This window comes from Lissotriton helveticus, chromosome 5_1, assembly GCF_964261635.1.
Source record: "Lissotriton helveticus chromosome 5_1, aLisHel1.1, whole genome shotgun sequence".
In the NCBI taxonomy this organism is placed as follows: domain Eukaryota; kingdom Metazoa; phylum Chordata; class Amphibia; order Caudata; family Salamandridae; genus Lissotriton; species Lissotriton helveticus.
The window spans coordinates 1,933,518,377-1,933,662,555 of record NC_136065.1 but is presented as its reverse complement, the minus strand read 5'-3'; the positions used below and the strand labels follow the sequence as shown (position 1 = coordinate 1,933,662,555).

General features: G+C 51.3%; 1 long non-coding RNA gene across 3 annotated transcripts; it reads left to right on the top strand.

Annotated features, from left to right (window-relative positions):
- The first annotated feature begins 68,742 nt into the window (after positions 1–68,742).
- On the top strand, positions 68,743–136,037 carry LOC144756056 (uncharacterized). Of its 3 annotated transcripts, none has more exons than XR_013595060.1 (4): positions 68,743–68,902; positions 135,307–135,409; positions 135,497–135,568; positions 135,856–136,037. It is a non-coding gene; the product is annotated as an uncharacterized LOC144756056 (long non-coding RNA). The 3 variants fall into 3 exon arrangements; XR_013595062.1 differs by lacking the exon at positions 68,743–68,902 and adding an exon at positions 129,405–129,472; XR_013595061.1 differs by lacking the exons at positions 68,743–68,902; positions 135,497–135,568 and adding an exon at positions 129,405–129,472.
- Positions 136,038–144,179: the final 8,142 nt, after the last annotated feature.

Sequence of the window (144,179 nt, the reverse complement as noted above, 5' to 3'; positions counted from 1 at the left end):
CATTCCATGGGCAAGTAAACAGGGGTAGGAAAGAGATCAAGTCAGAGGGTGGTAAAGAGCGAGCGAGGCTCGGAAAAGACGCAATAAAATGTGCACACAAAAGTGGGGTTTACACGGGAGTCACTGCAACGAAACAATAAATCACAAAAGTACGAGGAACCAAGGCGGCAATGAAAGTGCTCTCAAAAGTGTGGATTACACAGGAGTCACTAAACAAAAAAAATAATTTAAAAAGTATGCGGTACAGAATAGCGGCAATGAAATGTGCACATAGACGTGCGTATTACGTAGGAGTCACTGTAACAAAAAAAAAAAAAAAAGTGCGAGGCCCAGAATAGTTGGAATTAAATGTGTACACCAATGTGGGTCTTACACAGGAGTCACTTAAAAAATAAAAAAATAAGTACGAGACCCAGAAAAGCGGAAGTGAACGTGCACACACAACTAAATTGGGGATTACAGAAGTCACTGCAACAACAAAAAATAAGTTAAAAAAAGTACGGGGCCCAGAAAAGCGGCTATGAAAGTGCACACAAAAGTGGGGCTTACATGGAAGTCACTGCATAAAAAAAAGTAAGATACCCAGAAAAGTGGCAATGAAATGTGCACACAAAAGTGGCGATTACCCGGGAGTCGCCTCAATAACAAAACAAAAAGACCCAGAAAAGCGGCAATGAAATATTCACACACATGTGGAGATTAAATGGGAGTCACTGCAACAAAAAGTAAACTAAAAAATGTACGAGGCACAGAAAAGCGGCAATGAAAGTGCACACAAAAGTGGGGATTAAATGGGACAATGCAACAAAAAATTAATTAAAAAAATGTACGAGGCACAGAAAAGCGGTATTGAAATATGCACAGAAAAGTGGGGGTTACACGGGAGTCACTTCAACAAAACATTTAATAAAAAGTACGAAACCCAGAAAAGCGCCGATGAACTATGAACAAAAGGAGACCAAGAGAGCGGTATTGAAATGTGCACACAAAAGTGGGGCGCACATGGGAATCAGTGCAAAAAAAATAATAAAACGAAGCACAGAAAAGCTTCAATGAAAAATGCACACAAAAGTGGGACTTAAATGGGGGGCGCTGCGAGAAAAGGGAAGAAAGGGTCTGTGTGAGCCATTGGAGATCACAAACATACCGACGTATTTTTGGATTAAAAAGGTGATCGCTAGATTGGTTCAACAAACTGGTGATGTCACGATTCATGCTGAAAACATGTAGAAATGGTTATTTATATAAGATTCACCAGAGTGGATTTCCGCATTTCGGGTTTCTACTAGTTCCACCACAACCACCCGAGATCTGTCAGTCAGTATGAGCTATGGACAGGGCTACAGAAATTATGCGATTTTACTACGGCAGCGTTTTCTGAATAGTCATGAAGGGCTCTGTTGCCCCATAATCCATCATCTGCCACTTAATTTGCAGATTTTAACACAAATATGTTTGTAGGTAAAACGGATCAACAGTTACTAAAAAGCAGCAACATCTGTTGATGCACAGTGGAAGCTCTTTGCAAAGTTGACTGGTCATCTTTCTGGTTCTTATTGCTGTATTTTGGTGTCAGACCAGTACTAATGCAACCTTTGCCCACATAGTGTTAACATGTGTAAAAATGACTAATATATTGAGGCAATACTATCGCTAAATATGCCACATTAGGCTGCATAAATTGCCTTTTCTTGTTGCATAATTTCGTAAACGTTGCGGCATAATTCTAGGAGCCCTGGAAATGGGGCTCTTCGCACACAGTGGGTGACCTGCCGTCTCCTCAGGTGACCTCACCTGTGGAGTCCTCGCAGTGGAGGTGTGGCGAGGAGGCCCCAAAGCGTGGGTACTTTGGAAGTCTTTCAAAGCTATTGTGAGGCCTGGGGGGAGACCAGACGTGTGCTAGGGGCTTGAAGTCATGGTTCGGGACAGGTCGTTTGTCATTTGAGGTTCAGGTAGCTGGCCTGAGTTCAAGGAAGGGGTCACGGTGAGAGAACCATACATGCGGGCTGCTGCCTGTGCTGGGCGTGGTTATATTTCAGATGTTGTCAGCAAAAATATAGCTTGACCGAAATATTGTGTCCGAAACATCACTTGAAAAATGATCCATCCCTCGGGTTGTAGGTTTTGTATCATTTACTTCTGAGCAAGCAAAATACATGAGGTAGCAATGGAGCGACATATTTTCGACTATAAGTAGGACGCTGCGCACGCAAGCTTCTCTCAGACGATATGTGGTTACTGTAATGCTGGCACCACACCGCAGAGAGCTGTACTGGAGAAGAGCATCACAGTGTCATCCTCCGGCAGTCATATGGCGTCCTAAATATCGTTTATAAAAATGTAATGCTGTTGGCTGCTGTGATCGACACCATGGAACACTAGTTGTGTAAGATATATTTCGGCTACAATATCTCCGTCAGATTCGATTTTGTCATGATGTCTGGTATTCTGGTATCACGCACACGTGAGTGGGTGTCTGGGTTTAGGGTACGGAGGAGAAGGGTTGATGGCTAGTTCAAACTCCACCTGTGATATGTGAACTGGGTGAGGTTCATGTACACGTCTGCTGGCATGGGGGAGGCCTCTGCACATGTGATGGTACCTACAGTAAAATTAAAGCACATACGAGCGTTAGCGTGTGATACTCGAGTGGCCGCCTGGGCGAGGGTCCCGCATCGGCACTTTATGGCGGGATGTGAGCCCTGCACAGGAGATGGGCCCATTGATGCCCGTACTGCGCATGCGCGTCGCGTCTGGGTAAGGCTCCTGTACATTCGATCCATGGCCTAGGCGGGCGCCCACTGCTTGAGTTAGACCTTCGGTGACAGTGCTGTGTTGCGCGTGCGAGACTTCTGCACAGCTGGGTGGCTGAGATGGGCATTGAGTGACATTGTACATGTGTGTGTTGGGATGAGAGAGGCTCTGGCAGGTATGATCTATGGCCTGAGTGTGAGCCCTGCACATGTGACAGTGCTTCAAGTGACAGTAATGCTCTTCGAAGCAGTGCCCTGTCTCCTTCTGATACTGCCTTGTGCCAGACGTGTGCGTCTTGGGTGAGATGGGCCAGCAATAAGGGTACAGCACACGTGAAAGCAGAGACACCTTTGATCAGAGCGCTCCCTGGGCAAAACCAGATTTAGCGCCCTCCCACTTTTCCTATGTGTCTATGTATTGAAAACTTGAAAGGAGTAGGAGGCAGGTGAAGGGGGTAAAATTAAAGAATGCCATGCAAAAATGACAAACAGAAAGCAGGCTTCAGGAAAAATGTTTACACATACTTTTATATGCACCTAAGTGGTGAGGGGACTGCTACAGGGTACTTCTGAGCCCCTCTGGAGGTAGGCGCCCTTATTAATGGAGGCCACATCAAAAACTCTGCAAAAAGTGCTCTTTTCTCTCTAAAACACCTCAAGAAATTGAAACCTTTTCTACCCCACGATGACCTCAAGACAGTAGTCCAATCCCTAGTTCTCTCTAAAATAGACTACGGGAACGCCATCTTTACAGGGACTCCAAAAGCTCACCTAGCCCCTCTAAGGGCAGTGCTGAAGATGTCCGCTCGACTCGTATCTGGGGTTAAAAGATTTGAACACATCACTCCAGCTCTCAACTGCCTCAATTGGCTTCCCATGGAAGGGAGATGTATCTATAAGCTGGCCTGCATCACACACAAAACCCTTCACTCTCCTGCCCCCTGCTACCTAAATAACAAACTGGTAAGAGCAGGTCAATCCAGAACTCTGAGAAGCTCCAACTCGCTCCAACTCACTCCTTCTTATTCCTCCGAAACTGAAAACGAAAACCACCCAACACCGATTGTTTTCTGGCAACGCTCCCCGGATATGGAACGCTCTCCAGTGACTCCTCAGATGTGAAAGGGCGAGATTTTGATCGATACCTTATATCTATTGATCCAAACCTCGATCTGGTCGACTGAACCTTTGTTGCCTGTCTGTGAGGAAAGAAAGTGCACCTCTCTGCAAGTTAGTTCACCCAATAAAGGACTCTGCTCCCAAAGATCACAAACAACTTCTAGCTTTCAAAAGTTTATTGTAAAGATATGATAAGCTGCAAATACAGGCATCTCAGAATGAGATTCACGAGATACACAGGTCCAATTACATACATGTGCTCTCGGAAAGCCCTCAAACGAGCAACGGAAATCACTAACACAAGTTCTAAGAATAATAAAGCTATCAGCATTGACGCATATCTCTCCTTCATTTAGGTTGGAGGAAAACGCACAGGTTAGGCTGTCCCTACCCTGCTCTAGATGGTATCCCTACTTAACCAAGTCCCAACCTAACAAAGGTGTCAGCAGTGAATGACCCCCAAGGGAAATCACTCACTCTAAATCTCTTGGTGAAAACCTATAGTTCTCCAGTCACGACCCCTCTCTGCCTACCCATCCGCTCTCTAAAGGGTCCTCAGGTATCTGCTCTAACTCCACCCAGGGGTGCTGTCCCTAATACAAAACAGTCAACAACATTTGAGACGCCCCTTGCGAGACGCCCCTCACGTGGTGTAGCTTCTGGCTTTTTCCATGATGCTTGTATTGGGCCTCATACGTTAGAGTTGACCTTGCTTCTCAGACTCTTCTCCGGCCCGCTGATACCCCTTAAACATTCCAGAACCCTCCTCCATGTCTGGGCCGTCTACTGAACAGACCTCTATTCATTCATTTATAATTGGATCCCCCCTTTTCCTGTGCAGACAGATATCTGCAGCCAAGAACCCAACTCTCATAGACTTCTAAAAAGCCTGCAACATTTCTCAGCCCAGACATGTACGTGCAAATCAATGTTAAAACATTTCAGGCCTACAATATTTCTCATCACGATTATAGCATTCAACTTCTTCATTAATTAAAGCATGTTAATATTCTTATTCTATTATTCAGTAAACATCTCTATAAATCATGGCCCATTTAATGCAATGACCAAAACATTAATACAATCTGTGTCGTGAAAAGAAACACCTTCCCTTTTAGCTCTGGCCCTGAGGCCTACCACATTCTGCGTTTAACCGCATACCATCTTATATTTTAACAGCTACACGACATGGATTCAGAAATAATCACATCTACTAAAATCATATAATGTCACACATTTCTGTATTAGTTCCACTTCTACTTAAATCTCTACATTAGCTATACATTCAGAATATAATTGCAGATACTATTAGCACTCATGGCATTTCTCCTCATGATTTGTGCTTACTACTGGTAAGTGTGATGTACTCATACATTTAAGTCAGTTTGCGCTCTCTCAGTTCCCCCCTTTGATGACCTCTCGGGGTCATCACTAACATTTAGACTGCAGTTATTGCTGGCATTCTCTGCGCTTCCAGAGCCCTCAGACTCCTGTACTGATTATCTTGTATGGCAGCCAATCTCTGCAGCTGTTCTCTTTGGGCCCTTTCTGACCTTCTTGCTCTGTACCATTTGAATACCCTCACCAATCCCCACAATATAATCCCACAGATCAATATTATGATGATAGGTTTTAGTATGTACCAAACAAAGCTTTTGCCTAAGGTGGAAATCCACCCTCCAACTTCACTCATTCCGTGGCCCACCTTTTCCCAAACATTTTCTCTACTCAAGTCTTCGATCTCCTTGTGAATATTAGTTATGTTCTTAATAACTTTCTCAAGGGGCTTCGAATTGTCTGGAATGTAAGTGCAGCATTCCTGGACCTTCAAAGCCTTACAGACTCCGCCCTCTTTTGCTAGTAGGACATCTAATGCAAGACGGTTTTGAAGAACCATAGCCCTTATCGATTGCATCTCTCCTTCTACCAGCATTAAGGACTGAGCAGTGCTGGCAGACAACCTGTCGACAACTGTTGCCAGTCGTCTAATTTTAACATCATTAAGGATTACTCCCAAAAGAGGGAACATAGCTCCAAAGACATCTCCAACCATTTCTGCATCGCCTACATCTCTCCTTCCCCTCGAAGATGTCTTGCCCTCAATGATCACTAAGTCTTGTGCATGATATATTTTGGGGAAGACAATTGCTAGATAACATGATCCATACCAGTTATCAGGTAGTCTCACGTAGGCATTTCTTCCACATACAAAATACACATTTGGAATCACTTGCATTCCCTTCAGGAAATCTTTAGTATAGTACTCTAGATTGAAAGCATGTTCACAGTCAACTTCTCCCACGTATACATTTTCATAATACGTTTTGGCTCGGTGAAGACATAGCTTTCCTCTCTGCGTCTTATCTAAAGCTATTGGACCACTACTACCCTTTCTCTTGTGTGCCTTCTCTTCCTCGGTCCAATCTGTTTTCCATTGTCCTGATTTTTTCAAAATCTTTTGCCTCCTGTAACGATCATCCACCTGCCCTATGAACTTCTTCTCGACTTCTGACACCTTGCATGTCAGGTTATTTCTACGGGCATGTGAAGTATCTAAGGTAATCCAAGGAATGAAGAACTTGGCCAATCTGTCTTCACTCTTCCAGTAGTCCCATTTGTTCATCTGCTTATAATTTGGGACTTCTGGCAACACTGAATCATAATTGGAGAAATAGTATTCGAAACTATCTCTCTCATAAAATATACTAAGCAATAAGCTACATGTAATGCCATATGTCAGCGGGAGGTGATGGTACCTAATACCCTCATCTACAGACGCCGGCAACTGCATGCAGACGTAGCAATCCTTAACCTCCATGGCATCCACGTATTCATATAAGAGTTTAGCATAAGCATTTGACCTAAAGTCTCCTTGGGACTCATCTACGTGTAACCTGCGGGCTTCTGCAGCTAATAACGCTTTCTCTTGAGTGTTTTCCCTTTTCTCACCAGCAACAGTAGGTGTAAGCGTTTCTACAGAATTCACATCAGTTACCTTTGCCTCTTCCTCATGTCCCTTTACATAAGAAATTGTTACCACTAAAGCTATTAATATTATCACTCCTACTATTAGTGTACCTATTATACATTTAGCCCTGCGGTTCTGGGTGCCGGCCTCCATTTCGTCAGACAATATGGCTCTCTCTTATCTTAGCAAAAAGTTCTTTTCCTCTCGTTCCTTTACAGTCTCTTTTTAATCCTTTTGTCTTTAGAGTCCACACAACTGGAAGCTGACAACCTTCTTCGCAGAAGTCCTTTAACAGTTCAAAAAAGACAACCCTAGCCCTTCTCCATCAACTCAAGGGAAGTTCCCTAAAATTTCTCTGCTTCCTGGGCGCTAGGTAATCTTCTTTTTTCTGCTTGCTTTATTTACAAAGTCCTTAACAGTCTACTATCAGGTTTGTTGTTGCAGCTTCAATAGCATAGTTCAATATTTCCAAGCGAAGATTGTGCTCTTCATGTGCTGTTATCGTTGTACCAAAGTCGGGGAATTGCAATTCTGAAAGGAACATGTGTTTTAACTTGCTGAGGCGGGGAGGTCTGGGGAGCATGAATGTTAGTGACCCTTCTTGTTCGACACCGGGTACCAACAGTCGTATTTCCACGGTGATAATGGGCTCAGAACTGGACACCACCACCGCTCGGATCCTCCCTGTCTCCGGTTTCACAGACATTTGTCGCCAGATATGTCCACTCAGGTGTGGAGTATCTTCTGTTAGGCACACGCACTCTTCTTGACCTTCTTTGGTCGGGTGCTTCAGCGCCCTGAGCACCTTCTTCTGGATCTGAGTCTTCTGATATCGGAGGAAGGGTTACTTCTGGAGTCGACCTCAGGCTAGAGCTCCTTCTTTGCGGCCAATTAGCTTCTCCACGTGCCCTTCTACTCCTTCTCCTTCTGGTCTGTTCTCGCTCTCTCTCAGACCTATCAGGGTCTGACTCGTACTCCCAGCTACTTTCTCCTTCTGTAGCGTCTTCTGTTTCGCTGTTGTACTGACCGTCCTCAGCTTGGTCAGACTCGTTCCCTGCTTCCTCTGGCACCTCTACAGCTTGGCTAGCCCCCTCTATGGCTTCTCGGTCCTCTTCTGGACGTCTATCCGAGAGAGGAGCTGTTTCTTCTCGAGGTGCTGGAACCCTTCGCGTATGTGACGCGTGGATCCAATTGGGCAGGCCTCCCACCTTCACAGCTGTGTTCGTGATCAGGATGATCTGGAAGGGCCCACGCCAACGAATATCCAAGCAGCTTCTTCTCACATGTTTTTTCACCAGGACCCAGTCCCCAGGGTACAGGTCATGGCACGGGCCCTGGCACGCTGGAACCTCGGCAGCCTGCACCTGAAGGGACACAGAACGAATGGCGTCAGACAGCCCCTTACAATAGTCCAGGATCATATCATCTGTGATATTTAACAGTGCAGTAGCTGGGACAGATGGCAGCCTCATTGCTCTCCCCATTAACACTTCATGTGGGGATAACCCCGTTCTTCTGTCTGGGGTACTACGAAGGCTCATGAGAACCAATGGCAGGGCATCAGGCCAACTCAGGGTCGTTGAGGAACAAACTTTGGCTATTCTGGCCTTGATAGTGCCATTGATCTGCTCCACAATTCCTGAGGCTTCTGGTCGGTAACTGCAATGCAACTTCTGATCGATATTTAACGCTACACAAATCATCTTCACAAGCTCGCTGTTAAAATGTGTTCCCCTATCTGATTCCAAAAAGGCCGGCACCCCGAAGCGCGGAATGAGTTCCCTGAGCAGTAACTTGGCCACTGTGAGGGTGTCGCACCTACGTGTAGGGTATGCCTCAACCCATCTGGAGAACACACAAACAACCACCAGGACATAGCGGAGGCGGTTGCACCTTGGCATTTCAATGAAATCTATCTGCATTCGATTGAATGGACCTCCAGACCTTCCTATGTGACTTAGTGCAACTGGTGTTCTTTTTCCTACGTTCAGCTGCTGACAGGTCACACAACGCTGGCACACTGCTTCTGCTGCTATTCTAAACTTAGGATTGTACCAAGTTTGTCTAAACACTCTCAGCATAGCATCTCTCCCTAAGTGTACGGGACCATGTATGAGTCTAGCCATTGGACTCACCATCTCATTGGGCAACACTGCTCTGCCGTCTGCTGAGACCCAAAAATGGGACTCACCCATTACACATCCTGCCTTTTCCCATGTTTCTTTTTCAGAATTAGGAGCATTTTCTTGCATGTTTGACAGTTCATCCCAAGTATCAACAGTTTCCAGTATCATGGCTAATTCAGTTCTTACATTTATTCCACCCACTTCCACCTCTGTGAAAGAGTACCCTTGCTCTGCGCAATACCGCGCAACTTCATCAGCATATCTATTGCCTTTCGAAACAAAGTCCTCATTTCTGGTATGTGCGGTGCACTTTACAACTGCGATACCTGCTGGGCATTGCAACGCCTCTAACAACAGGCGCACAAACTCTCCATTGCGAATGGGAGAGCCTGAAGAGGTCATGAACCCTCTTTGAGACCATAACTGCCCGTAATCATGAACTACCCCATACCCATATTGGCTGTCGGTGTATATGGTGACTCGAATTTGATTGCTTGCCAAGCAAGCACGTGTCAGGGCAATAATCTCGGCTACCTGAGCGGAGTGTACTCCTTCCAGGCATCCAGCTTCCACAACTCCAGTAATTGTACAAACAGCATAAGCTGCTCTCAACTGCCCAACTTCGTCTCTTACACATGAGCCATCGACAAAGAAAATTTCGTCTGGGTCAGTCAGTGGCTCATCTACGATGTCGGGTCTGGGTTTGGTGCATAGTTCAGTCACATCGAGACAGTCATGGTCTATACATTCATCATCATCTTCGATATCATTTGGAAGTGGCATCAAGGTGGCAGGGTTCAAAACAGAGCATCTCTTGAGGGTCACATTCTCTGCAGCAAGAATAACTTGCTCATAGCGCGTGAGCCTGCTGTTGGTCAGATGCTGTGTTTTGGTCCTGGTCATCAACAGTTCAACAGAATGGGGCACGCACACCTCTAACGGGTGCCCCATGACGATATTTTCACATCTTTCAATGCTGACACCCGTTGCAGCAACGGATTTGAGACATCCGGGCAACGCTGCGGCTACTGGGTCTAAAGTAGCCGAGAAATAAGCAACTGGTCTACGGGCATTCCCATGGATTTGGACCAACACAGACAACGCGCAACCTTCTCTCTCACAACAGTAAAGAAAAAATTGTTTATTGTAATCAGGCATTCCCAATGCCGGAGCACGACACAGGTCCTCTCGCAGCTGTAGGAACGCCATCAAACAGTCTTTGTCCCATGGTACCGGATCACTCACCTCTTTGTGCGTCAGTTTTTGCAAGGGCTTTGCTTTCAGTGAAAAGTTCACGATCCACTGTCGGCAATAACCCACCATCCCTAGGAACATCCTGACCTCTCTCTGTGTCTTAGGCGCATTCATTTTCATGATCGCCTCTATCCTGTCTGGTGACACCTTTCGTTTGCCTTTCTCTATTCTGTGTCCCAAGTACTGCACTTCTGTCAGGCAGTACTGCAATTTTCCCGGGGATACCTTGTGCCCATTGGCAGCTAGGTGATTTAACAAAGCAATGGAGTCCTCCCTGCAAGCTTCTTCTGTTTCTGACGCCACAAGGAGGTCGTCTATGTACTGGACCAGAACTGACTTCTGGGGCAGCACTAGACTTTCAAGATTTTTCTTCAAAAGCTGGTTAAAGATCGATGGGCTCTCTGTATACCCCTGAGGGATACGACACCATGTTAGGACGCGATTTTCCAGCTTAAATGCGAAAAGAAAATGGCTTTCTTCGTCCAGAGGGATCGAAAAGAAAGCCTGACAAAGATCGATCACAGTGAACCACTCAGCTTGGAATGGAATCTGAAACAGTATCACTGATGGATTCGGTACCACTGGACAACATGAAACGACTATGTTATTAATCTTTCGAAGGTCCTGCACTATCCGAAATTTCCCATTTGGTTTCTGCAGACCCATAATCGGGGAGTTGCATGGACTACCCACGATTTCTTTCAGTATTCCCTGTTTAATCATGGACTCGATCACGGGTTTTATGCCTGCAATCGTTTCTGGAGTCAATTTATATTGGGGTGTTCTTGGGAACTCAGCATGTGGTTTCACTACAATTTTCACTGGGTCCACCCCTTTGACCAATCCAATCTCTTCCCCAGTGAAATCCCATACTTCTGGTGCCACTGTCTCCCTCAAGTCCCAGGGGAGCTCATCTACTGTCAAAGTAGGGTACAGCTCCACGCATATTCTTGAGTTTGCAACTTTGAAATCTGCGTCATCATCATTGGTCAATACCTCCACTCCCTGAGGTGTACAATATATAGTACAATTCAATTTACATAACAGGTCTCTCCCTAGCAGACACACAGGACTTGAATCGCAAACCACAAACTGGTGCTCATCGCTGTACTTCCCTATTTTCACCTGTACCGGTTCTGTCAATTGGCTGGTTATTCTCCTGTTTGCGACCCCTACCACTTGTATGGTCTCTCCAGACATGGGCAGGTCTGGAACTGCAGCTGATCTGATCGTAGATCTAGTGGCTCCTGTGTCCACCAGAAATGTCGTAGGGCACCCTGCTACTTCTGCTTCCACATAGGGTCCCCTTTGGTCCACCTCCAAGGCTGCCCCGAGGGTGCAGTCTTCTCTTTCCACTCTCTGTCCGGTTAATGGGTCCACATAATAGCACTCTTCCCCTTCTACAAACAGTGGCATTTGTCTATAGGTCTTACCCATAGTCCCTACTCGAGGAGGTTGCGGAAACTGGGCTCGGGGAGGAGCCCCCCCCCCTTTGAGCACCTTTCCTTGGTATGGCGTTCCCCCTCTTGTAGGCACGCTCTGGACCTCTTCCTCCTCTATCTCTTGTTCTCCTATCTCTACATTGTAGGGACACTCGCGTTTCCAATGCCCCACCTCGTTACACTGGTGGCACCTAGTCGTTTTCTTCAAGGCAGCTATGTCTATTCTGGGTCTAAAGGTAGAACTCTCCTCATTGCCCTTGTTCTGACTGTACTGCTTCTTTCCTCCTGTACCTGTTCCTTGCTGCTGTTGCTGTTGTCCCCCCTTCCCTGCTGCCTGCATCTGTACCACCATCAACTTTTCCTTTAGTTTCTTAGCCTTGGAGTCTATCTCATCACAGCAGTACCTGGCATATCTCAGTATTTCGTCTAGAGGTTTAGTTTGCCAACAAATCGAGTGTTGCTGAATCATTAAACTAATATCCGGTCTCAGTCCCAGGACGAACTTGGACACAAATTGCCCTATGTCTTTTGGATCCATTACATCCAAGCCGCTATACTGTTTAAACGCCTTCAGCAATCTCTCGTAATATTCGTGAACTGTCTCTTTGGGTTCCTGTCTTGTTCGGTCTATTCTGACCCAATCTATGTCTTGCATTGGCACTTTCTCTTTCAGCCAAGTCATCACTCTCTCGAATTTTGCCATCACAATCTCGGACGGCCCATTAGTCTTAGCATCTCTCTCTGGCTCCGTTGTGGGCCACTCAGCGCTAACCTTGCATGCTGTCCACAGATCTCCTGGTACTACAATGTCAAACAGCGTGTTCAGATCTATCCATAAGACCTTTGAGATTTTTACAAATCGCTCCACTTGCTTGTACCACTCCACTGGGTTTTCCCGTAGTTTGGGGAAGGAGGTGGTAAAAGCAGCTAAATCTCCCCTACTCCAAGGGACATGTACATAGTTCCCATTTGCAACTTCACGCAAAGGGTAAGCTTCTATTCCCTGCTGTCCTGGTGTCATACCAAGCGTGCTTCTCCTGCCGGTCCCTTTCTTGGACCACCTCTCTTCCCACTTATCTAGTGCCCTCCATGTCCTTATTCCAGCGATCAGTTCCCTTATGTGCGTTTTCAGCCCAATCGTTCTCCTCTCATCTAGGTCTCGATCTGTATAATGTAGCCTGTGGTTACCCTGTAATGCTTTGGTTCTTGACAAGTCCACCATATATTTGCCTGCTAGTTCGACTAACTTCTCATGGACTGCTCTCGCTTTTCGAGTAATGTCCTTTGCCATATACAGTATTTCATCCTGTTCATACATTTCCATTCTCTCTAAAGGCAGGGTACCATCTACCATGTCATCCAGGTCTGACCTTAAACTGGTGACATCGAGTCTCTTGGCTTTTATCTCAGCTCGCAATATGTCTTTCGAAGGGGGCTCACTGGTCTCCCTACCATCCCAACTTCGAGCTCTACGTTTGGGTTCGGGAGAGTTAATGGGTGCCCTCTCTTGCTCCCATCTCTCCAGGTCCCATGCTCGGCCATCCGATCTTGGAAGGAGATGAAACACGGGCCTGTTACCCCTACTCTTGCTCTGCCCACTCTCTTCTTCTTCTCTCCTCTCACCGCACACCTCTCTGTTATTTTCCCTCTGCTCTCTACTCTCTCTTTGCCTAGTATCGCTCAGTATCTGATACGATCCTTCCTGGTTCCCCATATTCCCTGGGCTGCGCTCATTGCCGTCATCACAGGGACTATGGCGCGACCTCTCACAACTCCCATTCAGTTCTCTGGTGCCGGGCACACAGTGTGGACACTTAAAGCTGTTTCTATACTCTTGCGCTCTCCTCTCCCCTTCACTGAGTATTGGGCGCGCCACCCTCCCATTCCCGGGGCCCTCGTTTTCCAGGTCTGTTCTATCTCCTCTCCGGGCCCAATGGGTGACTCCCCTACTCTCTCTCTCTCTACAGTCCCACTCCGGGCTGCTCTCCCCAGCCCCGCAGTGAGTCCGAGCTCGGCTGTCCTGACTTTCCCTTTCAGCTTCCGCAGCTATGATGCACTTCTGAGCCTTCACTGCCTCATCCCACTGCTTCATGTACTCATTTAGCTCTTGAAAGGATTTTCGTCCAGATCCCCTCAGATCCACTGGCCATCTAGGGCCCCCAGGATCTCCTCCTGGGTCCCCTGCTGTGTGCATCGGGGTGCTCCACTCTCTGGGTATCGGCATCTGACTTGGGGAATTAATCGTATCGTTCCTCCTTGCCTTCTCTGCTCTTTCTCTGTCTTTCCGTACCCGTTCTTCCCCTCTTGCTCTCTCTTGGTCATATATCGATATTATAGGACCTATGGTAACAGGTACCTGTAGTGCATCTGGTAATGGGTAGGATGTGGCGCTTTCCGTTTCCGGCGCTCTTTGTACCACAAACCTCCCGACTACCTGTTGCACCTGACTAGGCTGGGACAGCTCTTTCTTTGCCTCAGGATCCCACTCTGAACTGGGAAGCGGTCTATGCTCTCCTGCATTGCCCCCCTTTTCTCCTTCTGTATGCTCGACCTCTCCCCCTGCTCTATTATACGGGGGTGGCCTGTCTGTCAGTAATCTGTTTATCAGGCTGTCCTCTGTTTCGCTCTCATCATCTTCTTCTAGGGGGCTTTTATTTACGGGCACCTCTAACACTGGGTACAGTTTATTTACTTCCATGTTATGCACTCTCCATCTTTTAGCATCCGCATCCCACCTGGCATCCTGCACTGCCCTTACCGATCGTTTCACCCTTTCTTGTCGTCTGTTCATATTCTTTTCATGCGCTGCCCTAATCCATGCATCAAGAGCTTCAAACTGGGTCGGTCTAGGCAAGGGTCTCATTGAGGTCATGACTGATTTTAATCGATGTAACACCTCTAATCTGAACGTCCCGTACTTCGGGAACGTCAGTTCCTCATTTCCTTCAGTAATCTTACTCCACTCTGATATCCAAAGGATCGTATGCAGCCCAACATTCACTGCCATATAACGAGCTGGCGTACCCTCCGGCGGGGCTTCTTCCCCTTCATACGATCCCCGCTTCTCTTTTTTAAACACCGCTTTCAGCCATTTAAAACACTTCATAATTATGCGCAAAATATCCAGCCTCGCTACTCTGTTTACTTCCTGATGACAATCCACCAATCCTGTCGCGGCTTTGCTAACTTGGCCTATCGCAGCGCGGTCTTTCTCCGGTCGGCCAATCACGTCGCGACCCTGTCTGACGTCTTTGCTAGCTGGCCTATCACAGCGCGGTCTTTCTCCGGTCGGCCAATCACGTCGCGACACTTTCTGACGTCACTTTTCTCCGCTTCGCAGCAGCACCCCTCCTTTCTCAACTCGTCTCCCGGTTATGCATGCGTCCCATTCATACACCGAAAAATGACTACTTCCGACCAAGCGGTCACTTCTCTCGACTGTACGTCCACAGTCTATCTGTAATTGTCAACACAACTGACGAAATGTCTATCGTCTCTCTGATAGGTTGCTTACACACACAGTAACTTCCGACCAGCGTCCGTTACTCACGCACTCACTCTTACGGTCCCCCTATCTCGGTCTTTCGGGTGATCAATTGGTACCTCATGACCCCCTTCACACTAGTTGACAATTACTCTGGGTGTCCGATACACCCGAACCACTTAAGCTCTCCTTGAACTTAAGATTTCCACCGGTTGCGCGCGCTCACAACCTGTTCCACAGTCACTCTACAGACATTCAACTCCGCCAGACATTACAACATAGATACAATACAAAACACCGCAATCTAACACGCATAACCCTTTATACTCACTCTCGACCGATACTGCTGCCTTTTCTGTCTCACGTCATCCGGATCCTCTTCAGCGGGCTGTTCTTCCGATCATCGATCTCTAGGGGCCTTGGGGTAAGCTAACCTGGCCTAGGTCACCGTCCTCAAGAAGGCAACCATCCTCTATAGCTACCAACTGAAAGGGCGAGATTTTGATCGATACCTTATATCTATTGATCCAAACCTCGATCTGGTCGACTGAACCTTTGTTGCCTGTCTGTGAGGAAAGAAAGTGCACCTCTCTGCAAGTTAGTTCACCCAATAAAGGACTCTGCTCCCAAAGATCACAAACAACTTCTAGCTTTCAAAAGTTTATTGTAAAGATATGATAAGCTGCAAATACAGGCATCTCAGAATGAGATTCACGAGATACACAGGTCCAATTACATACATGTGCTCTCGGAAAGCCCTCAAACGAGCAACGGAAATCACTAACACAAGTTCTAAGAATAATAAAGCTATCAGCATTGACGCATATCTCTCCTTCATTTAGGTTGGAGGAAAACGCACAGGTTAGGCTGTCCCTACCCTGCTCTAGATGGTATCCCTACTTAACCAAGTCCCAACCTAACAAAGGTGTCAGCAGTGAATGACCCCCAAGGGAAATCACTCACTCTAAATCTCTTGGTGAAAACCTATAGTTCTCCAGTCACGACCCCTCTCTGCCTACCCATCCGCTCTCTAAAGGGTCCTCAGGTATCTGCTCTAACTCCACCCAGGGGTGCTGTCCCTAATACAAAACAGTCAACAACATTTGAGACGCCCCTTGCGAGACGCCCCTCACGTGGTGTAGCTTCTGGCTTTTTCCATGATGCTTGTATTGGGCCTCATACGTTAGAGTTGACCTTGCTTCTCAGACTCTTCTCCGGCCCGCTGATACCCCTTAAACATTCCAGAACCCTCCTCCATGTCTGGGCCGTCTACTGAACAGACCTCTATTCATTCATTTATAATTGGATCCCCCCTTTTCCTGTGCAGACAGATATCTGCAGCCAAGAACCCAACTCTCATAGACTTCTAAAAAGCCTGCAACATTTCTCAGCCCAGACATGTACGTGCAAATCAATGTTAAAACATTTCAGGCCTACAATATTTCTCATCACGATTATAGCATTCAACTTCTTCATTAATTAAAGCATGTTAATATTCTTATTCTATTATTCAGTAAACATCTCTATAAATCATGGCCCATTTAATGCAATGACCAAAACATTAATACAATCTGTGTCGTGAAAAGAAACACCTTCCCTTTTAGCTCTGGCCCTGAGGCCTACCACATTCTGCGTTTAACCGCATACCATCTTATATTTTAACAGCTACACGACATGGATTCAGAAATAATCACATCTACTAAAATCATATAATGTCACACATTTCTGTATTAGTTCCACTTCTACTTAAATCTCTACATTAGCTATACATTCAGAATATAATTGCAGATACTATTAGCACTCATGGCATTTCTCCTCATGATTTGTGCTTACTACTGGTAAGTGTGATGTACTCATACATTTAAGTCAGTTTGCGCTCTCTCAGATGCAACCCACCTTCTCCTGTTTCAAAAGGGACCTGAAACTCCATCTCCTAAACAAATACTTTCCTGACCAACGTCAACTAACCTAGTCTTCTGTATCCGAGTTGTCTCCTCTCTCTCTGGACATTCAAGGACAGTGGGTGACCGGACTATGTCATTCTCGCCTTTCTCTTTTTATTGTTCTCTCCCCCTCCGCTGCACTGCATATGTATTTCCCATGCTGTATTTTTTTTCTCTGTGGTTTGCTTCCTTACTGCCGGCCTACTATGTAATGTAATGTTCTTTTTGTTTTTTACTGTTTGTATATAAAGCGCTCTGATACCTACGGGTCAAGCTAGCGATATATAAAACTTTAAAAAGAATAGGTGAGGTGACAACGTTCCTCATTTTGTGGCACCTTGTCTTGACAATACGTAAATCAAAGCCTTGCCGGCCCCGAAGTGGGCAGACGCGCTCGTGCCCTCCTCAGCGTGTGCGCCACAGCTGATGCATGTAATACTAGGAGGGTCTTTTGATCTGGGTCTTCCGTATCTGCCCCTGCTTGGCTTCTGCTGTTGCAGAAAGTGTCTCAGCGTATCGAGGCATGTCCCGGGTTTCATGATGGGAGAGGTGTGCCCCTTGTCGCCCTTGGGCGGAGCCGAGGGTCCCGGCACCCTTTTCGGAGACGAAGGGGTAGGACGCTATCAGGAAGTGCAAGACATCTGCTGACTCGGTGGTGAGGCACAGGAACCCCCGGTGGAGGAGGTCAGGGGGGGTAACCAGGATCACCTTGGTGTAGCCAAAAGGCAGCACCTTGATTCCTTCACACAAGGCTGGGGGAGAGCTGCTTCCCCCCACTCTCAGGCGCACATCTGCATTACACTGACGAGGAACCTGTGATTTCAGGAGAGGGCGTTGGATCCCCGTGTGGCCCGAAGGATTACTAGACGGCTCCAGTGTGCATGCTCGGTGCTCTAGCCACTCAGGCCTTCAAAACTGACCTCAATGTTCTCCTTCAGAGACACTTCCAAATTTAATTCACGCCCTCTCTATTATCTGAAGGAAGATCTTCCATTATAGAAAATTCTATTCTCCATGACTATGGAAGTGCCTTCCCAGTGTGTTCTTGTGGTTTGAGAGCCTGCCATTTATTGCAATACTATCCTTCTACCTGTGTTTGGTACTCTTTTGTAACATGCACACATCACTTTTCTCTTGTAACAGACTGTTTGCTACCTCTTACATTTTGTTTGCTTTAGATACTTGTACAAGTGCCACCATTGCCTACGTAACGTTTGTTCTTGTGCTTGAGTGTCTGCCATTTATTGCAGTATTATACCTCTACTTGTACTTTGTACGCTTTTGTAACTTGCACCCATGTCACTTTTTCCTCCTGTAATGTACTTTTGCTACCTCATACATTTTGTTTGCTCACAATCGTCACTTTTGCCTCATGTAACTTAACGTTTGCTTTTGTAATTTGTTCACTTGTAATTTTCTCCTCACTGTATCAGTACTGTTCCTATTGTGAAGTGCTATTACACCTTCGGGTAAAGTCCGCGCTATATAAAAACGCATAAAATAAAATAAAAATAAAAATAGATAAAAATAGTCTCTACACACAGGTACGGCTGGTCACCAGCTTTCCCTTTGTTTGCCAGGTGCTATGGGCCGGTGGGGCAGCCGGGACCAGAACCGGGCTGTGGAGGCAGCTAGGAGCTGCAAGTACACCCATGCGGCAGCTGGGACCCGAAACAGACTGTAGTGGCAGCTAGGAGCCGCCAGGTACACCCATGGGGCAGCTAGGACCAGAAACGGGCTGTGGACGCAGCTAGGAGCCGCAAAGTACACCCATAGCGCAGCCGGGACCAGAAACAGGCTGTGGCAGCAGCTAGGAGCTGCCAGGTACACCCATGGGGTAGCCGGGACCAGAAACGGGCTGTGGTAGCAGCTAAGAGCCGCCAGGTACATCCATGGGGCAGTTGGGACCAGAAACAGGCTGTGGTGACAGCTAGGAGCCAAATGGGTTGTGGTGGCAGCTAGGAGCCGCCAGGTACACCCATGGGGCAGCCGGGACCAGAAATGGACTGTGACGGCAGCTAGGAGCAGCCAGGTACACGCATGGGGCAGGCGGGACCAGAAACGGACTGTGGCGGCAGCTAGGAGCCGCCAGGTACACCCATGGGGCAGCCGGGACCAGAAACGGTTTGTGGCGGCAGCTAGGAGCCACCAGGTACAACCATGCAGCAGCCAGGACCAGAAACGGGCTGTGATGGCAGCTAGGAGCAGCCGGTACACCCATGGGGCAGCCAGGACCAGAAACGGGCTGTGGTGGCAGCTAGGAGCAGCCAGGTACAACCATGCAGCAGCCAGGACCAGAAACGGGCTGTGATGGCAGCTAGGAGCAGCCCGGTACACCCATGGGGCAGCCAGGACCAGAAACGGGCTGTGGTGGCAGCTAGGAGCAGCCAGGTACACCCATGGGAAAGACGGGACCAGAAAAGGGCTGTGGCAGCAGCTAGGAGCCACCGGGTACACCCATGGGGCAAACGGAACCAGAAATGGGCTGTGGCGGCAGCTAGGAGCCGCCGGGTACACCCATGCGGCAGACGGGACCAGAAATGGGCTGTGGCGGCAGCTAGTAGCTGCCGGGTACACCCATGAGGCAGCCGGGACCAGAAACGGGCTGTGGCCGCAGCTAGGAGCTGCCAAGTACACCCATGGGGCAGCCAGGACCAGAAACGGACTGTGGCGGCAGCTGGGAGTTGCCAGGTACACCCATGGGGCAGCCGAGCTGCCAGGTACACCCATGGGGCAGCCCGGGACCAGAAACGGATTGTGGCGGCAGCTAGGAGCTGCCAGGTACACCCATGAGGCAGACGGGACCAGAAACGGACTGTGGCGGCAGCTAGGAGCCGCAAGGTACACCCATGGGGCAGCCAGGACCAGAAAGGGCTGTGGCGGCAGCTAGGAGCCGCCAGGTACACCAAGCGGCAGCCGGGACTAGAAACGGACTGTGGCGCAGGTAGGAGCCGCCAGGTACACCCATGGGGCAGACGGGACCAGAAACAGGCTGTGGCAGCAGCTAGGAGCCGCCAGGTACCCCCATGGGGCAGCCAGGACCCGAAACGGGCTGTGGCGGCAGCTGGGAGCCGCCAGGTACACCCATGGGGCAGCGGGACCAGAAAGGGCTGAGGCGGCAGCTAGGAGCCGCCAGGTACAACCAAGCAGCAGCCACAACCAGAAACGGGCTGTGGCGGCAGGTAGGAGCCGCCAGGTACACCCATGGGGCAGCCGGGACCAAAAACAGGCTGTGGCAGCAGCTAGGAGCCGCCAGGTACCCCAATGGGGCAGCCAGGACAGAAAACGGGCTGTGGCGGCAGCTAGGAGCCGCCAGGTACACCCATGGGGAGGCCGAGCCACCAGGTACACCCATGGGGCAGCCGGGACCAGAAACGGACTGTGGCGGCAGCTAGGAGCTGCTAGGTACACACATGGGGCAGACGGGACCGAAAATGAACTGTGGCGGCAGATAGGAGCCGCCAGGTACACCCATGCGACAGCCGGGACCAGAAATGGGCTGTGGTGGTAGGTAGGAGCTGTCAGGAACACCCATGGGGCAGCCGGGACCAGAAACGGGCTGTGGTGGCAGCTTGGGCAACCAGGTGCACGCATGGGGCTGCCGGGACCAGAAACGGGCTGTGGCGGCAGCTAGGAGCCGCTAGGTACACCCAAGGGGAAGCTGGAACCAGAAACGGGCTGTGGCGGCAGCTAGGTGCCGCCAGGTACACCCATGGGGCAGCCGGTTCCAGAAACGGACTGTGGCGGCAGCTAGGAGCTGCCAGGTATACCCAAGGGGCATCCGGGACCAGAAGTGGGCTGTGGCAGGCAGCTAGGAGCCGCCAGGTACACCCATGGGGCAGACGGGACCAGAAACGGACTGTGGTGGCAGCTACAAGCCGCAAGGTACACCCATGGGGCAACTGGGACCAGAAACGGGCTGTGGTGGCAGCTAGGAGCCAAACGGGTTGTGGTGGCTGCTAGGAGCCGCCAGGTACACCCATGGGGCAGCCGGGACCAGAAACAGACTGTGGCGGCAGCTAGGAGCTGCCAGGTACACCCATGGGGCAGCCGGGAGCAGAAACTGGCTGTGGCAACAGCTAGGAGCCGCCAGGGACACCCATGGGGCAGCCAGGACCAGAAACGGGCTGTGGGGGCAGCTAGGAGCCGCCAGGTGCACCCATGGGGCAGCAGGGACCGGAAATGGGCTTTGGCGGCAGCTAGGAGCCGCCAGGTACACCCATGGGGCAGCCGGGACCAGAAACGGGCTGTGGCGGCAGCTAGGAGCCGCCAGGTACACCCATGGGGCAGCTGGGAGCAGAAACTGGCTGTGGCAACAGCTAGGAGCCGCCAGGGACACCCACGGGGCAGCCAGGACCAGAAACGGGCTGTGGGGGCAGCTAGGAGCCGCCAGGTGCACCCATGGGGCAGCAGGGACCGGAAATGGGCTTTGGCGGCAGCTAGGAGCCGCCAGGTACACCCATGGGGCAGCCGGGACCAGAAACGGGCTGTGGCGGCAGCTAGGAGCCACCAGGTACATCCATGGGGCAGTTGGGGCCAGAAACAGGCTGTGTGGCAAGCTAGGAGCCAAACTGGTTGTGGTGGCATCTAGGAGTCGCCACGTACACCCATGAGGCAGCCGGGACCAGAAACGGGCTGTGGCCGCAGCTAGGAGCTGCCAAGTACACCCATGGGGCAGCCAGGACCAGAAACGGACTGTGGCGGCAGCTGGGAGTTGCCAGGTACACCCATGGGGCAGCCGAGCCGCCAGGTACACCCATGGGGCAGCCCGGGACCAGAAACGGATTGTGGCGGCAGCTAGGAGCTGCCAGGTACACCCATGAGGCAGACGGGACCAGAAACGGACTGTGGCGGCAGCTAGGAGCCGCAAGGTACACCCATGGGGCAGCCAGGACCAGAAAGGGCTGTGGCGGCAGCTAGGAGCCGCCAGGTACACCAAGCGGCAGCCGGGACTAGAAACGGACTGTGGCGCAGGTAGGAGCCGCCAGGTACACCCATGGGGCAGACGGGACCAGAAACAGGCTGTGGCAGCAGCTAGGAGCCGCCAGGTACCCCCATGGGGCAGCCAGGACCCGAAACGGGCTGTGGCGGCAGCTAGGAGCCGCCAGGTACACCCATGGGGCAGCGGGACCAGAAAGGGCTGAGGCGGCAGCTAGGAGCCGCCAGGTACAACCAAGCAGCAGTCACAACCAGAAACGGGCTGTGGCGGCAGGTAGGAGCCGCCAGGTACACCCATGGGGCAGCCGGGACCAAAAACAGGCTGTGGCAGCAGCTAGGAGCCGCCAGGTACCCCAATGGGGCAGCCAGGACAGAAAACGGGCTGTGGCGGCAGCTAGGAGCCGCCAGGTACACCCATGGGGAGGCCGAGCCACCAGGTACACCCATGGGGCAGCCGGGACCAGAAACGGACTGTGGCGGCAGCTAGGAGCTGCTAGGTACACACATGGGGCAGACGGGACCGAAAATGAACTGTGGCGGCAGATAGGAGCCGCCAGGTACACCCATGCGACAGCCGGGACCAGAAATGGGCTGTGGTGGTAGGTAGGAGCTGTCAGGAACACCCATGGGGCAGCCGGGACCAGAAACGGGCTGTGGTGGCAGCTTGGACAACCAGGTGCACGCATGGGGCTGCCGGGACCAGAAACGGGCTGTGGCGGCAGCTAGGAGCCGCCAGGTACACCCAAGGGGAAGCTGGAACCAGAAACGGGCTGTGGCGGCAGCTAGGTGCCGCCAGGTACACCCATGGGGCAGCCGGTTCCAGAAACGGACTGTGGCGGCAGCTAGGAGCTGCCAGGTATACCCAAGGGGCATCCGGGACCAGAAGTGGGCTGTGGCAGGCAGCTAGGAGCCGCCAGGTACACCCATGGGGCAGACGGGACCAGAAACGGACTGTGGTGGCAGCTACAAGCCGCAAGGTACACCCATGGGGCAACTGGGACCAGAAACGGGCTGTGGTGGCAGCTAGGAGCCAAACGGGTTGTGGTGGCTGCTAGGAGCCGCCAGGTACACCCATGGGGCAGCCGGGACCAGAAACAGACTGTGGCGGCAGCTAGGAGCCGCCAGGTACACTCATGGGGCAGCCGGGAGCAGAAACTGGCTGTGGCAACAGCTAGGAGCCGCCAGGGACACCCATGGGGCAGCCAGGACCAGAAACGGGCTGTGGGGGCAGCTAGGAGCCGCCAGGTGCACCCATGGGGCAGCAGGGACCGGAAATGGGCTTTGGCTGCAGCTAGGAGCCGCCAGGTACACCCATGGGGCAGCCGGGACCAGAAACGGGCTGTGGCGGCAGCTAGGAGCCGCCAGGTACACCCATGGGGCAGCTGGGAGCAGAAACTGGCTGTGGCAACAGCTAGGAGCCGCCAGGGACACCCACGGGGCAGCCAGGACCAGAAACGGGCTGTGGGGGCAGCTAGGAGCCGCCAGGTGCACCCATGGGGCAGCAGGGACCGGAAATGGGCTTTGGCGGCAGCTAGGAGCCGCCAGGTACACCCATGAGGCAGCCGGGACCAGAAACGGGCTGTGGCAGCAGCTAGGAGCCACCAGGTACATCCATGGGGCAGTTGGGGCCAGAAACAGGCTGTGTGGCAAGCTAGGAGCCAAACTGGTTGTGGTGGCATCTAGGAGTCGCCACGTACACCCATGGGGCAGCCGGGACCAGAAACAGACTGTGGCGGTAGCTAGGAGCCGCCAGGTACACCCATGGTGCATCCGAGCAGCCAGGTACACCCATGGGGCAGCCGGGACCAGAAACAGGCTGTGGCGGCAGATAGGAGCCGCCAGGTACACCCATGGGGAGGCCGAGCCACCAGGTACACCCATGGGGCAGCCGGGACCAGAAACGGACTGTGGCAGCAGCTAGGAGCTGCTAGGTACACACATGGGGCAGACGGGACCGAAAATGAACTGTGGCGGCAGATAGGAGCCGCCAGGTACACCCATGCGACAGCCGGGATCAGAAATGGGCTGTGGTGGTAGGTAGGAGCTGTCAGGAACACCCATGGGGCAGCCGGGACCAGAAACGGGCTGTGGTGGCAGCTTGGGCAACCAGGTGCACGCATGGGGCTGCCGGGACCAGAAACGGGCTGTGGCGGCAGCTAGGAGCCGCCAGGTACACCCAAGGGGCAGCTGGAACCAGAAACGGGCTGTGGCGGCAGCTAGGTGCCGCCAGGTACACCCATGGGGCAGCCGGTTCCAGAAACGGACTGTGGCGGCAGCTAGGAGCTGCCAGGTATACCCAAGGTTTATAAAAAAAGAGAAATGCTGGCCCTGCGATTTTTGATAGCTATATTTTGAGCAACAAACCAAATCCTTGTTATGATTTGTATGGTCGAATTTATTTAAACCATTTACTTTTTCATATAAATCTCATTAAGTTAAAGTATTGATTGCATGAGAAAAACACTACGTACATACAATTTATACAAAAACATTTGACAAAGAATTTTAACAAAAATACATAAATACATATAACAAAATGACATCCAATCATTTAGTGTACATAAATATACAAATACGGTCATACGAGAAGCATCAGTCGTTATGTAGTATTAAGCAATGAAGCTATTTGCAGTAAGGAAAAGAAAACAAAATGAATTGTAACAAATACAAATTTTCAATTGTCTGATAAATAAACTTGAATTCTTTCTGCTATTGCCAATTCCTTTCTGCTATTGCCGACGCGTTTCGAACTCGCTCTGACATTTGGCAAGTTCTCATCAGGGCTTTCTCGTATTATTCTTCTGAAAATTATGTACAAAGAAAATGAGTGAGATTTTGCAATCCTCATTTTCGTCCCCTATATACATTGCCCCCTACCAAGACTTTCTAGAAAACGTGTACCTTTATTTTCAAGTTGGCAGCGGGTTTTCAATTTTCAAGAGATCTTATTCAATCAATGTAGATTCGGTTCTAGAAAATTACAACGAACCAAATTACAATATAATAATGGTCAGGACAGCCTGCGCCTAGATGGCCAGAGGACAATCTTGGAAAATTACCTTCAAACCAGTAGTCTGCACTTCTGTTTGGTAAATATTTGAAACAGCCGTGCGTGGGACAAAAATCAGCTCCCACCCGCCAGCCGGCGGTGGACACGTCTTATTGCACCCACAAGGAGAGTTTAAAGTCACTCAACTATTCCAATCGGTTTTACAAACAGCGGTTAGAACGAGTAGAACGGGTAACAGAACCGGGTGCCTACCTTATTGTTGGCGCTTGGGCTGTTTGAATGCAGTTCCCCTGTTTTTCTAACTTCTAGCCGGTTTCAGTTCGTTTTTATATTCGTTTTTATGTTCTAAAATGACAAACACGGACAGTGTGAGCCCGCTCCTGTGTCATGCGCGGTATCACTAAGCGTTACCTATCTTTGTGCTTACCTAAATGTTGGTGATCTTGAAGAAACACACGCTCCCAAGTGCACTCCAAACCAATCCAGGGAGTCACTCGTTTGACTAAGTCACCATCTTAGGAAAACATCAGAATGCAAAATGGGACTAAACTCCCATAAAGCCCGGATAGCCCTGACAGTCATGTGACACGCATTGACGATCACATGTCTGCTTTTTAAGATGGCGACTTAGTCAAACGAGTGACTCCCTGGATTGGTTTGGAGTGCACTTGGGAGCGTGTGTTTCTTCAAGATCACCAACATTTAGGTAAGCACAAAGATAGGTAACGCTTAGTGATACCGCGCATGACACAGGAGCGGGCTCACACTGTCCGTGTTTGTCATTTTAGAACATAAAAACGAATATAAAAACGAACTGAAACCGGCTAGAAGTTAGAAAAACAGGGGAACTGCATTCAAATAGCCCAAGCGCCAACAATAAGGTAGGCACCCGGTTCTGTTACCCGTTCTACTCGTTCTAACCGCTGTTTGTAAAACCGATTGGAATAGTTGAGTGACTTTAAACTCTCCTTGTAGGTGCAATAAGATGTGTCCACCGCCGGCTGGCGGGTGGGAGCTGATTTTTGTCCCACGCACGGGTGTTTCAAATATTTACCAAACAGAAGTGCAGACTACTGGTTTGAAGGTAATTTTCCAAGATTGTCCTCTGGCCATCTAGGCGCAGGCTGTCCTGACCATTATTATATTGTAATTTGGTTCGTTGTAATTTTCTAGAACCGAATCTACATTGATTGAATAAGATCTCTTGAAAATTGAAAACCCGCTGCCAACTTGAAAATAAAGGTACACGTTTTCTAGAAAGTCTTGGTAGGGGGCAATGTATATAGGGGACGAAAATGAGGATTGCAAAATCTCACTCATTTTCTTTGTACATAATTTTCAGAAGAATAAAACGAGAAAGCCCTGATGAGAACTTGCCAAATGTCAGAGCGAGTTCGAAACGCGTCGGCAATAGCAGAAAGGAATTGGCAATAGCAGAAAGAATTCAAGTTTATTTATCAGACAATTGAAAATTTGTATTTGTTACAATTCATTTTGTTTTCTTTTCCTTACTGCAAATAGCTTCATTGCTTAATACTACATAACGACTGATGCTTCTCGTATGACCGTATTTGTATATTTATGTACACTAAATGATTGGATGTCATTTTGTTATATGTATTTATGTATTTTTGTTAAAATTCTTTGTCAAATGTTTTTGTATAAATTGTATGTACGTAGTGTTTTTCTCATGCAATCAATACTTTAACTTAATGAGATTTATATGAAAAAGTAAATGGTTTAAATAAATTCGACCATACAAATCATAACAAGGATTTGGTTTGTTGCTCAAAATATAGCTATCAAAAATCGCAGGGCCAGCATTTCTCTTTTTTTATAAATTATTCTATGGTCCAGCTGACCCTGTGTCCCGGGACCTAACTCCTTATTTTCTGCAAAAGGTATACCCAAGGGGCATCCGGGACCAGAAGTGGGCTGTGGCAGGCAGCTAGGAGCTGTCAGGTACACCCATGGGGCAGACGGGACCAGAAACGGACTGTGGTGGCAGCTACAAGCCGCAAGGTACACCCATGGGGCAACTGGGACCAGAAACGGGCTGTGGTGGCAGCTAGGAGCCAAACGGGTTGTGGTGGCTGCTAGGAGCTGCCAGGTACACCCATGGGGCAGCCGGGAACAGAAACAGACTGTGGCGGCAGCTAGGAGCCGCCAGGTACACCCATGGGGCAGCCGGGAGCAGAAACTGGCTGTGGCAACAGCTAGGAGCCGCCAGGGACACCCATGGGGCAGCCAGGACCAGAAACGGGCTGTGGGGGCAGCTAGGAGCCGCCAGGTGCACCCATGGGGCAGCAGGGACCGGAAATTGGCTTTGGCGGCAGCTAGGAGCCGCCAGGTACACCCATGGGGCAGCCGGGACCAGAAACGGGCTGTGGCGGCAGCTAGGAGCCACCAGGTACATCCATGGGGCAGTTGGGGCCAGAAACAGGCTGTGTGGCAAGCTAGGAGCCAAACTGGTTGTGGTGGCATCTAGGAGTCGCCACGTACACCCATGGGGCAGCCGGGACCAGAAACAGACTGTGGCGGCAGCTAGGAGCCGCCAGGTACACCCATGGTGCAGCCGAGCCGCCAGGTACACCCATGGGGCAGCCGGGACCAGAAATGGACTGTGGCAGCAGCTAGGAGCTGCCAGGTACACCCATGGGGCAGGCGGGACCAGAAACAGACTGTGGCAACAGCTAGGAGCCGCCAGGTACACCCATGGGGCCGCCAGGACCAAAAACGGGCTGTGGTGGCAGCTAGGACCAGCCAGGTAAACCCATGGGACAGACAGGACCAAAAACGGACTGTGGCGGTAGCCAGGAGCCGCCAGGTACACCAAGGGGCAGCTGGGACCAGAAATGGGCTGTGGCGGCAGCTAGGGGCCGTCGGGCACACCCACGGGGCAGACGGACCAGAAACGGGCTGTGGCTGAAGCTAGGAGCCACCGGGTACAGCCACGGGGCAGCCGGGACCAGTAAGGGGCTGTGGCGGCCGCTAGGAGCTGCAAGGTGCACCCATGGGGCAGCCGAGACCGGAAGTGGGCTGTGGCGGCAGTTAGGAGCCTCCGGGTACACCCACGGGGCAGCCTGGATCAGAAACGGACTGTGGTGGCAGCTAGGAGCCGCCAGGTACACCCATGGGGCAGACAGGACCAAAATCGGGCTGTGGCAGTAGCCAGGAGTCGCCAGGTACACCCAAGGGGCAGCCGGGACTGTGGCGGCAGTTAGGAGCCGTCGGGTACAGCCACGGGGCAGGCGGGACCAGAAACAGGCTGTGGCAGGCAGCTAGGAGCCGCCGGGTACACACATGGGGCAGCCAGGACCAAAAACATGGGTTGTGGCGGCAGCTAGGAGCAGCCAGGTACACCCATGGGACAGACAGGACCAAAATCGGGCTGTGGCAGTAGCCAGGAGTCGCCAGGTACACCCAAGGGGCAGCCGGGACTGTGGCGGCAGTTAGGAGCCGTCGGGTACAGCCACGGGGCAGGCGGGACCAGAAACAGGCTGTGGCAGGCAGCTAGGAGCCGCCGGGTACACCCATGGGGCAGCCGTGACCAGAAACGGACTGTGGCGGCAGCTAGGAGCAGCCAGGTACACGCATGGGGCAGCCAGGACCAGACACGGGCTGTGGCGGCAGCTAGGAGCCACCAGGTACACCCATGGGGCAGACGGGACCAGAAACGGGGTGTGGCGGCAGCCATGAGCCGCCTGGTGCACCCATGGGATAAACAGGACCAGAAACAGGCTGTGCCGGCAGCTAGGAGCAGCCGTGTACACCCATGGGACAGATAGGACCAAAAACGCGCTGTGGTGGCAGCAAGGAGCCGCCAGGTACACCCAAGGGCAGCCGGAACCAGAAACGGGCTGTGGCGGCAGCTAGGAGCCGCCAGGTACACCCATGGGGCAGCCGGGACCAGACACAGGCTTTGGCGGCAGCTAGGAGCCACCAGGTACACCCAAGGGACAGCCGGGACCAGAAACGGGCTGTGGCGGCAGCTAGGAGCTGCCAGGTACACCCATGGGGCAGCCTGGACCAGAAACGGGCTGTGGCGGCAGCTAGGAGCCTCCAGGTACACGCATGGGACAGTTGGGACCAGAAACGGGCTGTGGCAGGCAGCTAGGAGCCGCCAGGTACACGCATGGGGGAGCCGGTACCAGACACGGGCTGTGGCAGCAGCTAGGAGCCTCCAGGCACACCCATGGGACAGACGGGACAAGAAACGGGCTGTGGCGGCAGCTAGGAGCCGCCAGGTACACCCAAGGGGCAGCTGGGACCAGAAACGGGCTGTGGCGGCAACTAAGAGCCGCCAGGTACACCCATAGGACAGTTGGAACCAGAAACGGGCTGTGGCAGCAGCTAGGAGCCTCCAGGCACACCCATGGGACAGACGGGACAAGAAACAGGTTGTGGCGACAGTTAGGAGCCGTCAGGTACACCCATGCGACAGCCGGGACCAGAAATGGGCTGTGGTGGTAGGAAGGAGCTGTCAGGAACACCCACGGGGCAGCCGGGACCAGAAACGGGCTGTGGTGGCAGCTTGGGCAACCAGGTGCACGCATGGGGCTGCCGGGACCAGAAACGGGCTGTGGCGGCAGCTAGGAGCCGCCAGGTACACCCAAGGGGCAGCTGGAACCAGAAACGGGCTGTGGCGGCAGCTAGGTGCTGCCAGATACACCCATGGGGCAGCCGGTTCCAGAAACGGACTGTGGCGGCAGCTAGGAGCTGCCAGGTATACCCAAGGGGCATCCGGGACCAGAAGTGGGCTGTGGCAGGCAGCTAGGAGCTGCCAGGTACACCAACGGGGCAGCCAGGACCAGAAACGGGCTGTGGCGGCAGCTAGGAGCCGCCAGGTACACCCATGGGGCAGACGGGACCAGAAACGGACTGTGGTGGCAGCTACAAGCCGCAAGGTACACCCATGGGGCAACTGGGACCAGAAACGGGCTGTGGTGGGAGCTAGGAGCCAAACGGGTTGTGGTGGCTACTAGGAGCCGCCAGGTACACCCATGGGGCAGCCGGGACCAGAAACAGACTGTGGCGGCAGCTAGGAGCCGCCAGGTACACCCATGGGGCAGCCGGGAGCAGAAACTGGCTGTGGCAACAGCTAGGAGCCGCCAGGGACACCCATGGGGCAGCCAGGACCAGAAACGGGCTGTGGCGGCAGCTAGGAGCTGCCAGGTACACCCATGGGGCAGCCGGGACCAGAAACAGACTGTGGCGGCAGCTAGGAACAGCCAGGTACACCCATGGGACAGACAGGACCAAAAACGACTGCGGCGGTAGCCAGGAGCCGCCAGGTACACCCAAGGGGCAGCTGGGACCAGAAACGGGCTGTAGCGGCAGCTAGGAGCCGTCGGGCACACCCATGGGGCAGACGGACCAGAAACAGGCTGTGGCTGCAGCTGCAGCTAGGAGCCGCCAGGTACAGCCAAGGGGCAGCCGGGACCAGTAAGGGGCTGTGGCGGCCGCTAGGAGCCGCCAGGTGCACCCATGGGGCAGCCGAGACCAGAAACGGGCTGTGGCGGCAGCTAGTAGCCGCCAGGTACACCCATGGGGCAGCCGGGACCAGAAACAGGCTGTGGCAGGCAGCTAGGAGCCACCGGGTACACCCACGGGGCAGCCTGGATCAGAAACGGACTGTGGTGGCAACTAGGAGCGGCTAGGTACACCCATGGGGCAGCCGAGCCGCCAGGTATACTTATAGAGCAGCCGGGACCAGAAACGGACTGTGGCAGCAGCTAGGAGTTGCCAGGTACACCCATGCGGCAGCCAAGACCAGAAACGGGCTGTGGTGGCAGCTAGGAGCAGCCAGGTACCCACATGGGGCAGCCAGGACCAAAAACCGGTTGTGGCGGCAGCTAGGAGCAGCCAGGTACACCCATGGGACAGACAGGACCAAAATCGGGCTGTGGCAGTAGCCAGGAGCCGCCAGGTACACCCAAGAGGCAGCCGGGACTGTGGCGGCAGTTAGGAGCCGTCGGGTACAGCCACGGGGCAGCCGGGACCAAAAACTGGCTGTGGCGGCAGCTAGGAGCCACCAGGTACACCCAAGGGGCAGCCGGGACCAGAAACGGGCTGTGGCGGCAGCTAGGAGCTCCAGGTACACCCATGGGGCAGCCAGGATCAGGAACAGGCTGTGGCAGGCAGCTAGGAGCCGCCGGATACACCCACGGGGTAGCCGTGACCAGAAACGGACTGTGGCGGCAACTAGGAGCCGCCAGGTACACGCATGGGGCAGCCGGGACCGGACACAGGCTGTGGCAGCAGCTAGGAGCCTCCAGGCACACCCATGGGACAGACGGGACAAGAAACGGGTTGTGGCGGCAGCTAGGAGCCGCCAGGTACACCCATGGGGCAGCCGGGACCAGACACGGGCTGTGGCAGCAGCTAGGAGCCTCCAGGTACACCCATGGGACAGTTGGGACCAGAAAGGGGGTGTGGCGGCAGCTAGGAGCCGCCAGCTACACCCATGGGGCAGACAGGACCAGAAACAGGCTGTGCCGGCAGCTAGGAGCAGCCGTGTACACCCATGGGACAGACAAGACCAAAAACGGGCTGTGGTGGCAGCAAGGAGCCGCCAGGTACACCCAAGGGCAGCCGGGACCAGAAACGGGCTGTGGCGGCAGCTAGGATCCGTCGGGCACACCCACGGGGTAGACGGGACCAGAAACGGGCTGTGGCGGCAGCTAGGAGCCGCCGGGTAAACCAATGGGGCAGTCGTGACCAGAAATGGGCTGTGGCGGCAGCTAGGAGCCGCCAGGCACACCCATGGGGCAGCAGGGACCAGACACAGACTTTGGCGGCAGCTAGGAGCTGCCTGGTGCACCCATGGGACAGACCGGACCAGAAACGGGCTGTGGCGGCAGCTAGGAGCCACCAGGTACACCCAAGGGACAGCCGGGACCAGACACGGCTGTGGCGGCAGCTAGGAGCTGCCAGGTACACCCATGGGGCAGCCTGGACCAGAAACGGGCTGTGGCGGCAGCTAGGAGCCTCCAGGTACACGCATGGGACAGTTGGGACCAGAAACGGGCTGTGGCAGGCAGCCAGGAGCCGCCAGGTACACGCATTTGGCAGCCCGTACCAGACACGGGCTGTGGCAGCAGCTAGGAGCCTCCAGGCACACCCATTGGACAGACGGGACAATAAACGGGCTGTGGTGGCAGCTAGGAGCCGCCAGGTACACCCAAGGGGCAGCCGGGACCAGAAACTGGCTGTGGCGGCAACTAAGAGCCGCCAGGTACACCCATGGGACAGCCGGGACCAGAAACAGGCTGTGGCGGCAGCTAGGAGCCGCCAGGTACACCCATGGGGCAGCCGGGACCAGAAACGGGCTGTGGCGGCAGCTAGGAGCCTCCAGGTACACCCATGGGACAGTTGGGACCAGAAACAGGCTGTGGCAGCAGCTAGGAGCCTCCAGGCACACCCCTGGGACAGACGGGACAAGAAACGGGTTGTGGCGGCAGCTAGAAGCCGCCAGGTACACCCATGGGGCAGCCGGGACCAGACACGGGCTGTGGCGGCAGCTAGGAGTTCCAGGTACACCCATGGGACAGTTGGGACCAGAAATGGGGTGTGGCGGTAGCTAGGAGCCGCCAGGTACACCCATGGGGCAGACGGGACCAGAAACCGGGTGTGGCGGCAGCCATGAGCTGCCTGGTGCACCCATGGGATAGACTGGACCAGAAACAGGCTGTGCCGGCAGCTAGGAGCAGCCGGGTTCACCCATGGGACAGACAGGACCAAAAACGGGCTGTGGTGGCAGCAAGGAGCCGCCAGGTACACCCAAGGGCAGCCGGGACCAGAAACGGGCTGTGGCGGCAGCTAGGATCCGTCGGGCACACCCGCGGGGTAGACGGGACCAGAAACGGGCTGTGGCGGCAGCTAGGAGCCGCCGGGTAAACCCATGGGGCAGCCGTGACCAGAAATGGGCTGTGGCGGCAGCTAGGAGCGGCCAGGCACACCCATGGGGCAGCAGGGACCAGAAACGGGCTGTGGCAGCAGCTAGGAGCCGCCAGGTACACCCATGGGGCAGCCGGGACCAGACACGGGCTTTGGCGGCAGCTAGGAGCCGCCTGGTGCACCTATGGGACAGACGGGACCAGAAACGGGCTGTGGCGGCAGCTAGGAGCCACCAGGTACACCCAAGGGACAGCCGGGACCAGAAACGGGCTGTGGCGGCAGCTAGAAGCTGCCAGGTACACCCATGGGGCAGCCTGGACCAGAAACGGGCTGTGGCGGCAGCTAGGAGCCTCCAGGTACACGCATGGGACAGTTGGGACCAGAAACGGGCTGTGGCAGGCAGCTAGGAGCCGCCAGGTACACGCATGGGGCAGCCGGGACTAGACACGGGCTGTGGCAGCAGCTAGGAGCCTCCAGGCACACCCATGGGACAGACGGGACCAGAAACGGGCTGTGGCTGCAGCTAGCAGACGCCGGGTAAACCCATGGGGCAGTCGTGACCAGAAATGGGCTGTGGCGGCAGCTAGGAGCCGCCTGGTGCACCCATGGGGCAGCCGGGACCAGACACGGGCTTTGGCGGCAGCTAGGAGCCGCCTGGTGCACCCATGGGACAGACGGGACCAGAAACGGGCTGTGGCGGCAGCTAGGAGCCACCAGGTACACCCAAGGGACAGCCGGGACCAGAAACGGACTGTGGCGGCAGCTAGGAGCTGCCAGGTACACCCATGGGGCAGCCTGGACCAGAAACGGGCTGTGGCGGCAGCTAGGAGCCTCCAGGTACACGCATGGGACAGTTGGGACCAGAAACGGGCTGTGGCAGGCAGCTAGGAGCCGCCAGGTACACGCATAGGGCAGCCGGTACCAGACACGGGCTGTGGCAGCAGCTAGGAGCCTCCAGGTACACCCATGGGACAGTTGGGACCAGAAATGGGGTGGCGGCAGCTAGGAGCCGCCAGGTACACCCATGGGGCAGACGGGACCAGAAACGGGTTGTGGCGGCAGCCATGAGCTGCCTGGTGCACCCATGGTTTAGACTGGACCAGAAACAGGCTGTGCCGGCAGCTAGGAGCAGCCGGGTACACCCATGGGACAGACAGGACCAAAAACGGGCTGTGGTAGCAGCAAGGAGCCGCCAGGTACACCCAAGGGCAGCCGGGACCAGAAACGGTCTGTGGCGGCAGCTAGGATCCGTCGGGCACACCCGCGGGGTAGACGAGACCAGAAACGGGCTGTGGCGGCAGCTAGGAGCCGCCGGGTAAACCCATGGGGCAGCCGTGACCAGAAATGGGCTGTGGCGGCAGCTAGGAGCGGCCAGGCACACCCATGGGGCAGCAGGGACCAGAAATGGGCTGTGGCAGCAGCTAGGAGCCGCCAGGTACACCCGTGGGGCAGCCGGGACCAGACACGGGCTTTGGCGGCAGCTAGGAGCCTCCAGGTACACGCATGGGACAGTTGGGACCAGAAACGGGCTGTGGCAGGCAGCTAGGAGCCGCCAGGTACAAGCATGGGGCAGCCGGGACCAGACACGGCGCTGTGGCAGCAGCTAGGAGCCTCCAGGCACACCCATGGGACAGATGGGACAAGAAACAGGCTATGGCGGCAGCTAGGAGCCGCCAGGTACACCCAAGGGGCAGCCGGGACCAGAAACGAGCTGTGGCGGCAGCTAAGAGCCGCCAGGTACACCCAAGGGGCAGCCGGGACCAGAAACGGGCTGTGGCAGCAGCCAGGAGCCGCCAGGTACACCCATGGGGCAGCCGGGACCAGAAACGGGCTGTGGCGGCAGCTAGGAGCCTCCAGGTACACCCATGGGACAGTTGGGACCAGGAACGGGCTGTGGCAGGCAGCTAGGAGCCGCCAGGTACAAGCATGGGGCAGCCAGGACCAGACACGGGCTGTGGCAGCAGCTAGGAGCCTCCAGGCACACCCATGGGACAGACGGGACAAGAAACGGGCTGTGGCGGCAGCTAGGAGCCGCCAGGTACACCCAAGGGGCAGCCGGGACCAGAAACGGGCTGTGGCGGCAGCTAGGAGCCTCCAGGTACACCCATGGGACAGTTGGGACCAGAAACGGGCTGTGGCAGGCAGCTAGGAGCCGCCAGGTACAAGCATGGGGCAGCCGGGACCAGACACGGGCTGTGGCAGCAGCTAGGAGCCTCCAGGCACACCCATGGGACAGACGGGACAAGAAACGGGCTGTGGCGGCAGCTAGGAGCCGCCAGGTACACCCAAGGGGCAGCCAGGACCAGAAACGGGTTGTGGCGGCAGCTAGGAGCAGCCAGGTACACCCATGGGACAGACAGGACCAAAATCGGGCTGTGGCAGTAGCCAGGAGCCACCAGGTACACCCAAGGCGCAGCCGGGACTGTGGCGGCAGCTAGGAGCCGTCGGGTACAGCCACGGGGCAGCCGGGACCAGAAACTGGCTGTGGCGGCAGCTAGGAGCAACCAGGTACACCCAAGGGGCAGCCGGGACCAGAAACGGGCTGTGGCGGCAGCTAGGAGCCTCCAGGTACACCCATGGGGCAGCCGGGACCAGAAACAGGCTGTGGCAGGCAGCTAGGAGCCGCCGGGTACACCCACGGGGTAGCCGCGACCAGAAACGGACTGTGGCGGCAGCTAGGAGCCGCCAGGTACACGCATGGGGTAGCCGGGACCAGACACGGGCTGTGGCAGCAGCTAGGAGCCTCCAGGCACACCCATGGGACAGACGGGACAAGAAACGGGTTGTGGCGGCAGCTAGGAGCCGCCAGGTACACCCATGGTCAGCCGGGACCAGACACGGGCTGTGGCAGCAGCTAGGAGCCTCCAGGTACACCCATGGGACAGTTGGGACCAGAAACGGGCTGTGGCAGGCAGCTAGGAGCCGCCAGGTACAAGCATGGGCCAGCCGGGACCAGACACGGGCTGTGGCAGCAGCTAGGAGCCTCCAGGCACACCCATGGGACAGACGGGACAAGAAACGGGCTATGGCGGCAGCTAGGAGCCGCCAGGTACACCCAAGGGGCAGCCAGGACCAGAAACGGGCTGTGGCGGCAGCTAAGATCCGCCAGGTACACCCAAGGGGCAGCCAGGACCAGAAACGGGCTGTTGCTGCAGCTAGGAGCCGCCAGGTACACCCATGGGGCAGCTGGGACCAGAAACGGGCTGTGGCGGCAGCTAGGAGCCTCCAGGTACACCCATGGGACAGTTGGGACCAGAAACGGGCTGTGGCAGGCAGCTAGCAGCTGCCAGGTACAAGCATGTGGCAGCCGGGACCAGACACGGGCTGTGGCAGCAGCCAGGAGCCTCCAGGCACACCCATAGGACAGATGGGACAATAAATGGGCTGTGGCGGCAGCTAGGAGCCGCCAGGTACACCCAAGGGGCAGCCAGGACCAGAAATGGGTTGTGGCGGCAGCTAGGAGCAGCCAGGTACACCCATGGGATAGACAGGACCAAAATCGGGCTGTGGCAGTAGCCAGGAGCCGCCAGGTACACCCAAGGCGCAGCCGGGACTGTGGCGGCAGCTAGGAGCCGTCGGGTACAGCCACGGGGCAGCCGGTACCAGAAACTGGCTATGGCGGCAGCTAGGAGCCACCAGGTACACCCAAGGGGCAGCCGTTCCAGAAACGGGCTGTGGCGGCAGCTAGGAGCCGCCAGGTACACGCATGGGGCAGCCGGGACCAGACACGGGCTGTGGCAGCAGCTAGGAGCCTCCAGGCACACCCACGGGGTAGCCGCGACCAGAAACGGGTTGTGGCGGCAGCTAGGAGCCGCCAGGTACACCCATGGTCAGCCGGGACCAGACACGGGCTGTGGCAGCAGCTAGGAGCCTCCAGGTACACCCATGGGACAGTTGGGACCAGAAAGGGGCTGTGGCGGCAGCTATGAGCCGCCTGGTGCACCCATGGGATAGACAGGACCAGAAAAAGGCTGTGCCGGCAGCTAGGAACAGCCGTGTATACCCATGGGACAGACAGGACCAAAAACGGGCTGTGGTGGCAGCAAGGAGCCGCCAGGTACACCCAAGGGCAGCCGGGACCAGAAACGGGCTGTGGCGGCAGCTAGGAGCAGCCAGGTACACCCATGGGAGAGACAGGACCAAAATCGGGCTGTGGCAGTAGCCAGGAGCCGCCAGGTACACCCAAGGCGCAGCCGGGACTGTGGCGGCAGCTAGGAGCCGTCGGGTACAGCCACGGGGCAGCCGGTACCAGAAACTGGCTATGGCGGCAGCTAGGAGCCACCAGGTACACCCAAGGGGCAGCCGTTCCAGAAACGGGCTGTGGCGGCAGCTAGGAGCCGCCAGGTACACGCATGGGGCAGCCGGGACCAGACACGGGCTGTGGCAGCAGCTAGGAGCCTCCAGGCACACCCACGGGGTAGCCGCGACCAGAAACGGGTTGTGGCGGCAGCTAGGAGCCGCCAGGTACACCCATGGTCAGCCGGGACCAGACACGGGCTGTGGCAGCAGCTAGGAGCCTCCAGGTACACCCATGGGACAGTTGGGACCAGAAAGGGGTTGTGGCGGCAGCTATGAGCCGCCTGGTGCACCCATGGGATAGACAGGACCAGAAAAAGGCTGTGCCGGCAGCTAGGAACAGCCGTGTATACCCATGGGACAGACAGGACCAAAAACGGGCTGTGGTGGCAGCAAGGAGCCGCCAGGTACACCCAAGGGCAGCCGGGACCAGAAACGGGCTGTGGCGGCAGCTAGGATCCGTCGGGCACACCCACGGGGTAGACGGGATGAGAAACGGGCTGTGGCGGCAACTAGGAGCCGCCGGGTAAACCCATGGGGCAGCCGTGACCAGAAACAGGCTGTGGCGGCAGCTAGGAGCCGCCAGGCACACCCATGGGGCAGCAGGGACCAGAAACGGGCTGTGGCAGCAGCTAGGAGCCGCCAGGTACACCCATGGGGCAGCTGGGACCAGACACGGGCTTTGGCGGCAGCTAGGAGCCGCCTGGTGCACCCATTAGACAGACGGGACCAGAAACGGGCTGTGGCGGCAGCTAGGAGCCACCAGGTACCACCAAGGGACAGCCGGGACCAGAAACGGGCTGTGGCGGCAGCTAGGAGCCGCCAGGTACACCCATGGGGCAGCCTGAACCAGAAACGGGCTCGGGCGGCAGCTAGGAGCCTCCAGGTACGCCCATGGGACAGTTGGGACCAGAAACGGGCTGTGGCAGGCAGCTAGGAGCCGCCAGGTACAGGCATGGGGCAGCCGGGACCAGACACGGGCTGTGGCAGCAGCTAGGAGCCTCCAGGCACACCCATGGGACAGACGGGACAAGAAACGGGCTGTGGCGGCAGCTAGGAGCCGCCAGGTACACCCAAGGGGCAGCCAGGACCAGAAACGGATTGTGGCGGCAGCTAGGAGGAGCCAGGTACACCCATGGGACAGACAGGACCAAAATCGGGCTGTGGCAGTAGCCAGGAGCCGCCAGGTACACCCAAGGCTCAGCCGGGACCAGAAACGGGCTGCGGCGGCAGCTAGGAGCCTCCAGGTACACCCATGGGGCAGCCAGGACCAGAAACAGGCTGTGGCAGGCAGCTAGGAGCCACCGGGGACACCCACGGGGTAGCCGCGACCAGAAACGGACTGTGGCGGCAGCTAGGAGCCACCAGGTACACGCATGGGGCTGCTGGGACCAGAAACGGGCTGTGGCGGCAGCTAGGAGCCTCCAATCAATCAATCAATCAATCAAAGACATTCATAGAGCGCACTACTTACCCGGAGGGTCTCAAGGCGCTTGGGGGGGGGGGGGGGGTGCTGCTACTGCTCGAACAGCCAGGTCTTGAGCTTCTTCCTGAAGGAGAGGTGGTCTTGGGTCAGACGCAGGTCGGACGGGAGGGAGTTCCAGGTCTTGGCGGCCAGGTAGGAGAAGGACCTTCCTCCTGTTGTCGTTCTTCGGATGCGGGGGACGGCGGCGAGGGCGTGACTGGCTGATCGTAGATGGCGTTTGGGAGCGTAGAAGTTGATGCGGTTGTTGAGGTAGCTCGGGCCTTGATCGTGTAGGGCTTTGTGTGCGTGGGTGAGGAGGCGGAAGGTGATTCTTTTGTTGACGGGGAGCCAATGCAGGTCTCTCAGATGTCCGGAGATGTGGCTGTGTCGTGGGATGTCGAGGATGAGTCTGGCTGAGGTGTTCTGGATCCGCTGGAGTCTCTTCTGGAGCTTGGCGGTGGTTCCGGCGTAGAGGGCGTTGCCGTAGTCCAGTCGGCTGGTGACGAGGGCCTGGGTGACCGTCTTCCTGGTCTCGGTGGGGATCCACCGAAAGATCTTCCGTAGCATGCGCAGGATGTTGAAGCATGACGAGGAGACGGCGTTGACTTGTCTGGTCATGGAGAGGGAGGAGTCCAGGATGAAACCCAGGTTGCGTGCGTGGTCTGTCGGTTTGGGTGCGGTGCCCAGGGCGGGGGGCCACCAGGAGTCGTCCCAGGCGGAGGGTGAGGCGCCCAGGATGAGGACTTCCGTCTTGTCTGAGTTCAGTTTCAGGCGGCTGGTCGTCATCCACTCGGCTACGTCTTTCATCCCTTCGTGAAGGTTGGCTCTGGCGGCGGCGGGGTCGTTGGTCAGGGAAAGGATCAGCTGGGTGTCGTCAGCGTAGGAGATGATGTTGAGGTTGTGTTGGCGTGCGATGGCCGCGAGGGGGCTCATGTAGACGTTGAAGAGGGTGGGGCTCAGCGAGGATCCTTGAGGGACGCCGCAGATGACTTCGGTGGCCTCTGACTTGTACGGTGGTAGACGGACTCTCTGTGTTCTTCCGTCGAGGAAGGAGATGATCCATTCCAGTGCCTTCTCCTGGATTCCGACGTTGCTGAGGCGCTGCACTAGGGTGCGGTGGCAGACAGTGTCGAATGCCGCGGAGAGGTCTAGAAGGATGAGGGCCGCTGTTTCTCCGTTGTCCATCAGGGCTCGGATGTCATCGGTGGCAGCGATGAGGGCGGTCTCGGTGCTGTGGTTGGCTCGGAAGCCAGACTGTGAAGGGTCGAGGGATCCATTCGTCTCGAGGAAGGCGGCCAGCTGTTTGTTGACGGTCTTCTCGATGACTTTGGCTGGAAACGGGAGGAGCGAGATGGGGCGGTAATTCTTGAGTTCGGTGGGGTCCGCTGTTGGTTTCTTTAGTAGGGCGCTGAGTTCGGCGTGCTTCCAGCTCTCCGGGAAGGTGGCGGTGTCGAAGGAGGTGTTGATGATGTCCCGCAGGTGGGGTGCGATGACAGCGTCGGCCTTGTTGAAGACGTGGTGAGGGCAGGGGTCGGTCGGAGATCCGGAGTGGATGGAGTTCATCATGTGGACGGTGTCTTCGGTGCTGATCGGAGTCCAGGCGCGGAGAGTGGTGGTGGGGGGCGGTGGTTCGGTCGTGGCGTGCGTCGGTTGAGGGCTGAAGCTGTTGTGTATGTCCGCGATCTTGTTGTGGAAGTAGGAGGCGAGGGAGTTGCAGAGGTCTTGCGATGGGGTGATGTCGTTGTTTTCGGCATTGGGGTTGGAGAGCTCTTTCACGATGTTGAAGAGTTCCTTGCAGTTGTGTGCGTTGTTGTCCAGCCGGTCTTTGAATGCAGTTTTCTTGGTGGCGCGGATCAGTTGGTGGTGCTTTCGGGTGGCAAGCTTGAGGGTGGTCATGTTGTCCGGTGTTGGCTCCCTTCTCCAGGCTTTCTCGAGGGCTCGGCAGTTCTTCTTGGAGCTCTTGAGTTCGTCAGTGAACCATGGGGCCTTCTTGCTGCCGGGTCTGCTGGGCGGGGTCCTCAGTGGGGCGAGTTCGTCCCCGCAGTTGCTGATCCACTTCGTGAGGTTGTCGGCGGCCTGGCTGGGGTTCGCTGAGCTGGCGGGAGGGTGCTGGCTCAGGGAAGCGGCGAGCTGGTCGGCTGTGATCTTGTTCCAGCTTCTTCGAGCAACCTGTTGCTGGTGGTGGTGGATAGTCGTTTTTCTGAAGGTGAAGTGGACGCAGCTGTGGTCCGTCCAGTGTAATCCAATGGCGTGGCTGAAGTCGATGTCTTTGCTGGATGAGAAGACGGCGTAGAGTGTGTGTCCGGCGAGGTGGGTGGGGGTGGTCACCAGCTGCTTGAGTCCGAGGTTGGCGAGGTTGTCGAGCAGGGTGATGGTGTTGCGGTCGTTGTTGTTCTCCAGGTGGAAGTTGATATCCCCCAGGAGGATGTAGTCAGCGGAGGTGAGGGCATGCGGGCTGACGAAGTCGGCGATGTCCTCGCTGAATTGTGTGCGTGGTCCCGGGGGTCGGTAGATCAAGGTGCCTCTGAGGGTGGTCTTCGGGTCGGTGCGGATCTGGAAGTGTAGGTGTTCGGCGGTAGTCAGGGTGTCGTCGGTGTTGGTCATGATGTGGATGGTGTCCCTGTGGATGATGGCGATGCCTCCTCCCATCTGGTTGGCGGTGCGGTCCCTCCGGGTGATCTTGTAGCCCTCTGGGATGGCGATGGCGAAGTCGGGCGCTGAGCTAGGAGCCTCCAGGTACACCCATGGGACAGTTGGGACCAGAAACGTGCTGTGGCAGGCAGCTAGGAGCTGCCAGGTACACGCATGGGGCAGCCGGGACCAGACACGGGCTGTGGCAGCAGCTAGGAGCCTCCAGGCACACCCATGGGACAGACGGGACAAGAAACGGGCTGTGGCGGCAGCTAGGAGCCGCCAGGTACCCTCAAGGGGCAGCCAGGACCAGAAACGGGTTGTGGCGGCAGCTAGGAGCAGCCAGGTACACCCATGGGACAGACAGGACCAAAATCGGGCTGTGGTAGTAGCCAGGAGCCGCCAGGTACACCCAAGGCGCAGCCGGGACTGTGGCGGCAGCTAGGAGCCGTCGGGTACAGCCACGGGGCAGCCGGGACCAGAAACTGGCTGTGGCAGCAGCTAGGAGCCACCAGGTACACCCAAGGAGCAGCCAGGACCAGAAACGGGCTGTGGCGGCAGCTAGGAGCCTCCAGGTACACCCATGGGGCAGCCGGGACCAGAAACAGGCTATGGCAGGCAGCTAGGATCCGCCAGGTACACCCATGGGGTAGCCGCGACCAGAAACGGACTGTGGCGGCAGCTAGGAGCTGCCAGGTACACGCATGGGGCAGCCGGGACCAGACACGGGCTGTGGCAGCAGCTAGGAGCCTCCAGGCACACCCATGGGACAGACGGGACAAGAAATGGGTTGTGGCGGCAGCTAGGAGCCTCCAGGTACACCCATGGGACAGTTGGGACCAGAAAGGGGCTGTGGCGGCAGCTAGGAGCCGCCAGGTACACCCATGGGGCAGACGGGACCAGAAACGGGGTGTGGTGGCATCTATGAGCTGCCTGGTGCACTCATGGGATAGACAGGACCAGAAACAGGCTGTGCCGGCAGCTAGGAGCAGCCGTGTACACCCATGGGACAGACAGGACCAAAAACGGGCTGTGGTGGCAGCAAGGAGCCGCCAGGTACACCCAAGGGCAGCCAGGAACAGAAACGAGCTGTGGCGGCAGCTAGGATCCGTCGGGTAAACCCATGGGGCAGCTGTGACCAGAAACGGGCTGTGGCAGCAGCTAGGAGCCGCCAGGCACACCCATGGGGCAGCAGGGACCAGAAACGGGCTGTGGCAGCAGCTAGGAGCCGCCAGGTACACCCATGGGGCAGCCGGGACCAGACACGGGCTTTGGCGGCAGCTAGGAGCCGCCTGGTGCACCCATGGGACAGACGGGACCAGAAACGGGCGGTGGCGGCAGCTAGGAGCCACCAGGTACACCAAAGGGACAGCCGGGACCAGAAACGGGCTGTGGTGGCAGCTAGGAGCCGCCAGGTACACCCATGGGACAGACAGGACCAAAATCGGGCTGTGGCAGTAGCCAGGAGCCGCCAGGTACACCCAATGCGCAGCCGGGACTGTGGCGGCAGCTAGGAGCCGTCGGGTACAGCCACGGGGCAGCCGGGACCAGAAACTGGCTGTGGCGGCAGTAGGAGCCACCAGGTACACCCAAGGGGCAGCCGGGACCAGAAACGGGCTGTGGCGGCAGCTAGGAGCCTCCAGGTACACCCATGGGGCAGCCGGGTACACCCACGGGGTAGCCGCGACCAGAAACGGCCTGTGGCGGCAGCTAGGAGCCGCCAGGTACACGCATGGGGCTGCCGGGACCAGAAACGGGCTGTGGCGGCAGCTAGGAGCCCCCAGGTACACCCATGGGACAGTTGGGGCCTGAAACGTGCTGTGGCAGGCAGCTAGGAGCCGCCAGGTACACGCATGGGGCAGCGGGGACCAGACACGGGCTGTGGCAGCAGCTAGGAGCAGCCAGGTACACCCATGGGACCGACAGGACCGAAATCGGGCTGTGGCAGTAGCCAGGAGCCGCCAGGGACACCCAAGGTGCAGCCAGGACTGTGGCGGCAGCTAGGAGCCGTCGGGTACAGCCACGGGGCAGCCGGGACCAGAAACTGGCTGTGGCGGGAGCTAGGAGCCACCAGGTACACCCAAGGGGCAGCCAGTACCAGAAACGGGCTGTGGCAGCAGCTAGGAACCTCCAGGTACACCCATGGGGCAGCCGGGACCAGAAACAGGCTGTGGCAGGCAGCTAGGAGCCGCCAGGTACACCCATGGGGTAGCCGCGACCAGAAACGGACTGTGGCGGCAGCTAGGAGCTGCCAGGTACACGCATGGGGCAGCCGGGACCAGACACGGGCTGTGGCAGCAGCTAGGAGCCTCCAGGCACACCCATGGGACAGTTGGGACCAGAAAGGGGCTGTGGCGGCAGCTAGGAGCCTCCAGGTACACCAATGGGACAGTTGGGACCAGAAAGGGGCTGTGGCGGCAGCTAGGAGCCGCCAGGTACACCCATGGGGCAGACGGGACCAGAAACGGGGTGTGGCGGCATCTATGAGCCGCCTGGTGCACCCATGGAATAGACAGGACCAGAAACAGGCTGTGCCGGCAGCTAGGAGCAGCCGTGTACACCCATGGGACAGACAGGACCAAAAACGGGCTGTGGTGGCAGCAAGGAGCCGCCAGGTACACCCAAGGGCAGCCAGGACCAGAAACAGGCTGTGGCGGCAGCTAGGATCCGTCGGGCACACCCACGGGGTAGACGGGACCAGAAAAGGGCTGTGGCTGCAGCTAGGAGCCGCCAGGCACACCCATGGGGCAGCAGGGACCAGAAACGGTCTGTGGCAGCAACTAGGAGCCACCAGGTGCATCCATGGGGCAGCCGGGACCAGACACGGGCTTTGGCGGCAGCTAGGAGCCGCCTGGTGCACCCATGGGACAGACGGGACCAGAAACGGGCTGTGGCGGCAGCTAGGAGCCACCAGGTACACCCAAGGGACAGCCGGGACCAGAAACGGGCTGTGGCGGCAGCTAGGAACCTCCAGGTACACCCATGGGACAGTTGGGACCAGAAACGGGCTGTGGCAGACAGCTAGGAGCGCCAGGTACACGTATGGGGCAGCCGGGACCAGAAACGGGCTGTGGCGGCAGCTAGGAGCCTCCAGGCACACCCATGGGACAGTTGGGACCAGAAACGGGCTTTGGCAGGCAGCTAGGAGCCGCCAGGTACAAGCATGGGGCAGCCGGGACCAGACACGGGCTGTGGCAGCAGCTAGCAGCCTCCAGGCACACCCATGGGACAGACGGGACAAGAAACGGGCTGTGGTGGCAGCTAGGAGCCGCCAGGTACACCCAGGGGGCAGCCTGGACCAGAAACGGGCTGTGGCGGCAGCTAGGAGCCTCCAGGTACACCCATGGGACAGTTGGGACCAGAAAGGGGCTGTGGCGGCAGCTAGGAGCCGCAGGTACACCCATGGGACAGTTGGGACCAGAAACGGACTGTGGTGGCAGCTAGGAGCCGCCAGGTACACCCATGGGGCAGCAGGGACCAGAAACGGACTGTGGCAGCAGCTAGGAGCCGCCAGGTACACCCATGGGGCAGCCGGGACCAGACACGGGCTTTGGCGGCAGCTAGGAGCCGCCTGGTGCACCCATTAGACAGACGGGACCAGAAACGGGCTGTGGCGGCAGCTAGGAGCCACCAGGTACACCCAAGGGACAGCCGCGACCAGAAACGGGCTGTGGCAGCAGCTAGAAGCCGCCAGGTACACCCATGGGGCAGCCTGGACCAGAAACGGGCTGAGGGCGGCAGCTAGGAGCCTCCAGGTACACCCATGGGACAGTTGGGACCAGAAACGGGCTGTGGCAGGCAGCTAGGAGACACCAGGTACACCCAAGGGGCAGCCGGGACCAGAAACGGGCTGTGGCGGCAGCTAGGAGCCTCCAGGGACTCCCATGGGGCAGCCAGGACCAGAAACAGGCTGTGGCAGGCAGCTAGGAGCCGCCGGGTACACCCACGGGGTAGCCGCGACCAGAAACGGACTGTGGCGGCAGCTAGGAGCCACCAGGTACACGCATGGGGCTGCTGGGACCAGAAACTGGCTGTGGCGGCAGCTAGGAGCCTCCAGGTACACCCATGGGACAGTTGGGACCAGAAACGTGCTGTGGCAGGCAGCTAGGAGCTGCCAGGTACACGCATGGGGCAGCCGGAACCAGACACGGGCTGTGGCAGCAGCTAGGAGCCTCCAGGCACACCCATGGGACAGACGGGACAAGAAACGGGCTGTGGCGGCAGCTAGGAGCCGCCAGGTACCCTCAAGGGGCAGCTAGGACCAGAAACGGGTTGTGGCGGCAGCTAGGAGCGGCCAGGTACACCCATGGGACAGACAGGACCAAAATCGGGCTGTGGCAGTAGCCAGGAGCCGCCAGGTACACCTAAGGCGCAGCCGGGACTGTGGCGGCAGCTAGGAGCCGTCGGGTACAGCCACGGGGTAGCCGGGACCAGAAACTGGCTGTGGCGGCAGCTAGGAGCCACCAGGTACACCCAAGGGGCAGCCAGGACCAGAAACAGGCTGTGGCGGCAGCTAGGATCCGTCGGGCACACCCACGGGGTAGACGGGACCAGAAAAGGGCTGTGGCTGCAGCTAGGAGCCGCCAGGCACACCCATGGGGCAGCAGGGACCAGAAACGGGCTGTGGCAGCAACTAGGAGCCACCAGGTGCATCCATGGGGCAGCCGGGACCAGACACGGGCTTTGGCGGCAGCTAGGAGCCGCCTGGTGCACCCATGGGACAGACGGGACCAGAAACGGGCTGTGGCGGCAGCTAGGAGCCACCAGGTACACCCAAGGGACAGCCGGGACCAGAAACGGGCTGTGGCGGCAGCTAGGAACCTCCAGGTACACCCATGGGACAGTTGGGACCAGAAACGGGCTGTGGCAGACAGCTAGGAGCGCCAGGTACACGCATGGGGCAGCCGGGACCAGAAACGGGCTGTGGCGGCAGCTAGGAGCCTCCAGGCACACCCATGGGACAGTTGGGACCAGAAACGGGCTTTGGCAGGCAGCTAGGAGCCGCCAGGTACAAGCATGGGGCAGCCGGGACCAGACACGGGCTGTGGCAGCAGCTAGCAGCCTCCAGGCACACCCATGGGACAGACGGGACAAGAAACGGGCTGTGGTGGCAGCTAGGAGCCGCCAGGTACACCCAGGGGGCAGCCTGGACCAGAAACGGGCTGTGGCGGCAGCTAGGAGCCTCCAGGTACACCCATGGGACAGTTGGGACCAGAAAGGGGCTGTGGCGGCAGCTAGGAGCCGCAGGTACACCCATGGGACAGTTGGGACCAGAAACGGACTGTGGTGGCAGCTAGGAGCCGCCAGGTACACCCATGGGGCAGCAGGGACCAGAAACGGACTGTGGCAGCAGCTAGGAGCCGCCAGGTACACCCATGGGGCAGCCGGGACCAGACACGGGCTTTGGCGGCAGCTAGGAGCCGCCTGGTGCACCCATTAGACAGACGGGACCAGAAACGGGCTGTGGCGGCAGCTAGGAGCCACCAGGTACACCCAAGGGACAGCCGCGACCAGAAACGGGCTGTGGCAGCAGCTAGAAGCCGCCAGGTACACCCATGGGGCAGCCTGGACCAGAAACGGGCTAAGGGCGGCAGCTAGGAGCCTCCAGGTACACCCATGGGACAGTTGGGACCAGAAACGGGCTGTGGCAGGCAGCTAGGAGCCACCAGGTACACCCAAGGGGCAGCCGGGACCAGAAACGAGCTGTGGCGGCAGCTAGGAGCCTCCAGGGACTCCCATGGGGCAGCCAGGACCAGAAACAGGCTGTGGCAGGCAGCTAGGAGCCGCCGGGTACACCCACGGGGTAGCCGCGACCAGAAACGGACTGTGGCGGCAGCTAGGAGCCACCAGGTACACGCATGGGGCTGCCGGGACCAGAAACTGGCTGTGGCGGCAGCTAGGAGCCTCCAGGTACACCCATGGGACAGTTGGGACCAGAAACGTGCTGTGGCAGGCAGCTAGGAGCTGCCAGGTACACGCATGGGGCAGCCGGAACCAGACACGGGCTGTGGCAGCAGCTAGGAGCCTCCAGGCACACCCATGGGACAGACGGGACAAGAAACGGGCTGTGGCGGCAGCTAGGAGCCGCCAGGTACCCTCAAGGGGCAGCTAGGACCAGAAACGGGTTGTGGCGGCAGCTAGGAGCGGCCAGGTACACCCATGGGACAGACAGGACCAAAATCGGGCTGTGGCAGTAGCCAGGAGCCGCCAGGTACACCTAAGGCGCAGCCGGGACTGTGGCGGCAGCTAGGAGCCGTCGGGTACAGCCACGGGGCAGCCGGGACCAGAAACTGGCTGTGGCGGCAGCTAGGAGCCACCAGGTACACCCAAGGGGCAGCCAGGACCAGAAACAGGCTGTGGCGGCAGCTAGGAGCCTCCAGGTACCCCCATGGGGCAGCCGGGACCAGAAACAGGCTGTGGCAGGCAGCTAGGAGCCGCCAGGTACACCCATGGGGTAGCCGCGACCAGAAACGGACTGTGGCGGCAGCTAGGAGCTGCCAGGTACACGCATGGGGCAGCCGGGACCAGACACGGGCTGTGGCAGCAGCTAGGAGCCTCCAGGCACACCCATGGGACAGATGGGACAAGAAACGGGTTGTGGCAGCAGCTAGAAGCCTCCAGGTACACCCATGGGACATTTGGGACCAGAAAGGGGCTGTGGCGGCAGCTAGGTGCCGCCAGGTACACCCATGGGGCAGACGGGGCCAGAAACGGGGTGTGGCGGCATCTATGAGCTGCCTGGTGCACTCATGGGATAGACAGGACCAGAAACAGGCTGTGCCGGCAGCTAGGAGCAGCCGTGTACACCCATGGGACAGACAGGACCAAAAACGGGCTGTGGTGGCAGCAAGGAGCCGCCAGGTACACCCAAGGGCAGTCAGGAACAGAAACGAGCTGTGGCGGCAGCTAGGATCCGTCGGGCACCCCCACGGGGTAGACGGGACCAGAAACGGGCTGTGGCGGCAGCTAGGAGCCGCCGGGTAAACCCATGGGGCAGCCGTGACCAGACACGGGCTGTGGCGGCAGCTAGGAGCCGCCAGGCACACCCATGGGGCAGCAGGGACCAGAAACGGGCTGTGGCAGCAGCTAGGAGCCGCCAGGTACACCCATGGGGTAGCCGCGACCAGAAACGGACTGTGGCGGCAGCTACGAGCTGCCAGGTACACGCATGGGCCAGCCGGGACCAGACACGGGCTGTGGCAGCAGCTAGGAGCCTCCAGGCACATCCATGGGACAGATGGGACAAGAAACGGGTTGTGGCGGCAGCTAGGAGCCTCCAGGTACACCCATGGGACAGTTGGGACCAGAAAGGGGCTGTGGCGGCAGCTAGGTGCCGCCAGGTACACCCATGGGGCAGACGGGACCAGAAACGGGGTGTGGCGGCATCTATGAGCTGCCTGGTGCACTCATGAGACAGACAGGACCAAAAACGGGCTGTGGTGGCAGCAAGGAGCCGCCAGGTACACCCAAGGGCAGCCAGGAACAGAAACGCGCTGTGGCGGCAGCTAGGATCCGTCGGGCATCCCCACGGGGTAGACGGGACCAGAAACGGGCTGTGGCGGCAGCTAGGAGCCGCCGGGTAAACCCATGTGGCAGCCGTGACCAGAAACGGGCTGTGGCGGCAGCTAGGAGCCGCCAGGCACACCCATGGGCAGCAGGGACCAGAAACGGGCTGTGGCAGCAGCTAGGAGCCGCCAGGTACACCCATGGGGCAGCCGGGACCAGACACGGGCTTTGGCGGCAGCTAGGAGCCGCCTGGTGCACCCATGGGACAGCCGGGACCAGAAACGGGCTGTGGCGGCAGCCAGGAGCCGCCAGGTACACCCATGGGACTGACAGGACCAAAATCGGGTTGTGGCAGTAGCCAGGAGCTGCCAGGTATACCCAAGGCGCAGCCGGGACTGTGGCGGCAGCTAGGAGCCGTCGGGTACAGCCACGGGGCAGCCGTGACCAGAAACTGGCTGTGGCGGCAGCTAGGAGCCACCAGGTACACCCAAGGGGCAGCCGGGACCAGAAACGGGCTGTGGCTGCAGCTAGGAGCCTCCAGGTACTCACATGGGGCAGCCGGGACCAGAAACAGGCTGTGGCAGGCAGCTAGGAGCCGCCGGATACACCCACGGGGTAGCCGCGACCAGAAACGGACTGTGGCGGCAGCTAGGAGCTGCCAGGTACACGCATGGGGCTGCCCGTACCAGAAACGGGCTGTGGCGGCAGCTAGGAGCCTCCAGGTACACCCATGGGACAGTTGGGACCAGAAACATGCTGTGGCAGGCAGCTAGGAGCTGCCAGGTACACGCATGGGGCAGCCGGGACCCGACACGGGCTGTGGCAGCATCTAGGAGCCTCCAGGCACACCCATGGGACAGACGGGACAAGAAACGGGCTGTGGCGGCAGGTAGGAGCTGCCAGGTACACCCAAGGGGCAGCCAGGACCAGAAACGGGTTGTGTCAGCAGCTAGGAGCAGCCAGGTACACCCATGGTACAGACAGGACCAAAATCGGGCTGTGGCAGTAGCCAGGAGCCGCCAGGGACACCCAAGGCGCAGCCGGGACTGTGGCGGCAGCTAGGACCCGTCGGGTACAGCCACGGGGCAGCCGGGACCAGAAACTGGCTGTGGCGGCAGCTAGGAGCCACCAGGTACACCCAAGGGGCAGCCTGTACCAGAAACGGGCTGTGGCAGCAGCTAGGAACCTCCAGGTACACCCATGGGGCAGCTGGGACCAGAAACAGGCTGTGGCAGGCAGCTAGGATCCGCCAGGTACACCCATGGGGTAGCCGCGACCAGAAACGGACTGTGGCGGCAGCTAGGAGCTGCCAGGTACACGCATGGGGCAGCCGGGACCAGACACGGGCTGTGGCGGCAGCTAGGAGCCGCCAGGTACACACAAGGGCAGCCAGGACCAGAAACGGGCTGTGGCGGCAGCTAGGATCCGTCAGGCACACCCACGGGGTAGACGGGACCAGAAACGGGCTGTGGCGGCAGCTAGGAGCCGCCGAGTAAACCCATGGGGCAGCCGTGCCCAGAAACGGGCTGTGGCGGCAGCTAGGAGCCGCCAGGCACACCCATTGGGCAGCAGGGACCAGAAACGGGCTGTGGCAGCAGCTAGGAGCCACCAGGTACACCCATGGGGCAGCCGGGACCAGACACGGGCTTTGGCGGCAGCTAGGAGCCGCCTGGTGCACCCATGGGACAGACGGAACCAGAAACGGGCTGTGGCGGCAGCTAGGAGCCACCAGGTACACCCAAGGGACAGCCGGGACCAGAAACGGGCTGTGGCGGCAGCTAGGAGCCTCCAGGTACACCCATGGGACAGTTGGGACCAGAAACGGGCTGTGGCAGACAGCTAGGAGCGCCAGGTACACGCATGGGACACCTGGGACCAGACACGGGCTGTGGCAGCAGCTAGGAGCCTTCAGGCACACCCATGGGACAGACGGGGCAAGAAACGGGCTGTGGCGGCAGCTAGGAGCGGCCAGGTACACCCAAGGGGCAGCCGGGACCAGAAACAGGCTGTGGCGGCAGCTAGGAGCCGCCAGGCACACCCATGGGGCAGCAGGGACCAGAAACGGGCTGTGGCGGTAGCTAGGAGCCTCCAGGCACACCCATGGGGCAGCCGGGACCAGACACGGGCTTTGGCGGCAGCTAGGAGCCGCCTGGTGCACCCATTGGACAGACGGGACCAGAAACGGACTGTGGCGGCAGCTATGAGCCACCAGGTACACCCAAAGGACAGCCGGGACCATAAACGGGCTGTGGCGGCAGCTAGGAGCCTCCAGGTACACCCATGGGACAGTTGGGACCAGAAACGGGCTGTGGCAGACAGCTAGGAGCGCCAGGTACACGCATGGGGCAGCCGGGACCAGACACGGGCTGTGGCAGAAGCTAGGAGCCGCCAGGTACACCCATGGGGTAGCCGCGACCAGAAACGGGCTGTGGCGGCAGCTAGGAGCCGCCAGGTACACCCAAGGGGCAGCCGGGACCAGAAACGGGCTGTGGCGGCAGCTAGGAGCCGCCAGGTACACCCATGGGGCAGCCGGGACCAGAAACGGGCTGTGGCGGCAGCTAGGAGCCTCCAGGCACACCCATGGGACAGTTGGGACCAGAAACGGGCTTTGGCAGTCAGCTAGGAGCCGCCAGGTACAAGCATGGGGCAGCTGGGACCAGACACGGGCTGTGGCAGCAGCTAGCAGCCTCCAGGCACACCCATGGGACAGACGGGACAAGAAACGGGCTGTGGTGGCAGCTAGGAGCCGCCAGGTACACCCAAGGGGCAGCCGGGACCAGAAACGGGCTGTGGCGGCAGCTAGGAGCCTCCAGGCACACCCATGGGACAGATGGGACAAGAAACGGGTTGTGGCAGCAGCTAGGTGCCGCCAGGTACACCCATGGGGCAGACGGGACCAGAAACGGGGTGTGGCGGCATCTATGAGCTGCCTGGTGCACTCATGGGATAGACAGGACCAGAAACAGGCTGTGCCGGCAGCTAGGAGCAGCCGTGTACACCCATGGGACAGACAGGACCAAAAACGGGCTGTGGTGGCAGCAAGGAGCCGCCAGGTACACCCAAGGGCAGCCAGGAACAGAAACGAGCTGTGGCGGCAGCTAGGATCCGTCGGGCACCCCCACGGGGTAGACGGGACCAGAAACAGGCTGTGGCGGCAGCTAGGAGCCGCCGGGTAAACCCATGGGGCAGCCGTGACCAGACACGGGCTGTGGCGGCAGCTAGGAGCCGCCAGGCACACCCATGGGGCAGCAGGGACCAGAAACGGGCTGTGGCAGCAGCTAGGAGCCGCCAGGTACACCCATGGGGTAGCCGCGACCAGAAACGGACTGTGGCGGCAGCTACGAGCTGCCAGGTACACGCATGGGCCAGCCGGGACCAGACACGGGCTGTGGCAGCAGCTAGGAGCCTCCAGGCACACCCATGGGACAGATGGGACAAGAAACGGGTTGTGGCGGCAGCTAGGAGCCTCCAGGTACACCCATGGGACAGTTGGGACCAGAAAGGGGCTGTGGCGGCAGCTAGGTGCCGCCAGGTACACCCATGGGGCAGACGGGACCAGAAACGGGGTGTGGCGGCATCTATGAGCTGCCTGGTGCACTCATGGGACAGACAGGACCAAAAACGGGCTGTGGTGGCAGCAAGGAGCCGCCAGGTACACCCAAGGGCAGCCAGGAGCAGAAACGCGCTGTGGCGGCAGCTAGGATCCGTCGGGCATCCCCACGGGGTAGACGGGACCAGAAACGGGCTGTGGCGGCAGCTAGGAGCCGCCGGGTAAACCCATGGGGCAGCCGTGACCAGAAACGGGCTGTGGCGGCAGCTAGGAGCCGCCAGGCACACCCATGGGGCAGCAGGGACCAGAAACGGGCTGTGGCAGCAGCTAGGAGCCGCCAGGTACACCCATGGGGCAGCCGGGACCAGACACGGGCTTTGGCGGCAGCTAGGAGCCGCCTGGTGCACCCATGGGACAGTTGGGACCAGAAACGGGAAGTGGCGGCAGCTAGGAGCCACCAGGTACACCCAAGGGACAGCCGGGACCAGAAACGGGCTGTGGCGGCAGCTAGGAGCCGCCAGGTACACCCATGGGACTGACAGGACCAAAATCGGGTTGTGGCAGTAGCCAGGAGCTGCCAGGTATACCCAAGGCGCAGCCGGGACTGTGGCGGCAGCTAGGAGCCGTCGGGTACAGCCACGGCGCAGCCGTGACCAGAAACTGGCTGTGGCGGCAGCTAGGAGCCACCAGGTACACCCAAGGGGCAGCCGGGACCAGAAACGGGCTGTGGCGGCAGCTAGGAGCCTCCAGGTACTCCCATGGGGCAGCCGGGACCAGAAACAGGCTGTGGCAGGCAGCTAGGAGCCGCCGGATACACCCACGGGGTAGCCGCGACCAGAAACGGACTGTGGCGGCAGCTAGGAGCTGCCAGGTACACGCATGGGGCTGCCGGTACCAGAAACGGGCTGTGGCGGCAGCTAGGAGCCTCCAGGTACACCCATGGGACAGTTGGGACCAGAAACGTGCTGTGGCAGGCAGCTAGGAGCTGCCAGGTACACGCATGGGGCAGCCGGGACCAGACACGGGCTGTGGCAGCATCTAGGAGCCTCCAGGCACACCCATGGGACAGACGGGACAAGAAACGGGCTGTGGCGGCAGGTAGGAGCTGCCAGGTACACCCAAGGGGCAGCCAGGACCAGAAACGGGTTGTGTCGGCAGCTAGGAGCAGCCAGGTACACCCATGGTACAGACAGGACCAAAATCGGGCTGTGGCAGTAGCCAGGAGCCGCCAGGGACACCCAAGGCGCAGCCGGGACTGTGGCGGCAGCTAGGACCCGTCGGGTACAGCCACGGTTCAGCCGGGACCAGAAACTGGCTGTGGCGGCAGCTAGGAGCCACCAGGTACACCCAAGGGGCAGCCTGTACCAGAAACGGGCTGTGGCAGCAGCTAGGAACCTCCAGGTACACCCATGGGGCAGCTGGGACCAGAAACAGGCTGTGGCAGGCAGCTAGGATCCGCCAGGTACACCCATGGGGTAGCCGCGACCAGAAACGGACTGTGGCGGCAGCTAGGAGCTGCCAGGTACACGCATGGGGCAGCCGGGACCAGACACGGGCTGTGGCGGCAGCTAGGAGCCGCCAGGTACACACAAGGGCAGCCAGGACCAGAAACGGGCTGTGGCGGCAGCTAGGATCCGTCGGGCACACCCACGGGGTAGCCGGGACCAGACACGGGCTTTGGCGGCAGCTAGGAGCCGCCTGGTGCACCCATGGGACAGACGGAACCAGAAACGGGCTGTGGCGGCAGCTAGGAGCCACCAGGTACACCCAAGGGACAGCCGGGACCAGAAACGGGCTGTGGCGGCAGCTAGGAGCCTCCAGGTACACCCATGGGACAGTTGGGACCAGAAACGGGCTGTGGCAGACAGCTAGGAGCGCCAGGTACACGCATGGGGCACCTGGGACCAGACACGGGCTGTGGCAGCAGCTAGGAGCCTTCAGGCACACCCATGGGACAGACGGGGCAAGAAACGGGCTGTGGCGGCAGCTAGGAGCGGCCAGGTACACCCAAGGGGCAGCCGGGACCAGAAACAGGCTGTGGCGGCAGCTAGGAGCCGCCAGGCACACCCATGGGGCAGCAGGGACCAGAAACGGGCTGTGGCGGCAGCTAGGAGCCTCCAGGCACACCCATGGGGCAGCCGGGACCAGACACGGGCTTTGGCGGCAGCTAGGAGCCGCCTGGTGCACCCATTGGACAGACGGGACCAGAAACGGACTGTGGCGGCAGCTAGGAGCCACCAGGTACACCCAAAGGACAGCCGGGACCATAAACGGGCTGTGGCGGCAGCTAGGAGCCTCCAGGTACACCCATGGGACAGTTGGGACCAGAAACGGGCTGTGGCAGACAGCTAGGAGCGCCAGGTACACGCATGGGGCAGCCGGGACCAGACACGGGCTGTGGCAGCAGCTAGGAGCCTCCAGGCACACCCATGGGACAGACGGGGCAAGAAACGGGCTGTGGCGGCAGCTAGGAGCCGCCAGGTACACCCAAGGGGCAGCCGGGACCAGAAACGGGCTGTGGCGGCAGCTAGGAGCCGCCAGGTACACCCATGGGGCAGCCGGGACCAGAAACGGGCTGTGGCGGCAGCTAGGAGCCTCCAGGCACACCCATGGGACAGTTGGGACCAGAAACGGGCTTTGGCAGTCAGCTAGGAGCCGCCAGGTACAAGCATGGGGCAGCTGGGACCAGACACGGGCTGTGGCAGCAGCTAGCAGCCTCCAGGCACACCCATGGGACAGACGGGACAAGAAACGGGCTGTGGTGGCAGCTAGGAGCCGCCAGGTACACCCAAGGGGCAGCCGGGACCAGAAACGGGCTGTGGCGGCAGCTAGGAGCCTCCAGGTACAGCAATGGGACAGTTGGGACCAGAAAGGGGCTGTGGCGGCAGCTAGGAGCCGCAGGTACACCCATGGGACAGTTGGGACCAGAAACGGACTGTGGTGGCAGCTAGGAGCCGCCAGGTACACCCATGGGGCAGACGGGACCAGAAACGGGCTGTGGCGGCAGCTAGGAGCCGCTAGGTACACCCATGGTGTAGGGGACTTGGCAAGGGACTTGGCCTAAACTCTGGTGGGGCCTTCAACATGTGAGGCACTCGCTTGACAAAGGGACACACACACACGGAGTACTGGTACGGACTGGGGGTCACGTGCAACGCACATCCATTTATTTATACCCTTCTGGCCACGCCTGGCCAGAAGGTGATACATTGTGTGGAGCTGCTTCCGGGCCTCAGCCGAGACCCGCGAAGCACTAGACTGCTACATTCCTCCCCAACTTGGTATTTTAAATCAAGCAAGTTCAAAAGTCAGCATGCAAAGTCTGCCAGCCTTTGGCTCGGTCGGGGATTCGGCCTGAGGTTGTGATGGTCCCTGCTTCTGGCTGGCACAGGCTCTGGATCTCTTGACACTGGGGTAGATGGCATGATGACCAAAGCTGCCATCGGCGATTGAACAGCCATATCCTCAGGTCGACCAGTGTCTTCCTCCGTGGACTCTTCCGCAGCGGCTGGGACCTCAGGCGCTGATGGGATGCGCTTAAACCAGGAGACGTTCCGGGTCACTTCCTCTCCGTTCCGCTGCACTGTCACTGCCGTGCCATTGGTCATTTTAATTATCCAGGGTTCCGCTTCAAATGGGTTCCTGAATTTACCTCCCGGTCTTCATGCTCGGATCAGCACCGTGTCTCCTGGGACTAGCTCCCTTTCTCGTGCACGCCTCTTCCGGCTCGCCCTGTCATTCGTCCTCCTCCTTGTCTCTTGGGTGGCCGCAGGCACATATGGTTCGGGCGTCCAGTTTTCTGCCATTGGTAGTAAGTCTCTCCGGGGCCCTGCCAGCATTAGCGACCACGGGGATCTTTGTGTGGTGCTGTGCGGTGTGCTCCGATATTCCCTCAGGAAATGCTGCAGCGTTTCCTCTGGGTCTGTTCCACTTGCCACTGCTAGTCTCAGGATCTTATTCACAGTCCTCATGAACCGCTCTGCCTCTCCGTTGGCCTGAGGCCATTGTGGCGTGATCCTGTGGTGCTTCACGCCCAAGCTCTTGAGGAATTCTTTAAACTCGCTTCCTTGGAACGGTGGGCCATTCTCAGTCTTAATCACTCGTGGGATGCCGAACATAGCAAATGCCTTGCTGAGGACCGGTTGCACGTTCACGAAGCTGGTGGACGGCACCACTTTGACCACCGGGTATTTGGTGTAACTGTCTCTCAGCTCCACCGTCACCCTTCCATCAGGAAAACTTCCAAAATCTAAGCTGACCCAGGCCCACGTGGACGGGGTAGGTTCTTCAGTAATGATCGGAGCCGGGGCATCCGGCATGCTGGTCAGCTGACACGCTCGACAGTTCTTTACAACCATGTCTACTTTGTCTTCCATGTTGGGAAACCACACTTTTTCCCGCATTCGGGCCTTCATTCTTCTGGTCCACTGGTGTCCCTCGTGGGCCAGCACTGTCGCTTGGTCTTGAGGACTCGCGGGAATGACTACCCGAGATCCTCGAAGTATGAGGCCATTGTCCGCTCTGCTGAGTTCGTTGTGGATCTTCCAGAACTGCGTTAATCTTTCACGATCCATTTCGTGCCATCCATTGACATTGCGCAGGAAATTTTCCCACGAACCAGCTTCTATCGCCTCGTTCACTCTCTGGATCACCACATCATTGTCATACTGGGCTATGATAACATCTGCTGCTAGCGCCTGGGGGCAGGCCATCTGCGACACCATGTTCACAAACTCCTCTGTTTTCCGATCCAGCACCGGATGCTCTTCCAATGACGGATGTCGCGACAGGAAATCCGCCGGGTTTTTCGCCCCCGGCCTGTACACCAGGTCCATTTGGTAGTGTTGGATCTGGATAGCCCATCTTTCAATCCGAGGTGGCGGATGTGGTGCTGTGCCTTTAAATAACGGTATCAACGGCTGATGATCCGTTACCATCCGGAAGGGATGCCCAGTGATGTAGAGGTGAAAGTGATTACAGGCCCATTTCACCGCTAACGCCTCTCTTTCAACTTGTGAGTACCTCGCCTCTGTTGCAGTGAGGGCCTTGCTCGCGAAGGCTAAAGGAACCCACACTCCCGGTTCTGCTTCTTGCGTGAGCAGTGTTCCTAAACCTACTGGGCTAGCATCCACTAATATCTCTGTTTGCCGTACCGTGTCGAAACATGCCATTGTCGTACTATCCAATAACGCCATCTTTACTTTGTCAAATACTTCTGCCTCCACTTTGGACCATTCCCAGGGGTTCTCCTTCTTCGTCAAATTCCGCAACGGCTCTGCAATAGTCGCCAGTTGAGGAATAAATCTGGCACAATACTGGGCCATGCCCATGAAACTTCGAACCTCTGACGCCGTTGTCGGGGCCGGGGCGTGTTTGATGGCTGATGACTTCCGGGGGTCCACTTTAACTCCATCTGAGTCAAATACATATCCGAAGAACTCTATGGATTTTCTGTAGAACTGGCACTTCTCTTTGTGCAACGTTACTCCGTACTCCGCCAGTCTCCGCAGCGTGGCTCTCAGTCTCCGATGGTGTTCCTCACTGGTCTTGGCATGTATGAGAATGTCATCACTGACATTTAGCACCCCTTGTAAACCTGATAATATCTCCTTGATGGTATTTTGAAATATTTCAGCGGCTTATGTTATGCCAAAATTGAGTCTTTTATATCTCTTCAATCCTAGGTGCGTTGAAAACGTCGTGATATAGCGACTTTCTTCTGCCAGCTTGAGCTGGTGGTATCCTGCATTGAGATCTAATTTGGAGAACCACTGTGCTCCTTTCAGGTCCGTTAAGATATCATCAACGGTAGTCGTTAGATGTCTCTCCCGTTTAATCACCTTGTTGGGCATCCGCATGTCAATACAGATCCGTATTTTTCCTGGCTGTCGGGTTTTCTCGGCGATCACCATCGGCGAAACCTCTGGCGTCTGGCCCGTTACCTTCTCTATTACCCCTTGTTCTTCTAGCTGTCTGAGCGCTCTTGTTCGACTGCTGCTCTGAGGTGAAACGGAATCCTTCGATGTCTGAGTGCGATCTGCTGTATGGCCTTGTCAATGTGCAATTTCACCGGCGGTCTTTTGATGGTGCCCAGCCCTTTAAATAGCGATGGAAACATCAGAAGTATTTCCTCCGTTTGAAGGGTTCTGACCGCGTTGGCAAATGCGATCAGCTTGAGATCCTCCGCAGTGTGACTTCCTACTAGCAAATCTGCCTCTTTGTCAATCACATGAAACGTTGTCGTCACCTCTTCATCTTCAGCTTTTACTTGTACTGTCATCTTTCCTCGCACCGGCAACGGTTTCTTGCTGCCATATGTTAGAATACGAACCTTGGACGGCACCAGTTGTGGGCGGGATTTCAGAGCTTTGTAATGTTGAATGCCCATTACATTTATCGTGGCTCCCGTGTCTATGACTCCAGTCACTGTCGATCCATCGATCTGAATTTTACACTTCGGTTGTGGCCTTCTTCTTCTCTTCAGCTCATTCATGAATGAGACATAATAGCATTCCTCGTCATCCTCAGTGGAGGAGTCATCTAGCCGTACCTGATGACGGGACGGTACTTTGTCAGGTCTTGGCTGTTGCACGTCATCTAGGGCACGCTGCCTGACGGCTCTGGTCACAGTCTTCCTTCCTGCTGCGCCCTGTCCTCGAAAACTTCCTCGAGTACTGCCCCTGCAGATGCTGGCAAAATGGTTTTGTCCTCCACATTTGGCGCAGGTCTTACCACGTGCCGGGCAGCCATCTTGGTTGTGTTCGTCATATCCGCATGGCGTCCGATGCGGCGCTCTGGTCGGCCATCTTCCTCGTCCTCCTCGGCTGCTGCTACGTACCGCGTCCACCCTCTCTGCCTTTACAGTGACTCCGGCACTCGCTTGCGGGTTGAAAGCAGCCTCCATCGCTGTGGCTCGAGCATCTGTCAACTCATGTGACCTTGCTAAAATTAGTATCTCGTCTAACGTGATTCGGGGTTGCCTCAGTATCAGCGTTCTTAGGTGTTTGTTCCGACACCCTTGGAGTATCTGCGCCGTCAATTCTTTTGTTTGATCATCATCCGGGCACGTGCTTATTAATTCCCTTAGACGTGCATGGAAGGCATCCATTGTTTCCCCTTCCCTTTGTCTTGACTGTCTAAACTTGAAGCGCTCATAGTGCAGATTCAACTGTGGGTCAAAATGAGCATTTAGCGCTTGTATTGCTGCATTGTAATCTGTCCTGCTCCGGTGTTAGGCAGGTGTGTAAACAACTTGTACAGCTCATCCCCTCCAAAGTGCAACAACAGTGACCTTTTGACTTCCTCGTTCGTCTCTCTGGTCGCAACAAAATAATTATCCAGTCGGCCTCGCCACACTGTCCATCTCGGTGCTGCCGTTCCTGGATCAATTAGTTCACTGAATGGCGGTATCGGTTGAATCTGCGAGTGTGGTGACTGTTGCATCACAGGCTGAATTACCGGTGCTGGGGCCGCTGTCTGCTGCGCCCCTCCTGTCGCTGCATTATTTGTGTTTGACATTGTTTCCCCTTCTGGGTCTGCACTGTTCTTCATGCTCTGTTATCCCTCTCTATCTAGTTCACTGCAGTCATCAGCTTATGTGCTATCAGCTTGTGTGCTTTGTCGTTATGGGCAAGTGCTTGTTCGTTTCTCTTTTCTTTTTTTTTTCTCTTTACTTGTCTCTTTTCCTTTTTTTCTTATTCACTTGCTGTGTCTGTGTTATTTATTTATTTATATATTTTTTTGTGTGCGGTCGATGCGCACGTGTGCCCCGGGGTTCTCCCTCACGCCTCGCTGCTGTTCCTGCCTCCGCGTCGCTGGGAAGCGTCTCTGTGCGTCTCTGACGTTGGGGCTGGCTTCGCGCTCAATCGCGCATGCGTGTTCCTCACTTCCAGCCCGCCGGGCCTCTTCGTCACCAGGCCTGTTTTTCTTCACGTCCTCTCCCTGCCTTGGCCTCACACCCGCCGGTCCCTCCTGCAGCTCCTGCTCACGCTGCTTACCGGCTTTCCTCGTCGCGGCCACGGCTTCCACCAGAGCGTTTCCCCGCTCCGATCCTTCGACAGCCTTTCGAATACCAGTCGCCGCACTGCAGGCGGTCGCGGTAAGGCTTTCTTCTTTCTTCCCCTGGATCGATCCCAACCTCCGTCGCCAGTGTAGGGGACTTGGCAAGGGACTTGGCCTAAACTCTGGTGGGGCCTTCAACATGCGAGGCGCTCGCTTAACAAAGGGACACACCCACACCGAGTACTGGTGCGGACTGGGGGTCACGTGCAACGCCCATCCATTTATTTATACCCTTCTGGCCACGCCTGGCCAGAAGGTGATACATTGTGTGGAGGTGCTTCCGGGCCTCAGCCGAGACCCGCTAAGTACTAGACCGCTACACATGGGACAGTTGGGACCAGAAACGGACTGTGGCGGCAGCTAGGAGCCGCCAGGTACACCCCTGCGACCAGTGTGCGTTGCTCACTTTTGACTCGCGGGCCCAGCAAGTCTCCAGCTCTCCCTCTCCTTCTCGGCAGCACTGCTTGCATGTCCAGGTTCAGGCCCAGGCCCAGGTCGTGCTGCGGCCTCTACCTCTTCCGAGGGGCAGGTCGTGGGCTCCCTGTTAGAGCAGCTGTGAATTCTAACAGGTGTTCCCTGCTCCCCAGCATTGTTCGAGCCACGGGTCGAAAGCTTTGGCAGCAGGTAACTGGTCGGGGAGACTATTGGGAGGCTATTATCAATAACTGATTTCGGGCAAGAAGTCTGATAATGGAGCCAGTGACCTGCCCCCGAAGCCTCCGTCGCCAGTGTAGGGGACTTGGCAAGGGACTTGGCCTAAACTCTGGTGAGGCCTTCAACATGCGAGGCGCTCGCTTAACAAAGGGACACACACACACAGAGAGTTCTGGTGCGGACTGGGGGTCACGTGCAACGCCCATCCATTTATTTATACCCTTCTGGCCACGCCTGGCCAGAAGGTGATGCATTGTGTGGAGGTGCTTCCGGGCCTCAGCCGAGACCCGCGAAGCACTAGACCGCTACACATGGGACAGTTGGGACCAGAAACGGACTGTGGTGGCAGCTAGGAGCCACCAGGTACACCCCTGCGACCAGTGTGCGTTGCTCACTGTTGACTCGCGGGCCCAGCAAGTCTCCAGCTCTCCCTCTCCTTCTCGGCAGCACTGCTTGCATGTCCAGGTCCAGGCCCAGGTCGTGCTGTCGCCTCTACCTCTTCCGAGGGGCAGGTCGTGGGCAGCTGTGAATTCTAACAGGTGTTCCCCACTCCCCAGCATTGTTAGAGCCACGGGTCGAAAGCTTTGGCAGCAGGTAACTGGTCGGGGAGGTTATTGGGAGGCTATAATCAATAACTGTCAGTCAAAATACTCTTTATTCGATTTTTGTTAAAATCATAAAAGACATCAAGCAAACACAAATACAATTACTTTAAAACATCACTCGATTTCATTACAAAAAGTTTTCTGCTCAATGATTACATTTCATCAGGTTGTTTCTCAAAAGTACAAATCTATTTACAAATTTAAGAATTAATCTTTAAGAACAAATTTGAGTTTAAGACAGGTCTATCTGGGGTAATCTTTTTTTCCTAGATCTAAATGCAGCAGTTAAATAGCAAGCAACGCTAAACATGGTGTAGGTATCTGCTAACATTTGGAGAAAGATTAAGGCTGGCCTTATTTGCGAAAAGCCCGCCGCTTTCAATACAGGGAATAAATATTTTTTCCTTTCGCTACTATAAAAGTCACAAAAGAATATAAAATGAAGGGTGTCTTGAACTGAAAATTGATCACATCCGCATGGCGGACCATCATCAGGTTTTGACCACACCGGAAAATTTCCTAGAGAGTAATGGATTAAGTTCATCCTGAATTTAGTTAAGAGGAGTCTATGAAGAGGATTAGTCACAATTTTTAAATATGGTTCCATGGTGGGCGAAGTCGTTAGAACAATATGTGCCCTCACCATGGGTTTCCTCAATTCCAATTCTTCTCTATCCATACAAACCCTCTCCAGAAACATCTGCTTAATCAATCTGACATCCTCCCTCCTGATGCTAGATGGGTTATTGAAAAGTTCCGGTCTCCCCAGCATTAGTAATGTAGATTTAATATATTTTAGCCAGGGAATTCTCATGGCATTATCCCTTGCAATGACGTCCTTAAGAATGGCATGGTTTAACGTCAGCTCGGGGTTCAGCCATGTTTTGACCCAGAAAAGGAGGGGGGCTAATTTTAGTTTGTCAGAGATATATGGTAAACCTATTTCCTCATGAATAGAGAAAGTGGGTGTGGAATCAGGGACAGATAAAATATTCCTAATGATACCATTTTCTATCCTCTGCAACTTTGCCATCTCTACATAGCCCCAAATCGCAGATCCATACATAGCGATTGGAACGCACTTGCTGTTGTATATTTTAATCAGCGCCTCCATTGGTTTGGCTCCCAGTCTTTTTGTAAAGGCCAACAGGGCTGATGAGGATCGTGCTAAGCTAAGACTTTTTGCTTTGATCTGGGGGACCCAGGACCCTCGTTGATCAAAGAGGACTCCCAGGTAAGGAAAGACTGGAACCCTGGAAAGAATCTCCCCTTTGCAAATAAAAGTTTTTTTCTGCAACATATTCACTTTGCGACCAATAATCATGGTGTGGGACTTGGCGACGTTGATTTTCAAGTCTAGATTCTCCATGAAGGAACCAAAACGGTCCAGAAGAATCTGTAGGCTAATCCCTGTACGTGCTATCAGGACGGCATCGTCCGCGTATAGGAGGGCTGGGATCTGAGCTCCTCCTACACGGGGAACATCAGCCAATCCTGTTTCTAGGTGTTTCCCCAGGCCATTTATATAAATAGTAAAAAGAAGGGGGGCCAGGATACAACCCTGGCGCACCCCTTTTTCAGATTTAAAACTTTCCGTGCACCTTCCATCCCTGGTGACTCTTATTTTTGCCTTAAGATCTTGGTGTAACCTTGCCATAAATGCCACCAAAGACTCCTCTATACCTAGCTCTAGTAGAATAGTCCATAACTTACTCCTATTCACCAGGTCGAAGGCCGAGGAGAGGTCCATAAAGGCCAAGTAAACTGACCCCTCCCCGACCACCGTATACCTGGAGACTAGAAGGTGGAGATTGGAACATTGTTCCAATGTCCCCCTATTCTCGCGAAAGCCATATTGAATATTCGAGAGTCCCCCATTCAATTCTAAATTTTCCCTTAGTTGAACCAAAAGGACTCTACCTAAGATTTTAAAAGTAGAGTCGATAAGGGAAATTGGGCGATAACACCCGGGGTCCTCCCGATTTCCCTTCTTAAAGATGGGAACTATTATGGATGTTGCCCATGTTTGAGGTAGGAATCCTTCGGCTGCTGCTCTAAACACTCTGGTCAGTACTTTACTCCATATTACTGGGCAAAATTTAAAAAAGTCTGCCGGGACACCATCAGGGCCAGGAGCCTTATTTTTTGTCGTGTCCATAATGGCTTTTAGGACTTGCTCTTCCGTAAATACCACTGTGGCTGCGCAATGGGCCGCCACAGTAGTAATTGGGCAGACTAATGGTTCACCCCCATAAATAGAGCTAAAATGCTGTACCCATCTCTCATCGGGAATTACACAATCTGTGTTCAGATTGTTCTCCCCTATAAAAAAGGGGTGGTTAATGATTTCCCAGAACTGTTTACTGTTTTTTAGAACATCTACATTGAGTAGATCGTTCCATGCATTGTTCTTGATCTCATCCTTCCTTGCCCTCACGTTGGCTTTGTAGGCCCGTCTCAGATGAGAGATTAACTCTTTATCCCTTTCCTTGGCCTTAAGGGCCAGTTTCAATTCTCTATGTGACCTTGAGCATTTGCTATCAAACCATTTGTGGGGCATTGTGGGGTACTTTGATTTGGGTTTTGTAAGATCCCTGACAGTTTGTGCACAGATACAATTAAAAGCTGTAACAACCTGAAGGTTCGAGGCAGTTTGGTCAAGACAAGTTTCTATTGGTCCCTCAATTTTGGGGAGTAAGGTTTCCATAAACCGTTCCTCCATAGCCATACCCCATCTAAGCCGTCTGCCCTGATCACTGGGCACCGCCAAGGCGCAAACCCGGGGCTGATCCACCTGTCTGCGCCATAAGTCACTCCAGTGTATTACAGTTGACAGCGGGTTATGATCGCTATGGGGTGAGACCGTAACCTTATAGTCACTTGTCTTTGAGATTAAGCCTATGGACATAAATATGTAATCAATTATCGTCCCCTTAGTTGTGCCTTTAAAGGTGGGGACCTTCTCATTAGAAGCAGTTTTGTATGATTCGTAAATATTAAAATTAGCACACAATAGGTCAAGTGACTCCCCCATTTTAGTATGTTCAAAGTGAGGAATGCAGACTCCAGCCGGAGAATCTACATCTAGTGATTGGCAGGGCAATTGACATTTGTGGCTATTAAAATCACCCATTAAAAAAATTTCGAAAGGAGTATGTGAATTTTGACTGTATTTATTTATCAAGCTCTCCAAACAATGCACATGTTCAAATTCATTTGGTCCACCCCAGGCATTGTAAAAATTAATTACTAGTATAGTACAGCTTGGGGAGGCTATCCATTCTATCGCTAAAATGTTTGGGGAACCTGAATTCAAAAGATTAAAAGTTCCTGCTAAGTCCAAAGAAAAAAATGTAATAAGCCCCCCTTTTGCTCTCCCCGCGTTACTGGTACTAGCGGGTATTATGAAACTTAGGAAGCCATCTAGGGAAAAAGAAAGTGAGGTGTCCCATGTTTCTTGCAGAGCTATGACTTTATGTTTAGAAATATGTTGTATCCAAGTAGGGTCCGATCTTTTAGCTCTTATTCCTGCAACGTTCCAGGTCATAAATGAGCATGATAGGGAAGTTACCCTCTCAGGCATAGGTATTGTAGGCGCTGTTAAAAGTGTGGGTAGTCAACCGTTAATGTTCAGATCACTTAAAGGATTAAAACGATTAACCAAATCCATAATAGGGCCTGTGTTATGGTACGTTGGTAAGTTTCGACAGTATCCCCATCTCGTGTAACCTGCGCCACCATCAGAATTATATACCTGGTTGTAACCATCCTGTGGACGCAAGAAGGGAGCAGGGAGAGAGCTAGCCTCTACCCGTGGAGGCAAACTAAATCTCAGTGACTCATTCCCCCCTGGGTAGGATGACTGAGTTCTTGGATAAAAAAAGGTCAAATCCACAACGCCAATCCCACCAATGCTAATATTCCATCCAGGTTTCGTAATTAACCCTACTACCCTTGGGTCTTGAAAATTAATTATAATACACTCACCCCCCTGCTTTTTATAAGTGTTCCCAATCCAATTGACCCTTCTGACCCCAATGATCAAGCCATCCACATCTCCTGGCAGGGGTCTATTTACCCGCAGCCAATGCATGGCTTTATTTTTTAACATATCATATGTTTCCCTTTGGCCATCTGGTAGGGGAGGAACATTGGTGAGAATGGCCACATATGGATAGGAATCAGGGGTAAGTTGGACCGGGGGAATCCGAGTTAAAGGTTTATTAGCATAAGGTTTTGGTGGGCGGCGTTCTGGGGCAGCAACACTCGCGGGAACACTATTTCCCACAGGCATACTAGCATTGTTTCCACTGGCTGTGTGATTACCATTTCCTACATGGCCACCCTTATTTACTAACTGAGAGACAGGCGGCCCGTTTAATCCATCAATAGTTATAGCGGGGTTTTTATCTGTATCAATCAATGTACCCTGCACACAGTCCATAGTAGATGGTAAAGGTGGACACTTTTTCTGAACCACAGGGGCACAGTTTTTTATACTATCCTTAGTACTGTTGGCCGTTGTGCTAGTGCAGTTGGTATTAGTACGCCCAGGGCCACTATTGTTTATCGGTGGTCGGGGTACTGCTAAATTTTTTTTATTATTATTCAGTCCCTGTTTCTGCTGAGTAGAAACCCCACTTACTTTAGCGGAAAACAACTCGACCCCCGTAACACCCAAATCCTGCTCAACTGGGTTATTTTGTCGCCCATTCTCATCCAATTTGTTCTGAGCCTTAATTAAAGATTTTACTGAGAAAAAATTATCCAAACTAGCTTGTTCAAAATGGTCAAGTTGTTTTGCTAACTTCTCCAGTTTAGTTTCAAGGGGACTTAAGAGGGAGCGTATAAGTTTTTCCAAATCCAATAAATGTTCCGGATGAATCCTCATTTTCCCTGGAGATGCTATGGCAATGGGGATTATTTCTGTTATTGGTGATGCCGGAATCTCAGGATTTTCTACGTCTATTAGGGTAACCAATTCCTCCCCCCTTGTTACCCCATTCTGTTGTTCAGCTAGTGCATGGGTTATGGGTGTTTTGATGGCCAATTTCCTAATCTTCCTTGCTGGGTTAGGAACTATGGATTTTTTTAAAGTTGTAACCCTCTTCCTCTTTGAGCATACTTTGGGCTTGACAGCGTGTACTTGAACAATTACTTTTGGTGTAACATTTTGTCCTATACGCGCAGCATTAGAAGCCTTTAAATGCTCTGATGATAGGGCGGTAACCACTGTATCTATAGGAGAGGCACCCAACAGCTCATTACATACAGATATATCATACAGTGTTTCTTGTGTAAGTGGCAATACTGTAGAAGATAACGGGGTGACTAGTGCAGGGAAACTTTGTCCTATGTGTTTTTCAAGGGGATTTTTCATCAATTCGATCGATAACCTTCGTCCAGCGCGTCTTTCCGCCAAGGCAATTTCCCTGTCAATATCTTGGGGCAAACGCTTAAAATACGAATCCAGAGGCCCCATCACCGCAGTTTCAGCATCACCCATGGAAGTCAATGAAGCAGAGGTATTTAAGGTATTCGCCATAGTTTTCAACCCCCTGCTGCCCTCGAATGACTAGCTGATCCTGGAAAACAATTAAGTACTGAATTGTAATCAAACACAAGTCTGTAAATGGAAAAGGGGTGGCCCAGCCCGGCCTCCTGCGGCCCCGGACGGCCACAGACGGTCCCGCCCTTCTCCCGGGCTTCTCCCGGCGCCCTCCCGCGCGCTCCCGCGCCGCGGGGGAAGCTGCACCTAATATAGGGAGTGGGTGTTTATGGGGCGTGTCCAGCAGGGAGAGGGAGAGCGTCCAGGTGCAGGGAATGATGGCAGCACAGGGACTCCTGGGCAATGGAGTCCCTGATCCTCACCTGACACTCGCAGCCCTCTTCCCGAGTTTCCAGCAGCTCCCCTTGTCCACACGCAGTAATGGTGCGCCCAGGCACACAGGCGAAGCGGGACCCGCGGAGCGGGTACCGCGAGGTAAATCAGCAGGACAAAGCAGACAAATCCAAACAGGACGGACCTCGCAGGGCAGAGCTCGCACTTCCCAAACAGTCAGTGTCTCCCAGTCCCAGTCAGTGTCAATAACTGATTTCGGGCAAGAAGTCTGATAATGGCGCCGGTGACCTGCCCCCGAAGCCTCACACAGCCGCATACAGTGCTGCTAGTTTACTGAACGCACACCGCCAACCCTGCCTTTTAAGGTAGAATGGACATAGTTTTACATCTTTTTTAGTGAAACGTGGCTTACAGAATGCCCCCGAGTCCACCTGTTAGTGCTACTCATACAGCGGACAATGTAGGAACTGGGACTTTGGCACAAGAGACCAACGAGGGGCGGTTGTAATTACTGTGGGAAATTGTCAGCCCCATGTCCCCCAAGAAGGGCACTACGGAGAGTTGCAGTGATTGCAGGGTCCACGCTCCTCCGTTTTCACCACGAGCGCCTAAGGACTGTTGCCCCCTCGTGGATAGGGGTACTATTGCAGTGCCTGCGCACCGTCCCTTTCCCTCCCACCACACGTCTCACTCTAGCAGGAGGGTCTTTAGCAGGCCAAAGATGCACTCTCACTCAGCCGATTTAAAAGGGTGAGCGCCCGCAGAGTGGGGGTTCCTTGGTGGCACAGAACTTCACCTTAAAAACGTCACCAAGTTCGCGTGCTGTGCAGCACGCAGAGTTTCCATACCCATTTAAAGTCACGAAGTTTGTTTCGCACGAGGTAAGGACGCTATAGGTTAAAGGCAGGGCCTCTGGAATTATGCGGCAGGGAGAGACCGTAGTATGCAGCAAGGTTGATTATGTAATGAAGAGAGGGCAAACTATCCCGTGCAATGAAGGTACGTTTTGTGATAGCATTACTTATTTTGTTGTTTTAGTGCATGTTAACTCTCTGTGGGCAAATTCACCTCATTAGTGCCACATAACACCCAAACAAATCAATAAGCAACTGAATGGTAATCAGGCAACCTTTGTTAGTAACTCCTGTTGTTAAGTGTTAGTAACTTTTGCCTGTTTGTTGTTAGATACGGCAGATTGTGCAGCAGATGATGGATTATGTGGCAAATATAACAAACTCGTAATTATACGGAAAACGCCGCAGCCGCAGAATCGCCTAATTCCAGATGCCCCGGTGTAGGTGTTTACAGTATACAGAACAATAGAAAGTCATAAATGGCCTGCAGAACTGCCACCGTGTAAGTAACATGCACCCGAGCAGCATAGGCTGTAATCTTTTAACATTGCATTTATTTAATTGAATTAAAAAGAATCACTCATGAAACGCACCCATTACATGTATGTGGCACTGTAACGTCATGTGCTTTAAAGAAAGGCTCCAGTAGTCTGCGATAAGAAAATTGTGAAAAAAAACGCAAGAGGCTCTCGTGCATAATTGTGCCTGCCAGCAATAGAACAGGTGTCTGCCGCGCATGGAATTTGATACACTCATAAATCAGTTTGTGTAATGAAGAAACGTCTCTTTCGGGTCAAAAACACCGACAGGGTCATGAATCATCACACGTCTTTTAAAGGAGGACAGCAGGGCGGCTGTGCATGTCCTGTATAGCTCTGCTACCTCGTCTCGAGTACTGGTGCATGCTGGGATACAGAGCACCAGATAAACACCACGTGGAAATTAAATACTAGAGGTGGGCGAGCTAGACAAAGCTCCAGCGTGACTCGAACTCGGCCCGATGTCTTCCTTGACTCTCGGGCCAAAAACGAGCCGAGCTTTAGATGGCTCTCATCCTCTCTTTTGAGACACCCATGGGGGCTGGACACTGGAGGGCAGTATAAGAAAGGTAAGAGTAGTTGATAAGGCAAGTTCAAAATATTCCTTTCTTTCCCCCGTTCCATTGCTCAGGTCCTGGAGGACACAAGAGGAACTGCTTAGTCGTCCCTGGAGTGGCCAGCTGGGCTCTCCCTGGCTGGAAGAGGGAAGGGGCCTACTTGGCTCTCCCTGGGGACTGTTTGGCTGTCCCTAGCTTGCAGAGAGAGGGGGTCTGTTTGGCTCTCCCTGGATTGAAGAGAGAGGGGGCCTACTTGGCTCTCCCTGGCTTGCAGAGGGAAGGGGCCTGCTTGGCTGTCCCTAGCTTGCAGAGAGAGGTGGTCTGTTTGGCTCTCCCTGGCTTGAAGAGAGAGGGGGCCTACTTGGCTCTCCCTGGCTTGCAGAGGGAAGGGGCCTGCTGGGCTCTCCCTGGCTTGAAGAGCTGTCTCGAAGTGAGAGGGGGCCTGCTTGTGTCTCCCTGGGGCCTGCTTGGCTCTCACTGTCTTCCAGAGAGAGGTGCCCTGATTGGCTCTCCCTGTCTGGCAGAGGGAGGGGGCCTACTTGGCTCTCCCTGGCTTGCAGAGGGAAGGGGCCTGCTTGGCTGTCCCTAGCTTGCAGAGAGAGGTGGTCTGTTTGGCTCTCCCTGGCTTGAAGAGAGAGGGGGCCTACTTGGCTCTCCCTGGCTTGCAGAGGGAAGGGGCCTGCTGGGCTCTCCCTGGCTTGAAGAGCTGTCTCGAAGAGAGAGGGGGCCTGCTTGTGTCTCCCTGGGGCCTGCTTGGCTCTCACTGTCTTCCAGAGAGAGGTGCCCTGATTGGCTCTCCCTGTCTGGCAGAGGGAGGGGGCCTGCTTGGCTCTCCCTGTCTTCCAGAGAGAGGTGCCCAGATTGGCTCTCCCTGGCTGGCAGAGGGAGGGGGCCTGCTTGGCTCTCCCTGTCTTGCAAAGGAACCTGGCCTGCTTAGCTCACCTGTCTTGCAGAGAGAAGGGGTCTGATTGGCTCTCCCTGACTGGCAGAGAGAAGGGGTGTGCTTCGCTATCCCTGGACGAGCACGCTTGGCTATCCCTGGCTTTCAGATGGAAGGGGCCTGCTTGGCTTTCCCTGGCTGAAAGAGAGAGGGGGCCTGCTTGTCTCTAACCTGGGGCTTGCTTGGCTCTCCCTGGCTGGAAGAGAGAGGGGGCCTGCTTGGCTCTCCCTGGCTGGAAGAGAGAGGGGGCCTGCTTGGCTCTCCCTGGCTGGAAGAGAGAGGGGCCTGCTTAGCTCTCCCAGTCTTGCAGAGAGAGAGAGGGGGGTCTGATTGGCTCTTCCTGGCTGGCAGAGGGAGGGGGTCCACTTGGTTCTCCATGGGGCCTGCTTGGCTCTACCTGGCTGGAAGAGAGAGGGGGCCTGCTTAGCTCTCCCAGTCTTGCAGAGAGAGAGAGGGGGTCTGATTGTCTCTTCCTGGCTGGCAGAGGGAGGGGGTCTGTTTGGCTCTCCCTGGGGCATGCTTGGGTCTTCCCGGCTTGAAGGGAGAGGGGGCCTCCTTGGCTCTACCTGGCTTGCAGATGGGAGTGGGCCTGCTTGGCTCTCCCTAGAGAAGCATGCTTGGCTCTCCCTGGCTTGCAGTGAGAAGGGGCCTGATTGGCTCACCCTGAGGCCTGTTTGACTCTTCCTGGCTTGTAGCGTGGGGGACAGCTTGCATCTCCCTGGCTTGTAGAGTGAGGGTGTCTGCTTGGCTTTCCCTGGCTTCTAGAGGGAGGGGGCTGCTTTGCTCTCCCTGGCTTGTAGAGCGAGGGGGTCTGCTTGGCTCTCCTTGGCTTGAATAGGGAATCTTGGTTTGGAAACGTACTTAATGTATCTCTATGTTAGCTGAAGCCTGTCGCTCTGCAGCAATCCTAGGAGGCTGGTCAGACTGGATTTCGATTGAGTGTACATGAATAAAATATACTTGGTTTGTATTCTCTACTGTCTGACTGACTCTTCATTTGTATGGAAAGCTGAGAAGTGGTCGCTTCCTTTAGTTGACACCCGAGCAGGAACTCCATCGTGTGACCCATCCTCACCCACGGACGGGTGTGGAGTTCGGGGCCATCGTCAGGTCGGACGGGCGGACCAGGGATCCCTGCACGAGAGAGTCCTGAACTCGCATCTGCCCCGTCTGTTAGGCCGGTCGGTGCCTCACCCAGCGGTCATCCCGACTGGGATCCTGAACGGCGAAACTTTGGATTTGACCATTTGGTCCGAAGAGTCGGCAGTGGAGAATACATTTGTTTGACCTGTGTGCACCAGCTGAGTTTTTTGTGTGGATATGGTACCATTTTGATTTGTCTTTGGCATGGTCTGAAGACTGATTTTGGTTTGCATTTGGTACGGTCTGAGGACCGATTTGGATACAAAGTGTTTGTGAACACTTTGTCAAACAACATAAAGAATTTGGCTTACTTTTAAAAATGCTGGTGTTCAGTTGCTTTTTGGTTTCTTGTTGTCGTTGTTGTTCTGCTGATACTCGACTGGAAGAAAGTCAGCCAGCGCCTCCGGAAGGCAATTCAAATTTTTATATGTATGTAAAACATGGCCTTGGCCCTATTATGTTTAGTACGTTATGGCACAAATATACGAGGGACAAAGCCGAGTTGCAGTGGCCATTGATGGTCACTTTTGATGAACAAAAAATGTGGGTTTTACAGGAGAAGTTGTTTGCAAGAAGAAATAGGCAGTCTATGTTTGATTCCCTCAGAACAAGGCAAAAAGAGGCTGAACAGAGGTGAATGAAAGCAGAGAAAGAGGCCCGGAAGGGGAGAATGCAAACATTGACTCAGAAAGCTGTAGCGCATGATAGAGAGAAGCAGGAGATGAGAATTGAACATGAAGATAGGAGGTTTCGACTGACTATTGATAAATCTTATGTAGCCCGAGAAGGAAATGATGTTTTGTGGAAGAATTGTTAGATACTTGACCCCCACCTCTGTATACCCCGCACAGAGGGTATATCCTGCTCTTCCCCCACAGACCCAGCTACCCGGTTATTCTGTCTCTGCTGTTTCTGCTTCTGTTGCTGTTGATCAGACTGCCTTGGCCATGGCACCTCTTGTCCTTTCTTTGTCTTCGCCGTCTGTGGCAACTGCGACTGATAGCACTCCTGCAACACCTAATGCTTCGGCATCCCTTTCGCCAGCTCTTACATCCACGACCCAGCCAGTAGCAGCATTAATGCCCAATACCTCTGTTATCACTCCCACTGTGTTCCTCCATTACCCGATATTACAGAGTGGTAGGACACCAGTATTGTGCCCTGAGGATAGAGACTTGATAACATTTAAGGAATGCCTGAAGCGAACGCTGTTGCGATCTGATATAGGAGAGGCAGAGAAACAGGTAGTGCTAATCAGGCTGTGCAGTGGCCCGAAACCATATTTATGGTGTGGAGAGTGTGTGAAAGATTATGAGCCTTTTGTATAACAGCATGCCCTCAATCACATGTCGCCTACTTTGATTGGACTTTGGGAGCAGTGTTTCAGTGATGCAGCACCACATTAAGGATTGCCTATACGTTGCTGACATGGTGCCTGGTCAAGTTTTTAGTAATTTTGCGACATTGGTTGCTTATCGGGGTAGGCTGCTTGAGAAGAGCCCGAAGACAGGATCTCAGTTTCTAATGAGAGAGGTCCACTTCATATATTACCCTGAAATACCAGAGCTGCGGGATCAGCTTAATGTTGTTACTAGATCAGGGGTAGCGGCCCGTTTCCAAGAACAGTGGGTTTATACTCCATGGAAAAGGAGTGAGGGCTTATCCCTTAAGACTCAGTTACCTGACCCTAGGAACAATCCTACTGCATATTACAAAGAAGTGACTGAGGCAGCCTCTTCAACAGTAATGATGCTTGCGGATATCGAAATGTTATTTGGTTTGTTGGTTCCGGTTGATATTTGGAGACAAGTACACACACAGGATCATGTTGCGGAATTGGGTGGTACCTGGGATTAAATTAAAGTATGGTATCAGGAGAGGAAGCCTGGTGAGAAGCCTAAAGCAGAGATACTTGCTTTGGCATTCCGCATTACCACATATATGCATTCTCTTATCCCGCCCAGAAAGTTCGATTGGGACAAGGTCTCGGCTTGTTGTCAGAAGAAAGATGAGAGTGTCTCTGATTCTTTCACTCTGTTTGAAAATGTGTTTCTGGATTATAGTGGGCGGGATTTGTCCACTGAGGGAGATGTACGATTGTTTGTCAATAGATTTATTTCAAATTTGTTTCCTGAGATTGCGACTCGATTGCAGGCTTCAGAGAGCACCTGCTCCACCTCTTCTCCTTCTGTTATCTTGAATATGGCGCATTATTATGAGCACAGGGAAAATGAGGCTAAGGAGAAGGCAGAAAAGAAGCACAGGGATTTGAAGACGAAGGTGTTGTTGCAGCAGGCTTCTTGAGGGAATGGTAGGGGACATGGTGGTTTAGCCCGACAGCTTCCCCGTACTAGTAGGAAAACTACACCGGTAGGACCGAATCAGTGTCGGTATTGTGAGGAGAGAACACTGGCGCAGCGAGTGTCCTGTACTTCTGCAGAAGGTGGCGGTCCTAGGAGGACGAGGGTCTCGTGGATGGGGTCGTGAAGATGGTGGCCACGACAGGGCTCAGAACGGTGTAGCATCTCAGGGTCGTACTGATCAGAACTACTTTGGTGACCCTCGGGGCAAACACTATTATCATGATGACAACGATACAGATGAGGTGACCAGGATGTCTTACAGCTAGGACAACTGGGGACAGGGCGAGGGACCAGTTTTGATACCTGTAGACTAACGAGGTCCGTAAGTTAGTGCGGATATGCATGGATCGACTAAGGAGTTTTTGGTGGATACAGGTGCAACAAACAGCTCTATTTCTGGTTCCATGGTCCCTGGGGCGACTCAGTCTGGCCATAATAATGTTTCAGTAGGATTTTCAGGTGTACCGGTTGTGAGCCCCATTTCAAAACCTCTTTCGTTGAGTATTAGTCCTTTCACTGTGGATTCGCCATTCTTGTTGACGTCCAATTGTGGACAGAATTTATTTGATGGGTTTGGACTTGTTGAAGAAATTGCATGCTATGATTTACTGGTTCTGGTGTTGTGTGCGCTAAGTAGTGTCTGTCCAAGGATGTGTCCCTCCCTGCTGAATTTAAAGATGTGCCACCGACACAGTGGGCAATGGACGACACAGATGTGGGATTGTTGCAGATATCGCCTGTTTTGATACGTGTGAAGGAGGGTGATATTTTATCCCATATTCCTCAGTATAAAATTCTGCAGGCAGGTGAGCGAGCTTTGATACAAATAGTGCAAGACTTGATTGTGAAAGGAGTGGTTGAGGAGACGACAGCTAATTTTTGTAACAGCCCTATTCTTCCCATCCTCAATCGGACGCCTTCAGGACCCTCTGAGTATCAAAAGATTGATTTGCATGAAATTAATAAAATAGTGATTTCCCAGTTCCCGGTGGTCCCTGACATTACAACTCTCTTGACGATGATCCCTTCTTCAACTAAATTATTTTCTGTCATTGACTTGAAAAATGCATTCTTCAGTATTCCCATTCATCCTGATAGCCGACATCTGTGTGGGTTCACCCTCGCCGGTAGAAGCTTTAGCCTCTGTCGCGCTCCTCAAGGCTATACAGAGAGTCTGAGTATTTATAGTCAGGCATTGAAAGGTCAGTTGGATTCCTTGTCACTCCCTGCAGGTAATGTATTGCTTCAATATGTTGATGACTTGCTCATTGCTTCGGATACAGAACAAGGTTGCAGAGACAGTACATTGCCATAAAGTATCCCCTTCCAAATTTCAGTATTGTCGACAGGACAGGAGGTCACTTACTTAGGTCACTTACTGTCGAAAGAGGGTAGGAGTCTGACCCCTGAGCACATCAGTACTATTGTTAAAATGTCTGTCCCGGAAACTCAGAAAGACGTGCGTGCTTTCATAGGTATCACTTCCTATTGCAGGCAGTGGATACCTGGCTTTTCGTTGCTTATTAAGGCCCTGTTTGCGTTAACACTAAACGATGTGCATGAACCCTTGCCTTGGACACCAGAGTGTCTCCAGTCTTTTGAGCAATTAAAAACTGCGCTTTGCTCGGCTCCACTGCTTGGTACCCCTAACTATGCTAAATGCTTCATATTGTACGTCAATGAGATGGGTGGTAGTGCGCTTTCTGCTTTAACACAAACATTTGGAGATAAGCAAAGTCTGTGTGCTTATTTCTCTGCTGTGCTCGACCCTGTCACCCGAGCCCTCACAAGCTGTCTAAGAGCGGTCGCGGCTGTGGCTGTCTCATAAAGACAATCAGCGGGACTCCTATTCGATACTGAACTCATAGTTATGGTACCCCATGCTGTGGATACACTTTTGAATAAGACAAGGACACAGCACCTCACCAGTGCACGTCTGACAGGTTATGAGCTAATGCTCTTTCAAAAGCACATTACGATTAAACGCTGCGACACTCTGAATCCAGCCACGCTACTACCCTTACCTTCTGAGAATGAGGAAATCGACATACATGATATTATCTTCCGGACGGCAGAAGAGACGAAAGGACGGGTAGACCGGACTGATATTCCCATATCTCACCCCTAAGGGGAACTATATGTCGATGGCTCTTGTTTTAAATTACGAGATGGCACCACAACAGCTGCGTATGCAATTACTACTCTGCGCACGGTAGTTGAGACATCACAAATTCCCTATTAGTTGGTCCAAGCCGCAGAGTTAGTGGCCCTAATACGAGCCTGTGAATTGCGTGAGGGACTGGTTGTCAATATTTATACTGACAGCCAGTATGCCTTTAGGGTCACGCATCATTTTGGGTGCACCAAATCGGGCTCTGTATTTACAGAGCTCGGGTCTGGCTCCACCCCACTCCCGATTTGACGAAGGACGGAGTAGGGGCGGCAGTCTCAACTACTGCTGAACTGTCAGTATGACATCAGGATTGACTGCACTGCTCTATATGAGCCTGGTATGCCGAGCTCTCTTTATGGAAGTATGAAAAACTTATTTTTTCCTTATGTTAACTTCTTTGATTTTATTACTCCTCTCACTATACAACTTTTGTAGGATGTTAAATCCAGCGTTGGCCCTCCGCCATTGATTCGAGGGAGCAAGTGAGTCGCCCACAGTGGGTGAGTGTTACAAACAAGATATTTACCTCAGTTGTCAGTATTCACCGCCTGCATCATTATTGTTGGTTTCATTCCACGTGTGCTACTGCGCCGCATTATTTACTTAACAACAAGTCACCAGTATTTTTCTTGCACATCATGGATTTAAGAGGAGGCCACAATGAGATATTAGGGTTGTTTATAATTTTCTAACACGTATCTTTATCGCATTTCTTCTTCTAGGTTGGTCTTAATTAATCAAGGTACCTTACTGTCAGGTTGTAATTTTTGGGTCCGCAATGTGATACTACCAGTGATTCAACCACAAGTGTAGATAGAACATATTTTATTGGTCCTGAAGAATTGCCATGAGATCATTCGGACAACAACAGGCAAGAAACATGTCGACTCCATAGCCACAATTGGACATTATTCCTACTGTGGCGCTCACCATCTGGTTTTAACAGGGACCAGCGTTCTCATCTGATTACAAATGTTTCTCCGGAGTACCACTGGCTACCCTTTTTATTTATAATCTCTCCCTACACCTACACTGCATATCTGCACTCAAACATCTACACCTCTAGGCCCCTCACCCACACTGCACCAACGGCTTGGGACAGAAGATCTCCGACAAAGAGCACCTATTAGGGTGCCCGTCAGGCATTGCTGTGCCAGCCTGATGAGGAGCATGCCCTGTGATGAAGCATGAATCCCAAGCTGGGTGTGTGAGGGCCTGACTTCCCAAATTGGGAGACACCCTGTCTACATCATAGGATCAGGGCATTATCTTCCTAGCTTTCTCGTTACACCACCTCCTCTTTCCAGGAACTGCATAGTCTTGTAAATTGACCTTGCTTTGATAAGAAGCCAGCGAAGCGACAACAGTAAAGGTGTGATGTGGTAATTTTTTTAGCCCCATACACAAAGAGAGCTGCTGAGTGGAGGATGGATTTTAGAGGGTAAAGGTGGGATTTGGGGCAGCCAGCAAGGAGAGAGTTTCAGTAGTCCAATCTGGAAAGTACCAAAGATTGGACCAAAGTTTCTAGGTCTTGTTCAGGAAAGAAGTGCCGAACCCCCCAGAGAAGGCGCAGTTGATATTGTGAATTCTTGGAGATGAAATTGATATGGGACTGTAAGTTGAGCCTTTTGTCTAGGATGACGCCTAAGATTTGTCACTGTCAACAATGATAGGTTTGTTGTTGAGAATGTCCAGATTGTTCATCAAAGATTGGATAGTAGGAGGAGATAGTGAGTTTGAGAGGAGAAGGAATTCTGTTTTGGAAGGATTCAGAATTAGTTGAAGAGTTGACAGCCAGTGGTGGATGGAGTTGAGAGTGATGTTGAGGATTGAAATGTCATGAGTGGAAGATACCTTTAGGTAGATTTGGGTATCATCAGCATATGGGTGATAATGGATCCCACATTTTTTTAGGAGATTATCCAGCAGTTCAATGTAAAGGTTGAACAGTGTGAGTTCAAGGATCGAGCCTTGAGGGGTGCCTTGTCGAACATTCATTGAAGTGGAGAGACATTTTCCTATTTTGATCATCTGAATCTGCCTGAGAGGAATGATTCGAAACAGTTGAGCACTGTGCCTTAAAAACCCATTCTTAGCTTTAATGTGTTCAGAAGAGTGTTGTGATTAACAGTGTCAAAGGCTGCAGATAGGTCCAGAAGGCTCAGGAGACAAGATTCACCAGAGTCAAGAACTCGTATGGCATCATCAATCACTTGAAGTAGGGCTGTTTTGATACTGCAGCCTTAGGTAAAACCAGATTGGAATTCATCAAGGAGGAAGTTGACCTTGATGTATTGGGAAAGTTGCTTCGCCAAACAACTTTCTATAATTTCAGCAAGAAAAGGGAGGTTGGTGATAATAATAATAATAATAATAATAATAATCCACATTTGTATAGCGCACAATCACCCGTTAGGGTCTCTAGGCGCTGGGGGCCGTCGGGAAGATTAAGCAAGCTATTGCCCAGAGTCGCATGGTGCTGGGCTAACCTGCCGCCGGAGCCGGGGATCGAACCGTGATCCCCAGATTCCAGCGTCAGTCGCCCTGGGCGGACGTTGTTGAAATCTTTCACAACAGCAGAGGGTTTTTTAAGAAGTGGAGTAACCTGTACGGTTTTAAGGGCAGCTGGAAGGAAGCCTCGGTTGAGGAAGAGGTTTATCAGACCGGTCCAGTAGGAGAGTGTGTGGGTGTAACAGTCGATGGCAATGTCACTGGGGATGGGGTCAATGGAATGGTTAGAGGGTTTAGTTTCTAGAATGCTTCCAAGGAAGGCCATTTTGGTGTTGGTGTCAAAGTTCTGCCACGGAACTAAGGATTTGCTGTCCTCAGGGGAGGTCGGATGGGTAACTTGATCCCTAGTGATTTGACTTTTTCATCAAAGAAAACTGCAAATTCTGCTGCCATCTTGCGGGGGTCGTGGTGGGAGAGGGAGAGATGTTGGTGCTTTTGATAAAGTTGAATATTTTTTTTGGTCTGTTTTTGGCAGAACCGAGGAGTGCATCGCTTTTTAATGAAAGATGCCTTTGTGATAACGAGATCTAGAGAGGTGGAGATTGGATAGAATGGTGGTAGAAGGAGAATGTCTCCATTGTTTCTCAAGGTTCCTCAAGTTATTTCTTTCTTCGTAGAGGGCTTTATTGAACCAGGGAGCAGAAGGAGTGGATCTTTTCTTTTTACTTTGCAGTGGAGCAACATCATCAATTGGAGCTGATATTCTGTTGAGACATTGTGTGGTCAGGTCGCGAATATCAGAGTAAGTGTCTAAGATTGGAAGTGAGCTCACATAAGTGTTGCACAAAATGTCAAGGACGATGCTTTTGGTGTTGCGGAAAAAGGCACTTGTTCTTTTAGGTTGGCCAAGAGTAACAGAATGAGATAGATGTAGAGAGAAGGGGATGAGGAAGTGATCAGACCAGTCAACAGGTATAGGATCATCAGCAGTTAGAATAGCTGCTTTGGAGAAAACAAGGTCAAGGATGGAGCCCTTAGAGTGAGACGGTTTTGTGTTATGTTGAACAAGGTCATTTCCTAAGAGAAAAGTGGCAAGCCTATTGGCTGCTGAATCTTCCAGATTGCCCCAGTGAAGATTAAAATCTCCAATAAAAATCTGTTTGTCGCTTTGAAAGCATTGGTCGCTTTGAAAGCATTGGTCGCTTGCAAAGTCAGTGAATTCCTTTGTGAAGGCGGAGCTGTCACCAGGCGGGTGATAGATGGCATGAAACCTGACAGGGGAGTTTTGCTGTATTTGAGGCACCAGAGAAAGGCATTCGAAGGAGCGGGAGCGGAAAGAGCTTCTGGGAAAAGCTTTGAGCTGAAGAGTGTTCCTGAAAGCTGAAGTTCATTCTTGCTCTCCCTGGCTTGTAGAGGAAGGAGGCGTGCTTGGCTCTCCCAGGCTTTTAGAGAGAGGGGTTCTGCTTAGGTCTTCCTGGCTTGTAGAGGGAGGGGGCCTGCTTGACTGTCCCTGGCTCATAGAGGGAGGGGGCGGCGGGGTCTGCTTGGCTCTGCCTAGCTGGTAGATGGAGGAGACCTGCCTGGCTGTCCTTGGCTTGTAGAGGGGGGGGTCTGCTTAACTCTCCCAGGCTTTAGAGGGAGGGAGCCTCCTTGGGTCTCATTGGCTTGTAGGGGGAGGGTCAGGCTTGTAGAGTGAAGGGATGCTTGAGTCTCACTGGCTTGTACAGGAAGGGGGCTAGCTTGTAGAGGGAGGGGCGAGGGCTGCTTGAGTCTCCCTGGCTCGTAGAGGGAGGTGGCCTGCTTGGCTTTCCCTGGCTGGCAGAGGGAGTGGCCTGTGCATCGGGCAGTGAGTCTCTAATTGCCATGAGCACCAGGGTGGACCCTGATGTGACAAAGGACTCTGGCTGGTCTTTTATTTATGAGAGGTGAGCACCAGCCCCTATCAGAGACCAAAGGGATTGCCTTATTTTGGGGCGTGTAGGGGGGCTGCACCATCTCTGAACTGAAGTCCCTAATGGCCCCTCAAAGCCCAGGTGCGCACAGAAGGCTTTGAGGAGGAAATTGAACACATCGAGGGGCAACAGCCGGAGACAGAAAGAAAGCAACAAAAGAAAGAGAAAGATGAGGAAGAAATAAAAGAAACCCAGCCAAGCAGTGCTTAATACCACTGTTCCCTTGCGTGGAAGCTGTACATAAACTACGGCTACAATCCAAAGGTGGAGGTGCGGGGATAGTGCCACAAGGTGAGCAGTGATAAGCACTATAATCTGATCCCATGCCAGCAGTGCACAAGAAACCTATTCAGTGGGGTTTCACAGTAACACCTGCACTGTTGTAATTGTAGGTCTGGAAGTAGAGCAGGAACCTCACAACAGTTCTTGAAGCCGTAAAATGCATGGATCACAACTTGGAGAGTTAGTACCTTGCACCACTGCTTTGAGGTACTCCAAATGAACATGTTTGAAATACATATGAAATATTATTAGATTGTATATTTTGTACTTGTGCAGTATGACATAGAGCCCGTGGTCTTACTGAGTCAGGGCTCTTCGCGAAATCAATCCACAGGTACACTTTCAAACACTCCAGTCTTTGCAGTGTGTGGAGCCCAGCACTCAATAAAGTTACACGTGGACGCATCCTGTGAGACTCTCAGCCAGTCCTGGCTTATGACAAACAGCACCGAGCATTCTGGCATTTGTAGTTTTAAATTTAGCATTATTACTATTGGATTGACTGCCCCAGCGGGCAGATCACTAATGAAATAGAGAGATGTTAAAAAATATGTGTTTTTCCATTTTAAATATTCTTGATATATTTGTATATGACATATTTAGCAAAGCGTGTATTGTATAAACACTTGTTATTTGTAAACGTCTTTATTGTAGCATTCACGCAGCGGAATGGCAGGCATGCCATGGGCTGTACTGCACACAAGGAGCATTGTCCCCTACCCAGAGTTTAGTAGTCATTGGGTTCCAAAGAGCTCTCATACTCAGTGCCCTGGTGCCACTGCACTTGTTGCACTGTCGATTGGCACACCCTGAGTTCACATGACAAATCTTTGGTGGATCGATTTATGTTTGAGCTCTTAGAGCCAAGCAGACCCCTGGCTCGGCTCTTCCCATAATTACTCTGGGCGCTTGCCCTGCTGTAGGAAATACAGGTACCTGGTGATAAATCGCGTTTACGAGTATCTCCACTTTAGAAGGCTTCAATCGCCTTCCGACAAAACCCCAACTCAGCCACAGGCCATCAGCAGTACTCCGACCCTGGCTGCTGCCCTCAGCCGTAACAGGTCTCTTTCAAGCACCTTCCCATGCCTGCACAAAGACCTGGGCGCGCCCACGGCCCACGCCTGCTCTACTGCACGCACAAGGACTAGCAAGTTTCAGGCACTCTCCCGCAAGAGCTCCAATTTTAGGGTTAAAGGTAAATACACTTACTGTGCACGTCACATCCAAGCATCCCCTGCAACTTTCCGACCTTCCAGCAGTGCTCCAAACTGCCGCAGTCCACGGCCTTGGCTTTTGTGTTGAGATTTACGAACCCTCTCTGGTTATGCAGAGGGAGATGTCTGCACCTCTTTGCCTGCAGCTGGAGATGCCAATTCTCTTTCCGATTGTGGTCCCTGCGCGCCCTGTGTCTGCACGTTGAGATGTCTGCACTTGTTCGAGATAGTGAGGTCTGTTAGTCTGTGCCTGCACAAAGATTTACCTGCTCCCTCTGTATGACAGCATGCAGAACTGTCTTTCAACTCTGTGTCTGCGGGAGGAGAAGTATGTACGTCTCTACTTGCAGAGGGAGATGTCTGCCCGCTATGTCTGCCATTGAGATGTCTGGTCTTGTTCGAGATTGTGATGTCTGTTCGTCTGTGCCTGCACTAAGATTTCTCTCCTCCCTCATTATGCAAAACTGTCTTCCACTCTGTGTCTACAGGCGGAGACGCCTGCACGTCTTCTTGCAGAGGGAGATGTCTTCCCGCTACGTCTGCCATTGAGATGTCTGGTCATGTTCGAGATGGTGATGTCTGTTCCAGCACTACGATTTCTCGGCTCCCTCTGTATGTCAGCATCCAGAACACTTTTACTTCGTGTCTCCTGGCGGAAAAGTTTGCACGTCTGTGCTTGCAGAGTCAGCTGTCTGTCCCACTGCCACCTGTCTTCCCATTGAGATGTCTGCTCTTCTTCGCTTGCAGGTGGTGATGTCTGTTCGTGTGTGCCTGCACTAGGATGTCTGTGCTCCCTCTGTATGTCAGCATGCAGAACTGTCTTCCACTCTGTGTGATGTGCCCGCTCTTCTCCTGCAAATAATGATGTCTGCTCATTGCAGATTAAGCTCTCCCCTGCGCTTCCTTGTCTGCACATGGACTTGTCTACTCTTCGTATCTGCCTGTAAACAAAGATGTCCGCTTATAGAGATATGACCGTGGGTCTATGCAGGATTGCGATGGTTACTCCTCCTTTGCTGATTTTGGTGTCTGCATCTGGAGTCCATTCTGTGCATATAAAGGTATCTGTGCCTTTAATACGGAAACATCTCTTTTGTTCCCGCAGATGGGGATGTCTGCTTCTCTTCTTTCGCTTATGGTGATGCCTATTCATCTGCAGACCGAGATCACTAAGTTATATGAACCGTTTCTTTTGTTGAACTTTATCATCTGGTTGTACCTGGAGGGGAAGAGCGCATGCGCAATGCTCTTCTCTGCTGGCAGCCCGGAGGCCGTGTCAGAGAGGATAGTTATCTCGAGGCACGCTTTAGTTTCAGTAGCTATCAATCTCCCTAAATCAGCGGAGCTTCTGCCAAACCGGTAGCTCCATTTCCAGTACCCCGGCAGCAAGTACCTAAACGCGCACCTCCCGGGGAAGGAGCTTCATAGCCAGCGCATGCAAAGGCAGGCCTAGCCGTGCCCCTCCCCCACACACCCCTCTGAGCTCCAAACGAGACTTCTGGCCGTGGCCTGGGCTGCCTCACCGGCCACTTCCGCACGGCGAGGCGAAGGCGCCGGTCTCAAGCACTCTTTACAGCGGGCCATAAACTTGGACACATGTATCCCGGTTTAATCCTCAGCAAAGCTGCACTCAGGGCAAGGCGGGGCGTTTACTACAATGAAAGAATGCCCATAAAACGGAGGCTTCAGCTAAGCAAATATTCTCATAAAGGCGCGCGCAAGATGAAGTTACCAGTGTGCAGTGTGCACCAAGCAAATAACTCGGCTATTTTATTTATTTTATTTTATTTGTTTGAATTTATATGGCGCACAGCTACCCAACAAAGGGTTTCCGGCGCGACAGATCCCAGTGTCAATGTGGTTACAGGAATTAGATGTTGAATAGCCATGTTTTTAGGGCTTTCCTGAATTTGATGTAACTTGGTTCAGACCGCAATGTGTGTGGCATTGAATTCCAAAGTGTGGGTCCTAGAAAAGAAAAGGACTTGCCACCCATGCGCGACAGCTTGATCTTTGGGATTTCAAAATAATTTGCCGTAGAGGACCGAAGAGATCTGGAGGGACGGTAGGGGCGCATCAGGCTTTGTATATATCAGGCTATAGGACAGTCATTGCCATACTGAGCTCTGACCAGCCCACCGTGATGTCACAAGGTGGGTCCTCGTGTTTTATAAAATAATTTTAAAACGAACATAATTAGATAGATATGTTACAACTATTGCTGCAAAATTGTAATATCTTTAACTTTTTGTCCTGCATTTTCATAACTAAATACAAGCCCTGTTCAAGCTGCCATTTTCTGTGATTATTCAAAGTTCTGAATCAGTTTATACTTTACTATTCTGATTTCAGTGTCACACCTTCAATCTTCTTTTCTGACCCTGGCATAGGTCCATAAACAGTAACCATGCCTTTTATGCACACCGCCCCCTTTAATATTAATGAGACACACCTGTGGTAGCAGGATGAGTCAGGGTACCTGGACTACCCAACGGGGTACGCGCTCTTGGTGAGATTGGCATGAACGCTCCTTCTTGAATGGTGTTGTCTACATCGGGTCTTTCATCAGGTTCTCCAGCAGGGCCATAGATCTTCCTGCACGGTGGCTATCGTGGCGTTGATGTTCGTGACCTGCCAGGTCTCCGCTTCAAAGGGGGTGCGGAAAGTCCCCCCTGGTGACGGTCTTGCATGGTGACTTCGTCCCTGATCTGGGTGGTTGAGATAATTGCTCTTCTTTCTAAACTGGCCTTGACATTGGCGGCAAACCTTTTCTCTTGCATGGCCTGTATGTCCAGAATAGCAGGCTGCCACCCCGGACCTGCCGGGATGCTATCTCTTGTGGATCTTTGGAAAATGAGGTCCACTGGGGTGCAGTTGGTCATACAGTGCAGGGTCTGTCGAAAGGCTCTCAAGAACCGGTGCAGGCAGCACTCGGCGTCTTCGCCCGTGTCAACTACAATCATCAAGGCTTGGTTTAGAGTTCTCATGAATCTTTCAACCTCCCCGTTTGCTTGAGGCCTCTGGGATGTCACCTTTCGGTGGTGGATGGGTAGGGATGACAGATATTCCTGGATCTACTGCTCCTGAAACGCAGGGCTTTATTTCTTTGGGCAGGCCGTTCAGGGTGAATATCCTTTCCAAAACAGGCTTGACTTATGAAAATGCGGGTGACTGTATTAGTTCCACTACCGGGAACTTGTTGTGGAAGTCTATGAGAACTACTGTGAGACGTCCAGCCGGGATGTTCCCGAAGTCCATGCTTATTATCTACCAGGGTTTTATGCTGGATTCCTCCGGGAACCACACTTTGTCGCTGAGTCTGTCTTGACTATGCCCTGGTGGCCTTGGTGTGCCAGATAAATCACTCTGGGCCGTAGACTCTGCGGCATCACTATCTGCCTATCCCTGAGCAGCATTCCTTCCTCGCTTGAGCTCAGCTTATCTGTACTTTCCATATCTGGAGCCTTTTCGTTCGCTCTGTGTGCATCAGGGCCCGGAACCAATTGATGAAGTGTTTCCACTGGGCCTCCTTTGTTCAGGAGATGCTCTCACCTCTCTCCGTCTCTTCTTGGATCTCTTGGATTGCGAGCACTATGGGGCATGCTTCATGCATGACCATTTGCACAAAATTCTCTGTTCCTTTATCCTCTTCTGTATGATGCCTTCCTGCGGGAGGTGAGGGTATCTTGATACATAGTCTGCCGGATTGTTGGGCCCCGGACGGTAGACAACGTCAAAAGAGTATGGTTGCAATTGCATGGCCCACCTTTCATTCCTTGGAGGCTCCAGCTGGGTTGACCCAGTGAATAGCGGGACCAATGGCTTGTGGTCCATAATCACCCAGAATTTCACAGGTGGAAGTGGCGACATGTCCCCTGGATGGCCAATGCCTCTCGTTCAATTTAAGCATATCGAGTCCCGGTGTCGGAAAGCGCTCTGCTCCCATAGGCAATGGGAATCCACAATGGGTTCTTTGTCTTGCAGGAGCACAGCTCCTAGCCCTACCGGGCTGGCGTCAACCACTAGCTTAGTTTTTCACTGCAGGCTGCAGTACGCCATGGTGACATAGTCAAGGTAACCTCATTTTACTTTGCAGAATGCTTTTACAGCCTCTGGTCCCCACTGCCAAGCCGCCTCCATTTTCGTCAGTGTACTTAGTGGCTCAGACAGGGTGGCTAGGTTCTGGATGAACCTCCTGCAGTACATAGCCATAACTAGGAAGCTCCTTACTTCTATCGGTGTCTGGTGTATGGATGCGCTCCTGCTAGAGTCGACTTTCTTTGGGTCCACCCTTAAGCCATCTCGTGAGAAGATGTAGCCGAACAATTCCATCTAACTTTGATAGAATTAGTATTTTTGTTGATGTAGGGTCAGGTCGCAATCTGCCAGCCTTTGCAGGGTGACTTTTAGCCTCACATGGTGTTCTTTAAGGTTGTCTGAAAAGATCAGGATATTGTCGCTTATGTTAAGGACCCTGATAAGCCCAGAGAGGGTCTACTTGCTGGTGTTTTGGAACCCCGCTGCGGCAGATGAGAGGCTGAAGTTGAGCCTCTGATATCATCTGAGGCCCAAATGCGTGGAGAATGTGGTGATGTACAGGCTGGCCGGTTCAAGCTCTAGCTGATGGTACCCAGTGTTTAAATCTAGTTAAAAAAACGATTGGGTGCCATTTAGGTCCACCACAATATCATCCATGGTTGCGTGATGTGCGGCTCCTTCAAGTTGGCCTGGTTTGGGAGCCTCATGTGAAGGCAGTCTGTTGGCTCCAGGCTGTTTTCAGCATTGGTGCGATGACTAGCGGGAATGCCTAGGGTGTAGGGCCGGCCACCTTCTCTATGACTTCTTTTTTCTAGGTCCCGTAATTTCTGTTCCACTTGCAGCTGCAAGTGAAACGGGACCACTCAATGTTGTAGTGCCATGGCACTTACTGAGTCATCGATGGGTAGTTGGATCTGTTATCCTTTAAGTCTTCTGAGCCTCATGAGCAGTTGGGGAAATTCGGCCAGCATGGCTTTGGCATGTGACTTGTACACCTGTTTAGCAGAAAACATCAGTTCGAGGTCTTCCGCATTGCGGCAACCCAGCAGCATGCCTGTGCAATCTTGCCTGGGTTGAACGGCCTTCGCTCACCACATTAACTTTTATCGTTCCATTGAAGGGCAGTGGCTCAGTGACTCTGTACGTGTAGATTTGTGATTTGGTAGTGGATAGTATGGGGCATAGTATGATTTGGTTGAACTGTACTGAGTCTATCTCATTTACGGATGCACCCTTGTCAATCAATGCAGTGATGGTGGTGCCTCGAATCTTGACTGTGCACATGGAGGATGGGCTCTTCCTGTTGCCTTGCCTCCCAGTGAATGATATTAGGAAGACATCGTCCTCATCATTCTCCAGACGGTGCCTACCCCACGGCTGCTTGGCACATCTTCATCTTCCTGTTCGTCAAGGGATAGCTGTTGTAGTGCAGCGACCGTCTTTTTGGGGTACTCTGCATTTTATCCTTGTTCCTCACTACGGCACACCTTGGTGAAGTGATGAGCTTTTCCGCATTTTAAGCATGTGTGCTCTCTGGCTGGACAGACATTTGGGGTTTTGTGTTCAGGTCCTCAGTTGCCACATCTGCCCCTCTCTGGTTTCGCGGTGCTCCCTTAACGGGAGAGCACCAGTCATCTTTGGATTGCGTCAACACATTCTTCCTTTACTTTCATACTCTTTGGGGGCCCTCTCATGGCCGTGCCTTTGCTTAGGACTGCTTCCATATAATCAGGCCTGCCTAAAATATCAATAAGACACACTTGTTGTAGCAGGATGAGTCATGGTACCTAGACTACCCAACGTGGTATGCACTCTTGGCGAGATTGGCATGAACGGTCCTTCTCGATTTGTGCTGTCTACATCGGGTCTTTCATCAGGCTCTCCAGTGGGGCCATAGTACTTCCTGAACCATGATATGCTTCTTACAATGTGGTTATCGTGTTGTTGATGTTTGCGATTTGCCAGGTCTCTGCGGCCGTACCGGCGGTTGATTGCTGTATTTTGAGTTTGGCGGTCGGACCGTCACAGGACCGCCACAACTGCCTGGGATTATGGATCCTGTGGTGGTGGCACAGCATTCAGAGACCACAATATGGTGGCGGTGCGAATAACAAGTTGCATATTACAAGTTGGCCACCAAGACCCTTTCCATGGTGGTGAGCCCCGCCATAAAAAGCGTGGTGGTGAGGCAACTCAGGGGGCCTTTACAGGGGTCCTTGTAGCCTCTGTGCACGGTGGTGCCTGCAGTGAGGCACATGTTGTGCCCCCCTGCAAGTTTGCACCCCCAGTTCCTGCACAGGAAGAAATGCATGATATGATGCATTGCATTGCTCCCTGTGTATGAACGTGCTGCAGCGATCCCGCTGCTCTGCCTTTCTATGGCTCTACGTTGAGCCTTAGAAAGGCACTGCCACCACATGACCGGCAGCAGGATTACAACTCGTAATCCAGTGGACAGACTAACTGCTGGTTTGACGGTCTTGGATGGGGTACTGGCATGGTGGCTCACTCCAAGACCACCAAACTTGTAATCAGGCACATAGACATAGACTAGTATTTCATCCCATAATTAGTATTGTTGCCGTTTAGAAATATGATAAAAAAATGTAAGTTGTATGTTTGTAATAAATATTATTATTAATGACATATCTCTATATAATAAAGGCAAGTAACACATTTTTCTAAAATAATTATGTTTTCAAAGTTTATTTTATTTATATTTTTACATTTTTAAACATATATATTTGAAAATTATTTATGTATAGATAAATAAATAAAAAAGAATACATTTTTATCATTACACAAAACTGTAAATTATATTCAGTTGTATGCATCTTGTACATTTTCAACTTTTTTCCATTGTTTGACATTTTTTTAAGGTTTCATACATTGCTTTATATACATATTTCCAACATCTTTTTAACACATTTTTCGAGTATACATTAAATAATTGTATATATTTTATGCCATTACTTAATTTGTAATGTACTTTTTAAAAATTTGTTTAAAAAAATGTTACCATGTTTTGTGTTTAATATTTTTTAACACTTCCAAATATATTTGTTCAATATCATTGTAATTTTCCCCATTCATTTCTATAGTGAAATAGTCTTTTTTTTAGTTTCATTTAGTGGGCATTTTTTTACTGCTACCTTCTATACTGTACCCTATTTGTGTAAATTTTTAGGTTACTTTCACAGTAAGATGCTTCTGTTCATCAGAATGGATAAGTCCTTTCTAAAGGTTTGTGTAAGGGTTTTGAGGGTGGGGGTATGGGGGAGGTCTAGTGGTTACTTATAGTTAAGGATCCCTATTTTCCATTTTTACTCATTTGTACGTGTAAAAACAGACAGAAAACCATTTATTTTCCTGTCTATTTATTTCGAAATGTGGATAAAAATTTAAATTGGGTTGTTTTTGAGTGATTCGAAATGCTGTCAATCATGACTTCCAGGCCATTAGCTGTGCGGATTGACAGGCAAGGGGATTAAGCAAATATAGGGATTTTAGTAAACAGCCAAAAACAGCAGTAGATTTGCACAATCTTGATACGAAAATGTACATATATTCTTATAAGTGCGTATTTTACCATCTGAGTGTGTATATGTTATTGAAACCGGTCAGGTGTTCAGGCACGACTGTACATTAACTGGTTAAATAAATGCAGAAATATGCACATTTCAGCTTTATTTTTTCCCAAACCTAAAATAAATATGGATAAATACTGATAAAATTACCAAAAAATAAATATGGATAAATACAGACGGATGTGACAAAAATATAAATACCATAAAACCAGGAGCCCTACTTATAGTGTTGTTTGTGTGTTTTTGTACATTTAGCGCCTCATTACGATGTTGGGTGGAAACTTTCTCCCAGAAACCGCGTCAGATTCGGGAACTGACCGACTCGCTGTCAGCGTTTCCGCCTGACCGATTACGATTTGACTGAACACTGTTCGTTCGGAGTCCCATTGTTCCATATGGGAGCTTGTGTTCAGACAACAACACATGCTCCTTTGGGGAAATGGGGCGTGTGTCTAAAACCCTGCACCCCGCACCCAAACCAACGGACCATGCTCGCAACCTGGGATTCATCCTAGACTCCTCCCTCTCGATGGCCAGACAAGTCAGCGCCGTCTCATCATCATGTTTTAACATCCTACGCATGCTCCGAAAGAGCTTCCGATGGATCCCCACCGAAACAAGGAAGACGGTCACCCAAGCACTTGTAACCAGCCGACTAGACTACGGAAACACCCTCTACGCCGGAACCTCAGCCAAATTGCAGAAAAGACTTCAACGCATTCAAAAATGCCTCCGCCCGACTCATCCTTGACTTACCTCGCCACAACCACATATCCGGTCACCTGAGAGACCTGCACTGGCTCCCCATCAACAAGAGAATCACGTTCCGTCTCCTCACCCACGCACATAAGGCCCTCCACGACCTAGGACCCAGATACCTCAACACTTGCCTGACCTTTTACACCCCCACTTGCCAACTACGATTGTCCAACCAAGCCCTCGCCGCGATTCCACGCATCCGAAGAGTCACCTTGGGAGAAAGATCCTTCTCCTACTTGGCGGCCAAGACATGGAACTTACTCCCCACCCACCTCCGTCTCACACAGAACCACCTCTCCTTCAGAAAGCAACTCAAAACCTGGCTGTTCGATCAGTAGCGTACCCCTCTCCCTTAAGCGCCTTGAGACCCTCTGGGTGAGTAGCGCGCTCTACAAATTCCTGACTTGACTTGACTTGACCCTGCCGCAGGCACTCCTTTGTGCCTGCCACACAGTGCAGAGTTTTACCCCAACCAGAGGCCGCAGGATGAAGGGGGCCCTGATAGGGGCCCTCAAGGTCACTTTCCCACAGCCTTTTCATGTTGGACAGGCTGACTCGGAAAGGCTGTTGGAAATCAACTTCGTAAACGCTGTTCGTAGAGGTGCACGATGCGTGTCTGCTCGACACGGATTCTCCTAGAGCCAATCAAACCTGATTCGGAGTAACTGTGCAGTTTTCGTTCCGACCGCGAACATCATAATCAGTCGGGCGGATTGTAAACCGACCGAGTCGGTCGGAAGGGTTCTGACGCGGTCTAGGAAAGTCTGACTGTGGGAGGAGGCTTTCCGCCCAACATCATACTGATACCCTTTGTAGCATTAATAGGAGAGTTTTTTACTATTTGGGATTTACTTTTGGTTTATATTAAAGTGTTATTTTTTGCTTTGATTTTCTTTTAATTTTGGGGTTCCAGGAGCGTACCCCTTTTTTGGGGTTTTTAGTGGTTGCTACAGACTTGGGATGTCTATTGGATTTGTTTATTTTTTGCATTTTGTTTGGCTTTTTGGAAAATATTTTTCCCTTTTTTTGTGGATCATTACTTTTTAACTACATGGATACAGACAAAGAAGACACCCACTTCTTCCACCCCGCCTCTGCCCAGGGTCGCAATCTGCGCTGTGTAAGCCTACCCTGGGGCGTTGGGATACCTAACAGGGGGACATTCTCCGCAAAGGGTATTGTGTTGGACGTATACGCCAGTACCTTCCTCCAACAGATCAGAGCTGTGCTCAAGAGAGGATGGCAACCCTGGGGGATCCTGCTCCCGGGCAACTACAGTGAGTGCAATTCGCCCCGTGCTAGTCGGTCAGCTGTGAAGTCAATTTCATGTAAGTTCCTGCCCGCCACCCATCTTGCCAACCACTGAAGATAACTGGCGTAGTATTACCCCCTAAGATCGGGCACCCCTAGGCCGCACAGTTTAGTCCCTAATTGGAGCTTTCAAAGGCTGATATGTCTGTGGCCAGAACCCCAGACCAGAGTTATCAGGATCGTGTTCAGTGTATTGAATATTGATTGTGGAAGAATGATCGGCAGATTAACAAAATAATATAGCATAAGGGGAAGTAGGACCATCTTGGAAATGGCGATTCTGCCCATGACTGATAGTGGTAGGGCCGTCCAAAATCCTACACTACTACGGAGACCCGTGATTGCTTTACATTTTAACTTTATTTACAAGTTAGATTTAGGTGAAATATAAGTTTTACTTACTTGGTTAGATGTTGAGATGTGTGTATTTCATATTAAAGGGTCTAGTTAGAGAATACTGTAGTTTCCCCGTCCTGCAATATTTGTCATTTTTGAAGTATTCAGATGGTAAAACGAGCACGTGTTTTATATTGTTGATTTTACCCTCTATCTGGTCTTCTGGCTGCCTATACACTTGTATGCCCGGGTATCTGAATGTTATTTGGGTCACCGGGATCTGGTATCTCCCGAATCGGAGAGACGGAGGGTGTGGTAGGTCTCTAAAATAGATTCCGGTGGACTTTTCTGGGTTAATTGCTAAACTAGACACCTCCTCAAATTGCAAAAAATTCCATCTATATTCGAAAGGTCAGCCTCCAGGTCCCGAAAGTGTAATAGAATGTATATAGATATTAGATGGTGCGTTCCCCCTATCGAGATACCCATCCGTTCTTCTCGGGCCCGAAGGATCAGGGCCAGAGGCTCCAGAGCCAGCACAAACAGAATCGGAGATAGAGGGCAACCCTGCCGGGTGCCTCTGTATATTGGGTAGCTATCTGAGGTGTACCGACCGGTGCGTGCACGGGCCGATGGGTCCGTGTATAGTAATCTCACCCATTTCAGCAGGGAGTCCGGGAAGCCAAAGCGTCTCAAGGTCTCGAACATATACGTCCAAGACAGGGAGTCAAACGCCTGTTTCATGTCCAGAGCGACAAAACCTGCCCGGGGGCTGTCCCGCGCAGTGGCAGTCATAAGGGCATGCAGTCGCCGCATATTCTGGGATGTACTTCTTCCCGGGAGAAAACCACACTGGTCTGGGTGGACCAAGGCAGAGAGATGGGGCTGTATCCGTAAGGCAATGGCCTTACTCAGGATCTTGTACTCCATAGAGAGGAAACAGGTTTAAACACGGAAATAGCAACAGGCAAACAAGAGCAGATGGGTGACCAAGAGAACAGGAGATGAGGAGGGGGAGTAAGGAATGTTTATGGCGGCAGTAAGCTATCAATTGATAACATCTGAGACCAGGTGCAGCCCCCCAGCACGTACATCAGATTGACCATGTCAGAGAGGTCAGCTAAAGAAAACAACAGAGAGCAAATGAACACAACAGAAACAAAATAGACGCAACAGTCAAAATGGCTGACACTTATGCTAACATAGAATTTACACTTTTCCACAGACGACCCTTTTAGCATAAGCTAAGACAGTTTTTGTTCCATCATAGGGGCATAGCATATATCCTCAACATCTGCATTCATTAATCTGTATATTTCTCGTTCCACTGCTAAACGGGCATTTGCATTTTGGACATTCACTTTAGGCAGCATGCAGGCAGTCCAGGCAGAAGTATAGCCGGAACAGAGCATTTGTCCACAATGTATACACAAGCAACAAGAGAAGATGATAACTATTAATATGAACAGGACTGATAATACTTTTAAACCCCAAACTGAAAGCAAGTTCCAAAACCACCCAGTCCAAGTTCATGTTCCTGGGTCTTGCTGTATTTCGGTAGCTATCTTGTGTAGTTTAGTTTGAAAATGGAGGCATAGACAGATGGTGACTTGTCCAGTATAAAAACACAGCAATTGGATCCGATGACACGGCATGCTCCACCACGGGCCGCTAGAACAACATGTAGAACAAGTCTATTCTGTAACGTGACCATGCGGATTGATGCTTGTTCTTCCGTCAAGTTTCCTAAGGCTGCAGTTGTCTGATTAATCACTGCCTCCATTGTATGAGTGAGGCGATGGACCAGCTTGCTGTTTTGTACTGGGCCAAAGAAGAAGAAAAATCCTTTATTAAAGTCTGTATATTGTTCCCACGTGGTCTCTGTCTGATCGACTACAGAGACATCAATGGCACATTTTCCCCTACTACCAACGTGGTGATTGAACGATTGCAACTCTTCGTGGTATGTTGGGGAGCTAGAAACATAGGAGGTAGGAGAAAGGCTATGTAACAGGTACCAGACGAACCTGAAGGTAGGAAGTAGTATGCCTTAGCTCCACAAATAAAATAAGTATGACATGATGCGAGGAAGCTGCTTTGGCCCCTCGTGGACATTTGCAACACTGTAGTACAGCTACTATGGCCCACTGGCACATCACCTGTACTCTGTACGCAAAGGGTGCCAGTAGTCAGAGCAACAGGAATAACAGGTGGCCCATTTCCTCTAGCCGGCCTAGAATTTGGATACACATAGTTTGTTGCTGCACTTCCTATACTGTATTCTTCCATTTCCAAGGCAGTCCCTCTTGCTTGTGGGTCTCCATCTTCATTGGGATAACAGGCTTTATTCAGTTTGGCGTTGGGGTCGCCCACATCCCATGTTTCTGAGAGCTTAAATTTATAAGAAGCATATAGAAGCTTAAACCAAGCTTGGCATGAACCATTGTGAGAAATGGCAGTGATGACAACAGGATTCCTCTTATGTTCTGGTGAGGAGGAATCTTGCCACAAACCCAGCAGTTAGTAGCATTGCTTAAGTGGTGTGTCTGATGCAACATTTGCAGAAATGAATTGTTCTTCAGATTTTGCCGGTACCCCTGTTCATGTTGCAGCAAATCAAAATGGTAATGTTCCTTGGTAGCAAGCGATGTAACAGTAATGTTAGGCAAGGAAGCTCCAGGCACTGCTTCCTCTACTACCCACATTACAGTATCAATGATGGCAGCATTCAGAGTCAGACCAAGGATACAGATTGTACAGCCGTTACACATGGTCGCAGCGATCGCCTTCTTCTTAGGCAAGCTCATTTTCATCAGCAAACAACAAGAAAGGTAGCGCCCTAAGAGTCCTGAGCAGACGTTGGTTTCTTCACTGACATTGAGACGAGTAGCCACTAATGGGAGACCCCTCTTTGTAGTCATTCTTAACCACGTAGGACAATGGCTTCACCTGTCTTGTTTTACACTGGAGCGCCTTGCTTTCTCAATTCGAGTAGGTACATGGATGTACCGGGGATTGTGTGGTCGAGGAAGACTTCCTCAGTTGTTTTAGGTGATGCAGCTCGTCCTCTCTCTGTGACCAAGATGTTGCAGTGATCCTTCAAAACAGTAGGATCCACAAGGGTGTGTGGCACCTTCTTACAGTGGGTGGCGTGCGTCCAATTTTTCCTGTTGGTCACTTGGACTGCAGGTCTGGTGGCGAGGAGAACCTGCTCGCGGCCCTTCCAGCGAGATTCCAGAAAGTTTGTTCGCTGAAAGACCTTCTCCATAACGAAGTCACCTGGATGCAGGTCATGTCCATCACCTTGTTACCAGGCTGGGAGAGCTTTTCGAACCTGCTGATGAATAGAAAGTAAGCTATCAGTCAACTGAGACAGATAATCACCCATTAATGTGTGAGGCACATCATGTATAGAGCGAGGCTTATGGACCCCCTAAAGATTCCTGGGCCTACCAAACACAATCTTATAAGGGGTAAGCCCAGAGCGTGTATGAGGTATTGATCTAATGGAAAGGTAGGTAGGTAGGTAAGTATACTTGTAAAGCACACTGTTACTCCATCTCGGAGTGTCCTGGCGCTGTATACCGCTGGGGAACCCGTCCTGGCTTTCCCTGTGAGATGCTCCCTCCTAGGCACCTCCAAGGTGAAGCCAGGCATCCCTGGCGCTGACGGGGCCGTTGTGGAGATTAAGCAAGCTATTGCCCAGAGTTGCAGAGTGGAACCCATGGTTAGCGTAGGCACCTCGGCGAGAATTATCGAGTCCGCGGACATTGACCCAAGACCCTGCCGCGTCGGGAATTGAACCCTGGCCCCGGGCCGATCTCTGCTTCAGGGTCCGCCGCCTCTAACCAGTGAGCCACACTTCTCCATCAGCGCTAAGGACAACGCGTTAGGCCATTTAAAAGACGTAGAGGCCTGTATTTTTGCCAATTTCAATTTCAATGTGGAGTTGTAGCATTCCACCTAGCCTGCTGACTGTGGGTGAAAAGCAGCATGGAACTTCTGCTTGACCCCTAGCCATTTCATAACATAGTTTATAACCTGTCCAATAAAATGGGGTCTATTGTTACTCCATAAAATTTGGCAAGCACCGAATCGAGGAAAGAACTCCTTTAGGAGTATCTTCGCAGTCGTGAGGGCTGTATTGTCTTTCGTAGCATATGTCTCCACCCATTTACTGAAGTGGCAAACTACTACTAAGACATATTTAAGATTGTTACAGCGGCCAAACTAAATGTAGTCCATCTGTAGGACCTCAAAAGGCGCAGATGGTGTCGCAAACCCTCCTTTTGGAGTCTGCGTTCCCTTTCCAGGATTATATTGGAGACAAACGAGGCAAGACTGGACTACTTGTTTAGCAGTTCCAGCAATATCAGGATGATCCCAGACTTGCATAAGCTATTTTGCTACTGAGGATGCACCAACATGTGCTGGACCATGTGGTATATGGATCAGAGGGTATAGGTATGCGGCTCAGAGGGTATAGGTATGCGGCGGGCAACTTCTATTTAGTCATATCTTTACCCCTCCAGCAGCCCTCATCATCCATTGCTCCCTCCTTAGACCATTGGTCTAATTCCTCAAAGGAGGCAGATTGTTGCATATCCAACACTTCCTGTCTAGCATCATGCCAATGCTCAGCTTGCGACTTAACCACATACATAGACGTGGTGCTTCACTGTGGTGCGGTCTCACGAGCTATGCGATCCGCAAAGGCATTACCTGCTCCTACTTTATCTGCCACCTTCTTGTGTGCACTACACTTAACAATAGCTATTTTCTTGGGATAAGCTAAGGCAGTAAGAAGATTGTGCACTAATTCTCTTGCACTATCTGTGTTCCATGTGAAGTGAGGAAACCACGTTCCTCTCACAGGTGGCCAAAGTTGCGTGCTACCCCAAACGCTTACTGACTGTCAGTGTAAACATTGATAAGCAAGTCTGTACTAAGCTCGCATGCTCGTGTTAGAGCAATCAGCTCAGATGCTTGGGCGGATTTCTGTGGGATGCGAGCTGTCTCAACTACTGTCTGGAGTGTCGTAATAGCATAGGCAGCAGATGTGGTGCATCGGGTAATTTCAAACATGACCCATCAACCCTTAACTCCCCATCTGTAATGGAGAAGGGAGTGTCTTGCAGGTCAACGCGACCCATCGTCTCTTCTTCAGTGAGAAATATGCAATCATGTGGCTCTTGTGACTGAGGCTGAGTAGATGGAAAAGGTAATAGTGTGGCAGGATTTAGTGTAAAGCATCCTTTTAGCGTGATATTGTGGGCCAAAAGTGTCAATTCAGATTCTGTCAGATGGGCACTAGTCAAATGCTGCGTCTTTGTTTAGTTTAGTATGGCATCAACTGAATGGGGTACTAACACAAGCAGTTTGTGTGACAGAACTATTCCTTCACTCTGAAGTATAGATACAGCTGTTGCTGCCACCGCTTGGAAACATCCAGGCAGCGCGCGAGTGACTGGGTCAAGGACAGCTGAAAAATATGCACACAGTGTCTGTGTTAAGACCGAGAGAGCACAACCTTTCCTTTTGTAGACATAGAGCTCGAAAGATTTAGTGCAATCAGGGGTACCTAATACTGGTGCAGGGCAGAGGGTTTGACGTAACTGTTGGAAGGCGCTCTGGCATTCAGTGGTCCATGGGAGGGGCATCGGGGTGTCTTTGGTCAAAAGGGCTAACAAAGGTTTGATAATATGCGAAAAACAGGGGATCAACTGCCTACAAAAGGAAGTAAGGCCAATCAATGCACGGACATAATTTTGAATACGGGGTACAGGAGTGTCTAGAATGGTTCGGATGCGATTTGGTGTGAACGCACGTCCCTCCTTAGACAGGAGGTGACCTAGATAGGTAACCTGCTGTCTACAATATTGCAATTTCTTTCTAGAGACTCTATGATTATGTGATGCAAGAAACGATAGCAGTAACAATGTACCTTCTTCACATTGCTCAGGGGTGTCAGCAGCGAGTAAAATATCTACGTACTGAATTAGGGCCACTCCTTTTGGCACGGGAAAGGAATACAGTTTTCTCTTTAATGCTTGACTGTAAATACTGGGACTTTCTGTATAGCCCTGTGGACCTCTACAGAAACGGGAGGATCTATTTTTCAGTGTAAATCCAAATAAATAAGGCTTTCAGGGTGAATAGGTATTGAGAAGAACGCATTCTTCAAATCAATGACCAAAAATGTGTTGGCAGTGGGAGGGACCATAGTGAGTAGGGTTTTTATGTCAAAAACTACTGGATATCGGGGCACCACAATTTTGTTGACATCACACAAATCAATAATGAACCTGTAAATCTTAGTGTTAGTGTCCTTTTTAAGAATAGGCATAATAGGGCCTGTTGCAAGTATTTTAGGGAACCTCGTCCACTACACCTACTTTAATCAAATCCTGGACAATACCTGCAAGTGCCTCCGCGCTCTCTCGAGATATCTTGTATTGAGGCAAACGAGGCAATGAGGGACCTTCTCTCACTTGAATTCGTACAGGAGGAATAGCCATTTGACCCACATCAGTATCTGATCTAGCCCACAGGGTGCAAGGTAGCGACGCCAGAGCAACATCCTCTTTCATAAGGCAGGACCTATCAACTAACGGATAATTGTCATTAAGGATAACACTTACACCTTCCGGAGAACCGCATATTTTAGCACGAAAATATTTAAGCATATTGATACCTACAATGTTATCTGGAGTGTTAGGGGAAAGCAAGAATGGGCATGTTGTAGCAGATTTATCAAGTCCAAAGTCGAGTGGTTGTGATAATGGGCTAGGTGTAGGTGTTCCATCGAACCCTATCAATGTTATCATTGTGCCAGACAGGGGAACCCTAGGAACCAGTCTTTTAGACAGGGCACTACGGGTGGCCCCTGTATCTAAAGTCATGGAATGTCTCCTTGAATCTGCAAAAGAAATCAGAAACTGAATCATCCTTTTTCTGTTTACAAGACACTAACATAGTCCAATCTATTTTCTTAGGGGGTATGAGAGTTTTTAATTTAGTCACAATAGCTATAGGAAGATTTAATATCTCCTGTAGGGGTTTATGAGCAGGTAGCCTATTCGCATCTATTTCTTCTAATTTTGCCCAAGAGTCACCAAATGTCATAGTGTCATCAATTTTACATAAAGTTCTCCACATATCAGGAGGTAGAATAAGCCTGAAAAACATATCTATATCCGCTAAAGTCATAGTGCAAGAACTAATGGCTGCTTCCACCTCCTCATAGTAGGCGGCAGGATTTTTCTGGGGGTCAGGCAAGGCAGCCCTAAGAGCCATGACATCTGCTCTACTCCAGGGAGTATAAACACAATGATATAAGAAGTAACCCTTTGCATCATCAGAATCCATATCTTCACTTGTCCCTGCACCCTTTGGGGGAACATATAGGGGTGAGGCTTCACGCATTGGTCTCATAGCAAGCCCACCACTGCTGGGATCGTTCGCATCCACCGGAATATCCGTCTTCTCTGTCTGAGATTCTGTTATCTCAATGCCTGCATGCTTCTTTTTAGCTAATTCATTTTCCTTTTGCATTTATAATGTGTCATCCTGTAATTTAACTGCTTGTAAATTGTGTCTCATCTCCCAACTGCTTATAATCTGCATTCAAATCCTTCGGGCCTGATTCGTCAGAGATATGTGCCAATTATATAATATATCCCAACAAAACTTTTCAAAAAATATAACTGTTTTGCATTTTTCCCAAGCCTGAACTGTGGTTGTGAGGATTGTCGCTGTAGTCTTCCGACGAGATTCCTCTCTAGCACAAGCCTTCAACTTATCCCACATACGCAAACTATCAACCATGTCCTGTCTACTCTTCCTTTTGAACAAACTCTGTTCCACATGCTGAACCTTCTGAAAATCAAATGAACCATTCACTGGCCACTGTAGATCGGGTTCCTTCTTTGTGTATTTGTTCCACAATGAGCCATACATTATGGGAGAAATACCATATTTTACATATATATCTCTATTCGGCGTTCCCTCTTGAGGAGCCGGTTGACTTTGTTCCAAACCATTTTCTGTACTGCAACAGCATCCACACTTACAAAAACTTGTTAAAAACAGGCATGCTTCACAAGTATGTGTAAAATATTACTTACGCAAACAAATTACAAAAGGAGAAAAATCCCCACCATACCTGCCTTCAGTCTTTGCAAAGAATGAATACCAAAACCAAACAAAACAATTAAACAACAACGATCTTATACTCCCCATCTTCAAGGGGAGTATAAGATCGATGATACTCTTAAGCGCACCTTGGAGCATCACGGATTACTGGCGGCCAGTCCCATACAGCACCGCACAGGTCAGACCTTGGCTCAACCTACCAAGCCTGCTCACCCAGTTATTCACACAAAAATGATATTAAACTGCCCCCTGCCACGCGCAAGAGCAGCGACTTGTCTATTTACTACCTAAACACTGGCTCCTTGTGCAAACATCAGCTAGAGCTATTTTCGTCGTCGGACATTCTATTTTTGACGGAAACATGACTCACTCCCGATTCCATCCCAGATACTCTAGCGGCTATCCCCGATCCTTACTACATTTTGCAGGTGGACAGATCAGCGGGCAGAGGAGGAGGGGGTTGCTGCTATTATCAACAAAATGTATCAGTTTACTTCACTGTCCACCATCCAAGTCCCGCATACTGAAATCTTAACTATAAAACTAGAATCACCCCAGTCTTCCCTAGTATGCATGGTTGTTTATCGCCCACCCCAATCTATGCCAAATTTCCCCCATGCATTTGGGGATTTGACTGCACAACTTGTGATCAACCACACGAAGGTGCTGATAGTTGGCGATTTCAATTACTGGCCCGAGAACAGCAAGGAAGATTCCTTATCTCGCGACTTTACAGACACTTTGGTCAGCCTAAACTGTACCCAACACATACATACAGCCACGCACAATAAGGGCCACATTTTTGACCAAGTGTGGACCCAGAACCTAACTATTTCACCTATAACTATTATTCCTTGTGCATGGTCCGATCACTACCTGATCATGTTTACGATTTCGATTATCAGCTCAGCTACCACCTCCAAACCAGGCAGTATGACAGCTAGGAATTGGAATCGAGCAAATATAGAGGAATTTTTTACTATATTAGCCAACACAGCCCCTCCGACTCAAGACGTTTCAACTTCCAGTCAGGCTACCAATCTTTCCATTTGGCTAAAGAATGCTTGCAACACAGTTGCCCCTCAAAAAAATATTAAAGCACGAAGACCCCACAATGCCCAAAAGTGGTTTTCCCCAGAGCTTAAAGAAGCAAAATTAAAACTTCGACAAGCTGAACGGAAGTGGAGATGCCACTACAACCCCGAACTTAAACTAATTTACTTACTCCTCCTCAGAGCATATAAATCCTCCATACTTGTGTGCAAAACTGAGTATTTCTCCGTAAAAATTGCCAATTCAGCTAATAAGGCAAAGGAAATTTTCACAATTGTAGAGGATCTTACTAGCTCGGCCAGAGTAATGGCACAGCCCGAGCAATCTCAGCAGCTCTGTGACTCATTAAACCATTATTTCTTTGACAAAATTACTGCAATAAAAGCAAGCATTCCCCATTCTAACACTTCCTTCACTCCTAGTCCCAACTGTCAAACCCCTGTGTCTTTTAGTCAATTTTCACCTATTACTTTTGATTCTTTCTCTGAACTAATGATTAAAGTCAAGTCAGACTCCCCTCTCGATAGCGGCCCTCCCCACATCTTGCGTGAAGCTTTCACGGCCTGCCCAGAACCTCCTATTTCCCTCCTCAATTCCTCTCTTAGCAGTGGACAGGTTCCGGAGTCCTTCAAAGTGGCAGAGATTCTTGCTATCCTGAAGAAACCTGGTGCAAACCCTCAGGTCATGAGTAATTACCGCCCAATCTCCCTCCTACCCTATCTTGGCAAAATCTTGGAGTCTCATGTAGCAGAATGCCTGAGCTCCTTTGTAGAAGCATCTTCTCTCCTAGATTCCAACCAGGCCGGATTCCGTCCCGCCCATTCGACCGAAACAGTCATCCTGTCGGTCATGGACGATCTTCGCAGAGGAGCAGATCAAAACATCTCACAGGCTCTAATTCTCCATGATCTCTCGGCAGCATTTGACATGGTCGACCACAACATCTTGGTCGACCGTGTCCAAAGTGCAGGGGTCGGAGGTCAAGCACTGAATTGGCTCCAATCGTTTCTATCAGACAGGTTTCAATCTGTTCACCTGTGCCATTACTGCTCCACGAAAGGTAGATTCCCTTGTGGAGTCCCGCAGGGTTCCTCTTTATCTCCCCTTTTGTTTAACCTCTACATGCAACCTTTAATCACCGCCTTGAGGGAGAGGAACGTGCTGGTTTTCAACTACGCAGATGATCTGCAACTACTTTTCAACTTACATTTCACCAGTTCATCTGAATCCCACTTGCGGGATACTATGACTTATATTAGCAACTGGATGAACCTGAACCAACTTAAGTTAAACCCGAACAAAACAAAGTTGATCCTGACTGGCGGCAACAACAGCCCTTGGAACTCCAACTTTTGGCCTATCCACTTCGGACCTCCTCCCGCCCCGGCAGTAACGGCGAAGAGCCTGGGGATAACGATAGGCAAGGATCTATCTATGAACCCACAAATCAACTCAGTGGTTTCCGCTTGCTTCTTTATGCTGAGGAAAATAAAGAAGAGAAAAAGATTCCTCTCAAAAGATGCAGCCACTTTGGTAGTCCAGGCGTTAATCATTTCCAGACTGGATTATGCAAACTCACTGTATGCTAGCATCCCAGCCTATCAAGTGCAATGCCTAAGACTGATACAGAACCATGCAGCCAGGCTTATATTCCAACTTTCTTCTCGCCACCATGTTAAACCCCTGCTGCAACAACTACATTGGCTCCCTGTGAGCCAACGTTGTGCATTTAAATTAGGCTGTATTTTCCATAAAGCTCTGACGGACACTGGCCCGGTATTCAGATCCAGTAAGATCAAGAAATACAGTCCCTCCCGCACCCTTCGATCATCCTGGCAAAGTCTCTTGAGCATCCCAAGATATAAACGAAATAAACATGGCGGGCTGTGTTTCTCAACGCTGGCACCTCAATTTTGGAACTCTCTCCCTATCTCCTTACGACTAAGCGACAACTATCTTCAATTTAGGAAGCAGCTTAAAACTTGGCTATTCACGTCCGCCTATCTCATCTAACCCACTTTTGCTGTAGCGCCCTGCCCTCCAGCGCCAAGAAACCTACCCGGTGTATGTCGCGCTATAGAAATAATTTTAACATAACATAACATAACAAGAGTGCCGCATCAGCAACCTTACCAAACAGAAGTCTTCAACTCCCACCTGCCAATCTCTGGTCAACCTAATGGTCACTGCAAAGAAGCCCCAGTCAAGACCGGCCACCACCAGAGGGTCAAGTCAAGAAAACCGGAAAGTTCACGTTGGCCGCAGACAAAAGTCTTCTAATGCAGTGAGCGTCCTCAGTGATAATTTCCATGTTCCGCCAAGACCAATCCTTCAGACGGCCGCGTCTCTGATGGGGCCCCACGTAGGGCACCAATTGTGGAAATATACTACCGTGAGGGCACACTGGTGCAGGGTCACCCTCAAGTCCACGGGTTCGAAGACTAACAAAAGAGAGATCGGCACTGGAGTTGAAATAAAACAAACCAAGTTTATTAGTCACTCATGAGCGGGACTGCATCCGAACAACACCCTTAAGTGTTGTGGGAGGAAGTACATTGAACACAGAAATCATCACCCTTATATACAGTTTGCTGCAGTGTAATCGCTTGGGAAGGAAAACTGGAGGAAACAGGTTTAAACACAGAAACATGCAAACAAGAGCAGATGGGTGACCAAGAGAACAGGAGATGAGGAGGGGGAGTAAGGAATGTTTATGGCAGCAATAAGCAATCAATTGATAACATCTGAGACCAGGTGCACCAGCAGCTGCAGCCCCCCAGCACGTACATCAGATTGGTCATGTCAGAGAGGTCAGCTAAAGTTAGAGGGCACAGGCTGGGCAAAAAGACAAACAACACAGAGCAAATGAACACGACAGAAACTAAATTGACGCGACAGTCAAAATGACTGCCGCTTATGCTAATATAGAATTTACACTTTTCCACAACAGTACCCTAACCCACACACACACACCCCAGCTCTCACATCTCCAGTTGAGTGTGGCTGAAGACTTTATCATCTTGAAAATTCCGAAAGTGGGTAGGGCTGGCCATGGCAACTTTTACCCCATTGATTAGGGCATTCCCAGGAGTCATTGCCACCCGCTAGATTACACCAGGCATAAATGTTTTATCTCCTGGCACACAGGTCAGAACACTCCTGGCCCCAGAAAGAACAGAAAATGACTGTACCTGCTTTCTGTGACCTGAGAGGAGCACTGAAGGATCGGACCTGCATCCTCTTTCACCCAGGACAAACGGTCATAAGACTAGCTCCTGTTCAAGCTGCAAGAGTCCTTTTATGCAACTGCCGGGGTGACCAGTGGCAACTGGACTTGGATTGGACCCTGCTTTTGGCCTCTGCTTGACACCTAGGAGTATCTAAGTGCATTCCGAGGGCATGGTGAGCTAAGAAGTGTGTTTCTGTGGTGGATTGGGACTTAAAGGACTAAAGTCAGAAGACTAAATCTCCGACTAGGACAAACCTGGTTGGTTTATCCGACCAGCACTCAATTGCATTTATTGTTACATTGTGCCTAGGTACTGGTCTTCTACTATCCTTGAGTATCATGGAACTTTATGCTTCTTGGTGCTATTCCTACTTACAACTTTAACAATTCATATCTCTGATCCCCAAATTGGATTTTTGCCATGTTATTGTCATTTGGTTTATTAGAGTTTACCTAATTCTTCTAATTGTTTGGGATTTCTATTGTTTTGCATTGTGACTTCCTTAATGAGTTGGTGCTGCATAAACACATTACATATTGACCTAAGGTAAGTCTGTCTACTCTGTGCCAGAGCTACCACAGGGTTGAGCTCAGGTTAATTTAGTGACTTTGAGGGTTCACCCTAACAAAGGCTGCGATTATTCCTTGAGTTGGGTAGTCACCTACCCCATATAATAATTCAGTTTCTTACATCAGTGTTCCAGACTACTTATCCAGAACAAATGATCTGTAGTAGTTCATATGGGACATTTGGCAGTCAGTATCAATGATGAAAGTGCCTGCCCTTTTTCCTAGCCATTGTACCTGTAATATGGACTGCAGTGGTTATATAAGACTCCAGCAGTTTCATCTACAACCAGGCTTCTTGAGCTATAAAAAGTATTTCAGCTTGGAGAGCTCAAGATGCCATTGCTTTTGCTTAAAAATACCCCACCAGTCAATGCGCCAACTGAAGTAGGTGAAATTATTTAATGGTGTCAGTCCCTCACAACTGTCCATTTACTGATCAGCAGGACCATCTAAGACAGTGCAGTTAGTGTTGCTGCTCCAGTGGTTTTGCCAAAATCATGATTACTTTAAAAATAAAATGGTTTCTTTGTAGGACAGAGATAGCTGGATTTCATAGTCCAAGGGTTTCATCGCCTGCCAGAGCCCAGAAGTATCTCTTGGCTCAGAGTCATTACTGTAATTAAATTCAAGGGTAAACCAGGCTGTATCTCAGGACTGGTTGGCTCCAGTTATGATTCATCTGGCTTCCTTGTGGGTACAAATATGGGCAAGAACCTAAAGTTAACAATTTTAAACATCAGGCCAATGTTATGTTATATTAAGTAATGTTACTGTTTTCTATAAAGCGGGACTGATTAGACATCCTGTAGCTCTGCAGAACTCTGCGATCACAAAAGTAGTCCCAACAATTCACTTGAATAACACAGTGTTTCAGGCTTTCCTAAAGGGAAGATTTAGCTTCATCCCCTTTAGGGCTCGAGGGAGGGTGTAGCTTTAGCAGCTACATAGCTGAGGGTCTGCCTTGAGTTTGTGACTGGGATTCTCAGGTTTAAGGCAGATGCTGAATGAACAGAGTGAGTTGGACAGTATTCCTGAATTATGTTTCAAAGTTATAAGAAGTCTCTTTTCAGTGTTGCTTAATGTACCTGACACAGAAACTTCAACATAATATTTTTACAACCAGAAGCCAGCGAAGTCACTGCCTTTATAAGGAGATATGTTAATGTCTGTCCAGCTTGAAAATCAAGTGATCTGCTAAGTTCTGAGTCAAGTGGAGCTTCTTGATCTCTGTCTTAGTAATGCCTAGGTGTAGGCTGTTAGATTTGGGGGTCTCTAGTTGGCACAGGTAGGTACTTGTGACAAATAGGGACCCTCTCCTCTAGTCAGGAAAAGGGGATTACACACCTAAAATAACCCCTGCTCACCCTCTAAGTTGCGTGGCGCGAGCAGTCAAGGCTTATTTAAGAGGCGTTGTAAGTTAAGCAGTTGTGACCACATTCAGTAACCCAGTGACAACACTACAAATTGACACCACACAGGTTTTATATAAAAAATAAGTAGACTTTATATAGAGTTACACAAGACCATAAATGACAAAAATACAGACTATGATTACTTTAAGATGGTAGATTTAAGCTTAGTTCAGTTCAGTTCTTAGATGCAGCACTCTGCGTCAATGTACCTTAAGTTGCGTTGCGCTTCAACGACAAGCAATGTCGCAGCAATGGGAAATGCGTCAAAGTCAGGTGCAAAGAAATAAAGACGTGACGATCTTCCAGATGCGGCACGCTTCTCGGGGATGCGAGAAGCTCCTGGTTCGATGCGTGGACTACAGCGGCGACATCCAAGATGCGACGGCAGCAGCTCTGACGGCGGCGCGCTTCTCGGGTGATGCGAGGTGCTCTTGGTCGATGCGGTGCACTGTGACAGTTCCAGCAGGGACACCCTCCTTCGGAGTTGCGACGACAGGCACAGCTACGGCGACATGCTCCGACCTCGTTGCGAGATTCTTCTGATTCGGTGCAGTGCAACAACTGCAGAGGCGACAACCTCCTTCTCTGGAGTTGCGACGGCAGCAGCAGCGACGGCGACACGCTTCCTCTTCGTTGCGGCACTCTTCTCTCTGATGCGGTGCAGTGTGACAGTTCCAGTTGCGACACCCTCCTTCGGAATTGCGATGGCAGGCACAGCGACGGTGACGCGCTTCTTCTCGTTGAGTCGCGCTTCAAGCTCCTTGCGACACGCAGTTCCTCAGAAGGCCCAAAACAGCAGCAGGCACTTCCAAAAGAACTCTGGGGAGCTGGGGGTGAAGTCTGGCTTGGAAAACAGCAAGCTCTTTTCCAAGCCCTTGGAGATCCTGCACAAGTTGAAAGCAAAGTACACAAAGTTCCTTTCTCCTTCCTTTGGATGTAAGGCAACCACTGCAGGCCTATCCCCCAAGCAGCACTTCAGCTTGGGAATAGTCTCTCCTCAGTTTCTTCAGGTTCCTCTCCTCAGTAAAGGTTTCTTCTTGTAGTCCAAAGTGATCTAATTTCATGGGATCAGGGTCCCAATATTTATACCCAGAAATCCGTGGTTCTCTGAGGGGAGAGGGGCCTTTGCCCAGTCCAAACCAGTTCTGAAGCACTCTGTTTACCGGACTTCTCCTTTCCTTTCACATTGCAGGGCAAGCACATCGGACGCCCCACAGGAGGTGGAGCCAGCATTGTGGAAGGCAAGTACAGTCCTGGAGCACTTTGTTTACAGGACTCCTTCTCTTCTTTCAGTGTGCAGGGCAGAGACATCAGCCGCTCCCCAGGTGGTGGAGCCAGCATTGTGGAAGGCAGTCACAGCCCTATTCAAGGTTCAGGTGCAACTCCTCCCTCCCATCTAGATGCAGAGCTCTCTATTCACCACTGGGTGACTCAGCATGTCTCCTGGAATTCCCCAGCCCTGTCACTCACAAAACCAGACATAAAAATACACGACCTCGCAGAGGCAGGTTTGAATGGTTAGACAAGCAAATACCTACTTTCTAAAAGTGGTATTTGCAAAAACAGAATATTAAAATAAACTTTGCTAAAAGATGTATTTTATTATTCTGAGTTCAGGCATACTAAACTCGAATTTCTACCATGTTCTCTGAGACAGTTATGATTATAACATGTAATAACTCTAACAGCCCATTCTGGCCTATGGAGAACAGGTAGCCTTGCAATAGTGAAAAAATGAAAATGGCTGTAATTCACTATTAGGACATGCCACACAGATCAGTGCTTGTCCTACCATATACTTACAATGTTCCCTGCCCTTGGGCCTACCATAGGGGTGGCTTATATGAAGAAAATGGAAGGTTTAGGGACTGGGAAGTGGGTGCACTTGCCCAGTCAGCATGACAGGACCAGACTGCAAGCAGGCTCTGCAATGGCAGACCTGAGACACATTTTACAAGGCTGCTTCTGTGGGTGGCACAACCAGTGCTGCAGACCCACCAGCAGCATTTGGATTACACGCCCTGGGCACACTCAGTGCACTAGACTAGGGTCTGACAAATAAACCAAATAGCCAAACATGGAATAACTGATTAGTACATCAATTTACAGTAGGGAGCACTTGCACTGTGGCACTGAATAGCAGTGGCACAGTGCCCAAAGCATAGAAAACCAGCAAAAATACATGAGGCAACATGACAAATGGAAGGGAGACCCACGCCAATGGTGCCAGGTCTAATATAGGCTATTACAATAGTCAGTCCAATGTAAGATTAAAACTTGCACCAGCAACTTCCAATCCTCTAAAACAAGAAAGGGGAAGATTTTCAAAAGTAATCTGAAGTGGAAAGATTAGGAAGATGCTACCTTATTAATTTACTAATGGAAAGACGGCTTATCATCTAGGTAAGCCACAAATCCATAGCTACTGTTTTGGGGTAGGGCTAGAACCAAGGTCTTTTGGCCACTACGTGTCTGACACAGCCGATTTGTCCAGACTTAGAACGATGACCTTTTCCTTATCTTTGTTAAGCTTCAGTGCATTTCACATCATCCAGTTGGCTGTCTCTGGCAAACAGGATTTAAATATTGCATAGTTATGTTTATGGCCTTCCTCAAGATGTATGACAAGCTAGGTTTCATCAGCATACATCATGAAGTGGTGCCCATGGGAGCTTATGAGTGTGGCCAATGGAGTGACATAAATGTTAAAGAGTGTAGGGCTCAAAGATGAGTCTTGTGGCTCTCCAAATTTGACAGAAAGACTTATGATAAGGTGCACTAATTTCATTAAGATAAGAAACTAGCCAATGTAAGGCCAAGCCCCCGCCATCTATCTCCCTCAGTCTAGCAAAAGAAATGTGTGGGAGCTGGTGTTGAAGCAGCTGAGGAATCCAAGAGGATCAAAGCAGCACAGCTCCCTTTATCAAAGACCTACTGCAATTCATCCAGGATATCTACCAGAACAGAGTCAGTGCTGTGCCTCGGTCTGAACACTGATTGTAAAGAGTCAACCACCGATTGAGATCACAGAAAAGTCAAAAGACTCTAATTTACAAATATTTACAAATTTTTCCAACACTTTCCACAGAACTGGCAACTAGGAGACAGGTAGCAGTTTTTTTAACAGGCCAGATACAGTAACCAGGAAGATTAGGGCTCAAGTGAGGAGCCTGATTCAACAGTCAGGGAAAGCTCATGAGCCACTTCAGTGGAGAGCGCACCAAACTGAAAAAAGCAATATCAATTCTGATGGACCAATTGTGGCTACTTCTCATCTCAGGTATTTTCTAGGCCAATGATTCAACAAACTGCACAGATATTTTTAATTTTCTCAAAGAAAAAAGCTACAAGCTTGTGCTAGTGTGAAGGGCTAGATCCAATCCTCAGCACACGTCTGCAAGTTAAACACAATAGTGATTCATAATAGTGTGCACAAATTAGAAACACAGTATTCGATAATCTTTTAATCTTTTTTATTATTTTTTTTCTGTTATCTCAAAAAGTTCTTTGTCAGCCAACACGTGTTTCATCGCGAAACATTGGGAATATGTCCCGCGATTTTCTCAAGGCTACAATATTTCCGGTAGAAGTTTTTCATGTGGTGATAATTCCATCCCACAGTAAACAAAAGATGATATCCGCTTTGAGAATCATATATGTCAGCTCCAGGCTTGTATGGGATCTTTATTTCGATCCAAAAGGCAAACTTGCTAAGCAAAGTGATCCATCTTTCAAACAGTCAGCCGTGTTCTCGAGTACGAGGGATCAACAATGTTTTATGAGAGACCGCTTGGATTTACAAAGCATGCACGATTTGAAAATTTTCCTTTGGCATGGCAGCTGCATTTGAGATCTGTGGATGCCCTTCTTGCTAGTCTGATCTGTTTTCTATATTCCCTAAGAGCAGTTGCATAGTTCTGTCAATAAGACATGCATTTCTTGGGGGTGCGGCCAGGGAGGCCAAGATGGCAGACGTGTTCTAATAATGCTCTGGATCTCCTCCCCCAGTCGGACTCCCCAGCTGTCCGCTACAACCACCCTTCGCCCTAGCTGGCCTCCTGCAGCTCGCTGGGTACCTGCTGAGCAGGTCGCCTGTACTTAGTGTGCCTTTCGCACTACTCACAGCGGCGGCTATGGAGAGGAGGAGCAGCTTCAAGATGGCGGCTGGCTGCTAGTGAGTGCTCGCAGCCAGAGACGTTGTGGTGCTGGCATGGCCTGGAGCCACCAATGGGTCCTATGGCCCAGATTCTTGATGCCTTCCTGATAATTGGGACTGATCAGGCTGCCCTCTCACAGTGGCCGTCCGCAACATGGGATCTTGCTGGACCGGGCGGGGTGGACTCCTGCACTGGATTAGGCCTGACTTTGAACGTGCCCCCACATAGGGACAGTCTGCCTGTTGGGTGAAAACCCTTTTGGTGTCTGCCCAGTGAACCCACCCTGGTGTAGTGGGCACACTGGGACTGCTTTTAGGACCCGGAGCTTCCCCCCAATCTTGCCTGTAGCCCACCTGTGTTCAGCCTCTGCCCGGCCCAATGGCCTCTTAATGAACAGTTGGCCTCCTTCCCCAGGGCGGTGTGGGCGAACGGCAGCGTGGGACCTTGTTAGGAACGGCGGAGCGGAGTTCCACGCTGGATTGGGTCTGACTGAGACAGTGCCCTCACTTAAGGATGGTCTGCCTGCTGGGTATGACCCTTTTGCGGCCTGTAGCTTCAGTGCCTGACCTGCGTCCCAACCTCGGTGTGACTGGATCACCGGGGGCTGCCTCTGGGATCCAGATGAACCTGTCGACAGTGAGCTTCTCAGGGGTGCCTGTAGCGGGAAAAAAGCCAAAGATTCATAGGCCCCATCAAGGATTAAAAGAAAGCCTTGAGTTCCCTAGAATAAATCTAAGGTGAAGGGTGGGAGAACCCTTCTGTATATTTGTAGAATAGGCTGCAAAATAATAATAATTGCGCTGTTACAAAGGAGCCGTGTTGAACCAGAATGAAACTCACCAATAACAGAGAAAAGCAGTAGAGAGGCAACGTGCTCATCTTACCTCTCCTGATACAATGTGTCACTTTCTTCCTTTTGGCCTCATAGAACAGCGAGCGGTCCAGAAGGGGAGAAGATAACAAGAAAGCTCCATAGCGTGAACATGCCTGCTTACAGACGTAGCTCTTCTTCCAAAATGGGGTATTCCTGAAAATGCGCTCTAGTTGAAAAAGCACCAGTCATGGGAGCCATGAATGCTTACACAGGAAATGTTCAATTTAACTTAAATACAGCAAAAGTATGCCTTGGCATGGCATACTTGGCATGCTAAGGATCAGAAATACACACACACACACAGTGGCGTCAACTAAGAGTTTCTTGAAGATCGGTCTCCTTCTTGTATCAGCCGCAGAAATGCTATGCAAGACAGTGGGCATATCTGACCACTCTCCGTTGCTCATTTGTCTTGGGCTTCAACCTGATCTAAGCGCCAGGTGTGGTGTCCTAATGCCTGGTGTCTCACAGACGAGCCGCTCCTTTGAGACCAATGCGGGATCGGTGGCCTCCGCCAGCTCCCTTTGGGTGGCTAGTAATGCCACGATCTGGGGGATCGCCAAGTCTTACCTTCGTAAGGCGCAAAAGCTCAAAGGGGAGGAGTTAACACACCTTAAATACAGCATGCTCGCTCTTGAGTGGCGCTGCTCTGGGGGGCCCCTGAAGGGCTTCAATGTCAGGTTACGGTCAATATTGCCTCTCTGCACAAACTGGTTTTGGGCTGGACTGTTCCCATGAGGAACAGGGTCAAAACTGATTTTCAAATGGCTGGGTCTGAACTGGGGTGGTGAATTGAGCTAAAGAACGATGATGGATTCAACCCGGATCTGTGACTATGGGTGAGTGTCTGAAAAGTTTCAGCGCTCTGTTGATCATCTCTTTCTGTTTGCTTTGTTCACCCTAAGTTGGCAGAGTATGGCCAGAAGTGGGTCCCTTGCTCACTTTGCCACTGATTCCAGATAGCTTGGCAGATGAGGGGTGTTATCCCGGAACAGGTCTCAGGTTGCTTCTTTCCGGTCCTGGTAAAACCTGGCTTGGCAGTTCAGGCTGAACTGTTCCCATGAGGAACAGGGTCATGACTGATTTGCATATGGCTGGGTCTGAATTGTGTTGGCGAAGTGAGCTAAAGAATGATAATGGTTTCAACCCAGATCTGTGACTGGAGGTGAGTGTCTGAAAAGTTTCAGCACTCCATTAATCGTCTCCTTGTGTTTGCTTTGTTCGCCCTAAGTTGTCAGGGTATGCCTAGACTTGGTTCCCTTGCTCACTTTCAAGCTAGCCTGGCTGATGAGGGTTGTTGCACCAACACCAGTCCCAGGATGCTTGTTTCCAGTCAATGGAAGACCTAGCTTGGCAGTTCTGGTTGGACTGTTCCCATGAGGAACAGGGTCAAGACTGATTTGCACATGACAGGGTCTGAACTGGGGTGGAGCAGTGAGCTAAAGAACAATGATGGATTGAACTCAGATCTGTGACTGGGGGGTGAGTGTCTGAAAAGTTTCAGCGCTCCGTTCATCGTCTCCTTGTGTTTACTTAATGAGGTGTGACAGTGCTGGCAGGTGTCCACCCAGAGGGTCTATGAGCATGGCAACAAGAATGGAAAACTCCTCTACTGGCTTGCTGTGGATGGGATGTCATCGCGTATGTATGTATTTATTGCTTGTTAAGCGCAACTGCCACCCAAAGGGTATCCTGGCGCTGAGACCACATCATTCCAACGGATAGACCACGTTACCTTGCTCTAGGAAACAGGAAGGTCTTGAGATCCTTTTTAAAAGAAGTGAGATCTTGTCTACTCCTCAGCGCCAGCGGGAGGGTATTCCAAAGCGTGGCGGCTGTGAAACTAAAAGCGCGGCCGCCCATCCTCACTCTATTGATCCTAGGGATCGTCACTAGAAACGCGGAGGAGGATCTCAGAGGTCTGGCAGCTTGATACCAGGAAAAAAGATTTTGGAGCGGTATCGGTCCCTGTCCATGCAGAGCCCTAAAAACAAGGCATAAGGCCTTAAAGGTAATTCTCTGTTGGACAGGTAGCCAATGAAGATCAGCCAGTGCTGCAGAAGAAGAAGCAGAGCGTGGGCGGGATAGAGCCAATTTGGCAGCCATGTTTTGAATCCTCTGCAGCTTTAAGATCAAAGTTTTAGGGGCTCCCAGAAGTAGTGCGTTGCAGTAGTCTAATCTACTGAGAATAGAACTACGCACTACCTCTGCTCTAGCCTCCATGGGGAGGAGCGGTAAGATCTTGCGTAGGGCACGGAGTAAGCCCATACATGTCGCCGTGGTCCTGTTCACAGAGGCATCAAGCTGCAAATTAGGTTCATACAGGACTCCCAAATTACGGGCCGATTCAGCAGCCTCTACCGTGCCTAAGATAGAAGTAGGCCAAAAGTCGTCCGGAAGCAGACGAGGGATACGATCTAGGGAGCAGTGAAGAACCTCAGTTTTGGACCCATTAAATTGAAGCGAGTTGACTCGCAGCCACTCTGCTGTTGCCGACATACAGCAGTGGAAAGTGTCCCTCGATAATCCTCGGTGACAAGGATTGAGTGGGTCGGAGCCTCATCAGCACTGAGGAAATGGAGTATGTGTTCTTTTCCTACTACCAGGCCCTATACGCCCACCACCTCCGACCCATGTGGGAGCGCGCTAGCCCACTTCTTCACAATGTGGCCCTCACCAGGCTCATGCTTCCTTAAACTGCTGACCTCGAGTCTGCCATCTCGATGGACTAGGTGGACGCTGCAATACTGGACCTGAACACGGGCCTGCCCCAGGGACAGGCAGGTTCCATGTGAAATATTATCAGTGTTTCAGCTTCAGGCATACGTCCCACTTGGCAAATCTGTACTCTGAACCCAAGTGGCGGAGCTCCTTTTCTTTTTCTTTAGTGATACTTCCCAAAAAGGGACAAGTAGCTCACACTCCTGCCTCCTAACAGTCCATTTAATTGATTAATGCAGACTTTAAGATTTTCTTGGTGAATAGACTACTGCAGGTGTTGCCTCACCTGATTCATGCAGATCAATGTGGCTTTATGCCCCACATTCATCGAGTCACCTTCACGCTTGAAATTACTGGCCCCACTGCGCTGCTACTGCCTCTTCCTGGGCCATCCGCAACTGTCGGGCCCTTGAGCCCTCCACATTCTGGGCGTATTTGAGGAGGCCTCTGGCTTCTGGTTGAACTGGTGTAAATCTCTTTTGGTTCTGCTGAAGGGCAATGTTGAAATAGTGAGCTGGCTAAGTATTATCCCAATCCAGGGCTTGCGTTTGAAATGCCTAGGGTTCCATATATCGCTCCTACCAGACCTGGCTCTTAACCTTACTCCACAGCTAACTGACACAAAACGGGCACTCCAGTCTTAGCCCGGTCTACCTCTAAACGCAAGGTGTAGGGTGGCCCTGTTTGAAATGCTGTTGCTCCCCAAATACCTCTCTGTCTTACAGAATGTCCTTTTCCCCATCCCCACCTCTTGGTTAGCACAGCATAACGCTCTTATCCACTCTTTCATTTGGCAGGGGAAACCCCATCCATTGCCTGGGCTAAGTGCTGCCATTCACCGTTTGATAGGGGCTTGGAGCAGGCTGACATTAAGCTGTACTACTGGGCATCACATCTTTTGATATTTACCAACTGGAGGACTGAGGGCTGAAGTAACCCCGCATATAGGGTACAACTGGTCCATTGGGTCTGGACGAGACCCTAGGATATCTGTATAGTTGCCCCATCACCACGTTGGAGCCACCTGAGTGGCGCTACTTTGCTAGCGTTCAGCACTCTGCATCCTGGATTGGAACTGCAAACTCATGCAGCAGTCTGCCTCAATTTGGGCATTTGCACCACAGAGGAGTTTCATCTGTGATGCGAATGCCCAAATTGAGATGTTTAGTCAATGGGATAAGATCAGCATTATGTCCCTGTGAAGGAAGTGACCCGATTAGGGTCACCCGGGTCATTCGCTCTGAGCGGTGGGAGCAGGCCTATCTAGTCAGAAAGGTATGCGATAATAAGAACGGTCTATTCATTAGCACAGCAAAATTCAACCTTTGAGAAATACACACACAAAGAATACATTCGCAGCTACTTTTCGATGAGACAGACAAAAAACGAGACAGAAGTTAGTTTTGATCATTGTTCAAAATGGCGGCTAAATACAAAATGGCACAGCAAATGTTAAATTAGGTCGTACAGTGCATAAAGAATTTGGCAAAAGCATTTTTCCCAATCCAGCAGACCCTCCTTTTATCATTAGCTAAGCATTTTGTTACTGCCTAAGAATAAATAACATCATAGATGAAGGGATACCTATCATCGCTACAAGCCAATATAGACATTTATCAATACTCAAAAATGCCTTTGTCTATTAACATGAGATCTTGTATATCCTTCATCATCATGGCTGTTGTCTTAGTGTCAGGTACTAGAACCTTCAGTTTGGTTGTTAGAGTCTTTACACAATGAGCACAGCAAGCAGGGAAACAATGTATGCCCAGGCTAGGGAAAATGAGGATCTTCACCCCTAGGATGCCAACAGGCCCCAGAACTAAGCATGGGCGGATTTTGCGGATCCACGATTCACGGATTTGCGTATCCACGGATCGTGGATCCGCAAAATCCGCGGATCGGCGGATTTGTGCATCAGCGGATTTGGGGCGGGGCTTCCATGCCAGGACCATCGTGCCAGAATGAACCCTGTAAGACTCCGTATTTAACAGGGATGTCACTAAACTGTGGTTAAACATTGCAAAAATTGGAAATAATTTGTTCGCTTGGCATATAAACCCGTACCTTAGTGTGAGTCTTCTGCACAAAAGAAAAAAAAATATGCTCCGTTTTATTTAAAACTAAAAGACACTGTGAAGCAAAGCAAAGGTCACAGAAAAGACAGAATCCGACACAATGAGCCTTCACGTCTATGCTAATGCTTCTCGCATCAAGCCGGCAAACATGAAATAATAAATTTAGCAAAACAAGCAAAATGACCCTGCTGGTTGGTTGGTTGGTTTTCCAGATAGCATCTACATATTTTAGAAACGTACAACCTTCTAATAGAAATGAATAAGCACAATGCACGAACCTGAACCCCTTCTGGTAATTAAGAGCCGGGGCTCAGTACAATGCCGCAGGCCCGGAGGCGCCCTCCATCGATCGGACATTTGTGAATTGTGACACTGGGCCATCTGCACACAATGGCGGATGCGCCGAGGGCCGGCAGTGGCCCCGTTCCTCGTAGAAGCGCGTGGGGGCGGGGTCTCGGGAAAGGGGGAGGGGGCCCACTACAGTTAGGGGGAGCAGGTGAGGTGCATGAAGAAGAGCTTGCCATTCCTGCAGCCCTGTGTATGGAACCCCAAAAGGCCCCACTGGACATCCCCGAGAGGGGCAGAGCTAGAAAGCACCTGTTTGCAGATGCTGATGGCGCTGTCACATTTCCACCCGCAGCAGGACGGAGACTGTGTGGTTACACTTGTGCTGCAGACATGCACAGATGCTCGTTTTCTAAGTCATTTTAGGAGGCACCATGTGAGTAGAAAAGGCAGGGGTGTTATGCTGCAGAGATGAATGCTCTTTCCAAAGGTTCAGTCCCATGTCTTTCTCAATGCACTATCTGCTTCTAGCTGAATGTCTCCAGCACCTCTGGCCAGATCAATCAGCTGCGCCTTTGGTGACCCCATGTTGCTCCTCGGTGTAAACATACTTCAGCCTCAGAATGTCTTCTAGGCGCATTGGATTTCCTGAACAATGCTTGCCGCACGTCATCGCTGGACTCTGGGTACTGTGGGGGGTGCACAGTAGTAGGTGGTGGTGGTCAGGCGCCTGGTGGTGGTCACAGGTCCTAAAAAGGTCATGGTGCGTGGTTTGTTTCCATCTTGCTCGGAGGGGGTGGGGGGGGGGGGGTGGCACACGAGCAGCTGGCAGGGTAAACTGGCTTTTCTAACGGGATATTGTGCTTCTTGCACGCTTTGTGTGTTGTTAAACAATTCGAAACATGTTGCAGGCGTAAATAACACGATTCTCTAAAACAATTGTGTAGGTATCGTGCGCCCACTACCATATTTTCAAATCTGCTCCACACGTAAATCTGACTTGAATAACACAAGTTACTATGCAATCGCGCCGAAGGGCGCAGGGGTCCCGTGAGTGAGCTATCATAGTGGGTAAATGGCGGGAAGACGGTGCACACCACGAGTGTGTGGGCGGTTTAATTTTTGTGCCAGGACCGTCGTGCCAGAATGAACCCTGCCCTTCATATTTATTCAAGAAGACGCCACCGTTTTGTGCCTGTTGTAACTATTTTACGATGGCGCCGGCAAGCTGCCAGCGCCATCCTAAAATAGTTACTAAATTAGCTTCAACAGGAAGCTCGAATAGATAAAATAAAGCAGATGCACGAGCGCCTGCTTGATTTTATCTATTAGTGCTTCCTGTTGAAGCTAATTTAGTAACTATTTTACGATGGCACTGGCAGCTTGCCGGCGCCATCGTAAAATTGTTACAACAACAGGCCAGGGAGGCTTGAACTTTTGGCCTCGGAATCCGCCGCTCGCGGATTGCGAATTTTCGGTAAATTCGCGAGAGTTCGCGGATCGCGGATTTACCGAAAATTCGCAAAATCCGCGAGCGTAGCGGATTTTGCGCTCATACTTACCCAGAACCATCCAGAGAGAGTCCTAGTGCCATTCTCCTGATGTATGTCAGATGAGAGTCTATGTAATTTCTGTATGGCAGCATACATATTAAGGGCGTGGTCAGGTGTGTATACGCAACAACTACTGCCAAAGTCGCGACAAGCCCCGCCTCGATAAGCAAGGATGACATCTAAAAACATCCTGTTTTGTAAGGGCAACAATCCTCGTAGCATGGAGCTCAGCAGTAATATTTGTCAAAATTCCAGCTGTTGTATTAATGACCCCTTCTACAACTCATGTGAGCCGACGAATGATAAGGCTATTGGACATAGGGCACCAAAAAGGTATAATACCCTTCATAGCGTCTGTAAACTGCTGCAAAGTGGAGCTTGTCTTATCTATATCTTCTGTGATAATAACCCTTCTGATTCAGGACAGGTATGTACTCCTACACTGCAATCGATGGTCTTTATGATAATTGGACGGTGCTATATACACTGGAGGAAAGAGAGGTAAAATGTGCCAGACCATTCGCTAGGAAGCCAGACATAAGCTTGAGACCCACAAACAAAATACACGTTATGTGGTGGGATCAAAGGCGGGCTACACTTCGTACTCAATGTATAGGTGTAATTGCAATTGCTCTATCCTACCTTTACCTTCCCTATTCCCTGGACACAGAAACCAGCTTTTGTGTTGACCACTGATACCGGCATCACCTTTTCCTTAGTAATATTACGTATTTGAAATGATCGGAAAAATTCAGTGGCATTGAACCCTTTAAAATCCAACACTTCATTTCAAAGCCATGGTTCATTCTTTACCTTATAATATATATTCCTACAAGCTGATGGGGACAATGTACCCAGGGTCCCTTTTCCTCTCAACCCCTGGAATTAAACCCTTGTTGGAAACATATATATTCTACCACTGTGCGAGAGTCAGCAGATGTCATATTCATAGCAGAAGAATGAAAGTGATAATGCACCATAGTAAACAGTTCAAACCACCCCTCACAACTTCCCAGATAAGATAATGGCTTTGATAACAGGATATCACCCTTATGCCCCAACCTCTCCCTGCGTTAAGTGTTTGTTGTTGTTGCAGCCATTTGCTTCCTGTGACGTCCTAGCCCGTCCCTCCAATCACGCTCCCGCCTCCCAGCTGAGCCTGCCTCCCACAGATAGATTAGACCGACCCCTCCCCCCCGAGAGCTGTGACCGTCCTGACTCGTGCAGATCCGGTTGCTCCCCTCTGTTCTCCTGCTGGGTATCGTAGCGCTTCTCCCGCGCTGCTTGTAATATCTGCATTCTTCAGCTGGACTACCATAGCGCCGCATTGTGCATTTGACTCGCTCTGTCCTCAGCGCTGCTTTGCTGCTTTGTGATTGCTGCTCTGTGTTTGCTCTGTGCCCAATTTCATAGCGCCGCCTGTCACTCTTACTGTGCTGTGCTCATAGCGCTACTCTATGTCAGCCATCTCTTTTAGAAAATATATATTTTGATCATTGTGCCCCACTGCTCGCCCCAACCTCTCCCTGCGTTAAGTGTTTGTTGTTGTTGCAGCCATTTGCTTCCTGTGACGTCCTAGCCCGTCCCTCCAATCACGCTCCTGCCTCCCAGCTGAGCCTGCCTCCCACAGATAGATTAGACCGACCCCTCCCCCCCGAGAGCTGTGACCGTCCTGACTCGTGCAGATCCGGTTGCTCCCCTCTGTTCTCCTGCTGGGTATCGTAGCGCTTCTCCCACGCTGCTTGTAATATCTGCATTCTTCAGCTGGACTACCATAGCGCCGCATTGTGCATTTGACTCGCTCTGTCCTCAGCGCTGCTTTGCTGCTTTGTGATTGCTGCTCTGTGTTTGCTCTGTGCCCAATTTCATAGCGCCGCCTGTCACTCTTACTGTGCTGTGCTCATAGCGCTACTCTATGTCAGCCATCTCTTTTAGAAAATATATATTTTGATCATTGCGCCCCACTGCTCGCCCCAACCTCTCCCTGCGTTAAGTGTTTGTTGTTGTTGCAGCCATTTGCTTCCTGTGACGTCCTAGCCCGTCCCTCCAATCACGCTCCTGCCTCCCAGCTGAGCCTGCCTCCCACAGATAGATTAGACCGACCCCTCCCCCCCGAGAGCTGTGACCGTCCTGACTCGTGCAGATCCGGTTGCTCCCCTCTGTTCTCCTGCTGGGTATCGTAGCGCTTCTCCCACGCTGCTTGTAATATCTGCATTCTTCAGCTGGACTACCATAGCGCCGCATTGTGCATTTGACTCGCTCTGTCCTCAGCGCTGCTTTGCTGCTTTGTGATTGCTGCTCTGTGTTTGCTCTGTGCCCAATTTCATAGCGCCGCCTGTCACTCTTACTGTGCTGTGCTCATAGCGCTACTCTATGTCAGCCATCTCTTTTAGAAAATATATATTTTGATCATTGCGCCCCACTGCTCGCCCCAACCTCTCCCTGCGTTAAGTGTTTGTTGTTGTTGCAGCCATTTGCTTCCTGTGACGTCCTAGCCCGTCCCTCCAATCACGCTCCCGCCTCCCAGCTGAGCCTGCCTCGCCCCTCCCCCTTCAACTATCCACTTATGACAGTGGCTTTTGCGCGCAGCGTCCAAGCGCAGCGACCGCGCCCCAGTCGCGCCGAAGGTGCGCCAAAGGTAAGCCCGTCTACGCCCGTCCACGCCTGGACCGCGCCCAGCGCCAGAGCCCCTGGTCCTCGTAATGTCCACCCCTCCCGCATCACTTACGATGCCACCACCCTCCTAGCCCTCAACCCCGGCCGTTCCCCCAACTGCGTCCATGCCGCCCCTGGACACACCCATGGCCCCTTTTCCTGCTACTCCTGCAAATTCGACGGCACCAAGAACAACTCCTCACCCACGAACACACTACAGCTACCCGACCCCAACCACCTACAATGCATCCTGCTCAACACCCGCTCGGTCCACAGGCACGCCATTGACCTCTGGAATCTACTACACACCATCTCTCCGGACGTCGCCTTCCTGACAGAAACATGGATGAACGCCACATCAGCACCAGACATCACCATTGCCATCCCGGAAGGCTATAAGATCATTCGCAAGGACCGCACCGGCCACACAGGAGGAGGCATCGCTATAGTCCATAAGAAATCCATCCGCATCTCAACCAGCTCAGACGTCAACCTCGCCAACTCGGAACACCTTCACTTCCAGATCCACACCGACCCTAAGACCACACTCAGAGGCACCCTCCTTTACAGGCCACCAGGACCCCGCGCATAATTTAGTGAAGACATCACAGACTTCATCACCCCACACGCGCTCCCCTCCGAGGACTACATCCTTTTGGGAGACCTCAACTTTCACCTTGAAAAGAACAACGACCGCAACACCACCACCCTTTTGGACAACCTCGCAAACCTCGGACTTAAACAACTTGTCACTACCCCCACCCACATCGCAGGTCACACACTCGACCCTATCTTCACCTCCAGCAAGCATGTTTCCTTCAGCCACACCACAGCTGTCCTTTGGACTGACCACAGCTGCGTTCACTTCACCTACAACAAGCCCACATCCAACAACCACCCCCAACCCACTCTGCAGAGAAACTGGAACAAAATCACCATCGACCAGATCTCCTCATCGCTTCTTCAAAAGCCCCCCGCCCACTCCTCAAACCCAGACCAAGCAGCCACCAACCTCACCCAATGGTTATCCAACAGCGCCGACATCCTAGCACCACTGAAAAAACGACAAATCAAACTAGGCAGCAAGAAGGCCTCCTGGTTCAACGATGATCTTAAGAAATCCAAGAAACTCTGTTGCTCCCTCGAGAAGACCTGGAAAAAAGACCCAACCACCAGCACCAAGGACGCCTTCAAAAACGCCACCCGCATACACCACCAACTAATCCGAAATGCCAAGAAAGCAGCCTTCAAGGACCGTCTAGATAACAACGCCCACAACAGCAAGGAATTATTCAACATCGTCAAGGAATTTACCAACCCCTCAGCCAACTCCAACGACATCACCCCCTCTCAAGCCCTCTGCGACTCCCTAGCCTCATTCTTCCACAACAAAATTGCAGACATCCACAACAGCTTCGACAACCAACCCGAAGACCAACCCACCCAATCCCCTGCAGGACCCCCACCCCCCCTGAACATCCTCAATGACTGGAAGCCAATCTCCACTGAGGACACCATCCGTCTGATGAACTCTATCCACTCAGGATCCCCCACAGACCCTTGCCCTCACCACATCTTTAACAAAGCAGACTCCATTATTGCACCGCACCTCCGAGACGTCATCAACTGCTCCCTCAACTCCGCAACCTTCCCGGAAAGCTGGAAACATGCCGAACTCAGCGCCCTCCTGAAGAAACCCACAGCTGACCCCACCGAACTCAAAAACTATCGCCCTATCTCACTCCTTCCATTCCCGGCCAAAGTCATCGAGAAAGCTGTCAACAACCAGCTCGCCGCATTCCTCGAAAACAACAAATCCCTCGACTCCTCACAATCCGGCTTCCGAGCCAAGCACAGCACCGAAACCGCCCTCATCGCAGCAACAGACGACATTCGAACTCTACTGGACAATGGAGACACAGTCGCCCTCATCCTCCTCGACCTCTCCGCAGCCTTCGACACAGTCTGCCATAGCACCCTTCTACAGCGCCTCAAAAACATCGGAATACAAGGAAAAGCACTGGAATGGATCACCTCGTTCCTCTCCGGAAGAACCCAAAGAGTCCGCCTTCCACCATTCAAGTCAGAGGCCACTGAAGTCATCTGCGGCATACCTCAAGGGTCCTCACTCAGTCCCACCCTCTTCAACGTTTACATGAGCCCCCTCGCGGCCATCGCACGCCAACATAACCTCAACATCATCTCCTACGCCGACGACACTCAACTGATCCTATCACTCACCAGAGACCCTAACACGGCCAAAACCAACCTACACGAAGGAATGAAAGAAGTAGCCGAATGGATGAAGCACAGCCGTCTGAAACTGAACTCAGACAAAACAGAAGTCCTCATCTTAGGTACCTCCCCCTCCGCCTGGGACGACTCTTGGTGGCCAGAGGCCCTTGGAAAAGCACCCATCCCGACGGACCACGCACGGAACCTGGGCGTCATCCTGGACTCCTCACTCTCGATGAACAGACAAGTCAACGCCGTCTCTTCATCTTGCTTCAACATTCTTCGCATGCTCAAAAAAACATTTCGCTGGATCCCTACCGAAACTAGAAAAACAGTCACCCACGCTCTGGTCACGAGCCGACTGGACTACGGAAACACCCTCTACGCCGGCACCACCGCAAAACTCCAGAAAAAACTACAACGCATCCAGAACGCCTCAGCCAGGCTCATATTAGACATCCCGCGTAAAGAACACATCTCTGATCACCTGAAAAACCTCCACTGGCTCCCCGTCAATAAGAGAATCACTTTCCGGCTCCTAACCCACGCACACAAAGCACTCTACGAAATCGGACCCGAATGCCTCAACACACGACTATCCTTCTACACCCCCTCCCGCCAGCTATGATCCTCCAACCAAGCCCTTGCCACTGTACCTCGCATCAACAAAACCACCATGGGAGGTAGATCCTTCTCCTACCTAGCAGCTAAAACTTGGAACTCACTTCCCACTCACCTTCGCCTTACTCAGAACCACCTAGCATTCAGAAAGCAACTCAAAACGTGGATATTCGACAAGTAACTCCCCACCCTTCTACAAGCGCCTTGAGACCCTCTGGGTATGTAGCGCGCTATATAAATCTTTTGACTTGACTTGACTTGACATGTGTAACTGAGGGGAGTAAACCACAGATCCAGCAATTAGTGGCAATAGGCGTATCATGTGCTTGATGCAGCATTTGCAAAAATAGATTATCTACATATGTTTTGCAATGTTCCCCTTTGTGAGGGGCCAACGTAATAAACATGTGTTCGGGAGGAACAGGTGTTGTACCAACCAGGGAATGTACTGGGTATTTCTCCTCCAGGAACCATGCTACTCCAAGTACTGTTATTAAGAAAATCACAACGATCACTGCAAAAACTATTTTGCTCTTTATGGACTAACCACACCAACTAGACTCATCCTGCTCTAAATGTGGTGCTGCAAATGGCTTTTCCTCCTGAGTAATGGGTCACCCGAACGGATACATTGTGGAACCAAGGGGGGAAAGAATCCAAGAAAACCAAAGGCAAAAGACAAATGTTCCCAGTGTCCGTTAGAGCCTCGCTTGCAGACTCTATTGTTCATCAACGTTGGCGCTGTTGAGCACCGGCAGTGGAGCTGTCGGACCAGCTCTTGAAGAAAATCCCAAGGCGTACAGGATAAAGTATCCCCTTCCAGGGGAGCATTTTAGAGCTATCCTGTCCAGTGTCTGCACAATGCACCAATCTCATCTCTCCCTACGCTACTGTTACCTGACTGGTCAAGTCCATCCCTGCTAATCTGACTTTTCCTTTGGTGCACCGTTCCTCGTCGGGGGTGCAAATTGTACCTAACTGCTCCAGGCACAGAAGGGTCAGGAAAAAGGGGCTCAGGGAGCTCAGACACAGAGGGGCCAATGGACTGGGACTCAAGCACAGATGGGCAAGTAGAACGGGGCTCCTGAATGGCCATGACCTCAGGGGGCACTGCCGCATTCAACACGGCATCATTCTCATCATTCTCATCCTCACGTGCCAACTAATCGTAGGATAAGGGCAGAGGTACTTTGCGGCAATGCTGGCAATGAATCCAGTTCTTTCGGCCGGCGGCCTTCACAGTGGTGTGGGTGGAGAGGAGCACCTGGACTGGTCCCTTCCACCTCGGCTCCAGACTCCTCTTCCTCTGGAAATTTCACATCAAGACAAAGTCGCCAGGCCGGATGACGTGGCCTGGCTCCTCAGGTACTGGTGGGAGATGTTCCTGCATCTGTTGGTGAATAGAACGCAGACTTTTAGTTAACTCATACAAATAGTCCACCAATAGAGGATATTCAATTTCAGAAAATTGACGAGGCCGCGGAACGCCCCAGACGTTCACAGGGCACCCAAACATGACCTCGTAGGGTGACAATCCTGCCCTAGAATGGGCTGGGGCTCTTGTAGACAAAAGGGTTAATGGTAAAGCATCTGGCCATTGTAACCCTGTGCTCTCCTGAATATTTGCCAATTTCAATTTGAGATTACCATTGTACCTCTCAACCAAACCTGCTGACTGGGGGTGATTTGCAGAATGAAATTTCTATTTGATATGTAGTCCCTCACACACCAACTGAATCACTTTAGCATTGAAGTGACTTCCATTGTCACTCCAAATCAAACGGGGCAAGCCGAAGCAATGAAAAAACTCCTTCAGGAGTTCTTTTGCAGTCGCTATTGCTGTGTTTTCTTTCGTGGGGTAAACCTCAACCCATTTACTGAATGCCCAAACAACCACCAACACATATTTCAAATTGTTAACTGATCCATCTCTTTGTAATCTAATTGGAGGACCTCAAAATGGAAAGTAGGGGGTGCAAAATTGCCAAGTGGTGTAGGGTACCCTTTCCAGGATTGTGCATCATACACACCATACAATATTTGACCAAATGGGCAGCTATCTTTGGGATGTTAACATATTTTTCATCTTCATTTGGGCTGTCTCCTTAGCTGTTTGATCTGCAAATGCATTCCCTTTACCCACATTGTCAGAAATTGCCTTGTGGGCTATGTACTTTACTATCATTAATTTCTTGGGGAGCGTCAAAGCCGACAAAAATGTATGTATAAGTGGACAATGTTGTATCTTCACCCCATGGGAAGTGAGAAATCCCTTCTCTGCCCAGAGCCGTCCAAAATTATGGGCGACTCCAATTGCGTATTGACTGTCAGTATAGATATTGACCACCAGGCTCATATAAGGGCAACGAGTTCTGCTGCTTGGGCTGACTGATAGGGAACTCGTTACGTCTCAAATACCGTGTGCAGTGTTGTGATCGCACATGCAGCAGTTGTAGTGCCATCTGGTAACTTAAAACAAAGGCCATCAACATATGGTTCCCCTTGGGGGTAAGACAAGGGAACATCAGTTAAGTCTACCCGTCCTTTCGTCTCTTCCTCTGTCCGGAAAATACAATCATGTATGTCAATTTCCTCACTCTCAGAAGGGAGGGGTAGTAATGTGGCTGGGTTCTGAGTGGCACATCTTTTGATCATAACATGTGGTGCAAAAAGAGTTGGCTCATAACCGTTCAGACACCCAGTGGTGAGGTGCTGCGTCTTAGTCTTATTCAAAAGGGTATCCACAGCATGGGGTACCATAACTGTGCGGTCAGTATCAAGTACAAGCCCAGCCGATTGTCTTATAGAGACGGCCACAGCCGCAACCGCCCTCAGACAGCTCAGGAGGACTCTTGCGACGGGGTCCAAGATTGCAGAAAAATAAGCACACACCAGTTGCTTACCTCCAAAGGCCTGTGGTAAAACAGAGAGTGCACAGTCAGACGTTTCATGCACAGGAGCAGAGCAAAGCACAACTTTTAATTGCTCAAAAGACTGCTGATATTCATGCATCCAGGGCAAGGGTTCATGCACATCTTCAGTGGTTAGTGTTAGCAGGGGCTTTATTAATAGCGAGTAGTTAGGGAGCCATTGATGACAATAGGAAGTAATGCCAATGAAAACGCGCACCTCCCTCTGAGTTTTGGGACAGACATTTTAACAATGGTACTGATGTGTTTGGGGGTCAATCGCCTACCCGCCTTAGACGGTTGGTGACCTAATTAGGTGACCTCCTGTCAACAATGTTGAAATTTGGAAAGGGGCACTTTATGTCCGTGTTGAGCCAAATGCAACAATAATTTAAAAGTACTGTCTTTGCAACTATTTTCAGTGTCGGAAGCAATGAGAAGGTTGTCTAAATATTGGAGTAATACATTACCTGAGGGAAGCATAAGGGAGTCCAATTGGGCTTTTAAAGCTTGAATACATATGATAAGGCTCTCAGTATCACCCTGAGGAGCTCGACAGAATCTAAAGCTCCTGCCAGCTAGTGTAAAACCAAACAAGTACCTGCTGTCTGGGTCTATTGGAATGCTAAAGAATGCGTTTTTGAGATCAATGACAGAAAAGAATTTGGCAGTAGGAGGAATCATCGTCAAGAGAGCAGTAATGTCAGGAACCACCGGAAACTAGGGAACTACTATCTTGTTAACCTCGCGCAAGTCAATCACAAAGCGGTCATCAGAGGAACCCAAAGGTGCCCTTTTAAGAATAGGAAGAATAGGGCTATTACACACATTAGCTGTTGTCTCTTCAACCACTCCCGACTTCTTCAAATCCTGTATTATTTGCAACAAGGCTCGCTCCCCTGCTTGCGATATTTTATACTGGGGAATACGAGGCAAAATAGCATTGTCTTTAACTTTGATCGAGACAGGGGGTGTCTGCATTAGTCCTACGTCCATGTCACCCGTGGCCCACAATGTGTGCAGCACATCCTTAAATTCAACAGGAAGAGGCCCATCATTGGACAGGCACTGTTTAGTGCTTGTTACATTGGGGCCCATCATCATATAAACACCTTATGGGTAACAATAAATGGTAGCATGCAACTTCTTTAATAAATCCAAGGCCATCAAATTTTCTCCGTAATTAGATGTCAACAAGAAGACGCGGGCCCTCCACATCGCTTTATAGAAAAGATTGCGGTTGCGCAGGAGAAGTTGCCAACACGACTGTTCCGTGCACCGATAAGAAGAACAGGGGTCTTGGGTTTTATTAATTCAGTAGTGCATGCTTGGCATAACTTGCTGAAACGTCATGCCGGTGCCATTCTTTATTCTCATTTGGCTTCAATTAAGTGGTGTGATTGGATGCCATTAAGTGGCGATAGAGGGGTGATTCAGGTGCTTGATAGAATGCGGGTCTCTAAGATGGAGGATATATTTGTGGAAGGAAGAGCTCGCGGCTGGGATGAGCTGAGGGTAGGGGATGTTCCCCAATCACAGTTGGCTCGCTTCCAATTTTATTTAGTTAGACATGAATTAAGTGAGCTGTTGGGCTTGGAGATGCTGGAGACCCCGTAGTTGAAAGCTCTTTCTCACCTTGTTAGGCTTCAAGTTTCCTGGTAAATTAATCTCTATAATATATTCTATAACACAAGACAATAGACGGCATCACTACACCAAAGGCAGATTTGAATGGCAAACTGGCAGACACCGGCTAATTCATTTTCAATTCCTCCAAAGGGTCTATTACACTCCTGAGCAGCTGTTTAGATATGGTCTACGAGACTCTGCTGCCTGCGAGAGATGTGGGTTGGACCCAGCTGGATTTATGCATCTTTCCTAGATGTGCCGTGGTATAGCTAACTATTGGGAACAAATCTTCTAATTACTGGGCGAAATCTGAGGTCTTGAACTCACATTGAACCCATTGATGGCATTGTTGGGGTACACGTTGCCGTTGTCCAAAGAATTTTGCAGATTAATTGACATGGGATTACTGCTTGCCAAACGTAGAATCGCAATCCGGTAAGCACGTGGCCCAATTCCTACAACTTCTGATTGGTCTAGGGATATGATATACTGCAGTACCCAATATGAGCTGTAGAGTGAGCTACTTCCACCGCTGAATCACCCTAAGAACTTCCCGGGCCTGTTCAAAACAATACCTGGTGGGAGAAGAAAGAGGGGAAGCGGAAGGAGAAAAGGCGCAAGATAAGGAGTTAATGACTTGAACATGCTATCCGGAATGGGACAATTATGTTAGATAAAACTTGTTCAATGGGAAATGTGATAATAATCCCTCTGCTATTGATGTGAATATTGCTAGCTCGTAGTGGTACTGCTCTAACTGTGTACTGATTGTTTTTCTGTGAAGAATGCTTTTTATTGCTCTGTTTGTCAAAGAAGCACACTGTATCTAATTTTTTCTCTGCACTGTCTGTACCTTTGCATATTGTGGAATACAATCTAATAAAACCTTTTTTAAAAAAATCAGTTTTCTCCCATGGGATTTTTCTTTTTTTAGATGTGAACAAAAATGGTGAATCCACAGTGAAAGGACTGTTACTGGGTTGAGTGTGGTTCACCAGGCACTTCGAGACAAGAGGTTAACGTTTTAGCTTTTTGTAGCTATGGATTTACTCTGAGTTAGTTATTCCCCAACTGGGTGTTCAAGTTCACCACTCTTTATTGGTTCATTTCAAGTGTTGCATGTTTCTATCACCATCTTGCCCGTTTCATCATGGTGTCTTTTCTTACTACCTGAGTTGAGTCCGTTTTCGGTGTCGTTGCTTAGCATTCATTAGCGGCTTTCCGATTCCTGGGTTTCGGAGAACTGTTCACACGCCTGTCAGTTGAGGAAACGTTTCAGTTCGTAATCGGTAAGCAGGAAGGTCGTCAGTCAGTAGTGTTTGGATACGGATAGTCTTGACGGCTTGTTGACGATGAACTCGGTCTCCCTTGATTGATAATTGCAGCTCTTGAGGGTATTCTGAGCATGGCGGGAGGAGTTTTTCACAGTTTCAATTCCATGTCTCCGGTTTATTCACAGGGCTTACACTACATTTCTATGTCAGGACAGGAGGCTCTGATTATGCTTTTCTCATTTCTTTAATGAAATGCTCAGCAGCCAATAAATGAACAAAAAACTACATCTCCCATGAACACCCGGGAGTAACCATAGAGTATAGCGTATAAAAGGTCAACACATTAGTCTGTCTTCCTCTTTCTTTGCTGCTCCGCAGCCAGTTAAGTGCATTATCTTTATTACTCTTGGCATTCTACTGTTTATTTTACATTGTGCCTTGTTGCTTACTGTCGCTTTGTGCTTTGCCTTTGCGCAGTGTGTCGCGCGTCTGGGGGCTCGGTCTCCGTTGTTTTTCTTCGCGCTTTTCGCCGCTTTTAGCGTGCAGTTTGCCTGGTTACCGGAGCGTGTGTCTCACCTCCGTTTTGGTCGCCGAGCGCTTCCTAGCTGCTCGCGCGCTTCTTGTGGAGCGGGAGCAGGGGTTCCGTTTGTTTTGGAGCGCGAGCGCTCCTCGGCGGTTTTCACTGGCAGGCGACAGTCGCGCATGCGCGCTGTCCCGTTTCCGGTTGCTTTCTCTTCAGCTGGTTGAGTGACGGCGTTTGTTGACGTCTTGCCCACGGCCTGTCAGTGCAATTAACCCCGTCTGACGCCGAGGTCTTTTAGGACTTTGGTTGTATATTCATGGCATAGGCTCTGCCTAGAGTGTGGTTTGGTGCAGGCTTTGGCTCCCTCCACGTCTTATTTGCTAGCAAGTCAGGTTTGTTCCTGCTTTTAAGCCTGCTTTGGGGTTTATACACTCCCCCTTGACTTGTGTTTTTCCAACACTCCATATTTTTTTCTAGTCGTCTTGTGGGCATTTTACCTCTACCTTGGTGTAGAATGGCTGACTATTATGATGACGCTGAAGACGACTACTATTATGCTGATGAGGAGGAAGGCTCCTTGGAACAGGATTTAGTTGAACAATTGGACAAGGGTGTTCAACAGTCCGTTAACAAAGCACTAGTACGTGCTATTAATCCTTTGAAGCGTCATCTCAATCTCTATGCACAGCAGCAGGGCTGGTTGCCTGCTTCCAAGAAAACGGCGAAGTCGCCTGTTAACCCTCACAAGACTGACTTTCAGCGTCTGGCGAAAAGTTTGGCATCTGCGCCATCCTCAACTGCTTGTCTTCACGATGCTGATTCGGACAACGTGCTATCTTCCGCATCTTCAGACCATGTTTCCCCTCCACCTAACAAACGGGTCTGTAAAGAACATTTTGTAGACGCTCCCGAGCGTCCTCCAGTGCTCACTTTCGAGCCTGCAGACATCATTCATCCGAACTCTTCCTCATGGATGCCTTCTCCAGCTGTAGCTGCCTACATTGAGGCGCATATCCGCCAGCCTTTTGAGGCTTCAGTTCGTGCCCGGTTGCGCTCAGAGTGCCCGAGGCCTGATTTGTCTGCCCATTTGGCTGAGACACCTGACGTTGACCCCATGATGGTCACGTATTTGAAAAAATATGCCAAGGACCCGAAGAAAGGCCTTGATAGATCTTGGCGGTCTTGTCAAGATAAGATGTTAGACCTGCTTGGGCCTCTCACTAAGATTTTGGACCTAGGTTACAGAGCACAAGAAGCTTCTGCCCTTGTGAACCCAAAGGAGATGATCGAATGGGCGCAACGGGCGATTTGCCAATTGGGAAATGCAAATTGTGCAATGTCTGCGGAACGTCGCAGGTCCATCTTGTTGAAGCTTGACCCTAGACTCTCTGAATTAGCCACTTCAGAGTCGGGCCCTGAGGCGGACGGCCTCCTGTTTGGTCAGCCATTCCTTAAGGAACTCACGCGCTTTGTATCCACCTTCAGTGGCATCGACAAGGCGCAGGCCTCCTTGCGGCGAGCCATGCGTCCGGTTTTTGGAAAGGCCGGACGAGGTAGGGGACGCTCGTTCGGCCGTGGTTCTGCCAATCAGTCCCAGAGAGGCAATTCCTCTCAGCACAGAGGCTCCTACGACGCAGGTTATTCATCGAGAGCCAACTTTTATCCTTCCAGAAAAGGAAAAGGCCAGTACGGCAAAGGACGCTCCGGTGGTCATCAGGGACAATACCAGGATTCCCACTCTACAGGTGAGCCTGATTCGTGCATGCGATGTGATGTTGGGGGGTCGCATTCAGTTTTTCCTGCAGAATTGGCGCATGCTCTCCGGCGATGCTTGGGTGCTACAAACTGTTCAAGGGTTCAGAATAGAATTCTATCACCCGATGCATCAGACTTGTCCCCCTCCTTGTCTACGTTTTTCCCTTCAGGATCAGGTTTGTCTTTCCGAGGAGATAGACTCTCTCCTCAGGAAGGGGGCGGTTGTTCCAACCACCCGTCATCCAAAGGGTTTTGCCAGCTCTGTCTTTCTGGTCGAGAAAAAAGGGGGCGGTGCTCGCCTTGTTCTCAACCTGAAAGACTTCAACGGCGGAGTCGTCTATCGACATTTCAAGATGGAGGGAATCCATCTCTTGAGGGATCTCCTTCGAGAAGGGGATTGGATGGTCCGGCTGGACCTCAAAGATGCGTACCTCTCGGTTCCGATTTACAAACCACATCGCCGTTTTCTCCAGTTTCTCTGGCAGGGGGTCTGGTACGAGTATCAGGTTCTCCCGTTCGGTCTTTCGTCGGCACCATGGTGCTTCACGAAGCTGTTGAGACCGGTTGTGGAACATCTTCGGTCTCTGGGTGTCAGGTTGATTATTTATCTGGACGATATTCTCCTTATGGCGGATTGTCCTCTCAAACTTCTTCAACATCTGGAATTGTCCATCACTCTTTTACAGTCTCTGGGTTTTCTAATCAATGTTCAGAAATCGGTTTTGGTTCCAGCTCAGTGTATCGATTTCCTGGGCTTCCAGATCGACTCGGTAGCTTGTCAATTTCTCTTGCCCAACCAAAAGATGCGTTATATCAAGAGAGAGTTGACATCTGTTATTTCCAGACCGACTGTGTCGTTGAGGTCGTTGGCACGTGTAGTAGGTCTGCTGGCGTCGTCCATTCAGGCGATATTTCCGGGTCCTCTACATTACAGGGCAATGCAGCGCCTGAAAATTCTTCATCTCCGGAAAGGTCTCGGATATTCCGATCAGATTCCTCTTACGGAGGAGGTCCGGTGGGAGATGCAGTGGTGGTTGGACCACATGGAGGCCTGGAACGGCCGAGCCCTCTTCGGTGTGTCCCCGGATCTAGTGATAGAATCCGATGCCAGTCGGTGGGGCTGGGGAGCCCGTTGCGGCTCGGTCTCGACCGGGGGTCGTTGGTCCCCTCAGGAATTGACACTACATATCAACTGTCTGGAACTTCTAGCGGGTTCCTTTGCGATCAAATGTTTTTCCCCCCTGCAGACCAGTTGTTGTGTCCTTCTCCGGATGGACAATATATCAGCAGTCCGCTATGTAAACAAACTAGGCGGGACCAGGTCCAAAGTCCTGGCGGAGATCGCCAAAGATTTTTGGCACTTCTGTCTGCAGAGGAAGATCACTGTTATTGCGGAGTACCTTCCGGGATGCCACAATCAGATAGCGGACTGGCACTCCAGGCATCTCCGGGATTACAGCGATTGGAGGCTGCATCCTCGGGTCTTCCGTGCTCTCCATCGGCGTTGGGGTCCTTGCCAACTGGATCTCTTTGCCTCACGCCTCAATGCGCAGCTTCCGCATTTTTACAGTTGGAGGCCGGACCCTCAGGCTCTGGCCACGGATGCCTTTCTCCAGCAGTGGCCATCGACCCTCTGCTATGCCTTCCCTCCATTTCTAATGATTCCCAGGGTATTGGCCTACTCCAAACGATTTCAGACGGATCTGATTCTGATTGCCCCTCTCTGGAGGGCTCAAGCGTGGTTTCCGGTCCTTCTAGAAATGTGTTCGGCTCCACCGTTTCTCCTTCCCCCATTGTGGAATCTCCTGTTGGACCCTCTCGGAGATCCTCATCCCCTGATCCTCTCAGGCTCCCTCCCCCTTCTCGCGTGGAGGATCTCGGGGATCGCTGGTCGCTCCCAGGCCTTTCAAGCGACGCTTCCAAGCTCCTTAGTGAGGCATGGGCTCCCAATACTCACAAACGGTATAAGGGGTCTTGGAAGCGTTGGTGCGATTGGTGTTCACAACAACAAGTTGATCCCGTTTCAGCAGATATCAGCTTGATTGTTAATTTCTTGGCATCCTTAGCCACCTCTGGTCTGGCTTATTCGACTATCAATGGTTTCCGGTCGGCTATCTCGGCGGGTCATGCCCACATAGATGGGAAACCCGCGGGTGAACATCCTTTTGTTTCCAGGTTACTTAAAGGAGTTCGTTTTGCAAAACCCCCCACTCCTAAGTATGTTACCTTGTGGGATGTTTCAGTTGTCCTCAGATTCTTGGAGGCCTGGCCTTCCAATGCTTCCTTATCTCGCAAGCAACTCTCTGCAAAACTGACTATGTTGCTATGTTTGGTCTCATGTAAGCGCGTGTCGGACGTACACGCTTTGGATCTGGCGGGTCGCAGCTTCACTCCTGAAGGAGTTTCCTTTCGTCTCTCCAGACGTACCAAATCTAATACGCCTTCTATTTCTTATCCTTCTTTTCCTTCTCACCCCAACCTTTGTGTGGTTCAATGCCTGAAGGATTATGAGGTGAGTACCGCTTCTTTGCGCTCAGACATGCAGGGTCAGCTTCTGATTGCATTACAAAGGCCTTTTCGCCCTGTCTCTCCAGCTACCTTGGCGCGCTGGGTGCGGGGGCTTATGTCTGAAGCAGGAATTGATGTTTCTGTGTTTGGCGCACACTCTGCACGTGGAGCGATGGCATCCAAAGCTTATTCCATGGGTGTTACTCTGTTTGATATCATGAAGGCTGCAGATTGGTCATCTGCTTCTGTGTTTAAGACGTTTTATTTTAAGCCTATTGATAGTGTTGCTTCTGTGGTGGTGGATCAGCTTTAAAAAAGCATAATCAGAGCCTCCTGTCCTGACATAGAATTAAAAATTTGCAAACATTCGTGACAAGAATTTTCAATTCTATTAAGGACTAGGAGGCGAGGATTATCCCACCCGTGTTTCATATTTGTATGCTAATGTATTATGACTGTATATACGCAGTTACAAATATTTCATTCCTTGTTCTCCCTCCCTGACTTGTTGTTCAGTACTATTACTTTGGATATTATGGCTTCGTATCTTTTTTCCAGGTTCAGACCAGAAGTGATGATGTTTGTTCCTCGGCGGAATCGGTTGCTCCTCCTGGTTTCTGGACCCATGGTTCTTCGGCTGCCTTTTTCAGGATCCTCTGGATGACAGCGGCCTGTTTGGAATTGTTGTTCCTGTTGTATTTAGGATTTTATTTTAACTTGGACATTTTCCCACAAAGAAAGAGGAAGACAGACTAATGTGTTGACCTTTTATACGCTATACTCTATGGTTACTCCCGGGTGTTCATGGGAGATGTAATTTTTTGTTCATTTATTGGCTGCTGAGCATTTCATTAAAGAAATGAGAAAAGCATAATCCTCGCCTCCTAGTCCTTAATAGAATTGAAAATTCTTGTCACGAATGTTTGCAAATTTTTAAGTATTGTTCACTTCGCATATTCAGGCTCCTCCGACAAGCTTCAGAGGTAATTGCTGATGATTCAGAGTGTCTACAGACTGTCATGACACTTAGGAGTGATTTCAATATTTTCATTCTGTTCTTTAGGTGTAGGATCTTGGTTCTCACTGTTACTGTTGCAGCAACCGGAAGTCACGGTCTCAGCGAGGCACTGCGGCATAATAGGACGTTTGTGCACTTGCCTATAAAGGTAGGGTATTTGATCTTACAGTGGTTTACTCCTTTATTGCAATATTCTCATTTTCGAGTAGTCTTTCGATCCATTTACATTCTGTAGATTGTGCTACAGAAATGGTATCTCCAGTTGAAGAGCATTAGGAATACATCATCGCTGTTGGACACAATATCGGTATAGTTAATCACTTTTGTTTCTACATTGGCATGTTGACTGTGGGTTAGCGTGAGTGTCTTTCACCGAGATTTGTCACAGAGTGGACTTTCTGGGTCTATACATCACATTTTTTCTTTAAGGTTACCATGGGGATTCCTTTTCTTCACTCTGATCGGTTTTCTTCATCTTGCTACCATGCCTTTGTGCATTTTTAATAGATAATATCTTGTCTCTGTATGTTGTACATTAACAGTTGCTTGCTTTCATTATAACTAGCTGGTTTATCCTTTTCTTTTCTTTCACAGTGGTCCCTGAAGAAGGGATTTGTTAATCCGGAAATGGATTGGGCACATCAATGAATGGGGATTTGGCATTTTATGTTTATTCAAGTACAATCAAAGTGTTTACGTCATGTTGTAACTGTTGCTATTATATACACACATTTTATTTGAAAGCATAATTTTCTTGAAGCATAACGAGCCAAATAAAGTCTATACTTTCATTGTGTTATAATTTCACATCTTGGTTAAAAAAAAGTTGGAGATTCATCATTGTTCATGAAATGTTTTCCACTTTGATTATGTGAGCAATTGTAATATTGGCGGAGCAGCTAGAGATCGGGTGAACAGTCACTTGTACATTTTTCATTGTCCTAGCTGTTGGCCATCCCTGTCACCTTGTCCATATCATAGTCATCGTGATAGTAATGACCGCCCCTGCTGTCATCGAAGTAGTTACTGTCTGGGCGATCCTGAGAGGCTGCACCGTGCTGAGCTCTGTCCTGTCCACAGCTCAAAAATCCCGTCCACGAAAACCTTGTCCTCTAGGGGCCGCAACTTTCTGCAACAACACTGGAAACTCGGTAAGCCAGTTTCCCTCCTCCTTACAATACACAAACTGGTTTGGCCCTACAGGAGTAGCATTCCGGCTGGTCCGCAGAAGCTGCCGGTTAAAACCCACCATGTCCTTTACCATTCCCCCTAGAAGCCTGCTGCAACAACACCTTCATCTTCAATTCCTTATTCCATTTCTCCACCTTCTCCTTCTACTTGTTTTCCCTGTGCTCATAATACTGCGCCATACTCAATATTGCTGAGGGGGAGGAAGTAGTCCAGGCACTGTCCGAAGCCTTTAACCTAGTCACAATCTCAGGAAGCAAGTTTGTAACAAATCTATTGACAGACAATCGGACGCCTCCCTCCACTGACAAAGCCTGTCTGCTAAAATCCTAAAATACCCCTTCAAAACGAGTGAAAAAGTCAGACACACTCTCATCCTTCTTCTGATGACATGCCGTTAACTTGTCCCAATCTACCATTCTAAGTGGAATGAGAGAGTGCATATACGTAATAATTCAACCAGGCAAAGCTAGTATCTCAGCCTTAGGCTTCTCACCAGGTTTCCTTTCTTCGTCCCATGCTTTAATCTGATCCCAGGTACCACCCAATTCCACAACGTGGTCCCATGTGTGCACCTGCCTCTAGATATCAACGGGCACCAGTAAACCAAAGAACATTTCAATCTCAGCAAGCGTCATCACTGTCGATGATGCAGCCTCAGTCAATTCTTTATAATATGCAGAGGGATTTTCCTAGGGTCAAGTAGCTGAGTCTTAAGGGACAAAAACTCACTCCTTATCCGTGGAGTATAAACCCATGGTTCTTGGAACCGGGCCTCCACCTGTGGTCTAGTAACAGCATCATGCTGAGCCCACAGCTCAGGTATTTCTGGGTGATATATGGGATCCACTTCCGTCATCGGAAACTGGGATACCGTCTTCGGGCTCTTTTCAAGCAGTCTATTTCGATAAGCAACCAGTGTTGTGACATTACTAAAAACCTCGCCAGATGCCATACCAGAAGCATATACATGATCCCCAATATCGAAAATCATTTGGGGTGCCAACACTGTTCCCACAGTTCAATCAAAGTTGCCGACATATGCTTAAGGGCATGCTGCTGTACAAACAGCTCATAATCTTTCATCACACTCCACACATCCTCGACATTGTAAATGGGGTTACGAGCCCACTGAGCTGTTTGATTACCCACCACCTTTTTCTCAGCTTCCTCCACATCAGATTGTATCAACACCCATCCTAACCGGTCCTTGAATTTCGTCCAGTCCCTATCCTCAGGGCCACATACTGGTTTCTCAAGATTCTGTAACATCGCGGGATAGGGGAAAAGAGTGTGAGCAATAACAGAGGTACCGGGCAAAAACGTCGCTGCTGGCTGGGCCGTGGGTGTAAGAGCTAGTTAAAGTGTTGCTGAAGCAACAAGCGTTGCCGAAGTGTTAACAGTCGTAGATGCCACATACGACGATTACAAAAAAGGACAGGAGGTGCCATGGCCAAGGCAGACGGAGCAACTGTAGCAGAAGCAGAAGAACCGGGTAGCTGGGGCTGCGGGGGAAGTACGGGGTATACCTTCTGCGGGGCATACGGAGGCGGGGGTCGAGCATCCAACAATTCCTCCAAAAAAGTATCCTTCTCTTCTTGGGCAACATAAGACTTTTCACATTGCAATCTAAACCTCCTATGGCCACACTCTATTCCCTTTTCTATTTTCTCTCTATCATGCACTATGGCTTTCTGAGTTAAAGTCTGCATTCTCCCCTTCTGGGACTCTTTTTCTGCTTTAATTTTTTCTCTGTTTAGCTTCCTTTTGCCACGTTCTGAGGGAATCAAACATCGACTGCCTACTCATTTTCGCAAATAATTTATCCTGTAGAAAATTAATTTTCTGTTCATCAAAAGTGCCGGTCAATGGTCACTGCAACTCGGCATTGTCCTTCGTATATTTTTGCCAACCTGTACTAAACATGATAGGGCCAAGGCCATGTTTTACATACATGTCGAAATTTGGGGTGCTTTCCGGAGGGGCTGGTTGATTTTCTTCCAATCGAGCATCAGCAGAAGAACAATGCCTGAGCACAGAAACCGGCTAAAACACAGCATTTTCAAAAGAAAACAAGCTCACTATTAATACCAAGCAGATATTTTCAAATACCTTTTTCAAAATCTGTTCTCAAATTTATCAAATACAAATCAAAATAGAACTCAAATAAATTCAAGCGCCTATCCAAAGATGTTCCTCAGACAGTGCCAAAAACAAATCAAAATAGAGCCATATCCACAAAGAACCACAGCAAACTCACGTGGTGCACACGGGTCAAACAAAGTTATTCTCCACTGCTGACTCTTCAAACCTAACGGTCAGTTCCAAGGGTTTCGCCTTTCAGGACCCTAGTCGGGATGATCACTGGATGAGGCACTGCCCGGTCAGACAAACAAGTACAAGACTCTCTCCTGCAGAGATCCCCAGTTCCCGGTCCGCCCGTCTGTCATGGCCTGACCTCACCCGTCCACAGGCAAGGATGGGTCACCCAATGGTATATCTGTTTGGGCGCCAACTGAAGGAAGTGATCCGATTAGGGTCACCTGGGTCACTCGCAACCACCTCTCAGCCTTCCATACAAATGAAGAGTCGGACACACAGTATAGAATACAAGCCACAAAACATTTATTGAAAGTACACTCGGTGGAGCCCGATCTGACCTACCTCCTTAAAGTGCTGCAGAGGGACTGACTTCAGTCAACATGGCAGTGCATTAAGTACATTTCCAATACTCCTAAAGACATGCCCAGACTGGAATTTTCCAGTTGGTAGCTGGTGAGCAAAGGAGATATAAACAGGATGGGTTGCAATCCTGGGACCGGCACACATTATCTTGCAGTCAAGGTTACTCTGCCTGTTCTCGCCGCTCTGAGCGGTGGGAGCAGGGCTATCTAGTCAGAAAGGTATGCGATGATAAGAACGGTCTATTCATTAGCACAGCAAAACTCAACCTTGGAGAAATGCACGCACAGAGAATACACTGCCAGCTGCTTTTCGATGAGGCAGACACAAAACAAGACTGAAGTTAGGTTTGCTCATTGCTCAAAATGGCGTCTAAATACAAAATGGTGCAGTGAATACTAACTTAAGTCGTACAGTGCATAAAGAATTCAGGAAAAGCATTTTTCCCAATCCAACACCTAGGTGGTGTGTGAAATGGTGCCCACATGAGGTTCTTTGCTGAGCTGCAGGACCTCTGCCATCTTTGCCACACAAAATTTCCCAAGCATGTGGTCTGCCACACGCTGGGCACTCACGCTTTCGACCTTATCTACCTTCCCAGGTACTGCCTGCTGGAGGCACGCCTATTGATGGGTAGCATTGGCAGTGGTGGCATCCCTAAAATATATCGATTTCTGGTAATAAAACAGCCCTGACTCGATTGGACCCCTGAAGATGAAGTTGGGAGGGATGGGTCAGGGAGCTCGATGTTGCAGACTAGCTCGATGCACTTATGGCCCCCAGGGAAGCTGTCATACCAGCCAGGCTGTGACTTATTCAATTAAACTTTCTGCATTCGACCTACCTGACCCCCCGTTGCCACTGGTGGGTGGGGAGGCTTTTCACGCTCGAGGGATTCTGCTTCACCCACCCCGAGGTGGATTCTTTTCATGTGGTCTGGCAATGCCTCGACAATGTGCCATTCTGGGAATGTGTAGCCAGAATATTTACGTAAGTGTTGGGGAGACCATTTGAGGTCACGCCCAGGGTGGGGCTTCTGGGGATCCTGGCAGACATAGCTGGAACTGGATATTGGTTGGTATTGATTCCAAAATGGAGGAGACTGTGTACAGAGCACGGGTATGTCCACAGCAGCATGCCTGGGTCTGGTGGAACTTCTACGTACTTGGGATATTACAGTAATGGAGAACTGATATTGGTCCATTTCTTGGCTTCAGTTGGGGGTGGGGAGGCGGTTGGTGAGCGGGGTGAGGAATATGGTGCACAGGTGTGTTGTTTAAAATGTTAATAACATTTGGTTTACAAAAAGAAAGACGTGCATTTCTTTCCTGTCTGATCTGTTTTGTATACTTGTCAAGAGCAGCTGCCAAGTTCTCTCGATCCTCATCCATATAATTCCTCTGCCATATTCCTGAAAGTTTTTTTATAACCTTTCTTAATTTTTTTAAAAGTTTTTGGGAGAACCAAAGAACCTACTTTCTGACTTGTCATGGTTAACATCGTCCCAAAGGAGATATTGTGCCCAGGGCAGTGTTAATCCAATTACTGCCAAAAGCAGACAAAGCACCTACATCTTCAACCTTGGCATTAAAGGTTGATTCAGTACCCCCTAATGCCATCACAAATGCCTCTTGTGAAACTTTATTCCATGCCTGTGACTCTCCTAATATCGGATGTGAGGCCACAGTACTTTGGAGCTGCGCCATCTAGTTAAAAATAATCAGATAGTGACCAGACTATGTAAGCTGTATCACTTTGATAGATTGGGTTTTTATGCACCTATAAAACACAATCCAAAATGTGTCTCAAAATGCATGGGAGATTGAATACGCTGAAACAACCCTAAAACTTCACAACTTTCCAAAATGGCCCTGTACGCTCCTGCAAGGACACACGATCAACAGGCTAAAGTCCCCCAATACCATTAAACATGAAGTGTCAAAGGCCTAGTTATGCCTCTTAATTAAAACTAACCAGTTACTGGCAGGATTTTTCAGGGCCACAGGGGTATGTAGGTGATGGAACTGGCACAGAAAGGCACATCTGGGTATTCCTATGGCACTGTCCTACATAGAAAGATCTACCAACCTTAGGATAAAAGCATTTCATATTTCATTCCCTTATTAGATGCTCCTTTGCATATGAACTGGCTTATAACTCTATGGAGCTCTTTGAAGACAAATGGATATATAGTCTGTCGCAAATCTCTTTAATAAGTTAATAAATTGATGCCAGACGTAGATGATATCTTTATGCCATGAAGAAGAATGACAGTGAACATTCGTATTTTTATGACTGGCTCAACAATTGTACGTTTGTTCTTATCGTGTTTATAAACCAAAACCAAGATGGCGCAGTTTACCCTACAGCAGTTCCTGTGTAATAGAACAAACAGCTCATTGAAAACAGAACGATATTTCATGCGTATCTAAGAGGAAAACTAAACTTCATGACAAAGAGTACCCTTTAAAAAAAATCAATGAAACAAGAAATTAAAAGGGTGTTATTTACTCCACACGGAAGCTTGTTACACCACACAAAAGAAAAAAGATAGACTTCTAGTTTGTGTAAACACATTTGCACCAAATATCACCAATGTCATAATCTGCTAAAAATGTAAATAGAACTACCTACAAATTACTGGTAATGTGTGCAACTATATACCATACAGTGGTTCTACTGGAGTATTATCCGCAGGTAAGAAGCCAACCTTTGAAGGAGACATAGGGAAAAAACATTATATAGTATTTGTGCATAAATCATCATACATCATGCAACAATTCATTAAATGTGTCCATGACCTCCTTATCAGTCATATGCAGTGTGATAAATATGGCTTGATAAGTCTAATTTATCAATATGTGGAGAGTAAAATAGGTCGATTGTAGCACAACCGTGACTTAAAATATACTAAAACCAGCAAAAATGATGATTAGGCTGCAGTGGACAGACTTGTCTAAACCTCACCTCAACTCTGTAAGATCGTGCTTCATCAGTTGCAGCAGGAAAAAGACACCGGTAATGTTGTGTCTAAACAAGAAAAAGATTCAAAGGTAGTGATTAGCAGGTAAGTATAAAAAAAAAACGCTAACCAACAATTCTAGAGCAAATTTGACTGCCCGTCATACTCGTAAAAAGGCCCCCGTATATCTTATTCTGGGGCTTCAGAAGGTAGCTCAGAAAGCACTGCAGCAAGGGGCCGTCTCAACAAGGTCGGTACCCTGTGCTGCAATGTAACAGAGGGCCCTCTTGAGCCCTTATGAGTAAGCAGGAGGAATTAATAGTAGTCAGGACTAAGATAGTTTCCAAATGGCACTGTTCTCCGCACCCGCTTACGTCCGCTGCTGGTAGGAGACGTGGGATTAATCCAGAAAGCATCTTTGATACTCACCTTCTCCAAGAAGAAGCCCAGTGGTTGACCTACCCCGCTGCAACCGGGATGGTAATGTCCCTCGGTGTGGGCTGGTCTATTTACCAAACACTACCACTATTTCATAGAGATGATTTCTACAATATACCCTTTTCTAGGTCACCCCGAATGAGCAGGACCAATCGGCCTGCCACCCCACCGATCCAGAGAGGTTGTATTTCTTATCCTTTTTTGTTTTATACACTGTGTAGTACTGAGCACTTTTAGGTCCTGAGGAATTGCCAATCGGGCAAGAAACATGTCGACCACCTTAGAGGGTTGAGGTAGCCCACTGTACCTTGTGCAGTCCCTATCTCCCCTCCCACCCCTTTTAACTTAGGGAGCCAGCCACGCGAATAAAAATTTTAGTGGACTGTCGCACCTATTTTAAACCACTTCACTTTCACGACTACACTCTCACCAGACCCCTCACATGCACTCAACCATTGGCTGGAACAAAAGATCTCCACAAAAGAGCGCCTTCTTGGCGCCCGTCGGACATTGCAGCGCCAGTCTGACGAGGAGCAGGAGACCAATGATGAAGCATGACATCTAAACCAACTGGATGTGTGAGGTTTCCTAGTTCCAATAAGGGAACACCCGTCCCCTGTCTTTGCTCTTCTCCCATCCACACACCTACTGCCATTCTCTTTCCCGGGGAACTTTGTATTCTTGTAGTATATGGTTGACTGGACATATACACTGGACCCCGTTAAATATAGTCCACTTGAAGTTCCCTACTTTGCATTACATTATGAGCGTGGGCATAGTCCCACGGAACTGTCCAGGTTACCTGCAGTGACATTTCACAGCCAGGACCACTGGGTCGCTAGGAGTAGACTTTCCTGCCTCTAGGGTACCCGTACTATTCTCTCTATTTCAAGCACAGTAACCTTTTACTGTCCGGGAGCGATCTCCACAACATGGAAGACGTCCCTGGCTTAAGCTTTGATGAAGATGCTATAGCGGAGGCATTAAGATCGGCCCCCCCGCCCTTTGGGGTTGGAGGTGCCAATGCCTCTAGCTCTACGAGTGATGACTGGGCCACGTTAACTACAATGAAGAAGGAGTGGCTCAGGATCACTGTTCATGGAATTATGATGATGGAATATTTAAGGGCCAATATAGCCCCACAGGGGCTCCTGGTTAACATCATGCCTAGACTCTTCCTCCAAGACGGCCAATTCAAGGGTGATTGGTGTCAAGTGTCATGGAAGTGCACGAAGGACCTCCTGTTTTTAATCGTCAAAACGGCCAAGAGATTGGCTGATGCACTACTCGTTAAGATCACAGCTGTGGAAACAGCGATCAGAGGCACGCTGACTAAGACCCCATTCACCACCAAGCTAGCTGAAATCAATCAGGAAATTTCAGAGAATCAGGAATTTCTACTGAAACAAAAGATGGCCAAACTCCAGAAGGATGTGGCCAAATTTGAAAAAGAGAAAGTGTACCCATATCTCAAAGGGGGATATACTAATAAGAGAACCAGCTACTCCACGGATGAGAGTTCAGATAACAGTAGCCGAAGGGGCTCATCTGGCAGTGACTCAAGCAATGGCCCACCTAACAATAACAACCGTAACCAATACCGACAAAATTGGAACCAAGGTTTCAACCAAGGTCCAATGTTTCAGGG